This window comes from Solanum lycopersicum, chromosome 5 (assembly GCF_036512215.1).
Source record: "Solanum lycopersicum chromosome 5, SLM_r2.1".
NCBI classification, from domain to species: domain Eukaryota; kingdom Viridiplantae; phylum Streptophyta; class Magnoliopsida; order Solanales; family Solanaceae; genus Solanum; species Solanum lycopersicum.
Genome location: NC_090804.1, coordinates 64,377,330 through 64,521,508, shown reverse-complemented (window position 1 = coordinate 64,521,508; position 144,179 = coordinate 64,377,330). Strand labels below are relative to the sequence as shown.

The 144,179-nt window shown below is 31.4% G+C and overlaps 13 protein-coding genes and 1 non-coding gene across 23 annotated transcripts; 6 read left to right on the top strand and 8 right to left on the bottom strand.

The window, feature by feature from the left end:
* Positions 1-11,186: 11,186 nt before the first annotated feature.
* On the top strand, positions 11,187-18,162 carry LOC101262521 (uncharacterized). The gene is made up of 2 exons (XM_004239991.5): positions 11,187-11,844; positions 17,375-18,162. The coding sequence occupies exons 1-2, from the start codon at positions 11,381-11,383 to the stop codon at positions 17,808-17,810; spliced, it is 900 nt and encodes a 299-aa protein (XP_004240039.1). The 5' UTR covers positions 11,187-11,380; the 3' UTR covers positions 17,811-18,162.
* Positions 18,163-43,592: 25,430 nt separating this feature from the next.
* Positions 43,593-49,977, top strand: LOC101262816 (transcription repressor KAN1-like). Of its 3 annotated transcripts, none has more exons than XM_004239992.5 (6): positions 43,593-44,717; positions 45,218-45,294; positions 46,100-46,145; positions 46,416-46,524; positions 48,725-48,824; positions 49,438-49,977. In XM_004239992.5, exons 1-6 carry the CDS (start codon positions 44,090-44,092, stop codon positions 49,549-49,551), a joined length of 1,074 nt encoding a protein of 357 aa, XP_004240040.1. In that variant the 5' UTR covers positions 43,593-44,089; the 3' UTR covers positions 49,552-49,977. The 3 variants fall into 3 exon arrangements, with proteins under 3 accessions (XP_004240040.1, XP_069154263.1, XP_010321488.1); XM_069298162.1 differs by having other exon boundaries at positions 43,715-44,717; positions 48,779-48,824; XM_010323186.4 differs by having other exon boundaries at positions 43,715-44,717; positions 48,728-48,824.
* A 5,489-nt stretch (positions 49,978-55,466) lies between these two features.
* Positions 55,467-59,660, top strand: LOC101263118 (shaggy-related protein kinase epsilon). The gene is made up of 13 exons (XM_004239993.4): positions 55,467-55,845; positions 56,332-56,577; positions 56,661-56,753; positions 56,859-56,918; positions 57,038-57,310; positions 57,467-57,541; positions 57,692-57,748; positions 57,823-57,963; positions 58,290-58,340; positions 58,446-58,541; positions 58,691-58,774; positions 58,998-59,100; positions 59,188-59,660. The coding sequence occupies exons 1-13, from the start codon at positions 55,786-55,788 to the stop codon at positions 59,247-59,249; spliced, it is 1,401 nt and encodes a 466-aa protein (XP_004240041.2). The 5' UTR covers positions 55,467-55,785; the 3' UTR covers positions 59,250-59,660.
* Positions 59,661-60,520: 860 nt separating this feature from the next.
* LOC101263708 (E3 ubiquitin-protein ligase At1g63170) lies at positions 60,521-66,372 on the top strand. Its single transcript, XM_004239994.5, has 5 exons — positions 60,521-61,339; positions 64,196-64,315; positions 64,404-64,536; positions 65,603-65,767; positions 65,873-66,372. Exons 1-5 carry the CDS (start codon positions 60,744-60,746, stop codon positions 66,047-66,049), a joined length of 1,191 nt encoding a protein of 396 aa, XP_004240042.2. The 5' UTR covers positions 60,521-60,743; the 3' UTR covers positions 66,050-66,372.
* An 807-nt stretch (positions 66,373-67,179) lies between these two features.
* Positions 67,180-73,384, bottom strand: LOC101264011 (protein cornichon homolog 4). The gene is made up of 5 exons (XM_004239995.4): positions 73,118-73,384; positions 71,242-71,423; positions 69,908-70,030; positions 69,743-69,798; positions 67,180-67,575 (listed from the first exon to the last, which is right to left on the bottom strand). The coding sequence occupies exons 1-4, from the start codon at positions 73,187-73,189 to the stop codon at positions 69,765-69,767; spliced, it is 411 nt and encodes a 136-aa protein (XP_004240043.1). The 5' UTR covers positions 73,190-73,384; the 3' UTR covers positions 67,180-67,575; positions 69,743-69,764.
* Positions 73,385-74,058: 674 nt separating this feature from the next.
* Positions 74,059-77,256, bottom strand: LOC101264524 (vestitone reductase). 2 transcript variants are annotated; one of them, XM_010323187.4, is made up of 5 exons: positions 77,151-77,256; positions 75,907-76,062; positions 75,004-75,531; positions 74,421-74,619; positions 74,059-74,323 (listed from the first exon to the last, which is right to left on the bottom strand). In XM_010323187.4, the coding sequence occupies exons 2-5, from the start codon at positions 76,019-76,021 to the stop codon at positions 74,182-74,184; spliced, it is 984 nt and encodes a 327-aa protein (XP_010321489.3). In that variant the 5' UTR covers positions 76,022-76,062; positions 77,151-77,256; the 3' UTR covers positions 74,059-74,181. The 2 variants fall into 2 exon arrangements, with proteins under 2 accessions (XP_010321489.3, XP_069154262.1); XM_069298161.1 differs by having other exon boundaries at positions 75,868-76,062; positions 77,151-77,208.
* Positions 77,257-79,972: 2,716 nt separating this feature from the next.
* On the top strand, positions 79,973-83,193 carry LOC101264827 (small ribosomal subunit protein uS15). The gene is made up of 5 exons (XM_004239997.5): positions 79,973-80,144; positions 80,251-80,323; positions 81,452-81,590; positions 81,682-81,868; positions 82,908-83,193. Exons 1-5 carry the CDS (start codon positions 80,122-80,124, stop codon positions 82,939-82,941), a joined length of 456 nt encoding a protein of 151 aa, XP_004240045.1. The 5' UTR covers positions 79,973-80,121; the 3' UTR covers positions 82,942-83,193.
* A 452-nt stretch (positions 83,194-83,645) lies between these two features.
* LOC101265133 (UDP-glucuronate 4-epimerase 3) lies at positions 83,646-86,988 on the bottom strand. The gene is made up of 2 exons (XM_004239998.5): positions 85,310-86,988; positions 83,646-83,997 (listed from the first exon to the last, which is right to left on the bottom strand). The coding sequence occupies exon 1, from the start codon at positions 86,636-86,638 to the stop codon at positions 85,331-85,333; it is 1,308 nt and encodes a 435-aa protein (XP_004240046.2). The 5' UTR covers positions 86,639-86,988; the 3' UTR covers positions 83,646-83,997; positions 85,310-85,330.
* A 3,632-nt stretch (positions 86,989-90,620) lies between these two features.
* LOC101265440 (3-phosphoshikimate 1-carboxyvinyltransferase 2) lies at positions 90,621-98,109 on the bottom strand. Its single transcript, XM_004239999.5, has 8 exons — positions 97,128-98,109; positions 95,675-95,919; positions 95,074-95,227; positions 92,793-93,007; positions 92,594-92,711; positions 92,119-92,329; positions 91,197-91,258; positions 90,621-91,118 (listed from the first exon to the last, which is right to left on the bottom strand). Exons 1-8 carry the CDS (start codon positions 97,458-97,460, stop codon positions 90,900-90,902), a joined length of 1,557 nt encoding a protein of 518 aa, XP_004240047.2. The 5' UTR covers positions 97,461-98,109; the 3' UTR covers positions 90,621-90,899.
* A 3,521-nt stretch (positions 98,110-101,630) lies between these two features.
* LOC101265735 (transketolase, chloroplastic-like) lies at positions 101,631-106,063 on the bottom strand. The gene is made up of 7 exons (XM_004240000.5): positions 105,415-106,063; positions 104,814-104,904; positions 104,576-104,681; positions 104,186-104,468; positions 103,775-103,923; positions 103,537-103,690; positions 101,631-103,227 (listed from the first exon to the last, which is right to left on the bottom strand). Exons 1-7 carry the CDS (start codon positions 105,910-105,912, stop codon positions 102,268-102,270), a joined length of 2,241 nt encoding a protein of 746 aa, XP_004240048.2. The 5' UTR covers positions 105,913-106,063; the 3' UTR covers positions 101,631-102,267.
* A 2,917-nt stretch (positions 106,064-108,980) lies between these two features.
* On the top strand, positions 108,981-109,064 carry TRNAL-CAA (transfer RNA leucine (anticodon CAA)). Its single transcript has one exon. It is a non-coding gene; the product is annotated as a tRNA-Leu (tRNA).
* A 491-nt stretch (positions 109,065-109,555) lies between these two features.
* LOC101266032 (DNA repair protein RAD51 homolog 3) lies at positions 109,556-114,355 on the bottom strand. 6 transcript variants are annotated; one of them, XM_069298156.1, is made up of 9 exons: positions 114,198-114,355; positions 111,522-111,620; positions 111,176-111,298; positions 111,006-111,078; positions 110,853-110,923; positions 110,524-110,750; positions 110,312-110,443; positions 110,142-110,208; positions 109,556-109,932 (listed from the first exon to the last, which is right to left on the bottom strand). In XM_069298156.1, the coding sequence occupies exons 1-9, from the start codon at positions 114,307-114,309 to the stop codon at positions 109,757-109,759; spliced, it is 1,080 nt and encodes a 359-aa protein (XP_069154257.1). In that variant the 5' UTR covers positions 114,310-114,355; the 3' UTR covers positions 109,556-109,756. The 6 variants fall into 6 exon arrangements, with proteins under 6 accessions (XP_069154257.1, XP_069154258.1, XP_004240049.2 ...); XM_069298157.1 differs by having other exon boundaries at positions 110,524-110,744; XM_004240001.5 differs by having other exon boundaries at positions 111,006-111,039.
* Positions 114,356-114,979: 624 nt separating this feature from the next.
* Positions 114,980-123,815, bottom strand: LOC101266336 (probable tRNA N6-adenosine threonylcarbamoyltransferase, mitochondrial). Of its 2 annotated transcripts, XR_011221406.1 has the most exons (14): positions 123,473-123,815; positions 123,230-123,274; positions 122,183-122,257; positions 120,597-120,693; positions 120,195-120,285; positions 119,344-119,393; positions 118,537-118,727; positions 118,332-118,417; positions 117,901-117,976; positions 117,676-117,759; positions 117,430-117,544; positions 117,122-117,210; positions 116,458-116,860; positions 114,980-115,059 (listed from the first exon to the last, which is right to left on the bottom strand). XR_011221406.1 is itself a non-coding variant. In XM_004240002.5 (13 exons), exons 1-13 carry the CDS (start codon positions 123,689-123,691, stop codon positions 116,729-116,731), a joined length of 1,350 nt encoding a protein of 449 aa, XP_004240050.2. In that variant the 5' UTR covers positions 123,692-123,815; the 3' UTR covers positions 116,309-116,728. The 2 variants fall into 2 exon arrangements, 1 of the variants encoding a protein (XP_004240050.2); XM_004240002.5 differs by lacking the exon at positions 114,980-115,059 and having other exon boundaries at positions 116,309-116,860.
* Positions 123,816-127,500: 3,685 nt separating this feature from the next.
* LOC101266639 (protein GRAVITROPIC IN THE LIGHT 1) lies at positions 127,501-129,667 on the bottom strand. The gene has a single exon (XM_004240003.5). It carries the CDS (start codon positions 129,437-129,439, stop codon positions 128,021-128,023), a length of 1,419 nt encoding a protein of 472 aa, XP_004240051.2. The 5' UTR covers positions 129,440-129,667; the 3' UTR covers positions 127,501-128,020.
* Positions 129,668-144,179: the final 14,512 nt, after the last annotated feature.

Below are 144,179 nucleotides of genomic sequence, written 5' to 3'. Positions count from 1 at the left end.
TAATTTTCATTTAATGAAAATACCTTTTAAATTTATAAATCCAAAACACCATTTAATTATTTTTTCGTCTTTTTCAAACTTCTGTAAATTCAATTTTAGATATGATATATTTAAATATTCAAACTTCAGATTAGAGACTGTTGAGTTTATGTACTATATAAACTTTACTTTGCTGGTTAATGTTCGATTTCTAATTATTATTTTTTTTGGAAAGAGTAAAGGGTCTGATATACCCCTCAACTTTGTCATTTAGAGTTGGTATACCCCTCCTTATAAAATGTCTCATATGCGCGCTTACAGTATATGAATGACTCACATATACCCTTACCTTTACAAAAGGAGCTCACATATACCAATCATCTAACATAAGTGGAAAAAAATAGTTTTAAGTTTGTTTTTTTTACTTTAATTTTTTAAATAAAAAATTATGCGGGGATGTATAGGATAATTATAGTAAAGTTCAAGTCGTATTTTAAAAAATTTCACATATAAATTATTTTTTAACTTCTTTGATTATCATTGTTTCAATTTCTTCGTTTTTTCTTTCATTTTTTTAGTGTAAAGAAAAAAAATTAAAATGGTCTTTTTGCGAGTATTGTAATTTAGTATGTATATTTGTAAAAAAGAATGGGGCATCTATAATAAATTTCATAAGAAAATTAGTGAAACAAAATAATTAGACCATTAAAATAATAAATTTAAATTAGTCATTGAAAAATAACAGAAAAAATAAAAAATAACTGAAATGCACAACTAAAAGTTCTTTATTGTCTATTTTTCTCTACTTTTTTAAAAATTACTTAAATCTCTTATTTCACTAAAATAACAAATCTGCCAGATACATAATTATCTTTTACCTCACACATGTCACCATGTCTCATCCCATTCATTTTTTTCCTCCCTAAATTCACTCCATTACATTTTCAATTACAAATCATTATCTCAATTTTTTTTCAAATTTTTTCTATCTCGATCCAACCATTTTAAAAAGGAGTTTAATTTCTATGCATTTTTTACTCCTTTAATCTCTTCTAACTTCACTGCATAATCTTATCAGTTATAATTTTCATCTCAATTTGAATTTCAAAAGAAGTTTTTCTATATAGTCAATCAAATTTAAACCACTGAATTAGGTATTTTTCATATTCTCAATTGTCCTTTTTTCTAAATTTTTTTTGTTTTTATCCTTTTTCTCCAGATACATATGATTCCCATTCATTCTTGTTTTATACAATATATCAAATTCATAACTAAGGTGTTGATACGTAACCCTAATGTTGTTGAATCTTCGATTAGTTTTATTATGTTCAATATAAATGTACTTAATACATATACACTTCCCAATGTATAATTTGCATGTATCAAGTTTTTCAATGTATCATCAAAATCTTATTCAAATTTAAAATGTTGTATACACAATTACAAATCGATTGTGTGTTCTGTGTCTACACTCTTTAATATTTGTTCAGTCTTATTCAACTTACAATGCGATGTATCTGTACATATTACCCATAATAATCTTGACACACAAAAACTCATACGACATTATACAATCTGCACACATTAAAAAATTCAGTGATACATAATATGATATACAATTTTTTCAACTTTCAAAGCAACACCTATCTAACAACGAACTAACACATATCGAGAAAATTTGATAATCATCTTATAACATGTACTAACTTCATTAAAATTATCAATGATACAACCACTCACAAAAATCCAAGACTGATATATATTAATGTATCATCCACATTTATCTTAGTCAAAACAAGTAATTTAAATAGAGCAACTTTCACATATAGCAAACATAAAATTCATATTTGTATGTTATAGCAAAGTTTGCATAGTTGTGCTCAATAGAAAACATATATATGTATACAATTGAAACGAATTGTATAAAACGAGAAAGAGAGAAATTATATATAATTTGAATTTGTAAAAAACGAGAAAGAGAGAAAGACAAAAGAGATTTGGGCAGGGGAAATATTTGTATTGTATAATTATAAGTGTATAAGAGGAGTATATACAATTTGAATTTGTATAAAATGAGAAACAGAGAAAGACAAAAGATACTCAGACAGGGAATATACAATTAAATCGAATTGTATAAAATGAGAAAGAGAGAATTTATATACAATTTGAATTTGTATAAAACGAGAAAGAGAGAAAGACAAAAGAAACTGGGCAGGGGAGTATTTTTATTGTATAATTATAAGTGTATAGGACGAAAATATATGTATTTGCATATCTATATGCGAGTTTCTCTCGCTTTATACAAACAGAAACACAGTATATATATATTTTGTTTCTGTTTGTATAAGCGAGAGAGGTGAAGGTAGCAAGTGAGATTAGGTAGAGTGGCGAGAGAGATCTGGGATAGGGAAAAGAGAGAAACGAAAATATATGTACTTATACAATTTCCTCTCGCTTTATACAAACACAAACACATTTTATACATTTATGTTTGTATAAAAAGCGAGAGAGGCGAGCGACACTATCACCAAACGAGAGTGGCAAGAGATTCCACCACGGAGAGTGGCGAAAATAGTTGTAGTTTACTATAGGGTACAATTAAATTAAAGTATATTTATAACATTTAATTTGAATTAATAGTTTGCTATTATATACAATTTTTCCATTTAAATATCTTAATTGTTACACTATTTATATGTACAATATACACAATAATAACCTGATAATAAAAATCTTTGATACACATGCTTGATATTTCAAAATGTAACTTATCCATCTGAATTGTTAATCCATTTATTGCATGTATCATATACAATATATTATCATGATACATTTTATATAAATCACATCCAAATACAAAACTATGACCACATCATAATCCATAGATACAAAGTAACAATACACGTAAGTCGTTTACCACCAATGTATGATGACTTATATATTCAGATCAAAACGACAAAACAAAACTATAGCAATGATACATTGAAAAGATACTATATACCAATGAAAGAGAGGGCAAAGGGAATGGTAGATGAAGTGGTTGAACAGTCGGTGATGTATAAGGGAGAGAGGCGAAGGTAGCAAGCGAGATTAGGGAGAGTGGTGAGAGAGATCTGGGATAGGGAAAAGAGAGAAACGAAAATATATGTACTTATACAATTTCCTCTCGCTTTATACAAACACAAACACATTTTATACATTTATGTTTGTATAAAAAGCGAGAGAGGCGAGCGACACTATCACCAAACTAGAGTGGCAAGAGATTCCACCACGGAGAGTGGCGAAAATAGTTGTAGTTTACTGTAGGGTACAATTAAATCAAAGTATATTCATAACATTTAATTTGAATTAATAGTTTGCTATTATATACAATTTTCCCATTTAAATATCTTAATTGTTACACTATTTATATGTACAATATACACAATAATAACCTGATATAAAAATCTTTGATACACATACTTGATATTTCAAAATGTAACTTATCCATCTGAATTGTTAATCCATTTATTGCATGTATCATATACAATATATTATCATGATACATTTTATATAAATCACATCCGAATACAAAACTATGACCACATGATAATCTCTAGATACAAAGTAACAATACACGTAAGTGGTTTACCACCAATGTATAATGACTTATATATTCAGATCAAAACGACAAAACAAAACTATAACAATGATACATTGAAAAGATACTATATACCAATGAAAGAGAGGGCAGAAGGAATGGCAGATGAAGTTGTTGAATAGTCGGTGATGTATAAGCGAGAGAGGCGAAGGTAGCAAGCGAGATTAGGGAGATTGGCGAGAGAGATCTGGGATAGGGAAAAGAGAGAAACGAAAATATATGTACTTATACAATTTCCTCTCGCTTTATACAAACACAAACACATTTTATACATTTATGTTTGTATAAAAAGTGAGAGAGGCGAGCGACACTATCACTAAACGAGAGTGGCGTGAGATTCCACCACGGAGAGTGACGAAAATAGTTGTAGTTTACTATAGGGTACAATTAAATTAAAGTATATTTATAACATTTAATTTGAATTAATAGTTTGCTATTATATACGATTTTCCCATTTAAATATCTTAATTGTTACACTATTTATATGTACAATATACACAATAATAACCTGATAATAAAAATCTTTGACACACATGATTGATATTTCAAAATGTAACTTATCCATCTGAATTGTTAATCCATTTATTGCATGTATCATATACAATATATTATGATGATACATTTTATATAAATCACATCCGAATACAAAACTATGACCACATCATAATCTATAGATACAAAGTACAATACATGTAAGTCGTTTACCACCAATGTATGATGACTTATATATTCAGATCAAAACGACAAAACAAAACTATAACAATGATACATTGAAAAGATATTATATACCAATGAAAGAGAGGGCACAGGGAATGGTAGATGAAGTGGTTGAACAGTCGGTGATGGATAAGATAGTAAAATAATTCTTTCGTCGGATAAGAAGCCAATGAATTAATGACACAAACACCATATGAAAAATCACTCTTTCTTCTTATATACATACACATCCACTTCCCATGATGTACATATGAGTTCTCGATCTAAAGGTATCCTTCCCAAGAATAGGTTTCACAGAACAACTGTAAATGCATATTGATATTGAACTACAGAGCATTATTTGTAACCTAACATACCAGATGAAGAAATCACAATAACCGAGGTGTCATACAAATCTATAGATCCTATTTGTAATCAACTGATAATTCTCATTATGATAAACTTATATTAGATGAGTGAAGACTTGACCTCTTATTACAATTGTGAACTTTTTAATGATTTCTCCAGGATCGTTCATTGCTAGGCCCAAATTAGTTATCCACCAATATTCCTTTAAGCCGGGAAAGAAATAGATTTATGTAAGGTACTCTATCAAGGATCAAATCATTGCTAGTAGATTTGAAAAGTACCTAATTCAGTAGTCATCATCTCTTTCTTAATAGCTCTTATGAAGCTTTTGTGATTTCGAATTGATGGAAAAGATAAAAATTTAAATTTTGAATTTTTTAAAGTTGTTATCGATTGGAATGGATTGATATCAATTAGATCTGCAGGATTCATGGGAAATAAAATCAATTTTATGTTAATATCCATAATAAGCGCAACAAACAAGTTTTATAATGTATCACAATTAATGTATCCAGATGAAACTTATGTATCAAGATGATTGATAATTTATGGATTTTTTGTAAAATAGAAAAGAGTAGGGATAAAATGTAATTTAGATCTTACACTATGAGATTTATGTAAGTTATACAAAAAAAAAACATGTAAGGAAGATCAAATATGTCACATATGGTTTATATTTTTTACAAAAAAGATAATTAAAAATAAAAATAAAATTATTGTTTTTCTCTTTCGTTAGAGAAAAGAGTATATGTGTGAGTCATATATATAACATTAGGAGTATAAATGAGTCACTTTTATAATAAGGGGTATATCACTAAATAACAATGTTAAGTGGTATATCAGACCCTTTTCCCTACGAGAAATAAACATGCTTCAACAATATCCAATTTTTTGTGGGAAGAAATATTTAAGGAGAGAAGAAAAAAATACAATTGCCAATATAGAAAGATATATAAAAGGAGAAACCTTATATATAAAAATTTACCCAATTAGGTAACTCAATAATTATTAAAAGATCATTTTTGGAATAAAACTTAAAGTTGTAAAAAAAAAAATAGAGAGAAGTATAAAGAAAAACTTTAAAAATAAAAATTTGGTTAATTAGGTAACTCAATAATTATTAAAAGACCATTTTTGGAATAAAAATTAAGGTTGACAAGAAAAAATAAATATCACCCAGAATTCTATGTTCCCACTCAAGGTTGGAGTAAAAATTAAAACCTAATTTTACTGCTATAAATAGAGTGTTGTTGCCTTTCTTTTTTCATTGTATCCTTCCAACAATTTGTTCAATGTCTGATCAAAATCCCTTGCTTAGCCTTAAGAAGACATTCTTTTACAATTTCTTTCCATCAAAAGCTGGAGAAGAAACTTGCAAACTTAACAATACTCCACATGTAGTGACTAAAGAACTAATTGAGATAAGAGACATATACCCTCCTCCAAAAATCGATTTGGAAAACCCCTGGCAGATCAAGAAAAAGATTACCGGTAACGAGATTATTGTAGGAAAATTGGTGATTCCATTTGTCGAGACGTTTGAGTACATTCTTCGATACTGGACGTTGGATGCAACAAAAAGTTTGGAGAATGGGTGTGATGTGCATGTTGACGTATGGGATGTAACGGAGGAAAATATCCCTAAGAAGTATGAAGGTGGAAGTGCTTTTTAAAGAAATTGCAGAATGATGACTTTTATCTTTCGTGCATCAAATTGTTCAACAATCGCGGATTAAGTAATGGTGATGAAATTGGACTTTATTGGGATCCTAGATCTTCAAGTTTAATATTCAAATTACTTTCTCAAGTTTGTGGTTAGTGAAAGGTCCAAAAATTTAGGACCAAAAACAACATATATACCAAAGTCGTTTTGTTACCTCATTAATTATGATTGGTAAGGTAAGGTCTAACCCCCCCCCCCCTACTTGTATTTATCTCCATTGAGATTCTTTTTAATTTCTAATAGAAGACCACTAGACACTCAAGTGGTAATTTTTCCCCAAAAATAAAAATAAAAATATAGTTGTAATAGCTGAACATTGTAATATTTGCTTCTCTGAATTCCCAATTTAGATTGCATATTCCCTTTTTTGTACCTTTGTTTTCGTTTCTTTTTTTTATTTAAATATTTCATCGCGCAAAGCAATATCTGTTTTCTCCACTGATTTATTTCTTCTCTAAGTTGCAAACAAGAACGGATACCTCTTTCGTTAATTAGTATCTCCAACACGTGGGGATACATATACTCTTCAATTAGACGATAGGGATTTACATTTCTTCTAATTCATATTGCTTCCTGATTTAGATATTTATTCTTAGATGGATATGGATATGAAAATTTACATTATTGAGGCATATGTAAGGGGCGGGGCGGGTTAGAGTGGGTTTTTAAAGATTAATGTGGGGGGAGGTGAGGGTATATGTGATTTCATACAGGTTCAAACGTAATTTTAACTTTTTACATGTTATAAGAGTGATAGAACATTATTTATTAAGATAATTTCTTTAAAACTGCTAAACGACTTTCCACATCATTGTTGGTTTGTTGTCGAAATCATTGAGCAAATGTACCCTTGAAACGCAATCCAAAAACAGCTGGTTGCAAATTAAGCTATTGAACCAGGCAAGAGCTTCACCATCAAGGTAGAATGAAGGAAGCGGAAGCCAGTCATTCGCATCGAATCCAAGGTATGTGAAGTACAGCTTGACCCGAAAAACCTAGCTCGTGCCATTGCCACTGAATCTAAGTAGAAACATTGTATTGTTGGATTACGATCAATGAAAGCATCAATGTAACAAATTCAAATTCCTTGCTATATTAATAAGAGAATTGGAATGTGATTAGAATTTCAATACTCAAACAACTGAATTACAATGAAAATATTGAAATAACAAGTAACTAAGAAAGAGATAAGAATTGGGATGAGAAGCTTACATTTTTCTCTAATATGCATAAACCTTCTTTCCAACTCATTTGCCTTTTTAATCAAATGCTAATTGGACTGAGATTCAAAATAAAACATTTCAATATTTTATCCGTCCCAATAATATCAACTAAACTAGTCTCCACCAATTCTAGTCAATAGGGCCTTACATATCCAACTCTATTCACAACAAACAACATATAGACACCACTTTTATAGATTTTAGGAGTGTCATGAAACATAAATCTAAAATTTTCTCAATTTTTCATAATTATGAATTTTTGGAAATATCACTGAGCGGTTTTTACGGGATCATCCATAATGATCTAGCAAACAACACCCATAGCCTCTAAACGATTTACACCACTTTTTTTAGCTTATGAGTTAGATAACGGGAATTCAAAACTTTCTAAGTTTTTCATGTGTATTAGTTCATGAATTTTTGAAAATATCGCTAGCGAATTTTTCAGGATCATCCATAATGATTTATTGAATGGCGACACCCATAGCCTCTAAACGATCCACACCACTTTTTTAGCTTATAAGTTAGATAACAAGAATTCAAAACTTTCTAGGTTTTCCATGTATTGGTTCATGAATTTTTTGAAATATCACTGAATAGATTATTTTAACCCCAATTTTGAGACTATTCGTAATGACCCCCCGTAAATAAATTATCCCTACCTAGGGAAGAATTGGTTTTCTACGTCACTTGATCACAATTTTCAAAATCTTATATCTTTTTTACCATAGATCTTCATTTTTACATAGTAGAAATATATATATAAAAAAAAAAGATTCATTCTATTAATTTTCTTAATCAAGTGCAGTTATGGGCTAATTTAACCGCCTATATTATATTTGAGAAATCATTTTTAGTTTAGATTTTGAGAAGAAAAAAAAATATGTGTCTCTGTTTCCTGCTAAAATTCTCTCTGTAATTTCGAATTCTTGATCGTGAAATGTCTAATCAACAAAGGCAGAGATTGATTTCTTTGAAGAAGAAGACATTCTTTTTCAATTTCGTTTCATCGAAAGCTGAAGAAGAAGCCTGTAAAGCTGACAACACACAACGAAGAAGGACCCGAGAGCTATTAGAGACAGGCAATGCCAATGGCACAACGTTAAAATTCAATTTCATGCCATCAAAATCCGAAGAAGAATCCTGTAAAGCTAGCAACACACGACGAATAATTACTCGAGAGCTAATAGAGACGGGCTCTGCCAGGATATTCAATCAGAATAAGATATACTGCATCAGTTAAACCATTAGCCTTAAGGAACTCTCTAGTGGAGTGCTGTTGAATACATTTTCTATAATGTTTTCGTGTATTTTTCCGTACATGGATTTGGAGATAGCAACAAGTTTTGTGAACGAGAACCAGGTGCGTGTTGAGTTGTGGGATGACATGAAGAACAATGTCGTTAAGAAGTATGATCGTGGTAGTTTTACTGTTACGAAGCTGCCTGATGACGACTATAATCTATCGATTGTGACATTGATCAAAGATCGCGAATTGCTTATTGGTGATAAAATTGGGCTGTATTGGCATCCTTGGAATTCAACTTTTGTTTTCAGATTGTTTTCTAAGGCTGGTGATTCAAGAAATAGGCCTATAACAATTGATTGATTAGGGGGTTTGTAGAAATTGAGATATCTTCAAGTTTTTATGCTCAAATTCTGCAATTGATTCAAGAATTACTCTTTAGTTTCGTATTGATTTGATTCTGAAATTGATATATTTTCACTATGTAGTATGATGATTCTTGAAGTTCATACGGTTATACAATCTTGAACGTCATGTGATAGCTCGAGTTGTTTGATCACAGTTTTTCCAAAACATCTTGTACTATCGTTCTTGAAACGTCTTACAGCAAGCACATTTCTTTCTCAGTTTGTATGTTTCTTCTGCTATTTTTACTTGAATTTGCTGATATCGTCGTTAGTCTTCACATCTCGATTTTGTTGATCTGAAATTTGCTATTTTTACTCATTCTATATGGAGATTGTGAGTCGAAATAAATATGTTCGACTAAATGGTCACTCTGCTAGAGTATGGAATCAGTAAACAGAACCTCTGTTTTCTACTAATCAAGTTACTGCTTATACCTATGATTGTGTGTACAATAGAACCAAGTTACGATATATATATATGTGTGTAATTTTTTTCCATTTGCGTCTTTTTTCAATTACATTGTGAGATATTTCATTGACACCAAGTAATGACACAAAATTGCTATTAAAATGCGCAAAATATGTCTATAAATTAAAAACAACAAGAATATGTAGGAACACAACTTGAAAATATTGCTTCTGCTTTGCTTCAGTTCAAATAATGCTATTTAGACCAAATTTGGCATCAATTGAATAACACGTCTGTTTTGTGTAGTTCAGCCTGTAAAATAGAGACCACGTAAATTAGTTGTTAAAAAATCAATTTTAACCAAAAAAAAAAAATTAGTAATACTTTTCTCTTTCCAACGCATAAGTTGGAAATTAAATCCTAATTTGTTTAGGATTAGGAAATAGGTTTCCAATTTCTACTCAAAGTAGGTCTTGCACCATTATAAATAGAGATGTTATTATATATTTTTTATATATTAAAATTTTGGGGGAATTGACAATTTTTTCAATGGCTGATCATAAGTTTTTGACTAGCATGAAAAAGACATTTTTTCATGAATTCATCCCATCGAAAGTTGAAGAAGAAGCATGTCAAGTTAACAATGCATCATGGGTAGTTACTCGAGAACTAGTAGAGATAAGGGACATATACTCTGCTCCAATAATCGATCTGGAAGATCCGTGGAATATTAAGAAAAAGATTACTCATAACGAGGTCATTTTAGGAAAGTTGGTGATTTCATTTCTCGAGATGTTTGAGTATATTCTTCGATACTGGAAGTTAGACATGGCCAAAAGTTTGACTAACGGGTACGAGGTGTGTGGTAATATTTGGGATATAACTGAGGAGAATGACCCTAAGAAGTATGAAGGTGAAAGTGTTTGCTTTAGAAAGTTGTACAATGATTATGAGTATTCTCTATCGTGCATGAGACTGTTCAATGATCGTAGATTGAATGTTGGTGATGAAATTGCATTATATTGGGATCCTAGGTCTTCAAGTATAATGTTCAAATTACTTTCTCAGGTCTACGCTTAAGAATTTAGAATAAAAAATAATATATCAATCTTTTTATTTAGTATTTTTATGTAATTGTAATAACTCGATATTGAACAATATTTTATTAAAAATTGCACTTCATTTAATTGTCATGGAGTACTCTTGGAGTTGTACATGATCAAGTTTCCATTTCAAAATTAATGAACAAGAGTTGATCGATTTGGACCCTTTTTTTTTTTACCCAAATAACAAAAACTTGTGTATAAAATTTGATTTTTTGTCCTTTTTTTATTTTTATTTTTCTAAATTCGAAATCAAACCAAAAATTTAAACAAAGTAAATTATAAATTTGAAATTAAACCAAAAATCAAAAATTCCAAAAAAACAATTTAAAAACTTGATTTAACTTTTCAATTTAATCTAAATAGTGTATACACTTGGATACAAATATTTGGTGAAATTAAATTCACTACGGTTACTTAAAAAAAAATTAAATCCCTAAGATCCAAACGATGTCGTTCCAATACACACTGTATATATTTCTCCCCATTAGGGTTCTAAGAATTTTCCCCCAAATTCCCAACTGAAACATCATCTTCTTCATCTTCTCTAGGGTTTAACATCTTCTCAATTCTACAGAACCAGCCATGGCGCGTAACGAAGAGAAAGCTCAATCAATGTTAAACAGGTTCATCACAATGAAAGAGGAAGAAAAGAAGAAACCCAAAGAACGCCGTCCTTATTTAGCCTCCGAGTGCCGTGATTTAGCTGAAGCGGATAAATGGAGGCAGCAAATCATGAGAGAAATCGGTCGAAAAGTAACTGAGATTCAAAATGAAGGACTTGGGGAACATCGATTGAGAGACCTGAATGATGAGATTAATAAGTTGATTAGAGAGAAAGTTCATTGGGAGAGGAGGATTATTGAACTTGGCGGGCCGAATTATACTAAGCATTCAGCGAAGATGACGGATTTGGATGGAAATATTATTGATGTACCGAATCCGGGTGGACGTGGTCCTGGGTATAGGTATTTTGGTGCTGCGAAAAAGTTGCCTGGTGTTAGGGAGCTGTTTGAGAAACCTCCTGAATTGCGAAAAAGAAGAACTAGGTATGTTTTAGTTACTTATATACATTACTGATTGATTGATTTTGACCTCATTCATGCTTGAATAAGTTTTCTGGTTTATATATATATATATATATATATATATATATATATATCCTTATTTATGCTTGTTTAGTATGATGTTATGTCATATATCACTAGTAGCTTTTCCAGAATTAGTAGAAAAACTTGTAGGAATGTATTAAAAACTACTAATTTGTGTTTGTGATACAAACGAACCGCAAAAGAGTAATCACCAGAGGGCTGGGCTTTGAATTTTAGCTGTGCTAATATTTAGTGATTACATCGATAGATGAAGAAGCAGATATCTACCTGTATTTTTATTTGATGAAATGCAAGCTCACTGAAAAGCTTACTTTTTTTTTATAGAGTAATATTTTTTATTAATTTAAAATGCATGCTCGTATACAAGAAGTACAAAAAAAAAGCAAAAAACCTACAAAAAAAAGAGATTTGTATAACACCCAACCTTCTATGCTTGAAGGAATTATGCATCATAAGGGATAAAATACCACTCAACTGAAGAAAGTTCATAACTAACTGAAACGCTTACATATAATGCTGGATTTTGAGTATCGACTTAGCTATCAAGGAAATCCACCTAGACCTTCTAACAGTTGAGGGAGATTCGAAGGCAGTGAAAAGGAGACTTGATCCTAAATTAAAGAGATTGTTATTCTTCATTGGTTGCAGTAGGTTGTGATGTTGTTATTTGTCTTCGTCGGTGACTTGAGCGCACACATGATAGCAGTAGGTTGTCATACAAATAGTTTAGTGAAAGACTAAGCACTACCAATGATTGGTTTACAATAGCTTTTGGTTTCCCATCACAAACATGTATTTGCTTAACAGATTTAAATAAGAGATTGCGCTTAGCCTAAAATTAATATTTATTTATATATGGTTGATAAGTTAATTTAATGTCATTGATATGTTTGACAACATGTTTTGATAGAGTTCTAATAAATTCTTTTTTTTTTCAATTGTAACTAAGCATAGCATTAAAACTAGCATCCACTACTACCGAAAAACTCAACCTCGCTTGCTTCAACTGCATTCTCTATTCCTTAAATTTTTCACTTACTTCAAGTGTGGTCTTTGTTTGGGAGGAAACAGAGAAAATGAGAGAATAGGAAAGCAAAATGATAAACTGATGGCTATAGTATGCAATAGTTTCTCTTTCTAATATAAAATAATATATTAAAGATAATACTATTGAACGTGTCTTTGATGAGGATATGCTGCTCAGAAAACTTGGGAAGTTATTCATGATCCTTTGGGTATACTGTATTATAGAATACCATTAGAAATGAGCATACTCAATTGGTGGGCTGTATCCTAAAAAGCAAAAATCAAGAATTGATTTTTCAAGCTACTACAGTTTCTACATTCTGGAAACAGATGTCTAAAAGTATGGGAAAGGCATCCTTGTTCGAAATTACTTGTTGAAGACATGATCGGAGCTTCATTGGATCTGGGTGTACTTCTGAAGGGAAAGAGGGTGGGGAGAAGATGACGAGGAAGGATTGGTTGTCTTTAACTTTTTGGGGTAAAAGACGGAACAATCCCCATTACAAATGAGATTAGTAAGGATATTTAAGAGAATAATTAATGGGTACATTGTTAACCCACTTCAGCATATAATATTCAATGTATGACATCACACTTATACATGTTATATGCACGCATGTTTCAAGTAAAAGATTTCATTGATAATTACAAGGCCGTAATGGTCGTATACAAGAGGTATACCAAAAAAGAGAAACCTACAAAATAGTTTGCCTTCTAGGTCGAGCTCGTTGCACCGGGCATTGCCTAGTGCGGGTTACCTCTCTTGTGTGGTTTGCAAACTATTGCATAGAAGCGGGGGTTTTACCCTATGCCCACCCAAAGGATAGTGGTTGTGGGTTTCCCTTGTCATTAAAAAAAGGAGGAGAAACCTGCAAAATATGGTTCTCTACTAAAACACTCAATCCTCTATACAGACTGGAACTACATGGGTCCGCTAAAAGAAAATAAGGGATTGGACCTCTCCCTCAAAAACTCTCATATTTCTCTCTTTCTAAATGATCCACAATACAAGTTTTGCGTCTTCTTCCCCTAGCTCCACACTTCCCGTTGAACATCAACTCCTTCATGGATTTTGGCATTGCCCAAGAAACACCAAATCATTTAAAGATATCCCACAATTACCTCATGTCTAATCTGCAATGTATCAAAATATGATCTAGTCCTCACCTGCCTCCTTGCTCAGGAAATATGCGAACAGCCTTCTGTTTTCTAAGATTCTTTGCCGTCAACATCACTTCTCTAGTTGCCAATCAGGTGAAGAAACACGCTGTCTTGGCACCTTTAGTTGCCCCGACTGACTCATATGGCACAACCAGATTCAAGACAAGCACTGTTTTACATGCGCAGCCACATGGTCTTTCTACATTATCTTTTCCTCTTTTTTCCATAACTTTTAACTCTATTCTCTTCCTCTCCATCATTGCCTCGCTGGAAAAGTCACAGCCGACAAATGTCCATCTCCGATTTCTATATACAAATTGAAACCCCAAGAGCTCTGCCAGACAGTCTTATATTCACATATGAATTAGCATTCTCTGTAATGAAGGGATTATAACCAAGTTCCGATAGGGGTCTCACTGAGAAAGTATTTCAATCTGTGAATATTATTTGTTCTAGTTGTTCTTTAGAATCTATACAAAAGAGATTTGCTTTAGACCCAATAATGCTTTATTTTTAGAATGCCAAACATTTACCATCTTGCATCAAATGTAATAGTCAACCATGTCTCATTTTGCATAACCTCTACAGAAATTATAATTCTATCATCTGAGGGTTTTATTAGTTATTAATACATTCTAAGGGAAGGGTTATTTGTGAAATTAATTTGATAGTTGTGGTGGTCTGTTACTGGTGGGTGGCAATGGTCCAGCACTTCACAGTAGTGTTAGAGAAATGTGTGATTATGGTGTAGACAAAGATATAAATTACCTTGAAGTTCCTAGTTCAATATGACTTGTATTTAAGGGAAAAGAAAAATAAGGCAATCATTTGTCGACATGTGGCAAAACAATTTTTTAACATGTTCCAGATGCTCTTCACACACCTTACTGAAGGTAAACCCACTGCGTTGCCAGTGGCAATTACGGTGGTGTTACTACCACCTAAAATAAGAAGAAGAAGGTATCGGTGTATAAATGACTTTTTTGGACAACTAGAGGGTGTAACTTATATCTTTTTCCATTTTAGTTTATCTTAATATTTGCAGATAAAAGTCAAAGGTTCAAATTTATTTTATTGGCATGAACATAAATAAAAAAGAGAGGCTATAATATTCATTAATAGATATTGAAATGGATAAAGAGGAGCTGTTATTACTTTTAAGTTTTTTTCAGTGTATGTGGCATACGGGGAAAGGTAAATGTATTTCCCTCCATGAAAACATTTTATTTCTTGGAGGAAAAAAAATTCTTTATGCATTAGGAACATATAACTTAATTTGTTGATGAGGGAGAAGCAAATTAAAATTTGGAATAGGAAATCCTGTTTTTATGAAGAGCTCGGTAGACATTTACACATAGAAAATGTCCTTAATACCCCCATTTTGAATAGAGGACAGAATTCTTATGCTTTTCTGCGCTCTCTCTTTTGACTACCCTGATGGTCCTTATGAATTAGATTCAGTTGAACTTAATCAAACCCTGCTCTCCTTTGTTAAGGTGGAGAATTCACCAAGAAGTCTACTACTTCATCATTATTGAAATCACTTTCCATGAGCTAGGATTTTAATTTTTTGTCAAAGCAATTCCAGTCAAGTTTTTTCTTTTTCGATAAAGTATGAGTTAAATGTCTCAATTTCACAAAAAAAGAAGGAAACATTGATCAATGGGGATTTTGAGGGGAAAACTGTGAGTCAGCAGACTTCATTTAGCTTTTTCATGTTAAAACCTGCTTTTAGTGGCTGATTAACAATGTGGAGTCTCCAATTTCAATATGAGATTGATATGGCCTCAAAGGGCAGTGAGAGTACAAGTATGTACTCCTTTTGGAATCTAGTATTGGTCAATCTGAAGTTATCTGATGAACTACCTGCTAGCTGAATTGGGATGTTAGTCAAAGTTCAGCCACCTTGGAAGGTGTATCTGGATGGTACTCTGCTACTTAGGTTTTGGTGTGGGTGTGGTTTCGCTACTTTTCAGTTTTTAAGGAGGAGGGTTTGCCATATTTATACTTCAAATGCAACATTGCTCGAAAAATAATGCCAAATATCAAGCACTTTTGTCGTTTCCAAACACCTCTACTTGAAATAAACCAATCCAAACACCCTCTAAGTCTTCAGAAACTCCAAGTTTTTTGTCAGTTAGCTTCTTAGTAACTTCACAGTGAAAAAACTATGTTGTTTCCATGTTACAATTAGCTCAAAATTTATGGGTTTATGGCTTGATATGACATAACATAAGCATAAAATCAGTGTGAATAAAGGCAAGGACTCACTTAAGCCTTGAAGCTCAGTGAAGATGCATATTTAGAACACCGAGAAGCACATTTTGTCAATGTCTGAAGTAGAGAACAAGAAATCTTACAGCAACCCCATCTGATGGCACTTCTTCCAGCCTGCTTACTGTTGACAAATAAGCAAGTCGGGAAGGGAGCCTTGGTGTAACTGGTAAAGTTGTTGCGATGTGACTGAGAGGTCACAGGTTCAAGCCGCGGGAACAACCTCATGCAGAAATTAGGCTTACAGCCCGTGTACAATAAACCTTTATGATTTGGTCCTTCCTGGACCCAATGCATAGCAGGAGCTTTAGTGCATCGGGCTGCCCTCTATAAAATTTCAGTTCAAGTTCATGAGCAGTGGTATTTGCTACACTGAATATCATTTCTACTTGAAGATTGAATCCCAATATTACTCCTGCTATACCACTTATCAAGTAGCACTTCTTCCAGCCCACTAGCCTTGTCACCAATTCTATGACTTGCTTCTTGTCATCAATTCATAGTCATTATGAACGTAATTTAAGTAAAAGAAAGTTCAGATTTTTTCTTAAGATATAATGTGTGTACAGATTGCAAAAGAAAGTTGAGATTCTTTCTTAAGGTATAATGTGTGTACAGATTGCAGTTAGTAGGTTGCAAGTGGTCTTATGACTTGGACACTTTTTAAAATATATGCATAATATAGATTGTGATTTAATAGGTTGGAAGATCTATTTATGAATGAAAATTTGTTCATCAGAAATCTTGTAGCTTTATACTGTTTATGCATGTATGATGCCATCTCTTAAACGGCAAGTCAGTATATTTTCTTCATGCTTGGAAAAATCAAATATGTTTTCTTGTAACTGCAATGTAGCTAAAAGAAGATTTGTTGAAAACTTGTATGAAATGCTGTAAACATTACTTTGTCAATTTTTATTTATTGCGTGGATGCGTTTTAGATTTTCTTCTACTTAGTATTTATTTTGGCAATGCTTATATTGATTTGTTTGTTGAAAATCTGTAGGTATGATATATACAAGAGGATTGATGCCAGCTACTATGGGTACAGAGATGAAGAGGACGGAATATTGGTAAAGTTGGAGGGTCCAGCAGAGAAAAAGATGCGCGCTGCAGCTGTGAAAGAATGGATGGAAATGGAAGAGATAAAGAGGGAAGCCAAAAAGGCGGTAAAAAGTGGGGAGGTAGTAGAGGTGGGTTTGGGATCAAAGATATTGTTCGAGGAGGAAGAGGATGTGATAGAAGAGGAGCGGATGGAAAGGGAGAGGGAAGAGAAGGACAGAGAGAAAGAATACGTGGTACATGTACCATTACCAGACGAGAAAGAGATCGAGAGGATGGTGGTGGAACATAAGAAGATGGAGCTTCTAAGCAAATATGCTAGTGAAGATTTAATGGAAGAGCAAATGGAAGCTAAAGCCATGCTCAACATTCAAAGGTAAGTAACGAAAGAGCTTATGTTTCTACTCGATGTAAAGAGGAGTTGTTGGCTTTTCTTCGAAAATGTTGCATTAATCCAACTGTGTTTAGCGATGTTGCACAACAATGTGATGAAGGAAGTGCATAGAACGCAGTTTTAACCATTTGAGAATCCTCTAATCGTTGTATCGTTATTTTGGGCATATGACGTTGCCTTTGACATGTCATTAGTTCAACACTTGGGGGCGTTTTTCCAAGTCTATATTCATCATAGAATAATTGAGATGCATTTAAGTTCGGATTAAAAAAAGTTTCTAACCACAGTTTTGAATTCACTAGATCATGTCATTACATCCAAAGTCAACTTCACTTGGATCAAGATCAGTCAGTAACTCTTCCAAATGAACAGAAGGGTCATATATTTCCCATCAGCCATCAGTAACATAATGTGATTCCCAATGGTTGCTTTTATAAAAATTTCACCTTTTCTTTTTTCATTTTCAAAGCTCCAGAGTAATTAAATATCAATAAATATATCTATTGTGCACTATAATTACCAATAAAAGATAACTTTTATACAGCTAGAGTAGAGTATAATGGCCATCATATATTGCATTGATACATGCATTATACAAATCAATTGAAAGGACATACTTCCTAAAAAAGACTCGACACAAGAAACAAAGCCCAATTTGTCTCTGTCATTGTATTGTCAAATCCCTTAATACCTGCTTCTTGGAACGTAACACAAGTAAAGGTCACACAATTAATTAACAATGATGTGACTATCTCAAAAAAAAAAAATTACATTATGTTAGTGATTTTAAATCCTATGACCTGACTAATTTAGATTTATGTTTTGATAGGCTCGTAATTTAGATTTACCAAGAGGGTTTTCATTTCTAGGCTTCGAATGTGATATCGTTGATCAGAAGAAGAATAATCTCAACCATTCCAACATTTTACTACAACTCTTGTTGGTATGTGACCGCTTCAATGGTCAATAGTGCATGTTGAAAAGGTACGAGGGGTAGGGCGGAGCTACGTATATCAAAAGATGATAGTGAACACCCTTTATCTGAAAATTATGTAGTGTGTATATATGTATACTAAATCAGATAAATGTCAACTTGTTAGAGACAATGGCTTTATGACAGTCCTATAGTACTAAATTTGAGGTCTGAAAATGAACAAACAAAATCATAGAAGATGGACAAACTATTTTTGAACCTAAAAAAAAGGATGTTGGAAACAATCCTAACTTAGCAACTTACTCTATGCTCTTTGTACTAAAAAAAAAACAATAATTTATCAATAATATAATTTTATAAGTGAAGTCTGATGAAAATAAAATATACGCTATGATAAAAGAGGTTGTCAAATGTCAAAAGTTTAATTTCATTTACACAAAAGTCAATAGTAATAAGTACTCAAATTTCAGCCATATTTTAATTTACCTTTATTAGAGCCTTTCCTATTTTTTGCTAAACATTTAATCCTTCCCCTTACAAAATGACATAAATAAATATTGTGACAGATACCCAATTTATGAATATTTGAATTCACAGTCATTTACTCACGGACTGCAAAACCAAAAGAACAAAAATAGGAAAAATTAAAATAAAAATGATTTAAATGAAAAAAAAAATAGGGTTTATTTGGAGCAATTGTTCCTCTGGAAAGAATGGAAGTAAATAGGTCAGAAGAACAGCAACAAAACAACCATAAAATTTTCCTTTAAATTCCAAAAATAGTCTCTTAAATTTCTTCTTTTTTTTAAAAAAATAATAATAATTTTTAAAAAGTTGCATGTAAAATATTTCAACCCTAGGTGAAATTTTTTTGTTCAAATTATTGAAGTTTGTGATTATAAAATAATTTCAATTTCCTGTCACTTTTTGTCTTCTTTTTGTCAACTTGAATTGAAAATCAATAAATTAATTATTTTTTAAAAATACATAGGGATACTAGCACTTTCGAATTTTGATACATCCCGTTATTGAAAAAAATATATATTTTGGTCCATGTGATATAGACAGACACATTTAATTTTTAATTAATTAAAATATGTGATTTTGGTCCCCTCTTTTTTTTTTATAGTAAATGTACTATATGGATTATTTGTAGCAGTAAAATATCGTCAAATATGGAGCAACAATATCAGCTTAACGTAACACATAAATAATCAAATAGTGAAATGGTCAATAATACTAAAAATTTGTGATTATAATTTATGATCAAGCAAAGGGATCAAAACTAAACATTACAATTTACTAATAACCGAAGGATTAAACGTAAGAATAACGACGTATCTAAACACTCCAATTAACTAGTTTACAAGATATATATAGACTGTATAAATTATGTATATTCGATATACATATATAAGTGTATATATTATGTATATTCCGATCATATTTGAAAATTCATGTTCAAATAATATAATTAATATTCTTAAAATGGTATAAAAAAGTGGAAAATGATTCAAGACAAATAGAATAATGACTCCAAAACAAATATATTTAAAACAGGTATAATGTACAGTATGCAGAAGTACATTATAACATATTGGCATTATGTGGAAATACACAATATGGGTTCGCTTTAAATGCGAGGTTGACAATTTAAAATCAATAATATCGAAGATTACGATGAGATAAGTATATTTTTTTATTATTATAAATTAGAGATTTAAAATTAAACTATTGCTCAGGCCTTAGGAAAATTTAAGAACATCCTAGTAAGAGTATTTTTCTCATTCAATAAATTTTACTGTAGCATAAATTTAAAAAAAAATTAAGATATTAAAATAATTATCGAACATCGAGTTAAAAAATAATATAAAAGTAGGACATATCCCTTCAATTACTCAATCTTCCCACTAATAGGGTCCTTACCCTGAGATGTGAAAAGGCATTCATATATCTTTCAAACCTCTCCATCCCCCTCCCCCCACCCCACCCCGCCGAGCGAGGGTTGGTTATATTTTTTATTATCCATATAGATATCGAGTAATTTTACTTGGTAAAATATATAAATAGCTATATTAGTAAATTTCATTATAATGCAAGTTATAAAGTTTAAAGTTTCAAAAGACTTAATGTCTATGTTGATATCATACTTGAATTTTAAAAACGTTCCTCAAACACTACTATTTCTTATTTTGACACTTTTTATTATGCGATTCAGAATATGTAATGTGTATCTCTAATCATCGACATGTAATAAGCTCTTAGTATATAAAAATTTCTTATAAGAATCGTTTTCTCTCAGTAATTACTTACATTCTTCCAACCCTCCTTAAAAGATCATTTAGATTTTAAGCATTGTCATTATTTTATGATATATCAATTAGATATCAAATAATTATATATATATCTACGAAGATTCAAATAGTCATACTAATGAACTTATACACTATGATCTACAAATTATAAAATTTTCCAAGGGTTGATACTAGAATTGACCATCTTGAGTTTTAAAACCAACCATCAAGCTCCCCACATTCTTATTTTGATACCTATGGTAATTGATAACACAAAACTATTATGACTTATTTAACTGTTTAATCAAATATCGTCACACGAATAAAACAAATAAACCACATGTGTACATATTAGGTCATTACTTTTTTTTCCTTTTTTTTTTTACTTTTCATGTTCCCCTAGGTCTATCTAGGCTCTAAGTCACCATCAAGGGGGGAAGGGGACCATGTTGGATGTTGAAGGATGAGGGAAGCCACTAGATGTCAATAAATACAACTTCAAAGAAACCACAATTCTATTCTCTCATCATAGTGCCATCATGACTAACAAAAGTAAAGTGAAGAAAAAGAAGCTTTAATTAGGACAGCCTTTTCCCCCCACCTTTTTTTCCCTTCTTTAATTTCTTCATTCAAGGAAGATATATAACAAAAGTAAAACCAATTTGGATCATACAAAAGTACTTGAAAACATTAACCTAAATTGTTTGTTTTATTTTTAAATTGATTGACGGTCTTAAAAAAAAAGAAACTCATTTATCTGACTAACTAAATTAAGATACATCATAATTTGTTACATGACATAATAAGTGATTTCAAACTCTTAAAGGAGCATGAACCTCTTAATTAAAAAAATCGAAAGAAGTGTTATTTGAAACGCCTTTAAACTTGGCGAGAATTTAGGGATGAATTTCATTCATGTTGTAAGATGAGAGGTGTATTTAAGTTCGGGTATTTAAGTAAATGAGTGTTTTTACGACAGTCAGTAATTTAAAAGTGAAACTAATAATTCAAATTGAGTTTAACGATCTTTTCAATACTTCTCTCGTTTAAATTATGACAAGGTAATAAGTATTTTTTTTTAAATCAAAAATTTTAGATTTGAATTTTAGGTTTAAAATCGTTTTTATTTCTGACACATTTTGCACTTCAATATAAGATAGCTTATTCTGATACAAATACTAAAAAGAATTATAACTCACATAACTAATATTAATTGTATGAGGTTTATTCTTTTATTTATTATTAATTTACTTGTCAATTATGTGAGAAACATATAATAAACTTTTTTGGTGAAAATGGGAAGTAGAAAGAAAGATATTTAGAATGACTTTTTTCTCTTTCTTTTACTTTGGCTTTTCCCTCTTTGTGTATTAATGATGTATGAGGTTAGTTTATGACTCAAAAAAAAAAGTATATAGTAAGAGAAGTAATAATATTTTTATTTTTTTTACTTTGACATTATAGTTTGGACTTTCAATCATAAAGCAATTGATTACAAAATGATATATATCCCCCCCTCTCTCTCTCTTTGTTTCTCTCACATCCATCTTTTCTGCTTTGCCTGTAAAAAGATGTGTACCCTTCTGTCCCCTTGCATTTATTACCATCCCATTTTCCCCACCCACCCACCCTACACCATATCACTACCCCTTCTCTTTTCACATCTCATATGTCAACTCAATCTTTCCGTATCTATATTAAAGTTTGATTATTTTAAATTTATACGATATAAAATTTTATATGAAAGAAATACTTTCTTCGTTTTAAAAATAATGACTTAGTTTGGTTTATAATGGAGTTTAAGAAAACAAAAAAGACTTTATAATCTTATGGTTCTAAATTAAAGTTATGTCAAATGTATCAAAATGCATTTTAATCTTGTTGTCTTAAACATGTCACGTGGAAAGTTAAAGTTAAAGTATTACTAAAAAAAAGAGGGTCATTCTTTTTTAAACGGACTAGAAAAGAAACAGGGTGATTCTTTTTTAAACGAAGAGAATACTTTTTTTATCAAGGATTTTATCATATTTAAAAATTGAATCCTAGAGCCCGAGTTAAGAGAGGAGAGGAAAGGTCTCGTCTGTTGCACCATATTCTTTGGTAATACTCGGATTCATATATACACTTTCTAAAACAATACTCTACTCATTTCAATTTATATGATTTTGTTTTATTTGATACTTATAATATATCTTTAAAATGCATTATTAAATAATACAGAGATAAAATGTCTTTATATTAAAGTCAAACTTAATTGACTTAAGTTGTCTAATAATATCTCCAATATTTTAAATCTACCACAAGATCATTTTATTCCATTTAGTTCTATTATGCAACAAGATATTTATCATTCTATTATACTATAGTCACGATCTAACCTTACTATACATTACTATGTATATACAAAAACTTAACTAATCAGTAAAAATACATTTCAAAATTCTACTATTAGAAAAATAAAATTTATTATTATCAAAGGCGATTCTATTTTCAAATGGACTTTAGTTAGTGATAGAAATAATTCTTACCATGACAACAACAAACCTTTGATTTTTACTATTCCTTCATTCAACTTTATCAAAGAAATAAGGAATTAGTACACAAGAAAGCAAAGAAAAATGACAAATTTAAATGAGTAGAGAAAATGATTTCAATATTTATTTTTTTAATTATTTTTTAACTTCTTTGTTCTTTCAGTCTTATAATATATATTCTTTTTTCACAAGTTTTTTTTTTTTTTGGTGAATATATTTTCTCTCTTTTATTCTTTTAATTTTTTCCCATTAACCCCCAAAATGTCCTAGTATATCCCCACCCCCATGAATTTAGCCTTTTGAAAAAGTGGTCTTTCAATCTTATAAGGGAGTAGTCTATTTTTTGTGTTTTATATTAGTTGTTTAGATTTTTTTAAAAATATATGAAAAAATAATAATTTTATGAATTTATTTTTTAAATTTCTTTTTGAGACTTTACAAATATGTCTATATTTTTGAAAGAATTAATTGTAATAGCTATTATTAGTGTAATTTATTTTGCGTAAAGATATATGATTTATCAATGTCAAGATATTGTGAAATATTTCACTATTTTATTTGCTTATTTGATAAGAGTATTATAATAGAAGAAATTTTAATAATTTTGACAATTGTGGTGTTTACATATTTATAAGGAAAAAATACTAACTTTTTAAGATTCAGATTACATGTCAAAATAAATGTCAATTTTAAATTAATTCAATTTCAAATCAATCACGTTTAAATGGGGCCTAATTAGTTCTACAAAATTGGTACATGTCTCTAGTGAAGCCAATTTAGGCACGTAGCTAATTCTTCTCGATTTTATACTTTGATCAAAATTATTCTTTTAATTGGATGATGATTTTTTAATTTATTCTTTTATGACTTTGAAATGAAAATTGAAAATAATGAAACTATTTTGTTTTTGTCTTTCCCTCACTCCTGATAAAATTCAAAATTTAAAATATATGAATAATCCTCACAATTGATCTCAAATTAGTCTTACACAATAGCATTAGAGTTTACCCTCAAATATGTATACTTAGACATTTTGGATATATATATAATATAAGAAAAAGTGATAGATATATAAGTTTTTTCTTGTACTTATTTTGCTTATTGAATAATGTATCATTATTATTTAATAATCTCCATTAGCTCAACATGATATTATTTATCCACATTTTGCAAATTATAAAATAATAAATAAATGGAAAAAATTATGCAGCTAAATTTGTCTCTATTTTTTTTTTTCATGAGACAAGAAACAAACACCTAACTGCAGTGATTGGAGCTTAATATTGGTTTATTTGTCTGAACATAAAAATCAACAAAAAGAAATAATTGGAAGTTTCTTGAATACAACTAAAACAAAACAACAAAAACTCCACGTGAAAATTCAAATTAATGTCTAAGAGTTTTGAGACAAACCCTCGAATAATTATTTTCTACGTCTCAATTTAAGATTCTTAGCTTGAGTTAAATTAAAATATATATGTAAATTTTTAAGTTTTATGTTATTAAACTTAATAAAATATTAAAATTGAAAAACTTATTAATAAAAAATAAATACACTCTTCATACGACAGACTATAAATAATAGCAACGTACTTAAATTGAGATGAAAGAAATATTAAAATTATTACAAAATTGAGTAAAACGTAAATATGTTTTTTTCTTTAAAAAATTAGTTATTTTTGTATTCAGATTAACTTAATTTATCTCTTAAAATACGATAAATAAATTCTAAAATTTATATGAGAAATAGTAAATTTGAGAGCATTATTGATTTGCTGGTATTTGTACAATAGTCAAAGCATAGAATTACGTGCAGTGCAGAACGTCAATTATTCTTTTCTTACGATGGATTGTACAATATTTTGGAATTTACTTTATTGTATTTACATTAAATTATTATTTATTGTCATGAAAAAGTTATTATTATTTTTCAAATGTCACTAAACAATTTTTTGAGCAAAAAAATACTTAATTTGGCCTATATATCATAAATGTTTGAGAGATGCATGTATTGAAAATACTATTCTAAACTCAATACAAATTATTAATTTTATTTCTAAATTATTGATAATTTTAAAAAAATTATATTATTTAATTAGTTAAACTTTACTAAACTCTAATCTTATAACATGAGTCAGATACACTCTAAAGTTTTCTCAAATATAAAAATATTTTTAATATTTCTCTTCGTTTTTTAGCAAGAGCTGCATGATACGCTCCTAAAAGAGTTCGAGACTCCTTTAGTACTTTATTTTATTTTTTTTAAAAAAAGTCTCACTAATGGCCAAGCATTTTCAGTTTTCACATGATTATAATTCCTTTTTTTAAATATATATATATATATATATATATATATATATATATATATATATGGGATTCTTTTAGAGATGTTGTTGACTTATAGCAACCTTCTATGTCGTGTTATTATATTTCTCTTTTGGAAAATTAGAAAGTTAGAACAATTTCTTTTAAAAGCAACTTTAGTGTTTGTAGGTCATAATAATACCCAAAAAGTAAAGATTGTTTTTTTAAAAATAAATAGGAATAAGGTGATTATTTATGTCATCATTGAGTAAAATATAGTTACTCAATTAATTAATTTATAAGATAAGATAATTACATATTTATAATATTAAATTCTTTTTCAATATTATAATTTCCATTTAAAGAATGTATAATGCTATCCAACTCTTTTATATGTTTCGTTTATCTCAATAATATTTTATTTACAAATAATATAAAAAGGAGGCCATAAGCATCTATAACATAAAATTAATTTTTGACCAAACAAGATTTTATTTTGATCAAATTTTGCTATTTTCTATATTTTGTTCCTCCAAGAAAAAAAAAAAGAAGGAATAAAAATAGGGTAAAATAATGTGTATAAATGCTATAAGAAAGAAATGGCACTTCTGTCATTATTATTTTTCAAAGTCACTTTATAGAAAGTTAGTACCAGTTTTACTTTTTATGGGAATAATTTAAATTGTTTGAGTTTTTAAAGTTATTTACATTGTTAGCGTATGCTTTTTTTCTGTCCAGTATTATTTGTTATAATTTTTATTTTAGACTCAAATTATAAATATGTTAACTAATATTTTAAGATATATTTTTTCATCATATTAATATTCAAAAAATTGTAATTTATAGTACTTTTCATATAGTTTTAGAATATCTAATTTTTTTTAAAAAAATATCAAATTAATGTGATCCAATTTACCTTTGAAAATTAGTCGAATTGACTTTCTATACGCGTAACATGACAAACAACTCCGGACGGAGAGTATATAAAAATATTAATTATTAGGACACTTGGAAAAATATTTATAAATAAGTCGTTTTAAAATATGATTTTTTTTAATTTAAGACTATTAGATAAAAATAACAAAAAAAATATAAAATTTATCATCCTCACATTATATATAATTTTAAATTTTATTAAATTTATCATCCTCACATTATATATATTTTTAAATTTTATTTATTTTTCTTATTCTTATAATGCACTTAGTTGTGGTGAAATGAATAGTCTTAACAAGGAAGTTTCAAATTCAAGCTCTCCCCTTAGTAGTATGTCTATTTTATTTATTTTTTAACTTTTTTTAAACTTATGCTTTCTTTGTTTTTTAAAGCAATTTTTCTTGAATTTTACATAACATAAATTTAAATTAACGAAAATCTTATACGAATATTAGAGACTGAATTTTTTCAAAAAATAAATTTAATATAGCATGTAACCAAAGGGAGCGGACACGGACTTTTCAAAAGCCCCTCATTGATTTTGGTAATCATAAATGTTTCATTTGTTTTTTTTTTTATAAATTTATATGGCCATATATCTAGCCTTTTTTTTAATTAAAAGTGAAAAAGAAATCAGTAGGAGAATTTTTTTTTATAGGACTACTATTCTACAAATAGTAAAATTTTATTCACATTTACTGTCTACGCAAAATCGTACAAAACAATCTTATTAAGTAATAGTGATAATCTTAACAATTTTGATCCTTTAAATTTATCATAAATTAACAAAAAGAACTCGCTAAATGTGTATTTAATCATTTAGATTCTTTAAATAAAAAATAATATTTTTAGTGTCTGATCAAATTTATCGAACTGTATATATTAAAATTTAAAGCATTTGAAGCACTTTTTTTTTTAGAAATGGTGGGGGGGGGGGGTGTTTTGGTAGCCAAGAAACAAGAGACAAGTGGGGTAAAAACATAAAGGTGAAAATAAATTGGGACTAAATTTAGAGGGAATATAAATGTTGTTGAGATGTCCCATTGATAATTGTTTTTTATGAATAATTTTTTAATGTCCCATTGGTAATTGTTTCTTTTTTTTTAAATATTTTTATGCATAAATTAGGAAAAGAATAATAATAATAATAAGTAGTAGTAGTAGTAAAGAAAGTCAAAAGATGGGCCAGAATAATAGGAGAATTTCAATCTCCAATATATCCTTTCACTTTCTTATAATATTAGTTAATCTCTACTAAAATTTAAAGTAATTATATTTTATTTCTCTGATAATAATGAGTTTATTTTTTAATTTGCCATGCATGCATGCAAATCTTGTAACGCGATGATTTTGTGAACGGTAAGTTACTTATTATTACTATTATGATTATCATAAGACGGTGTATAAAAATAATTAAATCGTACGGACGTAACATTTTCACCCTCATAAAAAGTGGGATCAAGGTTTTATATATATATTACAAGATTAAAAGACATATTGTACAAATTTACTTTGCTTCTTTACTTTTAAATTTGCATATCCTTTTTTAAAAAGAAACAATAATGAATTATATCAATATTTTATTATAATATCCATTTAAGGGACTTTGCATGCCCCAAGTGAAAATAAAAAATAATTTTAAAATAATAGACAAATTTAAGTAAAAAGTGACGAGAGACATTATTTATCTTTCGAGTAAGATAATAAAATTAAAAAAAAAACAATTTTACTACCAAAAGATGTGTCTACATGAGGGTGGATTTATGATTAGTGGTAAAATCAGAATTTTTATTAGAGAATTAAAAAAATTTAAAGTAAATATATAAAAAAGAAATTAACATTTACTCTATATATATATATATTTTTAATTTTTTTTATATCTACGCTGTAATTTTCCATCGAATAAAACATTTTATAAGTAACTATTGAATGAAAGATATAGTTATTTTAAACAGTAATAAAATTGTTTGAGATAAAAAGAAATAATTTTTTTTTTCAACTTAGTCTTCAGTTCCCCAGTGAATTAATTATATCAATAATTTTGATTTTTGACCCCTAAATTTCAAGTTATTGCCGACAAAACTTTAAATGAATATCAATTTGAAAAAAAGAGTTTGCTCAGAAATATATTTGATGTAATTGACTTTAAGGAAAAGCAAAAGCTTTCTTTTTCATCCTTCTTTTCACATTTTAATTTGATTTGTTGAGAATCTCAAGTTTTTCTTTAAACATATTTATTGTCCTTTTAAAACCTTTTGACGTTTTTTCTTGATATTTCCACATCATATTTATCGTCAAATAATGATCAGTCAAAAACATTTTTTAAAAAATTATTATATTTATATTGATCGAATTTTAAAAAGTCTTTTGTGTTATAAAATCAAGCTCATAAGAATATAATCATAAAGAGAAGAAGACAAGAGAAGTAAGATGGAAGATAAGACTTTCTTCTTATTCAAGTGTATTCAAGTCTCATATGTATCTATATTACAATAGTGAATGAACAACCCTATTTATAGAGTGAGAAATCACTCCAAAGGTCACCATATTAAGTATCATAATAAATAGATACATTCTTATCCAAAAAGGTTCATGTAACCTAGTGAATATGAATGGTTGTTCATGTACCAACCTTATGGACTATCCACTCATTCAATGAATTTATAACACTCCCCCTTGGATGTCCATAGATAATGTGCCTCGTTAAAACCTTACTAGGAAAACCCTGTGGGAAAAAATTCTAGTGAAGGAAAAAGAGTACACATATCTTTCGATACGCACCATTTGTTGCCTCATTAAAAACTTTGCCAAGAAAACCCAATGGGAAAAAACCTCGATCAAGGGAAAAAGAGTGCAACGCGTATTGTACTCCCCCTGATTAAAACATCACTTAATTTCTTGTGATGATGTCTCCAATCTTCGTACGTTGTGGTTGGTATATTCCTTTTTAAAAGAAAAACCAACATTTCTTGAATATGGTGTGTCATTTATCTCAACCAGACGCACTTTTGACTTGCTTCATGGAGGACTTTTATTTCTGCAGAGCAACATTTGCTTCATTGATCCCCAGGATATTATTGTGCCTCCACATGCAAACACATAGCGTGCTTGAGATAGAGCTTTATGCGGATCAGATAAATATTCTGCATCTGCGTAATCAATCAATTTTGTCTTGAATTCCTCGGGATAGAATAAACTCATAACTATGGTCCTTCGAGGATATTCAATCATGTGCTCAACACCATTTCAATGTCCTTTTATCGGGGAGAAACTGAATCTTGCCAGTAAATTTACTGCAAAACAAATATCTGGTCAAATATTGTTAGTAAGATGCACTAGTGCCCTGATTGCACCAAGATAGAGTTTCATCACCAAGAAACTGTTCATCCTTCTATTGAGATCAAACTGAATCATCATTTATGTCAAGTGATCTCAATATCATTGGGGTACTCAATGAATGCGATATATCCACATAAAATTGCATCAAAATATTTCAGTGTATGTGCACTGTTAGACAAATATTTTATTTGTCAAATTAACAATCTGTAGGTCTAGACAAAATTTTGTCTTACCAAGACCTTTTCATAAAAATACAAGGAAAATTAGGGTCATTCTTTTGTACCCTTTTTCTTCCTTGACTATTTCAATCCATATAAGGATTCTTGAAGCTTTATTGGAAAAGTTTCTTTCAAACTCTTATATGCTTCAGACACCTCGATTGTTTCAAGGATTTTCATATAACCTTCATTGTCTAGCTAGACATTAAAATTATTCATTTACATGCATTCAAGTTTTCATATGTTGCCAGATCAAAACAAACCTCATTTCATCCACCAAAGGAGAAAACATCTCCACTAATGTCAGGATTTTTGCGATAAACCTTTATGCCCCAAGGCACAAATCGTATTTGATATCTTACAGTTATACTATCGCATAATAATTTATTTGTACCCCACTGACATTATACCTTGATTTATGGACTACCAGTCCAAAATGTCACTTTTCTAAGTGAAACAAAATATACTTGAATTGTGCATTTTACTTGGCCAACCATTTATCTGTTCACACTATATGACAGATTTGAATTCAAGATCCTCATCACAATTTATATCATTGAGCGCTACCTCATATCAAAGATACCGTCGATGGTTATTTGATATCGATTCCAACAAGACATAACTTATCGAGATCTCTTCATTTTTCATTATTTCAGGTACCTGAACCTTTTTCAAGATTTTATGAATTGTTATGTCAATGTGCTCTTTTATAGCACTTGCCTCATTATCATGACCATATTGATCATTTGCTCCTTCCTTCTTCAAGGAATTTTATATTTGAAATCGATTGGTCTATTACGCTTCCGGCGTATCATAGACTCTGTCCTTCAAGGACTTCACATTGGAGCATTTGCAGCTGAATTATATCATAGGGTCAGTGCATTCATCTGGCAACTGATTTGCAACATTATGCAACTGAATTACTCTTGAACTTTAAGTTCACATATTTATTTTAACGAGGATCTAGATAATTCATAATTAACCTCACACATAATTTTCAGCTGTCAATCATCTCTCCCCCTAATGTTAGAAAATCTAACATTCATTCCAACCTTATTTGGAAGTTCATCTTTCTGCGTGGTGGAGTAATTAAAATCATAACCGCACATTCAACATTTTAGATGAAAATTATATGGTTCCTGACCCTGAACCAATTTTAATGGGGAAACCTTGTTGGTTTGATGCATACATGTGTTGCTACATGTTAAACAAAATTATCTCATACCAAATCTTATTTGGGAGTTTTGTTCTCATAACCATGATTTAGCTATAATTGGAGGCATACAATTTCTGCTAAATCAACCAGCATTATCAATATAATTTCATAATTTGGAACTATTTCAACCTTACAAAAACCAATTTGTAAGTTGACAACAGAATACATGTGACTATCGCATAGATGCATTAATCATATAGTTGCAAATGATCCACATGACAGGTGAACGGACCCATATTCACCCTTTTATATGTTCCAAAAATTTTAGGGGATTACAGTCCCGATCTTAGCTGGTACAATGATCATTTTATCAAGAGAACAAGCAACACAAGAGAATTCTTGAAAAATCTTTATTTCTTCATCATATAAGTCACCTGAATTCTCAATCACGTTTGCATCACATTTAATCGGAATGGTCAATCAGTCATGCCAACTGATCTTTATTTTAGTACACTTATAATTTACTTTTACATGTGATTTCATCAGCATGTACATGTTTGTATGGAACAAACAAGAGGAAAAGTGGGGTAATCTTTTACATAAACATTTATAACCCTCTTCGGTTGTAGTGGTTTATAGTCTCAATATTTATTTTCAATTCATCCGAAACTTAAAAAGTTTCTTTTGAGACTTACTACAACCCCAATATTATTCCTCTGATAATAGCACAACTCGTTAGAGCTTGCAATTAATTTTATGAACTATTACATATTGCATGACACCATCTCTATGTTGAGCATCTCCTTCAAGGAGGAAATTATATTATTATTGTCATGGTCAAAATCATTACGAGCAAGACGTCTTTCTTGCTTTACTTTTGTTGTACCATAGGTACACAACCAATGACAAATTTGTATTGCCACACAATAATGACCACAATCCTTATAGGCAAGAACTATTTCTTTCTTTTGCCCTTTCGATAGTTCATACCATAGTGACGTATAAAACGTACAATACAATTAGCCATTTCTGCTAAATAAAATTTATTTCCTCTCAAATCTCCCGTAGAGATGAGAAGTGACATGTATCTTTTTTTCTCAAACCGTCCATAGAGGTGAGTTGTGACATATATCCAACCCATAATGATTTTATCACATCTGGACCCATTCTCTTATAAAATGGTCGAGCATTCACGATACTCATTACAAGTCACATTCTCTTCAAGGATTGGACTAATTATTTATATGTACTTCATAAAATTTGCATTATAAGCACATTGTCATGGCTTTAAAATTCATCATATTTCCATGACACACCTCAACATCACTTTGAAAGATTAAGTGTACCATCACTTTATCTTGTATCATGATAGAGGATTTATAAATTTGTCAAATTATTTGGTTGACAACATTCACAAGTCTAATGACCTTTCATACCATTTTGATAAAAATTGCCTTCACATTTTGAAGGACTATTTGAAGAACTCATAGTGTTCTTCCTTTTATCATTACCACAATGATGACTATTATAATTATGTCCCTCCACGCCCTTATTCATATCATTAATTATTTGTCATCTTTCAGACTAACATTCACTGCTACCACATTCGTATGATTGAATGGAGCAAGTTAACAGGCGGATTTCAGAGTTATTACATGTTGCTACCACGTTGTTTTCAAGGAATGAAGCAAATTCAATAGAACGAATTTCAAGACTTTTCATCAAAGCCTAGTCATCATTATATCATCATTATGGTGCATTGACTCAAACTCAATGTCTTATCCATATAAGGCGTTTTACGCCATAATTCTATGGGACTTGAACCCAATCACGGTGCATCAAAACTCAAATTGATGTCTTACCCTTTTGGTGCGATAGAACTTGAATCTATCGTCTTATCCCCAAATATTTTTATTATGATGCATCCGGACTTTAACCTGATGTCTTACCCTTTTGGAGCGATGAAACTTGAATCCATCGTCTTACCCTTAACTAACGGTATAATAAATCGAAGTACAACATGACTCATCCTTTGAGTCTTTCAAAACAATCAAAATAACATTCAAATTCATGCTATTAAAATCTTACACCTTTTTCTATTTAAGAAATTTTGTATAGCATGTCATATTCAACCAATAGTAGTATATGTCTTCGGTTCCTGATAATTGTTAGTGACTGAACACTATTTTATTCTAAATCATAAAATATTTTAGAAAATACATACCTGATTTTATGCATACGATACTTTGATCTTCATAACGAGATCAACCAAAATATGAGCTAAAGTAAAACAAGAACTCACTCTCAATTAGATAGAGACTCGTGCTGATAACGTGTTATAAAATCAAGCTCATAAGAATATAATCATAAAGAGAAGAAAACAAGAGAAGTAAGATGGAAGATAAGACTTTCTTCTTATTCAAGTGTATTCAAGTCTCATATGTATCTATATTACAATAGTGAATGAACAACCCTATTTATAGAGTGAGAAATCACTCCAAAGGTCATCATATTAAGTATCATAATAAATAGATACATTCTTATCCAAAAAGGTTCATGTAACCTAGTGAATATGAATGGTTGTTCATGTACCAACCTTATGGACTATCCACTCATTCAATGAATTTATAACATTTTGCGCTTATTTTTATTTTTTATTTTCTGATTGAATCGTTCGTTATAATATTGCACACATCTTTTATGTGTAATTTTTTATATTCTTTTATATGTTGCGAAAAAATAGTAGTATAAATTGTTATCTTCTTGTATTCAGATTAGTAAATTATAAATAATAAAAGATGAAAAAAAAACAAAGAACTATTTGAGTCTACAGAACCCATTGTGTATCTTTGAGAAATTTAATCCCCTCAAGTATTCGAGGTTGCAGATTAATTTTTCTCAAGACAAAACGGATTCACTATTAAAGAAGTAGCGGTACCTCAAACTTCAATAATTTCAACAAACTCAAAATGACAACAACCAATCACACGCACAGACACAATCAATCCATTTTGTTTTGTATGAAATGTATGCAAAAGAAGAAGAATTCAAAATCCTGAAAAATAAGAGAAAACCTCTCTATTTATAGCCAACAAAGGGTAAAGGTCGCAACTCTTTGGAAATAAGACAAACTTTCAGAAAGATCACAACCCTTTGAAAAAGATACAACCTTTCAAACGATCATATAAACCTTAAGAAAACACAACTTTTCATAAAAGTTACAATTTTTCGATAATGTCATAATTCTTTTTTTCTGTTCACGCCTTTAAAACCCATAACAAGTAAATTTATAAAGGATTATAAAATTGATTAACTCACTTCCCCAAAAGGTTCGTCACTTGATTTGATGACGTACCTTTTCTGAAATTGTGTCGAAAAAAACACTCGAAAAATTGTAAAATTTTTGCCTTAAAAATCAAATTTATGCCTAGTTAAAGATCAACCTAAACTAATTAAGAACAAAAGTATGAATGATGACCTGAGGAGTAATTATGATGAATGTATTGCTTCGATTTGTTATTAGATAATCTTATTTTGTATATAAAATAGATTAAACTTTGTAACGATATAATTCAAGTTCACATGATACACATATTTTTAAAAATTGATATAGAGCAACGTAAAACAAATTTGCGCAGACTCAAGTTCAAATAGACAATATATGTCATGGATGTGAATTGTCACAATATATAACTTAAATCCTGATATCCTTTTATCAAGATTAATATTATTAAAGCCCTAGTCCCCCCTCCCCCCTTCCAAAAAAAAAAACACAAACACTTCCTTTTCTTTTAACTCTAAAAATAGTGAACTCATTTTGGCTAGAATGAAATTTTTTCTATGTGATTTACTTTTTTTAAATATTTTTATCCTTTTATCTTTAATATTTTTTATTAGAAATAGAAAAAATAATTTATTTAAAAAAAAAAAAAGAAATGACAGTTTTTAAAATTTTTTGAATAAATTTTCTAATCATTTAGCACTTCTCGTAATAATATAGTAGGTAATGTCTTATCACTTTTCCCTCAAATGTAAATGCTTTCTTATAAGCTTGGAATTAATGCATGCAAAAGACAGATATATTGGAAGATAAAAGAATGGAAGTGCATTCAATGTACTCAATTTTTCAAACTTCACTTGGTGAAAGTTACTTTCCTTAAAAATGGACTTCATGTGTGCATTTTGGTAACAAATGTGTTTGCTTAGAATAAGCTCCATATATAGTGACATCTTTCTATACACCTTTTTAAACTCAAATTTTGGATTTATGAGTTTTTAGTTTTATAAAATGTAGCTTTATAAATTATGAACAATTATATATATATATATATATATATATATATATATATATATATATATATATATATATATATATATATATTAAGTATATAAAAGTTGTTATAGGGAGATTCGAGATATAAAAGTTATGAGTTATGAATTTGTTTTTAATTAAATATAAAATTTAAACAAAAACTATTAAGTTCATTTGAATCTTATGTTTAGTATATATAACGTTGTCTTTATGTGATGGTATAAATATAAAGTTTTATATATATATATACAGGGGCGGAGCTATATTGTAAGAAGGGGCGGAAAATTATATTTTTTATATATAGTTAAAATAAATCTATATGTATATATATTTGATGTCGAACCCCATTCGGCTATCTATTTCTATAAATTTTGAACCCTTTTATTCAAAATCCTGACTGCGCCTCTTTATATATATATATATAATTCTTTTAATATAAGTATAAAATTTAAATAAAAATTATTAAGTTGATCTAAATTTTGTTTAATATATATAACGTTGCCTTAATGACCATACATCACTTCAAACGGAAAATAATTTTCGTGTGAGTATGTTATTCTTTGAAGATTGAGCCTAAAATATTGTTCCTTATCATCTTGAGTTGTCACCATTACAAGACATTACACACTAGCTCTAGTAGCTTAGTTTCACTTGTTTGTATGTATACATGAACGTATTCTATTTTGTGCCACAAAAATTCTAACTTGTTGAAAATTAGTGTAAAGTGTAATTTGCCTTTTTTTCTCTCTTTTTCAAAACTTAGGACATTATTTGGAGGAAAATGAAACTTTTTGGATCGAAGATCTATCGTATAATGAGTCAAACTAGTAGGGTTTGAACCTTCTTTTAGGAAAGAATATACTACGGATTTATACATGATTACATAGCGTTACTTTTTTGTTAAAATATAATAGGTATTATAATTACTGTTAATAATGATTTTTTTTCATCATGAATTAGTGAGAAATATTTATGTTATATAATATGAATTTTTACTCATTTTTCATTGAATCAGCTCTCAGAAAATTGTATCTACGTATATATTTGCACATTTTTTTTTACCTATTTTAACTTGATATGAAATTTAAAAATAAAAAAATCTTCTCAATTTTGTGATTTTAAATTAATAGTTACTGTTTGTCTCTTTGTTCTATCATTTAATTTGGACAATCAAAAGAGAGTCCAACTTATGTGCAAATTGTGAATAACCCCAAAACAGCTTCAAGAGCTTCAATCAAGTTGTTACTATCATAATTTGTTGGAGCAACAAAACCAAAGATTAAGTTGCTAAATATTTTTTAAATTTATAGTTTTAATTCTTAAATATGTTAGGTGACAAAAATTAAAATTAAAGAGTTATTAAAAAAAAGCTATTCTTTCTGATACCCATAAAAACAAAAATAGATTAAACAAATGAAAATGAAAGAAGTATTTTTTAGGCCCTAAATTATTAAAAAAAGAATTGATTTCTATGATATTTAACCAACTAAATTGAACTTTCAATTAATGAAATCATGCATTTTTAATCCATTATTTTTGTGAATATTCACAAATTTACAATAAGTATTAATTGCTTAACTATGTAATTACTCAAATGGGATATACCTATTAAAGTTTATTGTTACTTTATGTTTTATAATAATATAATTTTAAAATAATTAATCATAACATATCTTATATATGAAGAGATGAAAACACACATTTTAATCAATTAAAAAATAATTATTTTGAATCACATACCACACAAATCAAAAGAAAAATGTATCAATAGGTTAGAGACCAAAAGTATTATGGGTAAAGCTTGAAAAGATAAAAAATAATAATAGTTAAACAAAAATAAATTTTACTACTAATAAAAACATGATTGATTATTTTTGTTGTATTTTTTTTTTCTTTAAAATCTTTTATCACATGGGACCTTTTAAATCTCATGGTTCTGATCTGATAGGGAATTAGTATATAAAATTGTACAAAAATATTTAAAATAATAATAAAGTACTTGTAAGGTATTCCATATCCTTTTATGTTACATTCCTTTCAAAGTGAACCCCAATTATAAAGGTATGCATGTGGACTTTCGAAATGTTTAATCAAACTTCTTTTTTAAATATTTTTATCTCCTTTTTCATTTATGTATAATAGAAAAAAAAAAGAAATATAATAGAAATGTCCAAAAGTAGTATGATAATGACTTTCGAAATTTTTAATAGGTACTATTACTTTGCGTTTAGTATAATCTAATTTCAAATTGAAAAAGCCATGTATAATTATAATTAAATCATACGATACACTTTATTTTTAGAAAAGCTTAGACATATCGTCAACTTATAATTAATCTAATATCTTCATTAAACTTTCATTCTTATTGCGCACAAAACTGTTATGGACAATTTTATTTTTAAAAAAATAAAATTAGGGGGTAAAGGAAGGGGAAATTAGGAGGAGATTATAATGTGGGGAATCGAATTCTTATCAACAAAGTGAAAGTTCAAGTAACCAACAAATAATTTTGTGCTTTATTCAAATTTTTCCTAACTATGTCTTAGCGGGAACTTATCATACGTAGAAAGAGATAATATATACTCATTTTATCTCAATTAATGTAACAACTTTTTAAATATTGAGAATCAAATAAAAAAAATTTGGACATAAGTTTTTCATATATTTTAAAAATTTCTTGATAAAGTAATAGGTCTTATAAGTATTATTTACATAATTTTAAAATATGTAAAATAAATTAAAAATTATAGATGCCACAGTTCATGCATGTTCAAAACTTAAAACTTATATCGTTTAACGCTTAAATTTCAATCCGTATTACGTAAATTAGAATAGAAAATTAGTTAATTAGGACTATTGAATGTCTTTAATTTCTTAAATCAGATGCCAAAAACGTGTCACAGTATCGGTAATTTGTTAATTAAATGTAAGAGATCAAACACCTTTTGCCTAAAATACATTGAGATTAATAAAATCGAATTAACTAAAAGCAATATATCAATGCGTGGAGGCATATTTTGTTATATTTGGGTATGGCTTTTGGTGTTTGGAATATAATTTGGCTCCAATTTTAATTTGAATCGCACATTGCAAGACCTATTTGATGGTGACACTCTCCACATGAATTTTTCTATATTCAAGACTTGAACCTAAAACCTCTGATTAAGATTGAAGCAGTTTCACTACTGCACTACAATCCATGTTGGTTAAAAGGAAGCATGCAACAGGATGACTTCCCATGGGATTACCCATTAGTAGGATAAAAAATCGAATCGATTAATAAATTAAATCGAATTGACAACTTTAATTTACTACTTTACCCTTATATAAATATTAAATATTAATATTTTATTGGTTACTATCTTGCCCTCTAGCCTTCAATTCACATTATTGTCTTAATTTTTTTTATTTATGTTGCACTTGTATAGTTCTCTTATGTTAGTTACTACTATTTTTATTTTATGAGCATCCGTAAAGTTACATTATTATCTTATTGTCCTAAAATGCCGGAGAAGTCATATAATTTTTTTATGAATATTTCTTATTAGTTTAACTGAAAATCAAATCACTAAAGACCGACGAGAGAGAGTTGCTCAGATGGTAAGCCCCCCTCACTTCCAACCTGAAGGTTGCGAGTACCAAAATCAACGAAAGATATCTTATTGGCTTGATTATTAGTTTAACTCGAAGTTCTGATGGTATACCCCTACATTCTAATAATACTCTCTTCCAAACACACTTAACTTCGAAATTCTGATGGTATATATTCGATGCATTAGTGTTGATATGATCGTGTTAAAACTCAAAAACAAATTATTTTATAATGATTGATAATAGTGAAATTCCGACAGAAACTTCAAGTGTACATCATTCCATACTGGTTATGTAGGCAATACATTACCCAAAGCTTAAAATTCATAAAAGTTTGTCTTCAACATTATTTCCAATGGAATATATTTCAGCGCAAAGTTTTTTTCGAAAATAGGAGACCTAAAAATATAAAATTATATACCAAAGCATAGTACCAAAACATTAGCATTAAATGCTCCAGCCAAGCACCACCTATAGACTAATGTCATTTAGTGTAACATTGGACATAGTCATGTCACACTAAAACAAGTAACTCGATATATAATGCATTTCACGTTTATGTAAGATAGTAAAAAAGATTATATTATATAAATGGTATATTTTATATGATTGTCATAATTTGTAAAATTAATGATTAATTCTATGGTTTGAATTATGACCTATAAATTATTCATTGCTCAAAAGCTCTTTTTAATTTCCACAAAAGGTGTCACACTAGGGAGCTAGTAAAAATGTCCATGAACATTTAATTGATAACTTACTTAATTGATGATCACTAGCAAGAGCCATATAATTAGCAAGGGGATTGAAAATATTAAAAAGTATTGGAGAGGTTTTCAAATATATCCTTTTAATTTTGTCATGTTGATATATTCCTCGTTATTCCATGTTATGATAGTAGTTCATATATACCGTTATTGTTATATAAAATAACATACATCGCTACCGTAACAAAAGGAGTTCATGTGTACTCATTGTCTAACGAAAGTGAAAAATTAGTTAAATTTATTTTTTTGACTTTAATTTTTTTTAAATCGTGAGGATTATAAATGATCCTTCTAACAAAGCTTAAAGTATATTTTCATACTTTTCATATATAAATTAATTTTTATCATTTTTTATCATCATTATTTGAGTATTTTTATTTCATTCTTTAGTGTAAAGAAAAAAAATTAGTACTAATTTTTTGTGGCTATATTGTAATATAATTTCTTTCTTGATAGAAAAATAAAATAGGGCACTTGTAGTAAATTTTTCAAGAAAATTAGTGAAGCATAAATAATTTTGACAATAAAAAAATAATTTTAAATTAATCATTGAAATAAAAAAAAAGAAGCCAAAAAAAAGTACCTATGAGAGAGATCAAATATACCCATATATATGATTATATTTTTTATAAAATAAATTTTAAATTTTTTTTTCACTTCCTTTAGAGGAATAGATTATACGTGAACCATTTGTATAACATGAGGAGCATATATGTGTCACTTTTATAACAAGGGTATTAATTGTAAATAACAAAGTTTGAAGGTTATATTGTCATACCTTTTCTCAAAAAGTAAATATACGAATAAGCTAAAGGAATTCAATATATACTATATATATTCATCATTGAAGTTAAAATATTTTGACAAAAAGAATCAGATGAGCCCTTACGTATACGATAATATAATAAGTTAAATTATACTGATGCGATGATGAAAATAAATTATTTGTATAATGTAAATGCATATATACATATAACTAGTTTGATCCTATCCGAATATATATATCTTAGCTAGAATAAAAGAAAACAAAATGATAATTATAAAGAAATGCTTTGATTTAGCCTAGGGTTTTGAAAACATTAATAGTTGTGTGTGGATATGATTCATATTTAGTGGTGTATGATCATGTGAAGGAAGACATATTAAAACTCAAGATGCCAGACAAAGTTGTTGAAAGATTAGAAGGGAATATTTGGGAGTATGAAAAAAATGGAATTAGAAGATAATATGTGTGTGTTTTAATTATTTTTAGGTTTGTGCACATGTTAACACCACATATTATATTATTCTACACTACTAGAGAACAAATACCCCTTTTTTGTGGTTCTCACACTCTCCTTCTTGCCTTTAATTTCTCTAAGTCAATGCCTCACTTGTACTTTAATGTTTATATATATTTATACTACATTTATTTTCTTTATTGCATATGTCTAAGTTTGACCTAACATCCCCCTAATCTATTTCAAAATGGGATAGGCTGTTAAAACCAAAAATAACATTGTATTTTTACCTACTTTGTCAGTTTTAAAAAGAATGATTTGATTTGATTTAAAATGAAATTTAAAAAAAGAAGAAGCTAGATTTTTTAATTTTGTGATTTGAAATTGAAATTATGTCAAATGTATCAAAATTTCCTTTAATATTATGATCTTTTACTTGTCACATGAGAAGTTAAAGTTAAATTGTTGCCAAAAAAGGAAAAGAATAATTATTTTTTAAACAGACTAAAAAACTAGATCATTCTATTTCAAACTGGGAAAATTTATTTTAAATATATATATATATATATAAGTTACATACATGGAAGTAAAACTAATTATGACACTACCAATAAATTTTTATTTATTCTAGCTTAATTAGTAGGGTAGATTTTTATTTTTTCATGCTATTAATCTCATTTATTTATTGTAGACTACTATTTACACTCTCGATATATGCCAATTTATATAGTATTGTTTGATTAAACGTAAAATTATAAAAGATAATTTATTTTTTTTAGATTTGTTATAAAAACAAGGTTTAGAACATTACATGGGGTTAAAACTTCCACGAGTCCCATCGTGTGCTTGTACACTCACCATTAGCAAAATTAGTGTTATAAAATATAATTTTTTTATTTATATCTCATCAAATCAACTCATTAAAAAAAATACATAGTAAAAAAAATAAAGTTTCGCTCAAGTATATAAATATAATACTCATTAATTTTTCTTTATCTCAATAATTCAATTATCAATTATGGTATGTGTACAATCAATCATAAATTTTAGTAACCGTACTATATAAACTTACCATCCTTAAGTAAGATAAATAAATGCATATACAAATTAAGTGCATTGTCATGTATTATCTGATGATAATGATGTAAATATTCGAAATAGATATCATAAGTGATTAGTATTGTCATGTATTATCTGATGATACTGATAATATAGGTACACCTAGTATTGTCATGTATTATCTGATGATATTGATGTAAACACTCGATATAGATATTACAAAATTAAGTCATAATGTCGGGTAAAAAATGAAATCGAAACATATAAAAAGACAAAGAAGTAGAAGCGTAGAGAGTGGGAGAAAAAGAATCAAAGGGGAGATGAGTGTCTCTTTCACTCTTCAACCATTTTTAACCCGTTCTCTACGGAGAGAAAAATCAACCAAAAAGTGACCCTTCATCTTTTTCATTTTTTTTATTTATATTTTATTGTATGTGTTTTACTCTTTATAGTTTGTAATTATTGAATTTTAATTAATACAAATCTCACATAAAATCAAAAGATTTAAAGGGTATTTCAAATAAATTACACATTTAACAAATTTAAGATCTTAAAATTCATGAATTTTATCATATATTTCCCTAGTTTAAATTTGTATGTCTGGTTGTAACTTGACACGAAATTTAAGAAAATAAGGAAAAAAAATTGAATCTTAAAATAAATATATGTTAACACACCAGAATCCCTTTTAATTTTTTATGTTTTCAACAATGTCCAAAAGTAAATTAAAGAGTTGCTAAACAAAGATATTTTTCTAGACAAACGAATTAAAACAAAAAAAAAAATTATCCTCAAGGTTATAAATTTTACCAAATCGTTTTTAAAGAATGTATTAATAACGTAAGAACTTTGTTATCAATAATTTAGATTGCTTTGTTTTTTGTTATTTTTTTTACTATAGAGGAGAAAAAGAAAGAAATCATTGAATTTTTTTTTCAAGTGAAGTTGTTTTTGTCTTTAATCAATGTTCTTAGGTTTGAGACATGAGAGTGCTTCCTTCTGAATGAGATTTTGTATAGTGTGAATCTGAATTAGTCGAATTATAATATGAATATCGACCGAGGGTATTAGATTAAAAAAAATGACAACACAAGAAAGAGAAATGAGCCTTGTGTTCAAGTGTCATTTTCTAATAAACAGTACTTCTCGAGGAACACAAGTCTCCTATCCCTTTCTTCCTTTTTTTCTCATTCCATAAAGCCTTTGTTGATTCCTTTCTTTCATTTATTACCAAAACACATATTTCTACTCTTCTTTTTTTTCCTATTGTTTTAATTTTCACAAACACCATTATCCCCTTCTTCTTCTTCCTTTTTCACAAACATGTCCACTTAAAAAGAAGATAAAAGATAAAAATCAAAATCTTTGCTCTTCACTTTTTCTTCACTTACACACTTGGCTTTTTTTTACTCTTTTTTCCACCTAAATCTATCATCAAGAATCAAACTTGAAGTTTGTTCATCTCTCTTTTTCCACATCTTGTTTATGTGTGTTTGCAACTTTTTACTTTTATTTTTCATCAATTTTGGGGTTTTTTGAGGTATTAAAGAAAAAAAAAGAACAAATCTTGAATTGTCATATAATTTTGTTTGCTATCCAATATGCTCTTAGAAGGGGTTTTTGTTCAACAAAACTCATCTTCATCAAAACAAACCCCGGATCTTTCTCTTCATATTAGCCCTCCAAATTCATCATCATCATCAACACGTACAACACATAATAATAGTTTGACTGAGCTTTGTTTAGCTCATCCAACTACTACCAATAATGAAGAAAATAAGAGTTTTTCAAGAAATCCTTTTCTCCAACAAAGCCAAAACATGAATAGTTATCATGGGGTTTCTTTATTAGACCCTATAAAGGGTATCCCAATTTATCATCATCATCAAGATCCAAAGAGATCATCATCATTTGGATCCATTTATCATAATAATTTGGATCATATATCATATTCGAATAATTCCTATGTTACAAATGTTGCTTCCTCTTCTCCTTATAATCGAATACCTATTGTGGCTAATAGATTTCAAAATCAACAACACATATATTATAACGGAGTTGGATTATTAGGTTCACCTTCTTCTCATGAAAGTAATAATTTTTTGATGAGATCAAGATTTTTACCTAAATTTCCAACTAAAAGAAGCATGAGGGCACCGCGAATGCGATGGACAACTTCACTTCATGCTAGATTTGTTCATGCTGTTGAGCTTCTTGGTGGACATGAAAGTAAACACTCTATCTATCTATCTATCCCCTACTTTGAGTTTTTTTTTTTTTTTTACATATGTAATGCACTTGTTTGTGTACATGAGAGTAATAATTTCATTTTTTAAAAAATGTTTTCTATTTTGTGGCTAATTATGGTACATGAAAGGAAACCCCAAATCTTTATTTTTGATTTTAGGGTACATTAGGTTTGATGAGAACATTGTTTATATATATAGTTACGAATACAGATTCACGATTTAAATTTGATATTTGACAGATACTGCAGGAAACTGTGAATTACATGGAGAATTTTCTAAGAATTAGTATGAAAATTAGCAGGAAAATTTCCATGTAGTTTTTATTTTTATTTTTTTTTACACTAGTGTAACTCAAATACACTTTTGCAACTTACATTCATATATGTTCATATTCATCATCACATTTTAAAATTATTGTTGCTTAATAATATATACTAAAAATTGCGTAGTGAAGTCAAATAATGTTGAATTTTTAATTAGGGGCTACTCCAAAATCAGTATTGGAGCTAATGGATGTCAAAGATCTCACTCTAGCTCATGTCAAAAGTCATTTGCAGGTAAATAAATGTATTTTTATTTTTATTATTATTATTTTTTCTTCTTGTGAGGGTGAATTGTTTCTGTTGGCACAATAATCGATGAAAATGCAGTGAATGAATGACTGAATTAAAAGAAAACAAGTCTGATAGTATAGCAGAGAGATAAAGAAAAAGAAAACAGACAAAAGTAAGTCATCATTATTCAATAATAATAATAATAATATTAATAATACTAATACTTCTTCTTGTTACCTTATCAAAAACATCAACCTCGTGATTAATGAATCATGAAACATTTTGACTCACATTTATCAATTTTTTTTAAAGTATTTTTGAAGCAATAAGTAAATAAAATATCTTTTTATATATCGTGTAATTTTGCATCGAAACAAGTTATGAATGAGCCTCTGTTTCTACGTGGTTTTGCCTCTATATATATCTATGTATGAGTAGGGGTAAAGCTAGAATATGGGTTACGAGTTTGACTATACTCAGGATGAGCCTCTTCTCCTACGTGATTTCGCCCCCTCTATATATATTTATGTGTGAGCAGGGGTGAAGCTAGAATATGGATTACGAGTTTAACTATACTCCGTAATTTTAATTTAAATTGTGTATTTGTGTTAGGTTTATTGAATATGTAGTAACTTTTACGGAATATTTTTGAAAAAAAATAAAATTTTAAATTTATAACTTCAAATCTTAGCTTCGTCCAAATATGTTAGAGAGTGAGGAAATATATGGGGGAATAATTGCTTTTTTTTTTTTTTGTATTTATTGAATTGTTGTTATAATTCTAAAATGTTTTTTTATTCTAATGCAGATGTATCGCACTGTTAAAACTACTGACAAACCTGCAGCTTCCTCAGGTAATTAATTAATTAATTCACTACATAAAAAAAAATAGCTATATTTATCGTTAAATAACTTATAGTTAATTGTATTTTTGATAACCCATCACTAACTCATTATTAATAGCTATATTTATTGTTAATAGTCTCTTTATCTTAATAGCTATATTATTGTTAAACAGTCTCTCTATTTTAAAAAAAGAAAAGTATTTAGTAGCTATGTTTATCGTTAATTATTTTTATTTGACGATAAAAATTGTCTGTTGCTAATTATTTTACGACAACCAGATGGATCAGGTGAAGAAGATTTGTTAGCTATTGACAAGATTTTGGATCAAAGAGGTCCATTAGATGGATGTGATGAACCTTCTACAACTCTTTGGAGCAACTCCTCAAGGTACAATTAACACATAAATTATATTATATAAAAATCTTTGAATATATGTTTTTGATTTTCATAACGTTTACGTTCTATGCCCGGACAATATAGTAAATAAATAATTATGTAACTAGGTTAGCTCGTGAGGTAGTTACACATAGATCGGTATGATAAAATTTTGTTATTTCATTTTACTTGATGTAGTTTTTTTACCCCGTCTCAAAATAAGCTATCTTGAAATAATAGCTTTTATATTTCTCATTTTACTTGCACGAGAGATAATTTATAACGAGATAATAATATATTATAAATTTTAAATGTCTTTCTTTTTTTCTTAATTACGTATCCACGTCCATAAAATGGATCGAAGGGAGTATATAAATGCTATAATAGGTTGAATTTAATGTATATACACTCATTATAATAAAAATAACTTTTAGCGGTATTAAATATTGACACTAATAAAGAGTGATAAACTCTTTACAGACATTATTTAAGTGTCATTAAAAATAATGTTGCTTAAGGTTTTAGAGACATATACAAAGTGTGACAATTATTGCTAAAAGTACATATTTAGCAGTTATTAAAAATGAAATACAGCTAATAAATTATTTTTATTATAGTAACTTGCATTATAAAAAATGTTAGTAAAAGAAGATAAATATTTCTAGAATTGATGATTTTTTTTGAACAAATATTTCACACGGACATAATTAACTTTTGAAGTAATGATGAATAAAATTGATATTTACACATTTCCTTTTACTTTTTGCATGAATATTTAGAAATGCAAACCACGTACTTCAATCATTTTCTAATTATTCAAAAAATAATTATATATATATATATATAATAAAAAAAAGGGGTTTCTAGTAGCAGCTTTTGCTTTTTTTTTTTTTTTTGCTTCTTTATTATATTTCATTTTTCTTTTTTCACCTGAAGATTTTTCAACATATGTACCCCCTTATATTTTTTTATTAAAGAAACATATATAATAGTACTACATAAATTAAAGTGTAGTATTTAATTACTGCAACAACTACTTTATCTTTTCTTTTTTCTCTTTCTTTGCATTTTGGTTAATTAAATTAATATAATTTTTTAATATAATTAAATGTATAGACAAAACCCTTTTACTTTACTTTGTTGTTATTCTCTTCACGAGGAGACTTTAGCATATATGTCCAAAAAAAAGACCTGTCTCTTGACTTAAGTGCTCTACTTTTCTCAAAGTTATACATTCGTTTAATTAGAAAGTATTTTTTTTAATTTTATATGCATGGTGTTTCTATGGACGTGTGTTTACATCTTATGTGAATAATATATAGTTAATAATAATATGTAATATCTTTCTTGTTATTTGAAATTTGAAATATAGCTTCTAAGTACGTTTTTTGGAAAACTTGCTTTCCTTGATTACTTAATAACACCTTGATTTGGTTTTATTGTGTCAGTCGAATACTGTAACTATGCCACTTGATTATGTATATATTACATTCAAAAACTCGCACAAATATGAAAAAATATAAGCGTCTATAACTCAACCCTTAGGCTAAATGAGTGTAATGATAGAAGATTTAGGATATTATAGATAGATAGTTGCACATTTTGCTCTTTAAATGAGTTGGATTTTAGTTTAATTTTCTAAATAAGTTGAACATTAATTTTTCGCCTTAAAATGTTGGTCTTAGTATTTGTCTTTTTAATAATCTAATTTATGTCTAATAAGATATAAGTTTTGAAGTCATGTTGGAACATAAATGAAGTATCATACTTGTGAAAAAATTAATTATTTCTTATGAGACACAAAACAAATTTTTCTAGTTTTATCCATTGTGGTTTTTTCTTTTGAGGATAGAGTAGTGATGGTGAAGGAGAGAGTAATAATAAAACAAGTCGTGAGGCTTGTTCAAGTGACTGAACACTTTTATCGTTGATTGATAGATTGAGTATTTAAGTTAAGCCATATACTAAGAAAATGAGAAGACTATTGATCCTTCGGGGGATAGGATGATAACGGGTTGAAGAGTAATAGGCTTGGAGTAGCAAAAAAGTACACTAATAGGGCTAAAGAAGCCCAAAATCACTTGATATACTCGATTCATTCTATTTTTATATAAACGATCTTATAATATAAATATTTTTCATAAGGAGTGTATGAAAACTTTAAAAGTATATATTATAGTATGTAAAGTTTATTTTCTACTTAATTTTTCAGTAGTAGAGAAAGATTGTCACAAGCTAACTTTAATGAATCAAATGGACTCATCAGATCATCCTCTTTCCCATCTCAACAAAGATTCAGCCATCATATAGAGGTACTTCCCTCAATCTCTTCTCGTATTATTGTTAAGATCAATTTACGTACATTTTAACTTGTGTTTTCCTCATTTTACTTTGCATGGGAAGTACTATCGATCAAATGTTAACATGATGTTATAGCCCCAAATTATAATTTTAAATTTCGAAAGATAATGTTCAATATTTAAAATAAAATGGGAATTATAGTATTATTGGTTTATCGGTTATTTGGTTAATTATGATTTAAAAATTTAACCTTCAATCAATCAATCGAAATGTGAATTGTACAATTTTTTAATTAAAGACCCCCTTATTTTTCTTCTCTTTTCTATGTTTTAATAATAATTAGTAACTCACTCACTATATATGTGGAGATTTTATCCCCATTTCCCCTATAAAAAAAAAAGACATCATTTCAACTTTTTTTTTTTAATTTAACAAAAGAAAAAGGAATTGATATAGTCCAAATAACTAACACTAATCAATGTATACTAACGACATACGTCTCAATTTCAAACAAGTTGATCAGGTCAGTTATTTGACCTAACTAAACAGGCAATGTCATCCGTCGCAATTATATTTAAAAATCATGATATTAAGTGTACTAAATGTATGAAGAAATTATTGCAGGAATGTGAATATTCAAGAGCAATGAGCTATGTAGGTTGCAGTTTGGATCAGAAAAACCCTAGCTTGGAGTTCACATTAGGAAGATCAGATTGGGTAGAAAAGAACCATGACTAAAATTTGGGCATCCAACACCTTAAAACATATTAATTTTAATTTTTTTGGGTTTTTGGTTTAAGCTGATTTTTCTAATTTTATTATTTTTTTTGTAATTTGAGATGAGAAAGGTATGTGACATCAAGATTGAAATATTAAGATCTACTACTAAAAAAAAAAAGGAATGGTTTTCTTAAGTTCCCATGTAGCTTCAACTAAGTTGTGACCTACCTATATATATATATATATACAACTTAATTTTTTTTCTAGAGTTTTGTTAATTAGACTTTTTTTTTTCCTTTGTTTAATTTGAGTTCTTGGGTTGTTTATGACTATGTAATATAAAAGTTGTTGGAGTTCTTTTGGTTGTCTATGAAGCATAGAGTTTCTCTTATGTGTATTATAATAATATAACTATTCTAGTGGAATGATTTTTTTATGGTGCAAGGACATTATTATGCAAAACATTAGCCTAGCATCAAATTATAAATTAGTTAATGATGTATCAACATTAAGACATGTAATGTCCAAGATGCAAATATAAATTTATTAAAGAGCAACTCTCGCATATATCAAATAAAAAATTTATATTTGTATGTTATAGTAAAGTCTGCATAATTGCGCTCCATAACAAACATATGTATAATTCGCTATATATATACAGTTGAAGCAAATTGTATAAAACGAAGTATATAAACAAGAAGGAGAAAGACACTTGGGCAGAAAACTGTATAAAAACGAAGTGTATAAAACGAATTGTATTATTATAAGTGTATAGAACGATTATATACAATTTGAATTTGTATAAAATGATAAAGAGAGAAAGACAAAAGAGACTTGACAAGGAATATACAATTGAATCGAATTGTATAAAACGAGAAAGAGAGAAATTATATACAATTTGAAAATTGTATAAAACGAGAAAAAGAGAAAGGCAAAAGAAACTGGCAGGAGAGTATATTTATTGTATAATTATAAGTGTATAGGACGAAAATATATGTACTTGCATGTGTATATATAATTTTCTCATGCTTTATACAAACAGAAACGCAATTTAGGCATTTCGCTTCTGTTTGTATAAGTGAGAAAGGCGAGGGTGGCGAGCGAGATTTAGGAGAGTGGCGAGCGAGATCTGAAAGAGGGGAGAGAGGGGAACAAAAATATATGTATTTATACAATTTTCTCTGCTTTATACAATTAGAAATAATTTTTATATACTTGTTTTTGTATAAAAAGTGAGGAAGCGAGCGAAAGATTGAAGGAGAGTGGCGAGCGAGATATTTGGGAGAGAGGCGCCTAATAATTTTTTGCAAACGTTTACTATGGAGCACAATTAAATCAAATCCTAGCTACTCCATTTATTTTAGGTGATTAATTTGCTATTATATATACAATTTTTCCTTTATTAAAATATAGTATTAATGATGGATGCAAAAAAAAAAAATCCGGACTTGGATCAAGTATTATGAGGACTCTAAGTGGGGGAGTAGGTTGGCGTTTTAGGGCCTTGGCCCAAATTTTGTTCATGCAAGCCAAACTAAATAGGTATGAAAATGGGACGGTGTAGTACGGATTGAGCTTAATTCGTAAAATTTTAATGGAAAAATAACTTAAATACATAACTATAAGTTTTATATTCTCTAATTTTCCCTTCTTTTTTTAAATATTACATAATTCTTTTTTTTTAATTTTAGTGTAAGTTTATAGATACATTACATTCTCTCTCCTATAATACACAATTATCCATTTTAATGCCTATTTTTTCTCCATTAAAACACTCAACCTTTTAAATCAGTTTTTGGATTTTGAATTTTCTCCATTTAAACACTCAACCTTTTAAATCAGTTTTTTGATTTTGAATTATTAATTTTAATTAATTTTAAATAAAAGACCCAATTTTGAAATTTTGAATTTCAAAATTCAAAAATTTTGAATTTCAAAATTCAAAAATTTTGAAATTTCAAAAATTAGAACAACTTCTCTTAACTTCTCCCGTTTTGTTCTTTTAAATCAGTTTTTGGATTTTGAATTTTCTCCATTTAAACACTCAACCTTTTAAATCAGTTTTTTGATTTTGAATTATTAATTTTAATTAATTTTAAATAAAAGACCCAATTTTGAAATTTTGAATTTCAAAATTCAAAAATTTTGAAATTTCAAAAATCAGAACAACTTCTCTTAACTTCTCCCGTTTTGTTCTTACTCCATCAAGTTTCAGTTCTTTTTTTTTTCCATAATCATCTTCCTTCTCTTAAAGATTACTTACTCCGCCATTGCAACTTCAACGTAAACCCACATGCTTAACAACTCCCAAAAATAAAAACCCTAAACCCTCAAGTTCAGTTACCGAAGAAACAAATTCCAATCAGAGGAAAGATTAAACGAACAATCAAAAAGCAGATGAATTTGGTAATCTTCTTGTTCTTGGAGGCAAGCAGATGAACTGATACATGTTTTGAAAATTGTTATAATGTATCATTCACTAAGTTTAATAAATGTTTCATCCACTGTACTTGATGATACATATAGAATCAATGTGTATATTGTTTAGGCGATGTTTCTGATACATGTATTAGATATGTATCACATGTTATAATGTTTTAGTTAATTCACTGATACATGTAGTAGACATGTATCACATGTTTTTCATGTAGTATGAATTTCTGAAAACTGAAACCATGTATCAGTAAGTTATTAGTTGTTTTATTTAGTATTTATATTTCAATATCATTATAATTTGCTGTTTTATTTTCAAATTGCAGCCACTGAAGTACAAGATTAAAAAGATATCAACACAACTCATAAGGTTTGCTGACAATTTTAACAACAATTTCCTAAAGGACTTTGAAAAATATATAGGGGAGAATATTATCCAAATGTTTAATGATATGTTACCTTATACATAGGGGAGAATGTTATCCAATTACGTGCTGATTTTATGGTGATTAATGATCTGTTACCTTAAATTAAGTTGTTTTAGTAACAACATTAATTGTACCGTTTTTTCTCAATTTTTTTCTCAACAGTTTAAACTTACCATGTATCATTTACCATGTATCACTAGAGTCTAAAGTATCACGAAACAACAAATTTAAGGGATTTTTTGTAAATACTAATTTTATCGGGACAAAATGTAATTATTGAATTACACTATGAGATTCCTTAAATTTTTACAATTTTAATTTAGTCCGCTCAGTCTTGCATAACAATCCTTTTCATTTTCAACCCGCCTCGCATAATTCTTTTCATATTTTTTTTTCTAGTAATGTTTGAAACTAAAAAATTAAATTCATTTTTTCATTAAGTTGTATTAATTTAATAGGATAATGACTTAAAATTTTACTTTTTAGAGGTCAATTGGGAAACAAGTAAGAAATTGTATTATTTTATATTGAACCATTTTCATTTATTATCTTGAATATTTTAGTAGCTTTAATGAAATTATCTTAATAAATAATGTTTTATCACTCTTATAACATGCAAAGTTAAGTTTGAACTCATATAAAATTACATAAACCCGCAACCCGCTCTACCTCACATTAATTTTTAAAAATCCACTTTATCCCGCCCCGCATCTGACTCACCCCACACAACCTTAAACCCATCCCACCCCGCATCTGTCTAAACCCATTGTCATCCACAACTAAATTATTTCCTCCTTAATTACTAGCCCGTTAGTCAAATGTTGCTTTTTAAAGGAATTTTCGATAATGAATTAATAACTATAGTTAGACTTTATTATAGATCTAGATTTATACACGGTTAAATTAGATTCTTAGCTACATGATGAAAGGATGTGAGACGCGAGAGGTGAGTGAAAGGATGAATACATATTATATTTCTTGTATTATTATGAATACAATTGATATCATTAATTTGTATCAACAGATACAATAGCGTTAAGTTATATTGGATTGTATTAATGAATACAATAATATCATATCACTTTGTATCAACTGTATCTATTTCTTTATGTATTCACTATGTATCAAAATATTTAAATGTATTTGCAATTGTCTTTGTTCCTTTTGTATTCACTCAACCCATATGTCTAGTGATTATTACTATATGTTTTATGATCTATTGATACCAATAATAAAAGGAAAGAGGCCATAATGAGAAAACAGGTCAAAAATATATTTCTTAAAAAATATGACAAGCATATAATAGTGATAAATAAATAGGAAACATGGTTGAGCCAATTGGTCGAGTCTAGGAATCCAAATCATTAGTAAATATGAATGGCATATTATTTTTTTAAAAAAAAATCAATTTATATTGTTAAAGAGATATTTAAGGCCCTTTTTCATATTATAAATAAGAGATGAATGAAAAAATAAATCTATTTTTTTTTTAGTTTTATACCTGAACTATTGAAAATGTGAGTTTCATACCTAAATTATCATTTATTAGTATTTCTTAGATGTTACTAATAAGTGATAGTTTAGGTATGAAATTCACACTCTTATAGTTCAAGTATGAAACTAAAAAAAAATTGTTTAGATATATTTTTGACACTTATTTCTATAAATATTACATGAGTTATTTCTCTTAATCAATCCGATCAAATGGTTAGACCAAAAAGCCCTCTCCCGGATATTCCGCTAGCATATAGGCACTTTGTATGAGAAAGAAATAATATAAATATGGTGATTATCTAACGAGATACTATGTAATTCCTCGGAAAAAATTTACTTGTATCGGGTTTCACACCAATTCATGATTTAATGAAATAAAATAAATCATAAATTTAAACACATGAATACATATATTGATTTGATATAAAAAGTTTAATGCGGATAAAATTTACTCGTAATTCCTCCTCTACGCCAAGGTCATTTTCGCCATTTACCCACTAAATTCCAAAATAATCAAACTGTTAGGTTATGGAGCCTGATTAATATATATAAAAGTTTATTCTCTATTTATTCTCTGCAATAGAAAATACTTGATTTATTAATATAAATATACCTCATCGCCGTGAAAATTTACTTACGGAGTGTTACCACGAAATATTGAGTTTTCTCTTTCGCTCTTATATCTTTCTCTTGTGTGCGTGAATTCGATTCTAACACAAACACCCTTACATCATGCCATGACGTTCAATCAACGGTGTAGAATCAAAGTTTGACTGAAAAGTACACAAAAAACAATGTAGAAATGACGGATGACTTTGACCAGCCGATTTGAATTTTTCTAAATATAGAACTCTATGAATTAATTATTTTTTTATTAAAAAATTTAAAATATTATAAATGTAGTTATTTATTCTGATTTATATCGCTCTCGTCACATTTTGAGTCCAATAAAAAAAATTGAAACAAAAATAGTGTTGAGAGTACATTTTCAAAATAAAATCCAAAGAAAGATTAGAGTATTTGTAAAGAAAGAGTAGAGTATTTTGTAAATCTTACTTCTATTTACGGTTAAGAATTAAGATAAAAAGATAATCTTTAATAGATAAAATATTTCGTATATTCAAATTTATATGTTTTTTTTAATCTTTTGATATGTAAACTTCATATTATTTGAATTAAGTCTGTTGCATAAAATTTGTTAATGCACTTTATATTTTTTGTGCGATTTGCAGACTATTACACATTCAGTTTTTAAAGTTTATTTGTTATTAATTTATAGACATGCTAATTGCTAAATTGTTATAATGCAATTAAGATATGACTTTAACTGTTTATCAATTAATGATTATTATTGATTTAACCGTTAAAATTTAACATATTTTTTTAATTAAAAATAACCTAGAAACAAGATGACAAATCAAATGAATCCATATATATAAATTGATAAATTACATCTGATTAAAAAACAAACACTAACGCATTACATTATATTATTATTATAGAATAAATGAGAGTTTAAGATTATAAGTTTAAACTAGAATTTATATATCTCATTCAAAATTAAAATTTAAAAAATTTGAATCTCGAAATTTAAATCCGACACGTAAATGGCTATATAGGAGTATAATAGTTATCTTTCTTTTTTTATTTTCCTCTGTTTTGGTCTGATCAATTTCATTTTCAATTTTTTCTTCCCCTTTTGTCTCTTTTTTGTTGAACGCAGAAAGGAGAATATATATATTTGTTATTTCTTCTCCTTCTGTGTATCAATTTCTCGTTTGTTGTTCTTCGTCTTCTCTCTTTTTTTTTTTCAGAAACTTTTTGTTTCTGATTTAAGAAAAGAGAGCGAGGAGAAGCAACAATTTTTAGGGTTTGAATAAATCGGAAAAGGAAAGAGATGAATGTGATGCGTCGCCTCAAGAGCATTGCGTCTGGACGATCTTCCATTTCCGATCCTGTAATTTCCTCTCTATGTTTTTTTTTTTTATAATTTATTGATTTTTTTGGTTTTGTTTGCTTCGTTTTTTGTTGATTTGTGATTGTGTAGCATGTTTTTTCAACTTTTTTTTTTGATCTTAGCTTTTTGACTGTCTTGAATTATTCTATATTATGCTTATTTGTACTTGATTGGCTTGTTAATGCGACCGAAGATAAGTAGTTTTACTGTAAAATTAGGTCGTAGGATTAACTCAGCACCCATCTCATTAATCACCTATATGCGAGACTTTGTCATTTTTTAACATTTACCATTGCTAAAGATGGTGATAGAACAATCTCATTTACTAACTCTGTGATATGATTATAATGTTTAAATGAATCATGAGATTGTTAATGTTTCTTCTGATGTGATTGTCGTCAAATAATAATATACTCAGTATAATTTTTCATGAGTGGGGTTTGTGTTTAAGTGCATTTTCTCAATTTTTTTTTACTAATTTAATAGGGAGTGGATATTAGTCTAAAGAGACTGAAGAATGAGCAAGAAGTAGATCACAGGGTTGATATTGAATTTCAAATGGAAGAGCGATGTACTATAGCGTCAAAGGATGATGTGACTTCTACATCTGAGGGAAGTGATGCAAGTACATTGACTGTCGATACAAGGCAGGAAAAATCTGGAAAGGAGAAGCTTCCAAATGAAATGAGAATTAGAGAGAAAAGTTCTTATGACCATGAGGATGACTTAAAGGTAACTTCTTATTTATATAATACATCATGTTGCTTTATTGTTTATGGAGAATCCTTTTTTTATGATATGATAAAATGTTATAGGATATGGAGCCTACTGTTGTTAGTGGTAATGGAACAGAAACAGGCCAGATAATTGTGACTACTCTGAGTGATCGAAATGGACAGAAGAAACAGGTAAGTTTCATCTTCAGAATTGAACAGACTTAGATGTGATGTCGCTTGTGATTTGTTATGTAATTGGATTTTACTCAATTAATAAACTTCATGCTATTGTCCCAGACACTGTCTTACATGGCTGAACGTGTGGTGGGTACGGGATCATTTGGAGTTGTGTTTCAGGTAAAATTGTGTTTGATTGGGTCAGTAGGAAGGATCAGGTGTTTATTTGAAAGCATTGAAGTCGTCTGGGTGGCTCTGCTTGACGTTTGCTCATTTCTTCTCTGTTTTTCTTTCCTTAGGCCAAGTGCCTAGAAACAGGTGAGTCTGTGGCCATAAAGAAGGTCTTGCAGGATAGGAGATACAAAAACAGGGAACTACAGATTATGCGCATCCTTGATCATACTAATGTTGTTCACCTGAGGCACTGTTTCTATTCTACTACTGAGAAGAATGAAGTTTACCTTAACCTTGTTCTGGAGTATGTGTCTGAAACTGTGTACCGAGTTTCAAGGCACTACAGCCGAGTGAACCATCACATGCCCATCATATACGTTCAATTGTACATGTACCAGGTAAGCGTTTGGGTGATTTCTTACTTTTCTATGTAAGAACTTTGTGTAAATAAGATAATTTCGACACTTTTACAGTACATCATCTTGTTTACTCGAATTATCTTGATTTTCCAGAAGCTATAACTTGATTTCTTTCTCATAATTATCATAATGCAGATATGTCGGGCTCTAAATTACATGCACAATGTAATTGGGGTATGTCACCGTGATATTAAACCTCAGAATCTTTTGGTAAGCTTGCTGGTTATGCTCCTTTGCTTCTAGGTGTTTGTATCTTTTCCATTTCCTTGGTTATTTGTGACAGTTGCTTTCCCTCTTCCTTCATTGTGATTGCTTCTGTTCTAACTATTTGTGGTATTATTGTTTTAACTATTGCTATAGGTTAATCCACACACTCATCAGTTGAAGATCTGTGATTTTGGAAGTGCAAAGATGCTGGTATGTGGTGTTCTTTTGAGAACTACGTTTTTCTAGGTGTTTGCCCCTACTCAGACTTTTGTTTCTTGCCATAGGTGCCTGGGGAGCCCAATATAGCCTACATTTGTTCTAGGTATTATAGAGCGCCTGAATTGATCTTTGGGGCTACAGAGTACACAACGGCAATTGATATGTGGTCAGCTGGTTGCGTTTTCGGTGAGCTACTTTTGGGACAGGTGAGTCGACTTTGTGGTTCCTATCTTCTCACTCTTTCTGATATTAGCTGTAGAAAGTTGGTAACTTTTTCTTACACCTACATAGCTTTGGTTTCTATGGTGCCTCTCTTGTGCTAAGGTAGATATTTAGGTGCTTGCACCTAAATGTTTCCTACTTGTAGTTGATTCTCTTTTTTGGCGGATCATGGTATTATTATGGTAGTTTTTTTGGTTGTGATATACTACTTCTCTATGAAAGTCTTAGAAAATCTTTTTTTCTGAGCATCATATTTCGAGTTACTGTGGTATAAACTAGTCTGATGCATTGAATGTTGCATCATGTGTAGCCTCTTTTCCCTGGAGAAAGTGGTGTTGATCAGCTGGTGGAGATCATCAAGGTATGCTATTATGGTACATCAGTTTTCATCCCCCATTCTTAAAGCGTTGCCAGTTGAGTTTCATTCCGTTGCTTATGGTCTTTTGATGTACTTAATCCGTGCTAGATTTTGGGGACACCAACTAGAGAGGAAATTAGGTGCATGAATCCAAACTATACAGAGTTCAAGTTCCCTCAAATCAAAGCTCACCCGTGGCACAAGGTTTGTTACAAATTATCAAGTATAGTGTTTATTTATATCTTAGTTTCTTTTGTTTGTTCTCCTCGCTGAAGTTCTTTGACCCACTGTCCCTTCCAAGTTCACTCACTCATAGGCTGAGGCGCTGAAGATTGAATCTCAATATTTTGCAGATATTTCAAAGAAAAATACCCCGTGAAGCTGTAGATCTGGCCTCAAGGTTGCTGCAGTATTCACCAACTCTCCGATGTACTGCTGTAAGTGAATGACTAAGCCTTTTCCTGCAGTTAGCATAAAGCTTAAAGTAGTTAATGAGAAAACACATACAAACTACTTGTGTACAATCAATAAGTTTATGAAGCCTATTGAGAGGGCGACCATATTTCACCAGTAGTATGTAAACATGCTTGTAGACTCCTTTCGTGGATTTGATATGATGAGGCATTTTGAATAAGTCATAGTCTTTATATTCATTTTCAGTTGGAGGCATGTGCACACCCTTTCTTTGATGATCTGAGAAAACCAAATGCTTGCTTGCCTAATGGACGACCTTTGCCACTTCTATTCAACTTCACACCTCAAGGTTGAGCTGAGTTCCGTTTTTTTTTTCCTTTCTAACTTTATCGGTATAATTACCTCGCCCCGTCTGACTGTAGTAAGCCTCACACAGAACTTTCTGGTGCACCCACTGAACTGAGACAGCGCCTTATTCCTGAGCACATGAGGAAGTGAATTGTGCAAAAGAGTTTTTTGAGAGGGGTCTACAGCATTTCTAGGCCAGCAAGGATGGTGACATGCATGCAGAAAGAGTTATGTGCTAATATGATCAGAGTTAGAGTTCACAATATGAAATTCTTTTATTTATTAAGTTGATGTGTTAGTGTAGAATGCCCTAGGCAGTTCTAGATGAGTTCACATCTATAAATTGTTTTTGTTACAACATACATCTAGTTTGTGGGCATTCAGAAGATCAGTAGGTTCTTCCAAACAGGATTACTAGTTGAAATAGGTTTATTTTTGTGTAATATCAATTTGATTTGATTTCTTCCACTTGCCTTATATAGGAATGTGAAATTCATTACTTAATGTATTCTCTAATGTCTCTTTGGAACTATATTTAAATAGTCTCAGTTACGATTCTCACTCTGTCTAGATCTCAATATTGCATTTTCCATTTTGTATAAGAGAATTTTTATTGAAATATCATTTCATTTTGTTATGATAAATGAAAAATATTTTTATTTTGTAAAAAGAACAGATAAAAGTTAAAACTAAGTAAAAATTGAACGAATTAGTGTAATACTATAACTTAAAGTACCGTTAGTAGTATATAGTAGTAGAAATGAAACAATGTTTAATTGTTTTACTATCTTTGATTTGTGTTTTTTATAACATGAAGTAGAAAAGGATCTGGTAACTGAGCTCATGTCCTTGGTAAACTAAAACAACATCATGTCTTATCTAAGCAAATTTCTTTAACATTTCTCCGGCTTACTTTTACATCTATTAAAACTATCTAAGTCAACCTCCCATGCCTCCATATTAGGGTGTGTGCAATTACTTTACACATGTCCAGATTATCTCGATCTTATTTCTTGCATCTTGTCCTTTATCGAGATCACTTCTATCATATCCCAGATATCTTTATTTCTAATCTTATCTCTTTTAATATGCCCACACATTTATCCTCATCTCTGCAACTTTCATCTTCTTGACATGAGGATTCTTGATTGACCAGCACTCCATACAACATAGTTAATCTTACCATCGCTTTTGTATAACTTGTCTTTAAGTTTTGGTGATACATTTTATCACACTAAATTTCAGATGTGAGCATTGAACTTAAAAATAATAAGAACAATTATTTTCACGATGATGACTTAATAATTTAGCTCAAGTGTATAGATATAATTATGGAATATTTTATATTTTTGGCAAAAAATTTGTAATTTAAGAAAAGAAATAATTACTTATATTATTAGTTTACTACAAGGAAAAGAAACAGACGCGTGTTATTTGGCGGGTTTCACTTAGCGCAGCTACAAAATCGAATTGCCTTTTTGGAGAGTACATCTCTTTCTATACTCTCTAGCGCGTGGTGGACCAAAAATTTTTGTCATTTCACTTTCCTAACCCAAATTCAAAATCACCATTTTGTCTGAAAATCAACCCTACCTGAAACAAACTTCAATTTCCCGTCGTTATCTTCACACAAATTTTCCGGCGATGTCTACGGAAACAGCCGCCAATGATAACATACCTAACGCCGATGTTAGCCCAAGCAACGGTGTCGGAATTGATACGACGCCGTTTCTCACTAGCCAGAATTCCAGGAGCCGACGTTCGTTCCGTCGCCCTCCGAGCCTCAGAGGAGCTGCCGGATTTCTACGGCGTGCAAGTAGCCGACGATTGATGCGTGAGCCGTCGATGCGAGTAAGAGAAGCCGCTGCTGAGCAAATCGAGGAGCGGCAAAGTGATTGGGCTTACTCAAAACCTATAGTGATAATAGATCTTTTATGGAACTTAGCTTTTGTTATTGTATCGATTTCTGTGCTTGTACTGAGCCGAAATGAGTCTCCTTCTATGCCGTTAAGGCTTTGGATTGTTGGATATGCTTCACAGAGTGTGCTTCATATGGTTTGTGTTTTCGTTGAGTATAGACGCCGACGGTTAAGGGAATCCACTGAAAATTTGAGTAGTTCTGAGCAGAGAAGCGGGAGTGCTAGTTGGAATACCGAAGTTGGGAACTTGAGTTCGGAGAGTGACGGAGGGGAGTCTGGTGATTATTCGCAGGAGAGGAATCAAAATGAGGATGAAACTAGGTATCTTATGATCCCATTCTTTTAAACTATTCAAATAACTATTGTTTCATTATAAAGCAAGTTAACATTTTTGAACTGCATATATACCTATTTAAACACTGTTTCATGAGATGGAATGAGAATATTATCGTTGTTGGTAATTCTTGCTTTTGTGGATGCTTGGTGAATAAGAAATTGCTTGACGTTGTTTCTACTGTTGCATAAGTTGGCTTAGTGTTACTAATTGAACTCTGAAGCTAGTTTCTGTAGCATGGCTGAAAGAGTGGTAGCCCTAAAGATACTTATAACCAGGGGTGGAGCTACAGTGTAACATGGGATTCTGGCGAACCCAGGTAGCTTTTGTGTCGACCCTATATTTGTACTAAAAACTCAAGAAACAAATACTCATATAGTTTTTAACGAAGTTGCTCCGACTTGGGTGCGGGTGTATGGTACGGGTGCGGATCTAGAGGTCAGATACTCTATAACCTAAATTTTAAGATTGGGGGATACGGATCAATGTGTGGATATGGTTGCGGGTTTCGTCTAAAAATACAGTTATAAAACCTACATTATGAGATATTATTTGGAGAACTCGAGGAGAAAATAATGATCCAGAGGAGAATCTCGGAAGGAGAGAGTGGCAGTAGAAATTTATATATATACAAGGTATTCCCTTTCTTTCAATTTCACTTAAGCTTCTGTTTTTATTACAGAAATCATTGAATCTTTCTAATGTTCCTCCCTCGAATCTGGTCAAAGTATCCAAAATCCGCTGTCCAAATCGAGTACGGATCTCACACCCACATCGTATTGACTGTTGACATGCTTAGGAGTCCGAGCAACTTAGGTTTTTATCACGTGAAACAACATACAAAAACAAGTGGAGTGTGTATCGGCGGACTGCAAAGCTTTTGTTTCCCCTAGGATATGTGGGTCCTAAACTTGGTACCTGTGCGTCATTTGTAGTTGCTTTCTTGCTATATGTGCTCTCTTTCTAAAAGAGAATATTCAGTACTCTCTCCGAGTTTCTCGTAGGTCTTTTTCTTTTCTTTCTATGTGCAATTTTTTGAAAAAAACAACATAAAATGTATAATGAACCAAAAAAAGCAAGTTGTTGTATTACGGTGCCATCGTTTATTTACGTTTTCAAGATATGACAACTGTTGAGTGCAATTAAAATGATAGTACTTACATTTATATAGTGTAAGTAGTTTGTCATATTTAGTTTGTCGTTTTTAAAAATAGATTAATATCGGTATTTGTTTGTTAGTTTGGGATTGTTATACATTAGATTGAGTTCATTGTCCTGTCTTAAAATTCATAACCCATAAACCTAAAATTCTGCTTCGGCTTTGGAAGGGCTTGGAATCTTTTGGGATGGCCATTTAGAGGCTGCCGCAGAACTACTAAAGGAAAGCCCGCCCCTGCTAGCTAACGTAGAAAGATATTTCAAGATAGCAGCTGTCTCTATGTGAATCTTACTTCCCCTATGTGAAATAAAAGTTCGTCCAGCTGTCTTCTAGCTTCGACAAACCAGGATAATTCCTTATATAAAGGAAGGAAGTTTCAGAACTCTGACCACGTCATCATAAGAAAATACTGAAAAATCTTTCCAAGCTCAGAGAATTTCGGAAGGCGCTCTGCAGCTAACATAACAGCCAGCTGAAAAACTGTGTATTCAGACAAAAGCATCAATTGGTTTACTCTGCTCCGTTTTTTTGTCAAGATAGGATGATGAGATTATCATTTTACTAGAGATTAGGATAGTCAGAGTAGTGCAGAAAAATGACATTTGTATTGTGGTTTGCTTGATTACTGCAGATGTCTTTCTTAGATAGCTTGCTTGTTTCTTGTACAAATGTTGCTTTATCATAGGTAATCACTGCATAAATCTGCTGCGTCAATATTGGCCTATTTGGTTGGAGAGGCACTAGAGGCTCCATTTTGAGAAACAATCTTACAGGCACCTTTCCTATTGGAATAGTGAAGGCAGGGGAAGCTTTACTTCTAGAGACTTTGCTAATGGGGGACATTTTACCTAAACAGGAAAGTGTAGGTTCTGATCAATATCTCAGACTATAGATTATGCATAATCATGAGTTGATTTGTCTAATCAACTATATAGTGATATTAAATTAGCTAAGGCTATGTATTTTGATGTGCTCAAATTAATTTGGTGCTAGTTTTTTTTTCTTAATTTCGATTGTTAAAAGTGTTTGATCATATTATCTTAAGGCTTAGGGTGTTAAAGAGAGCACATTTTTATTCTTTTAATTATGTATTCAACACACCCTTCACATGTAAGCCTGGTTGTTTTTCATGGTCAAGCATGTGGAAATTCTTTTTATATAACAAGTGGCGGTGAGAGTCAAACTGAGGATCTCTGCCTACGTTGTTTTGTACCATGTTAAAGTGTGTACTCATCTAAAAGATTAGCCTGTTATTAAAAAAATACAGTTTTATTTGTTTAATTTTGTCTGTAAGATATATAAAGTCATTTGGTGCTACGTGACAATCCTTATCACTTTAGTGTAACTCAAAAGTAAACTTACTTCAAAACTTCTTCGGGTGCTGAAATGGACACCCGTGTTACTGATGCTCTAGTTTTACTGGCCTATTTGAGAACTAACGTCCAGTAGGCTGCTGAACTTGGATAGTTGAACATGAATCCCAAAGTTATTCAAATTGATGCCAAAACAACAACATACCGAGTGAAATCCCACTAGTGGGGATATTCAAACTGTGAAAAATGAAGGTTGTTCCCGATGAATGGTTGAAACCAATTTTATTTTTTTTAAAAAAATGTTTCGAGAAGAATAGAACTGCATATTTGTGCCTAATAATGTACCACTGATTCTTGATTTATTGTTTCAGTGTTGCCAAGCATCTGGAGTCTGCAAACACCATGTTTTCTTTCATTTGGTGGATAATCGGGTTCTACTGGGTATCTGCTGGTGGCCAGACTATGCCCCGTGATGCGCCTCAACTTTACTGGTTTATCTTAAAACTAGGCTCTCGCTCTACTTCATTTTCTTATACTTCTACTTCTACTTTATGTTAATTTAAATGGTATCTTTTGCAGGCTCTGTATCACATTTCTGGCGTTTGATGTGTTTTTTGTTGTTATATGTGTTGCTGTGGCTTGTGTCATTGGAATTGCTGTTTGCTGCTGTCTCCCATGTATTATTGCAATCTTATATGCAGTGACAGATCAGGTAAATCTGTTAAACCTTTCGTCACTTCAATCATTTGTCATGATTCACAACGACGACATTCCTTTTGGCATGTAAGTCAAACTTGTAAATATCTGTCTTCACTTCTGTATTTCTTTTCCCGAACTGCTTTGATATGCTTTTCCTTGAGCTGAGGGTCTATTGGAGACAACTTCTCTACCTCACAAGGTAGGGATAAGATCTGCTTACACAGTACCCTCCCTGCACTGGGTGTGTTGTTGTTGTAACCTCGTAGATATTTGTGGTTATGGGAAGGAAAAAATCTTTGATAATAGCTTTTAGGAGATTCCTGTGTTTATAGATAATGTTAGCTTGAGAATATTTAGAAAAATATCAATGAATACTCTATAATGTTCATTAAAAAAAATAAAAAACAGATTCAGCAACACACACATTGTTTATGCTTTTGGAGCAGCTGTTCTTTTTGATATGTTGTCTGAGTTAGAGCTCCTTGTTATACATAAACAGAGAAAAAAGAAGGCTTTCAATGTGCACAACGTATTGGTTTTCGTCAATATGGTTCAAATAGCTGTTGCAAATTGTGTAAGATTATACATTTGTTTGGGTTATTTTATACATCCGAGTTTGTTTCAGAAACATAAAACGCAGGAAGGTAGTTGTGTAATCAGCATTGTTGGGATTTTTCTTGCGCAGCCTTTTGTTAGACCTTTTAAGAAAAGATCTTCATTATTGAAAGGAGATATTGATGTGCATTATTTTTCTTACAAGAGTCGAAGTAATAAAGAAGTTGTAGTACATATTTCTGCACCCTTGTACAATAAATGCAACTAGAAGCTCTTGGCTGAATTCCCCAAAGATTTGAATTGATGTCCTGTCATTGATTCCCCAACTTGAATCTCGTTCAATCTACAAACACGTGCAATTTCATCTCCAACTGAGACCACTCGACCGATCTTATTCTCTTGAGAATCTAGTCAAATGAGATTACTTAAAATATGATGGAACCGCTGCTTTTCTTGGGTGGATCTTCTCTCTCACCTGGTAGTTCTCAATATCTCTCTCATAATTTACTTATCCCTTGAAACAGGAAGGTGCAACGAAGGAAGATGTTGAAAGACTGCCTAAGTACAAGTTTAAGAGACTAGGCAACTTTGAGAAAGAGAATGGTGATATCCAAGAATCATTTGGAGGAGTAATGGTTGAATGCGACACCGATACACCTACTGAGCATGTTCTTCCACCAGAAGATGCTGTATGTTTTATGAAACATTCGTCTTTTTCTCAACCAGGAACTTTTCATGAAGTATCACAAACTTTCCAAGTCTTAGAAGTTAAATCTGTTATTTACATTTTGCAGGAATGTTGCATTTGCCTTTGTTCCTATGAAGATGGAATCGAGCTGCGTGAGCTCCCATGTCGTCACCATTTTCATGCTGCCTGCATAGACAAGTGGTTGTATATAAATGCAACCTGTCCTCTTTGCAAGTTCAATATACTCAAATATGGCAATCAAAGTGGCAGTGAAGAAGCATAAGCAAGTGCCGCTACTTATACATCCTTCACATTAAAGATCTTGATATAAGTTCTGGGATTCGATCGTCTCCATCAACCGGAAAATTCTTCACCAGGTTCAGACTCAAGCAGCCCAGAACTTGCTTCTGCTCACTTATCTTTTCAGTATATATATTGCTGTTTATTTTCTGTCTTCAATATAATATCTGTATAGGTGGTACTTTTCTATACCTTGTGTTTGATTTCTTCACCATATGTGTGTGTTGCATGAGAATAACCCAGATTTGGTTAACCCGCCCGTATTATGATTTTCTTACATAAAAAGGGTCAAATTTATTTATCCAACCTGTGTTTGATTGCAGGAAATATGGACGGGTTGAGTTGTGATCCATTTTTATTTGATTCGTTTTCGACTTGTTCAAACCCAACTAACCTATCCATTTGCCACCACTAGATAAAGTCAAGTCATCTTTACTCCCCGCAATATTCTGGAATTGTATATCCTCTCACATTTTCTTACGTTGGTAGTATATGACCTTTTTCACTTTCGTCGAATATTCAAATAAAAAATGCAACAGATCTGCCATCTGTTACATATATATTTTCTCATATTTGATTGAATTAGATGTTTTTCAAAGTAATTTTCAATCTCTTTTTCTATTTTGAGGAAAATGACTTTTGAAGTAAAGAAAATATCTTTCTTTGAATTTCACTACCCGAAAATAGGCTGCCCACTGACCTGACCCCGGCTCCTGACCCACCCCAACTCTGACCCGAGACTCGAATCTCAACCTCGCCTCAGACCCAACTCCCCACATCGAATCCTGTCCCATATCTTGATCCCCGCCTGACTCAGATATGATTTTTAAAACAAAAATCACATATATTGCAAAACCTCTTAACATATCTAGGTGAGTATACTATGGTGAATATAACTTATCAATCTATGATTTCTTATGTACTCACATATGATTTTTATATTCATATAGTAAAAGACTATGAGTGAAGTGTGGTATCAATAGTGAACATTCATACCAACAAATATTTACACAAAATTTGGGGAAGTTTTCATAAGACTCGTTACGTATTCATGGTTGCTTATGTAACCAAATAAAGAAAAGTCACAACCCATAGTACCCCAGAGGCAAGTCATTCTACTAAAAATTGATTTACACTGGAAAACTAGTACATTCAGTAAATCATATGCTAACACATTATGATATATAAAATCGCAATGACTATCCTCATTTATACAAGTTCAACTATATGCCTATTGCCCAAAACATTACGTGCTTAAAGGGGGCATCATAAAGTTAAACCTAACAAAAAGAAAGAAAGAAAGAAAGAAAAAAAGAGATGTAACTCGAGCATCAGAAAGTGTATGCTTCCCAGCCAGTTGAGGACTTCCAACACTAAGATTAATTCCGTAAAGCCATCACCGACAATCTGTTTATGGCACCATCAACTCAGTAAACTGATAGATGTCAACAGGCCAGCTCCACCGTGCTATAGTGCCTGGGAAATCCCAATTTCTTCATTCGATCAAACCTGAGAAAAGAGGCGGAAAAACAAACAAGAAAAAAAGTGAAGCCCGTAAAGAAGAGATTTAGGAGATGATGAAATGTAACAAATGCTTGTGGCTTTTAACTTTAGCTTCTAGTATAGTAGCAAACAAAACGTAGCAACACGACTCCACTAACAAGTACTAAGTGCTTGAATCATACACCGAATCATACCACCTAAAATGGATTGGAAGATGAGGCTCGAAACCCCAGAAAAATAGAATTATATCTAACTTGACTGAATGGAGTCCTAGTATACAAGCGATCACCAGACATTTCGGTTGTTGGGAATCTTGGGAATGTAGTTTTGTCAGGTAAAAATGAGCAAAAACAGCATACTTGGTTTTTTCAATGGTTCACCTTACCTCTCAGGTATCTAAGTGTTTCTTTGAGCTCTAAAGATTATCTGTAAGACAGTGTCAACCCCTGATTGATAAGATGAGAGGATTACCACTTGGAATGCAAAATTCTTATCTTATGCACGCAGGTTGCAGTTTATTAAGACTTGAGAGTGTCTCAATTAACATACAAACTTTGTTCCCAAAATTTCCGTTCTGCCTGAGAAGGATATTCGTCTAATCGAGACTGTCTGTAGAAGATTCCGACGGACTGGTGCTACAAAAAGAGCTTTGGTGACCTCGGATAAACTATGATTGCCCAAATCAGCTGGAAGATTTAATATTACTGATATACTGGTTTGGAACAAAGATGCCATCCTGAAGCATTATTGAAATCTATGCAAGAAAAAAGAAAAACTATGGATAAAATACATACACATCTTATGGAAAAGGAAAGCAACCTGGGAGGTGACTATTAAGAGAGCATCATGGATAATTCCAAGAAATCATCATGGAGGGTACTGGGCTATCTAATGAATACCTACAGAACTTTGGGAAACGCTCCATAAGGAAAATTAACAAGCTGAGAATGGAGGAAAATGGTTACTCACAGCAAAACTCGAGGTGGCCTTCTATCCTGTATTTGGCAATACAAGGAAGGTTATACACAAGAGACAGGTTGATTAATGGGGTATGGTAAGACAGGTAGTAGCTCAACATGTCCATTAGGTGAAAATGAAGATGATGATATACACATCTGTTCTTTGCATGCTCAACTTCATCTATCATCTGTCAGAAGATACTCAGCCGGCAAGGTATAAGCAGAACTGCTATGGGGTAGATACAGAAGCTGAACTGGGTAAGAACACATGCTTACGGTAGAAAGCACACAACTAAAGTATACAAAATGGCACAAACTAGAAGCCTATACTACATTTGGCAAGGAGGAACCAAAAGGTACTCCAGAACAATAGAAGATCTGATGTAGTTATTGTCAAAATGATAATTCGGGATGTACACCGTTGAGGTAGGTGGAAGCCAAGATTAGCCAAGCAACTGCAGAAAATGGATTTCTATCCACAAGGCAGATGTAGGTAGCCAAAGTGTGGTGCAAAGAGTTCCCTCTAATAAATTTTCATATTACCCAAAGAAAAACACAGAAGCAGTTCCCCTTAGTCATATATAGTGCCCATACTGAAACCCACACACTTCGCGAAAACCCAAAGGACAACATCTCAGAAGCAAAATTCCAAAAAACATACAAATGAAGCCATGTCTTCTGGTAATAATAATAAATCCTCTCTTTTATGCATGCAAATTGGTAAAGAAGTATAAATGAAGAAGTTGATGTCTGTCAGGTAATAGTAAATCATCTCCTTTTTCTAAATTTTAGACTTACCCCTCCACTGACATACAAGTCTCTAACTAGAATAGACCTAATGTAAGTAAACGACAACAACTAAGACATAAACTCATGCTATCGCTTTTATTAATCATCTTCTCAATAATGTTCGGTTCTTAAGTAACTCTGCATTGATGACATGTGCAAAGGCTACCTAGTCCTTTGTTACACCTTCAGTCGTAGTAGTGTCACACCTACAAACCGGTGCATTTGCAACTCTTATGTAGGACCATAATTTGTCATTTGAAGCGGATGAAGTATTCTTTTTTTTAGTGAAAACATCTAAGAAAATAAAAGACAAAGTTGACCGATTTGGCTTGGCCAGTCGGGATCATCCTAGTTTTTCACATTTTTTCTATATAATTCAGAACATATGGGGGACTCAGAGAGAGAGAGAAAGAGAGGGTACAGACCTTTCATGAAAGGAGCAATTCCTCATACTTCATCATCCACAATGCTCCAAACCATCCTAAAATCACAAAAGATTAGGCATGAGCTAAAAGCATAAACTACTGATATAATTAGGTTTACAAGTTGTTTAAGAGATGAGAACTAGCAGCTTGTTGCTGACACCATACCAGAATATCGAAAAGGCAAGAAGTATCACAAGGTATCCAAGCTTATACAACCGAACCTTCTTATCCCACGGAAGCTGATTGAAAATCTCAGTTACATCCACCAAGTGGCAGCGATCAGTATAGCTGATGAAGGGTTAACATCAGTTGTCAGATTATATATTGAGATGTCAGGGCTAAGTAACAGTACAAAGGGACTGACAACTGCAGATTTACCAGAAAAATATGCAGTTTAGTTGTAGGAGACTAGGAGGAGTCATTTTCAAAAAATTTAAATTTAGTTAGATACTATTAGTTGAGGTATTTTAGGTTTATGAATTTTAAATATGCAGATATTTGTTTTAAGTTGGCTATTTAAAGGTCTATGCTTAATATTGAGAAACATTTTTAGTCATCCTTCAAATCATTTTTCTTGCACCATCTTATAAAAAAACAGCAGTGGCATCAAGAAACTCATTAGTCTTACGGGATCTGTGGGTGCATCTATAAAATCATTTTCTAATATTATTTTTAACAACATACGCAATGCAATCCCACAAGTGAGGTTTGGGGAAGGTGACTGTACCCTCTACAAATTTCAAATTATTTTTAACCAATATAGATGATATAGACCAGATTATAAGTTTGATAGGAAATCTTTTATTATTCCTTTTTGGAGGTAGCCAGCATACCCTTAATGCTGAAGAATTCAACCTTACCAGTTTCAAAAAAAAAATGGCAAGCAACAGTTCTCTCTTTGAATCCCACACAAATTTTCATTGTGAAAACTATAAATTTGATTAGTGAAATTGAAATCATATCATAAAATCCATGATTCATTGTATATTGTGAAGGAAGAAAGATCCTTACAATAACTCTGTATATCTTATAATTGTCCAGATTAAATCACTTCCAAAAGAGCTTTCAGACCCGACAAAGTTACTGAATGCACAAAACCAAAACGAGAGAAAAGAAAGAAGAAGAAAGAGTCGTGTTGCAAAAATATACAAATTCAGAGAAGCTCAAAACAGTCCTCAAGCACAAACATTACAAGTAGAAATTGAGGAACAACTTGTCTTAATTGCAGCAAATGATGCAGAGGAGTGTTGAAAATTGCTTTTGTTACTGCCAAATTATTAGAAAAATAAGTAGTTTGGGTTGAAATGTTTTAGGTTTTTGAATTTTAAAATACGCAGGATTTCTGTTTTAAGTTGGCTATTTAAAGCTCTATGCTTAATATTGGGAGACATTTTTAATCCTTTCTTCAAACCATTTTCGTTGCACCATCTTTAGAAAACCAACACATGCAAAGTCTTTCAACATGTTTCACTTAAAGATAAATAGATGAGAAGTCTTACACTTTGATGTTATAATATAAGTATGGCAGACATATCAGAAACATCAACCAATGCCCTGTCACAAGATGTAGGAAGCACAATGCTCCTTGAAGAGCAAATTCTGGCACCACTACTCTATTAATCCGAGATGCTGAATCATAAGGGTTGACATAATCATATTCAAGATCTGCCAAGCACATGAGCTGCAATAAATAATTGCAATGGTAATGTTCTCCAAGCCCAGATATTATGAATATAAGACAAGGAAGAAAAGAGAGAAGAAGTGCTTAAACAAAACCACTATGTAGACAATGCAATCTAAATACAACATGGTACATGCTGCATAGCAAGTCAGAAACTTTTACTAGTACATTCAACATTCGACATGCTTGTTCATCTTTCAGTTCGATTGATAAAAGAAAAACGGACTAGAAGAGATAACAAATAATACCAGGTCATCAGTGATGAAATGGTAAATCGAAGTGATATTTGTCTATTGAAACAAATGAATTCACCTCATGTTACTCTCTATTCAAATCATTTTCAGGAGTAACAGTAACAGAGTCCTTAATCTAGATAGAAATTGGTTCATCCTAGTGAATTAATAGAAATCACTTCAAAGGATCTTTTGGAAGCTATGTAAGTAAAGATCCATGATACTTGAAATATAATAAAGCCAAAGTCTTGCTTCACTCCAAATCATTCCCTCAATTCCAAATCAGTTGGAGTTGCTATATGAATTGGCTGGGCCAGTGCACTGAATTAAGAAAAATCATCTAAATAATTCTCACGCTGATGGACAGTCTACTACAACCCTCTTCTTTAATTGTGGCTTGGGACCAGCTATACATGCGAAACTCACATAGACAAAGTTTTATTGCTAATGTGAACTAAAACTATAGATTTGAAACAGTCATGTCCTAATGCCTAATTCCTTCAATATCAAACCAATTTACGTCTTTCGCAGATTAGTCCAATATCATCAAGCTTACTCACCCCCTTCATTAACATTGAAATCTATCATTAAAGCCAACAATTTATACTTCTCTCGAAGAAAATTATACTTTCATCTGTTCATGCTATATCAATACATCACGATATTCCCAACTTCACATTTCCCCCTTCACAAAGCCTTGATTATTCATTTTCCCAATTTTCATTGCACAACACCAAATTACAAAAAGAAAAAAAAAACTTAATAATAGAAAAACAGAAATTTTTGACAAACCATAACCCACGAAAAAGGAAGCACTATTACAACCTCAAAAGAACTTATATGGATCAGTTAAGGCTGGGGAAGAAGCAGGTTTGGAGCATCAAGTATAGCTGTTTCATTTAGAAAATACGGTTCGGGAGACCATATGTGGAGCTGTTAGGATCAAGCGCTTACCATCATGCCAAAAGCTATCGCTGATAGCAAAAACACAACTTTATTCCTTAACTAAGCCCACCAAGCAAGCATCATTTTCGATCATGACTTCGACCCGGGCCACCCAGCCCCTCGTGGGCCCTACTATAGGCATATGTTGGCATTTATGAATCATTTTTCAATTTACACCTGTTACCTCAAGTTTTAGATCGAACTAATCCATTCACTCAAATAGTTCACAGGAGAAAATCAAGTTACTTGTTCCCCTCCAGATAATACACACTGCTAGTTTTCGGATACGACACATCCATCCTAGTCACTATGGACATATTTTGCCCAACTGACACACATCTAAGCCCAGTAATTTCAAAGGGCTGTTCAAATTAGTGCATGAAATTTCACAAAATTTGTAATAAAAATAGTAAATATGAACACACAACTAGATCAATAGCAAAATATGAACACATAACTAGATCCATAAAAAATTGAACTTTAAATTCAGAAAAGAGCTAAAATTGAGAGTTATACCTGGTATAGGATAGTACCAAGAACAGCTACGAGAAGGAAGAAGGAGAATAGCCATGAGAGTAGATCGCCCATGGCACTTTCTTCTTCTTCCTTCTCTTATTCGTTTTTTTTTTTTTCTTTGCCCCTTTTTTTTCTGGCGGCAGATTTTGTGCCCTTTGTGCTTCCTAAACACAAGCTCCGGAAAATAGAAGTTGCGAACTTTACTCTTTTGTTGTCAGGACATTGACCATTTCTTCTTGCAAAAATTATTTTCATCAATTTTGTCATTGTAAAAAAATATTTTAAAAGTGAAAATAAAAGATATTTCTTTGTGTTTGTCGTGAGTATAAATTGGAGTTGTTTTTAATTTTTTTTGAGTAATTTTGAGTGGAAAAAGTGAATATCTTTTGGTATTGTAGTTAAATTCGTGAAATATTTGAAATTCAACTTCATTTATAAAATTTTATGATAAACATCCCCATGTGTTCGATATTTTGATGCTTTTCTTAAAATATTTATTACTTGGTATATTCATTAAGAAAGTAATAATTGATATAACTATTTTACAATACTGGCCCTACTAATTACTGTTTAGTATTAGGTCTTAAATATGTCATTTAACTTGGCTTTATCTTGAATCTATGTCTTTCAATTTTTAATATGCACAAGTATACGCTCAAACTTGTATAAAATTGAACTAGTGTACATGCGTCCTACATAGCAATTCATACTTACATAGGGTCTTATATGTAATATACCACGTAGGACGTATGTGTTTACTTATTCAACTTTATCCAAGTTGAAGTGTCTAGTCGTGCACATTCAAAAAGTTAAAAATGCATATTTTTGTATTGTGCTTCTTTTTTGAACCGTTTCGAAAAGAATGCATCTTTCCAATTTTTGGCAACTCTTTAATTCCATCTTCCTAAATGACATGTTTCATAACAAATTATCAAGAAATATTTTGGTACGTTCGACGTATCTTTAATTAGTTGATCACAAGATTCAATAGCGACAAACAAATTAAAACGAAAGAAGTATAAGATGTCAAATTAAACAAGGATTTCTCTTCCATAGAGTACAAACTAGAGCAAACCCTTCTGTTTGCAACATTCAATTGCACCATCAAACATTTCTTCAAGTCCATACTTGTATTTGAATCCACTATCCAAAAGTTTCTTTGATGAAAGGCTAGGATGCTTAATCCCTCCAACCTCCCTCAATGAACTACAAACATATATACATGACAAGTTAAATAACCTTCTTTTTTTCCTTTTAATGTCAAAAGAACAAACAGCAAAAGGAGCTAATAATGGGAACTCACTCGACGTTAGGTATTCGATATTCAGGATACCTAGCTGAGAGGAAGTCAAATAGCTCATCTGGTGTAACTTCAACAGCAGAGCAAATGTACCTTCCCTTTGCTTTACTGTTCTCTAGAAGGAGTATGTGTGCATTGGCAACATCGTCTACATGCACGAATGGGGTAAGCGAGGGATACTTCATGCTGTTTTCCTGATTACCTGCGTGATTCAGGAGACGAAACAAAAAGAAATGCTTAATTTAGAGCAAGTTCACCACAACATTTGGAATATATAACTTATCTTAAGGAAAAGAACGAGTTAGATGAAACTAGAAAGCTGGAAACGTCTTGCCAAGGACGAAAAAAGGAAATGCTGAGTCCAAAAACTAGAGTTGGATATCGAGAGAACTGATAAAAGACGTTCTGAATATGATACAACATGATCACATGAACCAAATCTTTAAAATTTAAGGGATCATGACGAAAAGCATCCAAATCATCTATGACAATGATACTGCTTCCAGCAAATGTATCGCAAAAAATGCACATACAACAGCAAACATATGTAGTATAACATTAACTTACAGGGATTGAAGGGGCATACCGTACATCATTGCCATGGCTGGTCGTAATGGCTCTGGGAACTGAGGACTCAAGAAGGGACCATGTATCCAACTAGGAATAACGGTTACCAAATCTAGTCCGTGCTTCTCAGCAAACTCAAGAGCAGCCTTTTCGGCTAAAGTCTTGCTAATCACATAAGAAGCTGCGGATATAGGCTTTAAAGTTTTCATGACATGGATGTCAGACCACGAGCTCTCGTCCACTGTGTCTAAACCTTTATCATTAAACACAACCGCTGTTCTGCTGGAAGTGTAAACAACTCGTTTTACTGTTTTTGAATTGAGGCATTCCCGTAAAATGCCTAATGTTCCATCAACTGCTTTTCTTATCTTTTCCTCTTCAATTTCTTGGTCCCCGTAATTCATTGGATGAGCAACGTGAAATACTCCAACACATCCTTCAATAGCTGTACTAAAGCTCTCCGGTTTGTCCATATCAGCGTTAAAAATCCGTAGCCTTTGGGATGCTTCAGGCAAGTTAGTGAGGTAGCTAACATCTGTTTTGTGATCTAAAAAATCCATTCGAAGTTCTTCTTCAGAGATTACACACTAAATAACTAACAGCTAGAAAGGCAATTCGAGTAAAACACGTAGAGATTAAACTACTTATTGGAATTCTAAAGATATAAAGAGAGAATTATCCAAATCCATATAAGGAGAACGTTAGTCCACTTTCCAACCAATGTGGAACTCTAACGCCTAGACCCAAATTAGAGCGTGGACCGAGAGGTCAAACATGGAATATTGGACATAACTCTCATACCATGTAAAGGAATGAATATTTGAGTCTAACTCAAACTCCAAAAGCTAACTCGTGACTGAAAGATTTGCTCAAATTTATATACCTTAAAAGACGATGAATAGAATCAGTGGGAAATGTTAACCTTGAGTTGACCTTATTGTAGCATTTACTGAGTATCCATGTTGAAGAAGCTTCATAATCAGCCATGATGCTAGGTATCCTGTTCCACCAGTTACACAAACCATATCCATTTCCATCTCTGATCTTTCGCAGTTATTACGTCCTCTTAATCTCGTCTCTATTCTCAATCCGTCATTTAGTGGGAAACATCAAAGTTAGTACAAAACAATCACAAACTAGTTGACACAAAATATTGAAAGGGAAATACAACTACAGTATAACTTTTTTATAAGGTTAATGAGGCTGGAAGAACTGAACCAGTTTAAACGCACTAGATGTTTCTTCTCATCTAGCTAATTTTTACTAGGCAAAGTTACCCATTTTTCTTAATGGTGGGCGGAGAACAAGGAAGCTATGAGTAATGCAACTGTGAATCTCACATAAAGAGTTCGATCCTGGCTCAGGACGAACGTCAACACATGCAAGTCAGGCGGAAAAAAGAAGAAGAATAATGATGTTTCTAGTGGCGGACAGGTGAGTAACGCATAAGAACTTGCCCTTGGCACTAGTGAGGCAATAAATTATCAAGTTGATGATCAGTAGCTGATCCGAGAGAATGATCAGCCACACTGGAATTGAGACAAGGCCTAGACATGAGTTTTGAATTTGCTATAGAACACATGATCGGTCTTTTTTTTTTCTAGAGAGTTTTGAATTTGCTATAGAACACATGATCTGTCTTTTTTTTTCTTTCTAGAACTCTTTAATTTCAAACTTCTACCTTACATGTTAAATCCACCACATTTTAAATATTTTTTGGCTTTAAGACCAAAAGATTCAAAAACATTTCATACCTACTTAAACTTTCTCAAGTCAAAATCACAGAAATAAATTAATCAAAAAAGTGTAATATATTGTGAATTTTCTAATATAAAATGCACGTAAGCTGACTCGATAATATACTACACTACATTTATCAAAACAACCACAACAGATCTGAAAACGATGAATGTCTATTATTGACGATAAAATAACAAGCAAAATATATATTCCCTCTAATTCCAATTGACTCATTTTTCCATTTCAAAAAAAAGTAACACATTTTTATATTTGATAACAATTTTAACTTTTAAACCTTCATTCATATAACCATCCACCGCTTACTTTAGTCCACAAATTTCAAAATTATTCATTTTTAAAATTATATGTTAAATTAGATTACCTTACATAAATTGAAATTAAAAAAGAAAAAGGATATTGGAGAACCTGAAAATGTGGGATGGACAAGCACCGACGTTCAAGAGCAAAGCAAATCAATTTTATCAATTATTGGAAACAGCCGTAAAAAGATATATAAATATTTGCCTTTTTGTCTTTTTTTTTTAGCACTAGTGATTTTAGTGACTTAATAGAAGGGATAATTGTGTTACATAACAAAATTTAATTACGCCTTTATGACATGTTGAATTTGAGACAACATAAAAAAACTCACGGAGATGATTTTTTTTTTTTAAAAAAAATAACTTCTTTTTTTAAAATTTTTTTTGAAGAATAATAGTAGAAGATGAAGAGTAAACTAGTAGTGTGGAGTGTGAATTTATTGTTAAATACAGAGGATAAAAAGATTGGAATATAGTTGCATGTTGATTACGTGTGAAGATGTGAATTTGCAAGTGTTGATTGAGTGACATGATTTAATGGCTAATTGGCTTTTAATTTTTGAGCGATATTATCAACAAACTCAATTTTGTTTTACATAATTGGATTAGTTGTATGGTTACAAATTATTTTATTAAGAAAGGAAAATATATTAGTTATATAATATCAATACATATTTATATATTATTTATATATAATATATAGATATATTGTTTATACAATACTGATACATATTTATACAATATAAATATACATTTTTACACTATTTATTGTAATAGCTTTTCAGCGTTTTTATGACGGTATTTTGTCTTTTCTTGACGCAAGTTAGTAGTACTTTCTCTCATCTCAGTATTAAATTTGGTTGTGGCAATGATTAATAATTAATGTAATTTTCTTAATTTTTTACATGAGTTTTTATAAGGAATTGAACAATTTTTCTCCAACAAAAGTTATGAATGTAGAAATTTGTGTTGCGTTTCTATTCTTACTACTATTTTACTTATGAACATCACGTACGTAGAGCCGTCAAAATGGACTAGCTCAACCCAATTCTAACGGACTAGAGAATTAAATGGTTAGGACGGACTGATCCTTTTAGTTAAAGGACCAATAAAATAGCAACCCAACTCAACCTTAAAGCGGGCCACGGATTGAACCTTCAACAAAAAAATGAACAATATTATTCTTCTAGAAGGAATATCTAAGCTAGCGTTTGGCCATAGATATTCAAATATTTTTGGCAAATATTATTTTGATGAAAATTTGGGTAAAATTTTACCATGTTTTTGGCCATAGAATTTGAGAAACATATTTCATTTTTTTAAGAAATATGATTTATACCCATTAGTTTTTAAAACTATCAAACTAACCATAAATTTGTATTACATAGCACAATAGAAATCTCACGTAACAAGATTTATGACTTCTGCAACAAATCAACAAGAATCATTAAGTAAATATTCGTATAGTGAAAAGGTCTTGGTACAAATCATGATAATGAAAATACAACTAATATAAATTCGGAAAAAAAAAGAAGAAAACAAAAGGAAATAAATATTGCAATCACTGAAGAACCTATGCTTTCTCATTTGAAAGAGTTCAACCTATTCTTTAATATAATCTTCCCACATTTTATGAACAATCTCTTCTCGATGAGCTTGCATTTCCGAATCAGATGATCGAGAAGATGAAGCGATGTTGTTACCCTGAGCCAATAGTTCGTCACTTTCACCAACAACCATATCATCATTTTCATATTCATTGAATATTCCATCACTACTTTGATGTTCACGTAAAAAATTATTGATTGGTGTCAATAAATATATTATTTTTGTAAAATAAAAAGTTAAGGGTAAAAATTGAATTTCTAAAACTTTCCAAATAATGAAAATTTGGCCCAAATACTAGTTTTTTCTAGTATTTGGGAATTCAGAAAATTTGCCAAAAAAATTTGCCAAATAATAAAAAAGTGTATGGACAAACAAAATTTGCCAAGTTTTTTCCCAAGTTTTACTTGCAAAATTTATGGCCAAACGGGCTCTAAGAGAATCGAATGTTGACGTCTATGAACCAGACATTAATACATATAATTTTTCATTTATGAATCACATACTTCAGCGAATACTTATAGAAGTACATTTATGAATATCACACTTCGGTGAATGCTTACCAAAATACATAATAGTCAATGTAAAATTTAGCAGAAGAATGTTGATCATTCAACCATTCCTTCCACAAAAAACAAGCTAGTTTAAAAGACTTGATTTTTATGTTTTTAACATATTTGTTGATAAAACATTTACAAATAAAACACTACTATATATATATATATATATATATATATATATATATATAATATTCTTAAATATTCAAATCCCACGAGCTGGATCTGAGGCTAGCGGGTTGGGCCTACGAGGTTAGCAGGTCAAGTGAGATTGCGCTAAAAAGTCTCGTTCCTAAGTGGGCCAAAAATATTAGGTTCAGTCCCACTTAATTCAAGGATTAGATTGGACCGATCTCACGGGTCAAGTCCATTTTGACAACTCTACATGTATATATTAATATATGAGCATTTTTCTGATCGATTTTGTATGTCCATATATAAAAAATTAATATGTTTGGAATCTTTGGCCAAACACCTATTTTGATGAAGGAGTAACCTTCATTAATTTTCTTTTTTCTTTTTAACAATTGATTAGTAAATACTTTGTTCGTGGTTTTATTCTTTTGACAATTTGTACATTATTTATATCACAATTTTATCAAATAAATTACAATTCATAGGTAATGATTTAATTTTTATCATTAAGATTAAACTATATGTAAAGAACTATTAGACTCAAGCTAATATTATTGAGATAAATAATTTTTCAAAGATAATAGTAATTTATATATATGTACACAATTTTAAAATTAGGATAAAATTTAAATGGTGGTCTAATGAAGGGATATTACCGTAAATTGCTTTGAGGAAAAAAAAGAAAGAGTAGTATATAAAACCCATAATTACCCAGCGAATAACAAATTTAGGGTTTCGCTGCTGTAGCCGCCGCACATCGGAGCACCGCCGTCAGCCGCCATGGGTCGTATGCACAGTCGAGGGTCCGTTCAATCTTTCTTCTCCCTTATTGTATTCAATTTGTTTCATTGTTTTACTACACATTATACTGACTGATTTTGTATGTAAATTTCTCTCTGTTGTTCACAGTAAGGGTATTTCAGCTTCAGCACTTCCGTATAAGAGGACTCCACCAAGTTGGTTGAAAACATCTGCTCCTGATGTAAGCAATTGCTAGCTTCGTAAATCCTTGATTGAATCTGTTCTAAACTTATTTTGCTCTGTTTCTGTGTGATTAACATTTGTATTTGGATAATTGTGTTATCTGGGATGAAATGTGAATTATACTGTCGAGGTTTAACAAATCCTAATTATGCTTTGTTTAATTCTATGGATAAGTAGTATTTGTGAAATGTGTAATTTTTGTTAGTGGTGATCATGATTCATGTCTCAGCACTAAACGTTTGTTCTTCTCTTTGTTTTCGGTATAATAATCTTCTCTTTGTTGTAAGTTTTCTCATTTTTTTAATCATTCCTCGTTAGTTTCAGATATACACCAGCTTAGTATTCTACTACGTCTGAGTCAAGTGTCTTGTCTTCACTGTTTTTCTTCCATTCTGTAAGTTTTGTGAAATAATATGTACATAGAGTGTGTTTCATGTCCAGTCCTTAAGGTCTCGACTTTTTCTTAATGGCCTAGAAATCATCTGCAGCCTTGGAAAATTTCCATTTGAAGTGCCGCAGTTAATACCTGTTATCTGACTTTATTGAGTAGCTGAAAGCTTGGTATCAAAGATCTACCTCGAGGGTGTTCACCTCCATTTATCTTGTATACTTACCCATTTCAACGTTGATTGCCTTTCTTCTCGTTTACTGCCAGCTACTAGAAAACTCCACCTGCTAGCTTATCCAATTACTAAGTTAAATATTTTAATATCAAGGGAAATGAAGGTATGAGAGGTTTCTTGCAAAATGTGTTATTCTGTAGCGCAAGTGCCTAACCGTGCAAAAGCAAGTACGGTTTTTTCCCTTTGCCTATTTGAGTTATATTCCTGACAAATATGTCGTGCTGTTTCTACACTGCGTGTGTATATAAGAACAGAAAAAAGTCTGTATTGGTAAATTAGGTGAAAATTTTCTCCAATCCTGTTTGAACATTTTGATTCAATATTTGTTACTTGTGATAGAAGTTGTTGGAGTTTGTCCGATCGAGAAACAGGGAAGTATCAAGTTAATACCAATAAATAATATGATAACTATTAATTGCACAGCTGACTGATCATTTCTTGACATTGAGTTCCACTTTCTTTTTTTTATTCTAATAAAAAAAATGCACTTTCTTGTGTTTCAGGTTGAGGATAATATATGCAAGTTTGCCAAGAAGGGTTTGACACCTTCTCAAATTGGTGTTATACTTCGTGATTCTCATGGGATTGCTCAGGTGAAGAGTGTAACTGGTAGCAAGATTCTCAGAATTTTGAAGGCTCATGGTACTCATTTGGCATGTTGAGTGATTAGTTGATACTCATAATACTTGTCTAATGGAAGTGATTGACCAACCTTTTGTTTTCTTTATGGTAGGACTTGCTCCTGAGATTCCTGAGGATCTATATCACCTTATCAAGAAGGCTGTTGCAATCCGGAAGCATCTTGAGAGAAACAGGAAAGACAAAGATTCCAAGTTTAGGTTGATTCTTGTTGAGAGCAGGATTCACCGTCTTGCTCGTTACTATAAGAAAACCAAGAAGCTTCCCCCAGTCTGGAAGTAGTAAGTGTAGTCTCATATACATGCTTTAGTTTTGTGCCTTCTGAGTCACCATATTAAACCAGTCTAATCTTGTTTTTGCATCATTAAGTGTTCAATGCATGTCAATGTGGAATATGCTTGGTTGTTTTGAATTTAGTTTTGGATTACTTTCTAGCTGGTGACTATTGTTTTTATGAAAAAATTGAATACTCTTGCTCCCCGGGTCAATTCTTAGTTCACACAAGCTGCTGCATCCATTGCATTTCAGCTTTTATATGCTTAAATCATCATAATATGATTCCTGTGAGTTTTGTTCCTGTCAGATTGTGTATCTGTTATATTTTGAGTTGTCTGCTAAATTAAGCCTGCAGAGTTCTCCACTTCTACTTCTGTACTCTATGCTACATTTAATTTAATTAGAAGGGTCTGAAAAAGATAGAAGGGCAGGCCCATTATCTACTGAGTTTTGAATTTTAGGCTACTAGCTCTTGGGGATTTCCCGGTTTTCCGCATTTTTGATGTTTTTTGCTTGCCATCCACATCAATGTGCTGTTTATGACTTTTTAAGGTTTGTGTTTCATAGTATAGGTTTAGTAAAACTGAAAGAATCATGTGCATCTTTATGTATCTTCATGTTTACTAAGATGAACCTTGTTATAATTGACCCTTCAGATCTGCCTCTACACTTTCTCATTACCGAGCAGTTTTTGTGTTTGCAATGAATTCTCTGCTGCATTTTGATGGCACTATTTACACAGCTTTAGATGTATTCAATTTACAGTTGTAAAAAGGGGTCTCATTCTGCCCTTACAAAAGAAAAGGGACAATTTCAATCTTTATAGCAATATGAAATTACCTTCATGTCCTGCCACAAAGCTAACGTATTGCCAGTTTACTTTCATCACTCTAGTAGCTCCAATTGGTTTATGTGAAGTTTTAGTTTCAATGATTCATTGGCGCCTTGGATGATATAGGATCAACTAGCATCTTGCTCTCCCCTCTTTCCCGTCCTCTTTTGGGGATTTGCGTTACTAATATCTTCTTCTTTTGTTATTTGCAGTGAATCTACCACCGCCAGTACTCTCGTGGCATAGAGAAGACTCTGCTTTTGCTGTCAAATTTTGCCTCCAGAGTTCAGTATTAAGTCGGAACTGTCAGGATGTTTAATTGAGAAAAAAAACTGCTAAGATATTGGTGATGATTTAGTTCTTTTTTGAGTTGCTATTTGATTTCCTTTTCTTTCTTTAGATGTCATATATTCAAATCTTGGCTGCTTACCAATGCGTTAAAATTGTTACGAATATCTGCCGTGTTAGTTAATGATGAACTGAATTACCTTTACTCCATATCTATATTGGGTTTAGAGATATAGTCTGCTTTTCTTACAAATTGCATGTTCAAACAAAATTTCAACTTCAAATCAATGTGATTCCGTATCACATGTCTAAATTACACCAAGTTGACAACACTGCAGGCATTTTGTCACAACTACTATCAGCTAGCATTTGGCAGCACTTTGCCCAAAATCTTTAGCTAATGCCTTTTATCAATTAGCAAACCATCCATGTGTTGAATAATTCACCCTTAACTCAAAAGTTCAAAAGAATTTTGTCATATCTGCTATCAGCTATCTAATTGACAGCACTTTGTCCAAAACATAGCAACCATCCATGTACTAATAACTAACTCAAAACTCAAGTTCCCATGACACAAAATCCCATCTGCCAAATGGCTTAAAAGATATCATCTACAAAGAAAATGAAATCTGAGGAAAACTAGTAAAACACAGACAGTGAAATACACACAAATAAGATAAATTCCTTCATTATTTTTGTGTTCAACAGCATCAGATATCTTCAAGAATATGCAAGTGTTTATAGAATCCAGCAAGAAGATTGGCTTTATTTAAATATTCCTCCAACAGTTCCCCAAGATCATTCCCAGCAAGCATGCAACCTTTGACATTTTACATATCTTAATGCCTTGTTTCAGAGGCAAAATTAAAAAATCTAGATACAGTTCGAGTTTAACGTCTCCAACAAATCATATTTGAACAGCCATGGACAAAAGCAGTAACTACGATGAGAGAAACCCATGAGACAGAAGCGTATCCACACCCTGCTGCTACGTTCTTCCTTTTCTGGACATCACTGTGTTCAGAAGGGAAGAGGAGAAAAAACTAAGGTTCCAAACATTTTAATCTTCCAAGAAGTGAAAGGCATGAAAGTTTGTATGATCCAGCAACATGCTTATGTATGAAAGTTAACGTTAACAAGATGGTGAAGGCTAAACTCCAGAAAGACGAGATTTTATCAAAAGATGCAACATTTTCATGGCTAAAGTTTCATATCTCCTGTTGAGGATTGTAACAAGTAAAAGAAGTACTAATACAAACACTAGCTTTCTGATATTAAACTTGAAAGGCAGTGAAGATGAAAAGCAAACTGTTTCCATGATTCCTCTATCTAACTACTTCACCGGTTGAACTGGAACAATAGGGTCAAGGGTGCTGCAATAATTAAATGAAAAAAAGGTAAACAGAGAACCTAGAGTTGCAGGACCGAGGCTTTAACCTTTTCTAAGGTCTTAGCAACCTGAAGATATTAGTAATCACTTCTCTCTTGTGGTGTACTAGAAGTAACTATTTGCTTACTTTGTGCATCTTGAGATTAGTATGCTCTATAGTCCTGCATTTTTTTGCCATATACCATATTGCAGCTTCAAATGAATTCTTATACCCCCACCTCAGTTTTTTTTTTCTCTTCTTCACGAAACAAAAGTTCCAGAAAAACCAGAGAAAGGAAAGAACTGCACCAATCTATTACGATGACCCTAATTTTTTTATGAGTATTATTACAATGACCCTAAATAATCAACTTTTAAAAGTATAACATGAGATGCATAATCTATATTTCGAATTAGAAGGATCTAACTTCAGCAACTATGTACGAGGAATGATCACAGAGAAGAAATATCAGAAAGTTGCGGCAATATAAAAACACATAACAGGATTAACCAAAATCATCAACCTAGAGCACAATATCATCTTTGATTAACAAGGAAATATTCAATTTGAAAAGATATACAGAGTGAACCAAATATAGAACTATCCTGCTATGTTTATTAGAATCTGATAAAGATGATACATGATCAGTATCCATCAATCAGCAGCAGCTCTATCTGTCATGAATTCTACAATTATAAAACTACAACAATTACACTTCAAAAGTGGAAAAAGAAGAAAAAAAAAAAAGATGGCTTCAGTTTGCATCTGATACATATCAACTTGCCCAGCAAACACCGTTCATCCACCACAATTTCTTCGTCGTGGGATTGGATGTGCCCCTTATATTGGTATCATTAAGATATGGAGGGGAAAAAAAAAAACACAAGGGGGGCAACAAGCTGGAGATACATGAAAATAATCATAAGAATCAAAGTGAAAAGAATTAATTGTCCTACCACTCATTGAGTCGAAATGTATCACTGCGCGCTTTTCTTTCCATTACCATAGTAGCTAAGGTACCATCGAACAAATTTCTTCAATCCTGTCTGTAGATCTGTGGTAGGCTTATACCCAAACTCCTTCTGAGCCAAGCTAATATTTGCATGAGTAAACTGCACGTCTCCATTCCTTGGTAACTTCATAATCAATCTCTTAGCCTTTACCTTTAACAACATCTCCAAAATGCTGACAAGATCAGATACCGGGACAGGTGAAGTGTTGCCCAAATTGAACACCCTCAATTGAGCAGGACCTTTCTTCTTCCCACCACTTCCGGTGCTCTTCTTAGCCGTGTCCAATGCCCCCAAACAACCCTTAACTATGTCATCAATGTAGGTAAAATCCCTTGCGACTGTGCCATGATTAGCTGCCTCAAAGATTGGAATTGACTTTCCCTTCAAAATATCCCTAGTGAAGAAGAAATACGCCATATCTGGCCGCCCCCACGGTCCATAAACTGTGAAAAACCTCAATCCAGTTATCGAAAGCCCATATATATGATTATAGGTATGAGCAATCTCCTCACCAGCCTTCTTAGTAGCAGCATATAAACTAGCAGGCTGGTCTGTCCTATCCCACTCTGAAAAGGGTACCTTAGTATTCAATCCATATACAGAACTAGACGACGCCCACACAATAGAAGGTTGAGGATTAACACTTTTGCAAACCTCAAGCATATTAACAAGTCCAGCAATATTACTATGCACATATGAGCTAGGATTTTCCATAGCATATCGCACACCGGCTTGTGCAGCCAAATGCATAACATGAGTAAATGCAACAATTTCAAAAAGTTTCTTCAAGAGGGTGGCATCATTGATGTCAGCCTCAACAATGTACACCCCAGAGCGCTCTAGTAGCTCTTGCCTTGCTCTTTTGAGCGAGGGATCATAATAATCATTGAAATTATCCAACCCCAACACGCCATCACCGCGGCGTTTTAAAGCAGCTGATACATGTGTTCCTACAAAACCAGCTGCACCAGTTACCAACACACAAAGACCATTACTTGACCTTGGTTTTGTTGAAGCCTTAATCTTTTTCTCCCAAGCTGGACCACCATAAGAGCTTGTTCTAAGAGATCTCCTGAAGAGATCTGAAGAAACATGAGAGGAAGATGATGGTGATCTGTAAAAGAATACAAAGATTAACCCCACAAAAACAAGTGACCAAAAAATGATCTTGGCTAAAGAAAATTGTAGCCTAAGCCTATGATAAGGTGATTTTTCAATCTTGAATTTTCCTGGGGTTGATGGAGTATTATCAATGTGCTTCATTTGGGACATTATTCTAAACAAATCTTGAAAATTTAAACAATACCCAAATCAAGAAACTCTCCAAATCTTTTTCCACTGGTTTTTCTTGATTAAAAACAAAAATCAAGATTAGGGTTTGAGAAATTTTCCTTTTTCTCTCTATATTTTTGCCCCCAATGAAAGAAAGATTGATTCTTGATAATGTAAATGGGGATAAGGAAAACAAGAAAAAGGGGTATGGGGAATTTTAGCACTTTATCTATAAGAATAAGAATCTTATTGATTTCTTGAAGGGATTGGTTATTGTTCAAGATTACTTTGTGGGGTTTCTTGAAATGAAGTAAAGATTGAATTTTTATGAAGAAAATGGGTGATTAGAGGAAGAGATTAAGAAGGGGGTGGACTAATTAGGGAGGGAGAAGAATGAGGTTTGAAGAATTTAAAAATGGAATAATGAAAGATTTGGAGTGGACTATTAGGTGGGTAGGGGGAGATCAAGATCCAAGAACAAAGTCAAAACAAAAAAAAATGTAAAAATTATGAAAAATGGATTAGTTTAAACTTTGATTAGAGATGTTTGTAATTGAAAGATTAATTTTTTTTTTTTTACCATTATTGAGGTTCTTGGAGGAGAAAGAGTTGGGGGAGATGGGAGGAGGGAGATTATTGTATTTGTTTGGTGGAGGATTAAAAAAAAAATGAAACCTTAAATGTGAGGCATTTAAATATGTATGGAGTTTCTTGATTTTGATTAAAAAAAAAAGGATTAATTTCGAGGCCTTTAATTTTCCTAAATTGTTTACTTATTTTGGAAAATTAAAGGATTAATTTTGAGGTCTTTATTTAACATAGAGATTTGGTTAGTTTAAATATGAGGAGAGTTTCTTGAAATATTGGGAAAATGTAATTAATTTAGAGGTGTTTATTTAGATAAATATGGGGGAGTTTATTGATTTTGTTAAGAAAAGGGGATTAAGGTTTTTAGTGAAATAAGGATGGTTTGTTGGAGATGAAATGGACGAAATTTAGGGACTAATTATGAGGGGCTCCTAATTAACACCTTATTGGTTGGTGAGAAAGATTTATAGGGATTTGATAAGTTTGAATATCCACATTCCTCACTAATTTAAAATTTAAAAAATGAAATTATATCGTTTATACGCGCACAAATTGAATCATCCACAATACAGATACTATTCGAAAAGGGAATTACAAGTCACCTTCTTTGAACAATATGCTTTTTCTTTTTTTTAGAGAGAAGAATGACCAAAAATATTTTTTTATAGATCATCATATCTCCTAAAAAGGGAAGAAAAGGCTACTCTATCACAATTGAAACCTTGGCTAGACTATCTAGAGACTATGATTATCTGGAGTAGAATATTGATATCGAAAGATCAACAATATAGATCTTCCCCGTCTTTACCATTGGTGAGATCTATGCTATTTGCAATGTCACACTATTATATTTATATGGGGTATGGTTGACACCAAAAAGCGTATATCTGAGGAATATAACTCTTTTTATTGACTATGTTTTACTAGTTGATGATATCCTAATCGACGACGTAAAAGTGACGGTGTTTCCATTTCATAATTAAAATCAACTTCTATTTACATTAGTTTCTTAGTAAAAGAAAAGGCAAGAAGCGAGGGCGTAGCAGCTGCGCGAAAGTCGTTGCGCCTTAATGCGAAGTTGCCTAGATACGGGTCCAAGCCCTGCTAAAAAAAGTCGAGATATTTGGACAGATTCTAGTATCCAACCCATCTCTTTCTCCTGATTCCTCTAGTTGTCAAAATCTTACATAAAAATTCAAAATTTTATTGAAAATGTAATATAAATCGATTCGATATAATTAATTCGATCGATTTTCATATTCTTTTAACATCCCTACTTTCCCGAGCAATAAAACTTTCATTTTGTTTTGTTTTTTAGTACGTATCTTTATTGAATTAAAAAGGAAATGGAAAGTAGCTTGATTACCATATTTATGTATGGCAAATCTCAAATACTAGAATATTACTATATAGTATGAACTTCTGGCAAATATATATCTTTAAAAATGCTTTCTTTTTCTCATAATTCCATTTCTATACAAGATTATGTCTTGTAAAGTTCAAATAAATCAAAGTACAAATCATGATATTCACTTATTCTTTATTTAACTCAAAATAATTTGTATTCTAATATAAGTGCCTTGATAGAAAAATGTTCCAAAATTTGTGCTCCAAATATGTTAACACTATGGTTTTCCTCTTTCCATTTTTGAGATTTAGTGGTACGTCGAATCATAGCTATAAGCTTTTAAGGAAAAAGATACATAAATATTTACCTATGAATTATAAGAAATAGTTCAAATATATCTTAGATTATAATTTTATATAATTTAATACTGTATTGACTTGATACTTGTTTAAGACCATAGTGATATTCATTGTGAGGTTGATAATGTGAGTCCGGAGTTAAAATGGTAAAAAAATTGTTAAAAATTTCAAAAGGGTATATCAATTTTTTTTTTACCTGAGCGATGAGCAAAATTGTTGCTGTAGCAGCGATTTCTTAAATTTTTTTTTTAAAAAAAATAATTTAAACAAGTCGCTCCAAATGGAGCGATTTTCAAAATTAAAAAAATATAATTTTTAATAAGTCGTTGCTTTTGCAGCGACTTACATTAAACTTTTTTTTTCTGCTTTACACTTTAATTTTTAATTTTTTTTGAAAACTTAATTTAATGGGCTAATTTTTTTGCAGCGATTTAATTAAATTTTCAAAAAAAATAATATAAATTTATTGTAAATCGCTGCCTTTACAGCGATTTGATTTTTTTTAAAAAAAATTAACTAAAGATCGCTGCCAATGATTTTAAAAAATAAAAATAAAAATTTATTTAATTTTTTTAAAAAATAAAGCAAAAAATAAAAATAAAAATAAAAATTTTAGTGAAAGTCGCTGCAGAAGCAGCGACTTATAATTTTTTTTTTTTGAAAATCGCTGCATTTGGAGAGATTTGTTTAATTTTTTTTTTTAAAAAAAGCAAATTTAAGAAATCGCTGTTATTGTAGGGATTTGCTTTTTCAGACGGCCAAAGTCGCTACATCGTGAGCGATTTTATCGTTTTGGTTTTTTAAAAAAATTGATATGCCTTTTTGAAATTTTTGATAATTTTTTTTACCTTTTTAACTCCGCACTCTTGATAATGTAGAATTTTTTTAATTAAAGGCTACAAGGTCTATGATAATCAAGCTATATTTATTAATACTCTTAATCACATTTCGATTCATTACTATACTTTCTTATATTATTTCATTACATTATCATATCGTCCATCATTACTTGTTTATATTTAACCTCATACATAATGAATAACGTGACAATTTTGTTATATCAATATAATTATTATAAGTCGTCTCACTCATTGAAAAGATAAATTAGAAATTTCTAGTATGTGACGGAGCTATTGTATTACACGAGATTCGGACAAACTTAGTAGATTTTATCGTAAACCTTATATTCATACTAAAATATCAAATATAACGATGTATAATCATTGTCTGTATTTTTTTACTTAATTAATATGTTGTAACCAAAAAAGGTTATTGCTATTTTAGAACCCCAAAACATTAAATTTTAGCTTAGTCTTTGTATAATAAGAATGAAATTAGTATAAAATAACAAATTATCTCTTGAAATTTTATATTGAATAAATAAAAATAGACGAAGTTAGATGTATCTCAACATGCCTTTGTTCTCTATTTAGGCAAGAAACTTGAAGTTTGTGGTGTTGAGTTAATACTAAAGCCCTTTAAGGAGACAGAGTCATGTGAGAGTCACATTTTAGTTTTAGGTATTAAAAAATAAACAAACTTGTAAGCAAGGCAAAAGATCCTACTTTTTAAGCAATGAACAAGAAACTATAAATACAAACGCACGATAAGACAACACACTTTAACCTACTAACCTTTTACACTCGGTATACTTTCATAATAAATAAACCAGTTCTTAACCAGATAATTCACAAAATTCAATCAATATAATTAGATAATAGAACTAATACTCCTTATATTTGCTCATACAAGGAAAATTATCAACTCTGTTACAGTATACATTCCTTTAAAAACAACAAAAAACAGCTAAACTTTAACAAATACACTGAACATGATCACATGGCAAATAATTAAACAAGTCAAAGTCATTGTGTTGTTCAGATACCAGCAATAGCCTGTCTTGTTGTACAAGAACTAAATTCTTTCACATGTTTTTACTTACACTCTACTACATATTGAAGTGGCTTCAATGCTTGGAGTACTGCTGAAGGACATCAAAGTAGTTTGGGAAGGTTTTCCGCGTGCAGCCAGGGTCATTGATGGTGACTGGAACATCTGCACAAGCAGCAAGAGAAAAGGCCATGGCCATCCTGTGATCGTCATATGTATCAATTTCGGTCACATTTAATTTCTCCGGTGGGGTGATTATGCAGTAGTCAGGTCCTTCTTCAACAGTTGCTCCCAACTGTAATTTTCATGCAAAAAGGTAAGAGTAGGGGAAAAAAAAGAACGAAATCTACGAGGATAATTTCTACAAGTTTACCTTCCTAAGTTCTGTGCATATGGCGATCATGCGCTCAGTTTCCTTGACTCTCCAACTAGCAACTGATAAGAGAGGAGAGTGCACAATAAAGAAAGGTGGAAGACCAGGAAAAAGAGAAAAGAAGTTCCCTGAGAACATTATGGTCTGCTCAAATAAAACCGCTGCTTAAGGTTAATATATTTAAGCCATTGCATTATAAACTTAGTCAGCAAAACTACAATACAGATCTTTATCTGCTTAAGCTCTTCATAGATGTGAATATTTATACTTGTTTAGGATCATGTACATGTTAACAGAAGAATAATGCACATACCTATTTGCAATATGTAGATCGTCAGACTTCAGCGACATATATATGTCGAGCCTTATTTAAATTACACACTTGGAGAGAAAACAACAGAAACTTCTCCATTTGTGGCGGTTTCTTAAGTTTCACCATCACAAAAAAAAAAAACACAATTTCTAGAGGCCAAAGCTATACCATGGTGCATGTGCAATCAAATTTATATTGAACTTATGTCTGAGGTTTCCATAATTAACCCACAAAGAGGGTGAGCCCATCCTAATTTGATAGACTAATTACAAAAAAACATACTGAAGATGGATGAGTTCACTTTTTTCTCCTTGCTAACCTAGCCTCAGAAGATACATATTTCTAAAACCACTTTGCTATAAAATAGTTATGTTTTAATTCCAGTGTATTTTTTTCTATAACTGATTAACTCCCAAGGGCCAGAGGCACACGGCCTGAAACTTAGTGGATATTTTCAGCTTATATTTTGTACTTATTATGCAAGAAAATTATTGTACTATGGATATTGCAGCATAGTGCATCTGGTCTCACTCAGCTAATTAAATATGAATAAATTAAAAAGAGAACTTCAAATTCGATCTGATTGTTAGAAAGCAAAGCTAGCCATACCGTCTCTTATAGCAGTGGGACCGTCAGCAAAAAGTGCAACTACAGCAAGTGTCATGGCGACATCAGGCATTTTATTCATGTTCACATCAATGGCATGCAAATGCTTCCTTCCAGAAGAATTCCTTGGAGGTCCTTTAACTGTGACACTATTCTCTGTCCATGTAACTTCTGCTCCCATTTTCTCAAGAACCTCAGCAAATTTGACATCCCCCTTCATGAAGACAAACATAAAGACACAATCAAGATATTTTAACTATAACATTGAAAGTCATCTCACTGCAGTCCTCTACTTGGGTGCTAATGTAAAGAGTGCCTCATCCACATAATATTAATTTAGGCCTAACTAAATCCAAACTTGTTGACGGACAACATGTGAGTATACATTAGGATGCTACCACAGAGCCAACGTGGAAAGATAACAGAGAAATTCAGCATGCAACCCCCCTCCCCTGGCTCAAAATGGCATGAGAAATACCTGTAAACTGTTTGTTCCACAACCTTCAACAGTGATGGTTCCACCTGTGACAGCTGCACCAGCCAAGAAGTAACTAGCACTTGAAGCATCACCTTCCACATAAGCTTTTCCAGGAGACCTAATATTTCATCAATCTTTACGCCAGCTGTTTTTGGAGATAAACTTTACAAGCCATTAGAATGACCAGAAACAGACTTACTTGTATTTCTGACCTCCTCGGACAAAGAACCTGTCCCAGCTACTATTGTGCTCCACAGATATACCAAATCGCTCCATCAACTTCAAAGTCATTTCGACATAAGGTACAGATATTAGTTTGTCAATGATTTCAATCTCCACATCTCCTAAAGCCAGTGGAGCAGCCATAAGCAGAGCAGTCAAGTATTGGCTGCTAATGGATCCAGACAGCTTCACCTAAAAGGTAGTCAAGAAAGAATAGCAAGACACAACTTTCTGTATTATAATGGTATTCCATGCCAAGGAAACAAAAAAGAAAGAAACTGACTAGTGAATATTGAACCACAGATAACATACGAATCAGTATTCATCGGATACAACAACAACAACAACATACCCAAATGTGATCCTACAAGTGTGGTGTACAAGACCTTACCCCTACTTTTGTGGGGTAGAGAGGAGGTTTTCAATATATGATTCATCGGCACATTCACAAAATAAAGAAAATTAAATTCTTCTTAAAATAAGCTAACTAGTGAACCAAGGATGACATAAGAATCAAGATTCATGGACATGTTTGAAGCAAAATCAATATTTCTCTCTTCTGTAGCTGCAGCAAGTCCCTAAGGAAAAGCTGAATAGGAGAAACCAGAAACTTTGGCAAAATAAGTAACTCAACAATTGGTAAATATCCCTTTGTTTTAGGACTTCTTAAGAAGAATGAAACCTAAAGATGTGATGCAGGGAAAGGCAGGCAAAAGAGACAGTTCCAGAACACTGTAATAGCAATACACTATTCATTAAGTAATATTGCTAGTCCTACCCACAGTAGTCCTTGAGGATTAGGGTATTGCTTAGCTTCTTCCTTAGGCAAGTTTTATTGTTTGAATCATCATTGGTTTAAGATGTGTTTGACACTCTGTCCAATTTAGGTGTTCTTTTGTTACACCATGACTTTTATCCTAAAGGTTGAAATTTCACTATTTTATATGAAGTTGTATATAGTGGAGATAGAGGTGACTTTCAAAGCATTTGAAGCCTTTTTAATATAAAATGTGTCTCGATATTACCTTTTTATAGATTAGAGTCATAGTTGAAATACTAAAGAAGAGTGACGGAAATAAGTTCATCAATAAAAGTGGATAAAATATTCCAACAACTAAAAATAAGATAAGGCGCAACAACTACTTAGAAATGTAAGAGAATTACGTTTTGTCCTCAAAAAAGCTCTTGATTCACAAGAACAGTGGATCTAATAGAAGCAGCTAGCCACATTTCTTTGAGCGTCATACAGTTTTGTAATCATTCAACTTACTACTGTTAAGGAATTAAGAGTTTGGCTTTTGAGTTCAATCATAGAACATAAGATTTATTTGCTTTAATAACAGACCTCTACTGGTTTTCCTTGGCTTTACTACTGATTCTTCCTGCATTAAGATGACTCATTTATAAGGATGCAGCCATGATAAAAACCAGGCAAACTGTAGTTTTCCTTAGATGAAGAGTCGACCGTTTGCTGCAAGACTTACGTCTCCAGTAGTTGCACCAAAACATACAACAAGGAAAATGAGCTCTGGCGCCTTCTTTCTATTCTCATATGTAGACTCGCCTCCAAGCTTATTTTCAATTGGAACCTAAGTTGGAAATGATCTCTGTCTACAAACATTTTGAATTTGGAATGGTAACCTATAGGAATGCTTACATTAAACCATATAGGAAAAAAGCCTAAAGCACTGGAAATTTACAGTATTCAAAATTATGAGAAGCATATTTTGGATTCCTAGCCTGTTTGACCAAGCTTCTGGGAGGCAAAAAGTGTTTTTCTTTTCTCCCAAAAAGTGCTTATTTAAAAAAAAAAAGAGGTGTTTGGCCAAGCTTTTGGAAGAAAATAAGTCCTTTCAGGGAGTAGCAGACACTGTTTTTCAGAAGCTAAAACTAGTAGTTTATCCCCGAAAGCGCTTTCGAGAAATTAAAAGACTTGGCCAACCACTAATTGCTGCTCAAAAGTGTTTTAAATTTATTGGCCTAACACAAACTGCTTTTCACCAAAAGTACTTTTTTGAAAAACACTTAATAAATTAAGTTGATTTCAGAAGCTTGGTCCAATAGGCTATAAGCAAGGATATGTACTCAAATGAATTCTCGAAGAAGGTTAGACTATGCCAATTTCTTCCAATCTTAGCTTTAACTTTATAAGCAAAGTCTTCTCCGCTTCTGCAATCTAGTTACTTGTTCATATTAAAGTTTCAAGACATTATTTATTTCAATAATAAATACGGCAGAATAGAATTTGTAATCCTCACCTTCCCTCCTGGGAGACCTCCCTTGCTGACAATTCGAACAGGAGGACATTTCGTACCAAGGAAACAATCAACCTCTGCACCAAGCTGCTTAAGACCATCAACCAAATCACTAATTGGTCTCTCTCTCATTCGAGGAACTCCATCAAGTACATACCTGTAACAAGAGAATGACCTATTAAAGTTAGTAACATGGTAAAATTGTTTTTAATCAATAAAAATGCCCGCCCATAAAGAAGCATTGGAAAAGATGTTAAGACAATGTCTGTACCATTGTATGCATCACACAAACTTTTCAAGATCTAGTAGATATCTAATTATTCATGCTCTGAAAACCTCACGTCGCTGACAATACCTTCCAGGAAATCAGATTTAGTTATCTATGTAGAGAAAATTTTAGTCAGAAATACCAAAAAAGCAATAATTAAAGAATATCAGAATAGCTTTAACAGCAATCAATCAATTATGCTTCAAAACCGAGCTAGTCAGGTCAGCTTATTGAATAATCTCTAATCATTTCGCTCTAGTTAGGCCAATTACATTCCAATAGCTTTGACTTCCACTTAAAAGAGTAAAATGGAATTAAGACGGGATGCTATTAGACCTTGAATTTCCGCCAGCTACAGCAACTGCTGCTGTTAGTGGCCGCATTGCAGTTCCTGCATTTCCAAGGAAAAGTTGAATCTCTTCCTTGGACTCTTTAGCGGCAGGGAACAAACCACCACAACCTTCAACAACAGCTCGTTGGTTTCCACTGTCATCTTCTACTTGCAGTCCAAGTGCTTTCAACGCACCAAGCATGTAATGAATATCATCACTACTTAGCAAATTGTCAACCACAGTTGTTCCCTGAAATTCAAATGCAAGTCACATTTAATGGCCACAAAAGATTGTTTATATATACAGCAAACATAATAAAGTAAAAGATTCTTTACATACATTTCAATGTGACATCACCTTTTGTAAAACTGTAAAAGAATGAGAAGTGCAACCATAAGAAATATACATGCATTATGCAACATATCGGGGTCGTTTGGATATAAAGGAACCATGTATAGCACTGAATACATAACCAACAAATACACTATCTACAGCTAACACGTTAGAGGAATTATAAATCCCATTATAAAATTCTGCATATGATAGTATAGTGTTTGTTTTACTCCTTAACTTATGCAACATTTGGTTGGTAGTATTAAAGTATACCCCATTACATTATACAGGATAAAACATGGAACAAAAATGCTTGTATTAGCAATGCAAAGACTAAACTAAGTAAAGATAAAAAATCCCTTTTAGAGTAATTAATCCGTGTATTACAATCTCTTCATTATTCATCACTACAAAACAACCCCTCATTATTAATCATTTGCATAAATTAATCCCACCATAACAAACATGTAACCCAAACAATTACTAAAAGGAGCGGCCTGGTGCACTAAGCTCCCACTGAGTAGGGGGTCTAAGAAAGGACCAGACCATAAGCGTCTATTGTAGACAGTCTTACCTACATAGGATGTTTCCATAGTTCAAACATGTCACAGGACAACAACATTACCAATATCGTCAATGCTCACCTTCAAAACCAAACAACCACTAACACCTTGTTTGGATGTATTTTACCCATTGTATTGTGTTGATAGTTTAAATAAAATGTTTGTTTTGATTGTTCGTTTAAAAAACTTTATTGTATCGTATCGTTAAAACCTATCTTTAGGTAACAATGAGAAGTCTCGTTTAATGTAACGACCAATTTGGTGTGATCCTGTCATTACCTTAATATTTTCTTTTCATTTTATCTTTATTTATTATTTAATAATCATATTGTATCCTACCTTTCATATTAGCTCTAACTTGTAGCTTACTTTTCTTGTAGGTTTGTTATTCAAATTACTGATGTGACACATTATGTAATAATGGAGAACGATACCATCTATCCAAAACATTGTATTCATTAAAACAATGCAACGTAATACAATTCAATACGATACATTATTATTCAATACGTAACAACCATCCAAACAAGGTGTTAAATGTTCTAATAGTTGGCTACTTACTTCAGATAGAGCAGCAAGAAGGAGGATACGATTGGATAGGGATTTAGAGCCAGGCAATTTGACAGTGCCTGATATTTCTTTGATGGGTTGCAGCACAATCTCAGAAGGTTTCTGGGTTGTAGCCACTGATGCTGAAATCCTAAAAGAAGAAGAACACGACCTTGTTGTCAAAACTGAATCTTTATTCAAAACCCACAAACATTTTACTGATTTTTTCAGGTTTTTAGATCCAAAAGGAAGTGAAGGGAGAAATGTGGGAACTTGGGGTTTATGAATCTTGGAATTGGGATAAAGGGTTTGTATCCCCTGTGTCATTTTGCTAATCTGTGCCATTTTTTCGGCTCTTCCTGTGTGTCTGTCTTTGGTATTGAGAGCTAAAGTTTGAGTCTTTTGCAAAAGATAACTTTTTTATCACAGAAATTTGTTTTAAGGTGGAAGGTGATAAGTATACTGAAAAGTAATGGGGTTTGTATGAGGTCCCTCACAACAAATCTTTATCTGTAAATTTTTTGTTCTGTTGTCTGTTCTAAAGGGATATAAGTGGTTGAAGATCAACAATTGGTTCTATTACAATTTACATATTTGTCTTGTTTGTACTTCTATTTTTTTTCAATGAAAACGAAAATTTGCGGTTGCTATTCTTTGGACGTGCACGGGATAAAATCCTTATTCCTATGCAATAGCTCGCAAACCACATAGGAGGGGTAACCGCACTAGGCAAGTCTGATGCGCCGAGTTCGACCCAGAAGGCAAATCCTTTGCTTTCGCTGGCAAAGAATTTCGAACTTGAGACCTCCAATATGAAAGTCCCAAGCTCAAACTACTGGGCCACCCCGAAGGGTTAAAAAGAAGTGTTGTTTGTACTTCTATTTAGGGGTGGATTTTCCGTTCTTATGAAAATTTTAATTTTCGAATGAAGAAGAGAGAATTCAAATCAAATTCTAATAAATTTGGGACTGAATTGGTTTTTTATGTTTGGTTTGAATTAATTAGCTTGGATATCTCAAATTTTTAAGCCTTGACGTTATATTATTACCGATCTCAATTCACTTAATAATTGATTTTACGTTTTAAGATGTATAACTTTCTACCTTTAACAAATATTGAGATCACTCTGCTGTCCATACCATATATTAAGTTTTATTACTCACAAAATATTTTCATTTTTTTCTAGACTAATAATCACAAATGATATTGGATTAGTTGTAATTTTATGACAATCTAGAGTTTGAAAGTTGCTGAACTCCATCAGATCACCTACTAGCTCGCATTTGTTTTTATTAAGATTTAATTAATTAGATTTAATGTATATATAACTAATTAAGATATCGTCCTTATATTTGAACATTAAATAATCAAAATTGTTTATTTTTTAACATTTGAATGCGCATAACTTATTTGTTTGTAAACCTAACAAGTATACAATTCAAATAAAAGAGTAATTAAATATTAAATAGATATGAATATAAATATAATAATACTTTTTATTATTTGTTAAAAACAGTGAAATGTGTATCTTTGCTAGTGACGGTGGAAGATAGTTTATAGTGACGGTGGTAATGATAGTTGGGTTGGTGGAGGTGATAGGTGTCTGTAGTGATTAGCGTAATAATGATTGTGATGATGAAGTTGGTTGATAATAGTTAAATAATGTGTGGTGGTTGACACCAGTGCTAATTGTGATTGTGGAGGTAGCTGACAATAGGAATTGGTCGCATTGATGGAAATGGAGTTGATGGTTATTGTGGTGATAGTGAATTATATATTATATATTATTATAAGTGGGAAGATTCTAACCTCAAAGTTGAAATGCCATTTTACCCTTATTTTACCTCTAAAATAAATTAATATTACTATCTATTTAATTAACTAAATATTAAGTAAAAGTTATATTTAAATTCATGGATCAAATAAGATCTTAATGCATCATATATTCATGTAATAATTAAATGTAGATAATGAAGAGTCTAATAACCTTTAAACTTTAATTTGTAAGATAAGTGAAGGTAATGAAGAGTTTATCAAACACACTCACACCACATTATATATATTTCTTATTTTATTCAAGTTTGTAATCATCTTGCATACTACAGTAGGTTAGTCTACATTTCTTGTAAAATTTTCATTACCAATTTTTAATTATAAGAATTCTCACTATTTTATTTAGTTGTATCCTTTAAAATTTCATACATATTCATCTTCTTTTTGTTGAGAAATATGTAAACTATGATAGTTACAAGATGAATATACTCCAACATGAAATTGTAAGTAAATATCTATTTTTCACATCTCCATCGTTTTGAATTTTTAAATATAACTTTGTAGTTGATTACTGTATTTTTGTATTCATCCTTTCTTCTATTTTTAGGATATATATTGTAAAGCTAGTCACATTTTGTATTTATCATTAATTATTTTGAGGGTAAACATGCTAAATCCCATAGAATAATAATTATGTATTTTTCATTGTTTGATAATCATATATCTTTTTAAACCAACATATTTGTACTTTTTCATTTTTATATGTAATCTCAAATGTTCAAAAAATTCACGTACTTAACTATTATAGAGAGGTACAAAATAAGTGCAAAAGTAAAAATAAAATTAAAAATAATGGATAGTAAAAAATGACTAAATGATATATTGAATAATATTATTTTAGAAATCATATATATATATATATATATATATATATATATATATATATATATATATATATATATATTTCAAGAAATACAGTTTATCTTTATTCTTAACATATTCATGCCTTCTTTTTTGTTTGTCTTATTTATTATTATATATGATTATAGTTTTTTATGCATATGATATGTTTCCTCGAGAGTAAGTCATGTTTTGTCTAGAATAAGTCCACTTTTAACAAAATGTAATTCAATTAGTATGAAAATATTTTTGTCTATATATTTAAATGTGATGTCCTTTTTTATGGATGCCATGTCTTTATTTATTCTTTATTTTCGTATGAAATTTTAATTTTTTCTATAAATTTGATGGTATACCGCCCAAACATTTTGTAATATTTTTCTTTATACGTTTCTTTTTTATAGACAATTTATTTTTTGATTATTAAAACTTATGTTTAATAATTAAAATATATTAATTCCTCTGATAAAATAAATGTTCATTTTTCATGAAATATTTAATATATCAGACCTCCAACATCTAACACAAGATTTTCATGTTATATTTTGTGCAAAATTAAATTCTTTTGTTAAACTTAAATATGAAAGGACATAGATTTGAACTTAGCAATATAAATTAAAATTTTCTAAAATATCAATTAGGGGACAAACGTGCGATGCACGTCCCGAGAACTAGTATAATTATAATGATGAGGATGATAGGTGATAGCGATCAACAATAATAGTTGCCAGTTATGATTATTGTCAATATGATGATGGTGATGAGAGAGGTGACTAGTGATTTATGACGATAATGATAGTTGAATAGTTGATAATGCTGGTGATGATAGTCATGATGGCGGCAACGGGTAATTGTGGATTGATGGTGAAAATTATCCATACAAAAATACATTTTCAAAAATTTATTCAAGATTTTAATAATTAAGACCTGTTCAAATCGGATAAATATTAAAATCTTAATATAAATAAATTCAGTAATGGCATAAGATTTGAACCATTCAAATTTACACTTATGAAGGACTAAGCTTCTTCCCATAATAAACTAATTTAATAGAAAATTATGGTTTACAAAAAAGTATACTCACATAAATATATTGATAAATTATAGAATTCCAGATACAATTCTTAAATTTCATGTTTTCTGATAAGATAAAATAAAAAGAATAAAACTAGTAAAAGGTGTTCAGTGGGTTGGTGAGATGTGGATGATTGAAGTAGGTAGAGAAAATCACTAAGATAAGATAATATTAATGCACCAACCTTAGTCATCCAAACATTGTTTTTATGTAACAAAACAATTAAAAATGGAGAATATGCTAAAGCTCCAAAACATTATTCTAAAAATAAAGTGGGACCATATTCAACAACCTGGTTGGACAAAAATTGACCTAACAAAGAACCTATTACTTTCACATAACTTTGGATGGAGACAAATCACCCATCCTTCAACCCTTTGTCTTAAATAGGGCCACATAACTTTTTTATTAGAAACTCGCTTTCTCGATTAATTTGAATTCATTTGATGTGATAGTGATATACTAGAGCTCGTTTGAACATGCGACATGAAATCATAATATGAGCTTACATTAGTATGAGGTAGAAGTTTTAGTTTAGATATGCAATATGAATTTCTCATGCTGCATGAAGATTCCACAAAATTTACGAGCTTGCCAAATGAGCAAAAGTTCATAAACGAAGTATGATATATATACTACCACATGTTTATACTAAAAAATACAATATTTATTGATTGAACTTTGATTCATATAAAAAGTAAAATTGAACCTAGATCGTAATATACTACTCTTTAATATAATCCTCCGAGCTTAAAACTGAACATGAGTTGCTTAGAAATGTTAGCTTCATAAAATTAGATTTCCATATTTTTCTTCCATGGCTTAGATCCAGAAGCTAATAAAAGAGAAATACAATTATCCAGTCCCTCATTAGCATATCAGTGATTGATACAAGAGAGGTTAAGATATCACTGAAGGATAACTTCTCAGCTATTTAAAACTAAGCAGAAAAATTTGTAGAAACAAAATAGTTTAATGGTAGAACACATGTACTTTCATCAGTACCATTAAGGCAATACTTTGTCATGAATGTTGCCAAAAGATTATTTAGTAACAGATAACCACAAAGTGATAACTATAGTAAAGACAAAGGAAGCTCCTTTTTTAATCTGAAGACCTGAAATTCCAATTGAAAATTGGACCTCATTATCACTCAACCAAACGGAAGTTACAAAACTCAAAGATATGTTTAAGTGTACATGGGTCAGGAGCATCCATAAAAGCCTATTTCTATCCTCATCTTGGGGTCATTCTGGTCGCCCCGCTGCTCAAACTGAAGAAAATGATGAAGTGATTGTCTTTATTGAAAATATCAGAACTGCAGAGGCTACTTGGTATCGGTTTCCACCATTATCTCCAACCTCAGAACCAAAACGAAAACAGCTTTGGTAGACACATAAGAGTCTAAGAAACTTGTTTAGCTGCAGCTATAACAGCCTCTGCTGTAATTCCAAACTCCTTGTATATTTTTCCAGCTGGGGCACTGGCACCGAATCTGTCAATTCCAATGGCCTTCCCCTTGGATCCGACGATCTTCTCCCACCCAAATGTGGTTCCAGCTTCAATGCTAACTCTAGCGGTAACAGCAGCTGGGAGGACACTTTCCTTGTACTCAGCTGATTGTTCATCGAAAAGCTCCCAAGACACAAAGGAGACAACTCTCACCGCCTTCCCTTCCTTTCTGAGTTCATCAGCAGCCTTGACAGCAATTTCCAGCTCTGAGCCAGTACCAATCAAAATGACATCAGGCTTGTTGCCTGAAGAGTTGTCTGATATAGTGTAGCCACCCTTTGCTGTTCCTTCAATAGAAGTTCCAGCAAGCTGGGGCAACTTTTGCCGAGAAAGAGCCAGAATTGATGGTGTCTTGTTCTTGAGGATTGCCACCCTGTAAGCACCAGCTGTTTCATTACCATCCGCTGGACGGAGCATCAGAACATTGGGCATTGCACGGAAACTTGCCAAGTGCTCAATGGGCTGATGTGTAGGTCCATCTTCTCCAAGCCCAATTGAATCGTGAGTCATCACATAGATAACACGTGATTCAGCCAAAGCTGAAATTCTAATGGCGGCTCTCATGTAGTCAGTAAACACAAAGAAAGTAGCACAGTAGGGAATTAAGCCAGGGCTGTGGAGAGCAATTCCATTACAGATAGCTCCCATACCATGTTCACGAACACCAAATCTAATATTACGCTCCTCTGGGGTGCTCTTTTGGAAGTCGCCAAACATTTTCATGAGGGTCATGTTTGATGAGGCAAGATCAGCACTACCACCAAGGAAACCAGGAAGAACCTTGGCAAGAGCATTCAAGTTTTGTTGGGACAGGTTTCTGGTGGCATCTGCTGGACTTTCAGGTGTGTAGGTCTGAGATTGAGAAAGCAAGCAAAAAAATTGATCAGTATAGATTTACTTACATGTTCCAGAACTAGATGAGTATTTAGGAAGAATGATAAAATAGAAAAGCATGACCAAGGAATTGTAATGCAAAATAATTGATTAGACTTGTAGAATGTTGGGTACAAATGAAACAAACTCTCGTCTATATTAAGAGGCAAAAATACAAAAAAAACCACCCAAAAACTAAGAACTCAATCAATATGAAGATAGTGCAAACCAAAAGCAGTTGAAGTCAGCTTTTTAATTGGAGAGAGAACGATGAAAATGACTACTTACAGGAAGAGCTTTCTCCCAGTCAGCAGGTAGTTCACCAGTGATGATGGATTTAAGGTCTGCAGCCTCCTCTGGGTACTTCTTCTCATATTCAGCAAACTTGGTATTCCATCCAGCTTCAAGAGCAGCACCCTCGGGAACATGACGGCTCCAATGGCTGCAAGAAGTAGCAAGTGCACCAATAGCTAGTAAGTTACCAATAATATTCAAATGAATCTGAAATACAGGAACGGAATAGTACCTCTTGACTTCTTCAGGCACATGGAAAGGCTCATAAGGCCATCCCAAGTTCTGCCTTGTGGCTTCTACTTCCTTAGCTCCAAGTGCGCTTCCGTGGACACTGTAACTGTTTGACTTGTTGGGCGAGCCAAAACCAATGGTTGTAGTCACCTGAAAGGAGAAAGGTTCAGTAAACCTAATGATAAACGATATGAACTGAATGTATACTGACATAACAAATAATGAATTAATCATGCATCCTAACTGAGAAAACAAAAAATAAAGGAAGTGGGTTGCAAAAATGAAATGTAAAGTTATCAATAAGAAACAAGGGCAAAAAGATGCAACAAAGTATATACAATAACTCAACCATAATACTACTTTCCAGGATTAACTCCCAGTACCCAACATAAAGATACAACAGGTAAAGTACCTTGATCAAAGTGGGTTTGTCTGTCACTGCTTTTGCTTCCTTAATGGCAGCACGAATCTCATCATAACCAGTGTTACCGTTCTTCACCCAGATTACATGCCAACCGAGAGCCTCATAACGGGCAGCAACATCCTCGGTGAAGGCGATTTCTGTGTCACCATCAATTGAGATGTGATTGTCATCATAGAAAGCAATCAGCTTTCCGAGCCCCCAGTGTCCAGCAAGAGAAGCAGCTTCTTGTGAAATACCCTCCATCTGACAACCATCACCAAGAATACAATAGCTGCATGACCACCAATACCATTAGTCAAATAAACACGCTGCATTACCTACAATTGTCTATGGCATTCAAAAGGAAAAAAGAAAAGGAGAGAGGAAGGAGACTCTCACGTGTAGTGGTCTACAATCTCAGCATCCGGCTTATTGAAACGAGCAGCCAAGTGCTTCTCTGAGAGGGCCAAGCCAACAGCATTGGCAATCCCTTGTCCCAGAGGCCCTAACCGCAAAAAAATAAAGATCATAATCAGTTATACAGCTCTCAATGAAAATCCGCCTACACATATATAAATAATACACCACTAGATAGATATGTAATTAATGTACACAGACATATAAAAAGTGCACTAACCAGTAGTGACTTCAACACCAGGTGTCTCAAAGTTCTCAGGGTGTCCAGGGGTTTTGCTTCCCCACTGGCGGAAGCTCTTCAAGTCCTCTTCCTACTCAAAATATAATAGTAAACATAATCAGCACAGTTTAAAAAGCATAATGACGAAAATTAACTTCAAATGTAATCTAATCTAAGCAAATTGTAACTACAAAGACACATCAAAAAACATAAGCTCATTAAGCTAAAACACAAACAAAAATCATCAGTAACTATCCTAAGTGTACCAAAAATCATGTTTCAGTTTTCAGTGCTCAGTATGGAGGAAATTTTTTTCTGCAAATGAAATGGCTATACCAGAAAGATGTGTCTTTGGTATAAAGGAAACTATTTTCCATGGTTTACACACTTAATTTCAAGTGAATCATTGATTGGTTAGTGAAAAATATGTAATAGTGCTTCCATGAATTTTTCCAGTATCAAAGACTGCTAACAGTGTATAAGTATTGGTTGCAGCAAGTTATATATAGATCCAATTCAGACCAATAAAACACAAAGCAGAAAATATATAGATCCACTCATGCATACACAAATTTAAAGGCAAAAAAGTGAAAGTTTCTACCCTAACAGCATCATAGCCAGCGAGGTGAAGCAAAGCATACTGAAGCATACATCCATGTCCGGCGGAGAGAACAAAGCGATCACGATTAAACCAATAAGGGTTTTTGGGGTTATATCTCATGATCTCATCATACAATATATGACCCATAGGAGCACACCCCATAGGTAAACCCGGATGACCCGAATTCGCCTTTTCAACAGCATCAATAGCCAAAAATCTGATCGTATTTACAGATTTCTCAACAAGGGCATTATCAGTTTTCTGTAAAGTCTCTACTGCAGCTGAAGCGCGAATCGCCGAGTGTCTTCCGGCGCCGGCAGCGGAGGGAAGAATACGGCGGCGGAATGAGGTAGCAGTGGTGGATTTGAGACCGGAAAAAGTCGGAAGAGAGATGGAAGAAGGGGAAAGCTGAGAGTTAGGGGAAGAAGAAGAGCCATGGCGAGAAACTGAACGAGAAAGGATAGCTTGAGAGAGAGTGAGAGAAGAAGAAGAAGCCATGGCTTTACACAGAGAGAGAAATGTGAGAAGTTGAGTTGATATAAATTAGGAAAATGAAATGTAGATTGGCCTTTATATGACTTTTGATGTATTGGCTCCTTGTGCCTCTAAGAGATACTTATCCTCTACTCGATATATAAATATGTGATTTAAGTTCGATTTATTTAATATAATAAATATATACGTATCTTGATTCGTATAAAACCTAACTAAGAGAAAAAACTTATCTATTAAAAATATATATAAAATTGATCAAGTAAATACACGTATCATGCATGATATAATATGTGTCTTGCATAATATAATAGAGATACAAATTAGTTTGACTATATTTCATACAAATTATAATATAAAATAAACATAATATATATAAACATGATTCTTAAATCGACAGCAGTTGACAACTATCATCTTTAACTTTAGATTTACACAAGTAAGCACTTAAATTTGTATAAAATTAAACAAACTGACGCATTCATCCTGCATGACATTCTACATGGAATTTTTGTATCCTATGTGTATCATGTCATGTAGGACACGTGTGTCTACTTGTTTAATTTTATATAAATTTAAGTGTCAACTTGTGTACATTCAAAGTTAAAGATCATTATTGCCAACCGACACCAAATTAAGAATTATATTTATGTACTATACCTTTAAAATAAGTGTATCTACTTGTTCAATATTCGACAATATAAAATTGGCTCATCTAATTACTTTTTCATCTTTATACTAATCTTATATGATTGCTTCTGATTGTTTAATGTAGGTGAAAGGGGAATTCCTTTAATTTTTTTTGGGACCATTTGTTTTATTTTTGGTTCTTTGCTGTTTCAAGTCAATTGACATAATGTTAAATCTTCCAAATTTAATGAATTCTTTTTCTTGTGAAACTTGAAAAGTTGATAGAAGCCATTTAGTGAGAGTGATGAGATGAAAGCAATTTTATGAAAATAAAACTATGACCAAGAATGAAGGAGACATTTGAAAGGAATATTTTTTTCTTTCTAATTCTGTATTTTCTTTTAATGAAATTTGTGGACAATGATCTTTAGCAAGTATTTATAAATCATTGCAATTATTTTTTCTCATATTAAGGATGTCCAATAATAGCATATTGTATAATTGAATTATAACTATCAAAAGTATAAAAAAAGAAAAAAAAATCAAGTAGAGAAACTTGGAGAAATATTAGATACAGTAACAATATTATGTAAGTGAAATATCACTAATTTGAATAGGTAAAATATACAGAAATCTTGTTAGATATAAATGGAGATAGATGTCGATCCTAAAATATGTTTCCCTTTCAAATAAAAGGTAATCAAAGTAAAATAATATCAATAAAATAGCACGATAATAAAAACAAACAAAACAACAAATAATAATAAAGAATAAAGAATAAAATAATATAAAAAATATTAAATAATATTATAAATTAGGTGGGTGAAATTCAAGAATCCAACAACCAAATTAGGGTTGTTAACTTTGACACCCATCATCAACAACACAAAAAGTCCCTTAAAAAGAGTTGGTGGAAGTTATGTTTTGGGTCAAAAGAATCATCTCACCTAACCATATAGCAAAATCCAAATGAAAAATTTTAAACATATTTTTAGTGAAAAAATAATTTTATTTAAAAAAATATGGTACCTACTAGTTTTTGACGTGGAATTCTATGTCAGGGTTAAGTTTTTTTAATTATTTTTTTAAAATTGTTCTAGAATTGTCAAATTTAATTTTAAGAGAACAAATCCTTCTTCGTAGCAATAAAATAGAAAAATTTATTAATTATATATCTATATATATAAAATAAAAGATGTTCATTCTTTTAATATACATGGTTGTTTTTTTTAGGAGAGAGAGAGAGAAAGAGAAAATAAGTTAATACCTTTATCTATTAAAAAGAACCGTACATTTCTATTAGTTTTTTATATTATATTTTAAATTTATTTCTCGTGAATAATCTATAAATAAAAAAATCAAGAAAGGAACATTTGGTATAATTAAACACTTTGAGAGCTAATTAAAGTAGTACTAATATTAAACAATATAAGGATTACTTTATAAGGAATCTATCTATTCATGATTTATTTTAAATTCTATCATTTTTATAAAACAATATATAAATTCTTTCGTAATTTATATACATATATTAATTATGTCGACTTTAAATTATAAATTAAATATCATATTAATTATATAAATAAATAATTTATTCTTATACTATGAAACATAATTTTATTTACGTATAATTTAATACATATATAACTCATATCTAAATCAGTTATTATCGGATTCTATAAACCTAGCTGATGCTGTGTAGAGTTGTTGGAGCTGTCGTTATAGACTCACGCAATAGCAGATTGGTCATTTTTAGCAGGCGGCAATTACAAGGCGCAAAGACCACTTGGCACTAAAAATAGTTATTATAACCACTTCGGTTTTTTCTTTATTTCGTTACTATCGATATTTATATTAAAATTTAATATGTTTAAATTATATTAAAATTTAATATGTTTAAATTATGTATAGTAGAGTTTGGAAGGGTTATACTTATCCAACACACCACAAATTTTTACAATAAATACTTGACATTTTATAAAATTTGAATGGATAAAAAATAATTATTGTTAAAATTAAACAATATTATAATACATTGAAACGAGTTCGGAAAGCAAAAGTAACTATCATAAATCGACAAACTTTTTTGATTCGATCACTCTCTCCCATTTTATGCCAATAATTATGAATTCTTCAAAGGAAACTTACTTCCTCCGTACTATTTTACTTTTGAGAGTTATTAGTGTTGAAAGTATAAATTTGATCAACATAGAAAAATTAAGTAATTTATTATGTTAGTTGGTCGAATAAATTAATTTATATTTATTTATTGAAAACTTAACTTAAGAGAACACTAAATGATAAACTTACCTAGTTTATTAAGCGGCTTGAAACCTAAAATGACGACAACTAAATAAGAACGGAGGAATAACTTCTAGTTTTGTATATCCGAATTCAAAGTTCTAAGAGTATATATTGACAAAATGAAGTTAGAAAAACATCAAGTCAGGATGGCCGAGTGGTCTAAGGCGCCAGACTCAAGTTTTGGTCTTCGTAAGAGGGCGTGGGTTCAAATCCCACTTCTGACATTTTTATAAATTATTTTTATTTTTGCAAGTCTATTGATTACTTTCTCTATATTAGTTGCATTCATTACAATCGTTTCGTGTGAAGGATAAGAGATACTAATAATTTATTTTTGTTTTTTTCAAGTGAAGTAGGTGAGTTAATAAAACTATATAATGTCTTCTAAGATACTTTACTGTTACTATCATTTTAGCAAGTCTATTGATTATTTTCTTCTATATTAATTGCACTTATTACAATCATCTCGTGTGAAGGATAAGAGATACTAATAATAAATATCGAAATTAATTTTAAAAGGAGTTTATTTCATATTTAGTTGAGATAAAATTGTGATATAACTTATTTTGAAATTAGTTATCTCTGGATTATAGTGTTGATTTTATCCTCAATATGGTAAGATAGCAAACCTAGAAATTAAAATAACTAATTCTGAGATAACTTGTTCTCAACCAAATGAGTAAAAAGAGTTAGCCAGTTGAAATGAGAAACTTAATGAGTAGAATCTTTTTTTAACTTGTATGTAAATAAGATGCTACACAAATAAATTATCTTCTCATACAACAGAGGTTCATGGCTAAGCAAAGTATTTACAAGATCATGTCACTTCATGTAAACCTCAGTTTCTCACCCTGGAGTTCCATACAAGACAGAAAGGAGTTCCATTCATTTTATCTTTTAATTTCAAACCAAGAACTTACATCATCTTGACTCGTTTACAGTTTGAAACAGAGCTCCGAATCCCTCTGCCTGTTACGGAATATGCAGCTGCTGCTGATCGAACAGAAGGCGACTTGTCAATGTATGCATACCTTTCGTTACCATTCCAGTATAGAATCACCCGGTTAGTGCAAGCATGTGACCAGCTATCTCCTGTTTAGCAAGACTTATTAAGAAGCTAATATTAACAATGCTTAATCAGCAACATAGCAGCTAATATCACCATCTTCTTTTCCCTCAAACTTTAAATAAAAAAGAACAATTTTCTACCGGGATGTGGTGGGTTCGGGGCCAAAATCAGCAACACAGCAGGCATATAGTGTAACAAGTTATATCATTACAAAAGAAGGCTTTGTAATTACCTAATGCAAGAGTTAATTGATATTGACCTTCTGTATACTTGGTGGTTACTTGATTCAAGAGAATAACCTACACAAATAAATCAAACGTTAATGGATTCATATAAATTGCAAGTAACACTATCAAATATCCTACAGAAAGAAAATCACTTGGGAAACGAAGTTATCCTTACTGCCAAAGTAAATTTCTTTGCAAGCTTCATCAGCTTTAAGGCCATTCCACCCAGTAGTCGGGTTCTAAGGGCCATGTCATCAAAATCTTGACGGAAATGGAATGTGATGCTATCAATTATAACAACCTTAACCTATTAAGCATAAAATTTAAGAATTTTAAATGACTTGGTAATGAGGATGAATATTTAAAAAGAAGAGTTACTCTACCCACATCTTTATGCTCTGAGATGAACTTTTCCAAGTAATTTACAACAGCAATTTGCTCAGTGTAACTACAAACGCGAAAATAGAATATGTTCTCAAGAAAATCCTTTGGATGCATGTTAACTTGACAAGCTTGTAAATCCCTCTTTAAAAATCCATGATATTCGCGCATATCTTCCAAACAAGCTTCAGCAATTTGTAGAGCACGCTCCACCATGAAACTGCCTTCTGTATCTACAAAGTACATATAACGCTAAAAGCTTGGCTGATTTTAGAAAGAGACTAGCCAGAATTGATCTAAGACATGAAGAAAAAGACAACTCTATCAACACGTACCTATATATACTGCCTTGCCTTGAAGACCGCCATAATCCATGGGAATTTGAACATTCACTGCAAGTTGTATCCTGAATTTTGGAGCGTCTTAACCACGAGAAACAAACATGAAGCTATTTCTAATACACAGGAAGTACATATGACAACGATTACCCAAGTTGTGTTTTACCAATTCCTGGCACCCCACCTGAAACAATCAGCAAATAATTTATCTTCATAGACAAGACTGCAACATGTCGTTTTAGAAATGCCAATAAGAAAGAGTGAACACCTTTTGATATTGTTAGTAATGGGCAAGCATATGTAAAGGTTAAAACACTAACCAATTTCAGTAACCTCTTTGCAACTTATACCCCCACCCAAGATGTCGTCCAACTCTGAACAGGATGTTGTGATACGTCCAAGCAATTTCTCCTCATTTAGCATTTCCCAGGCACTCTGTGCTCCTATACCCAAGAAGCACATAACTAAATATGCTTCCTATTTGCAAAATAATCAAAGCAGAAAAAATGACACTACATGCTACTGTCAATAAGTCACACTGAAACAAACTTAATCATTGAACAAATGACTTCATAATTGTAAATTACTGTAAGTATTACCTACTTGACTTCTAATGGACAAAAAATCATGTATTCAAAAGGAGAGAGAATAGTAGTAATAACATACCATTGACAATAGAGCTAGTTCCATTAGATCTTTCTGATCCCCTCCTTCGTGATGCAACTCTCAAAATCTCGAGTGCCTGATTTTCTGAAATCTTTAGATCTATAACAGAAAAAGTAAAAACAAATGAAATATTCTACATATGCATAAAACCACTAGTTAGGAATAACATTCATGTCACTCGTTAAACAAAACTTAATCTATTATAGTATCCATCACACTTAATCAAAAAAACTATAACTGAGAGAAAATGAAAGTCATGCGAATTTAACCTTCTCTTCGTTGTAGCTCCAAGTTTATTCTTTTCCTAATTCTCCTAAAAAATGATTTCCCCTTACATCCAACAGCAGAGCTATAATGGTGGCTACAGGTTCAGCAGAATCCAATAACTTTGTCTCAAACTTTACATGTATTAAAGGCATAATACATAAACCGACATTCAAACGTCAAGTAATCCCTCCAACTTTGCATGTGTGTTAAAGGCACAAGACATAAATCGACTTGGCCTCAACTATCAAGTAATCCCTCCAACTTTGCATGCACATCTAGACACCTCCATCTAACAATAATACACTCCAACCCATTCCCACTGTATTTCATGGACACCTAACACTGACGTGAATTAGGTTCTAACATGTGGAATTATGGAAAATCTAGTTTTCATATGTTAGAAATAATGTTTTATTTGATCTCTTATCAACAAAAAAATTTATGTTTAATTTGATCACCTGCCAGACTCAGATTTGGAGCTCCAAGTTGTTATGATGCTTGAAAAGTTCTAATAATCTTTTTTTGGAAATATGTTATTCTTTTCACTAGGAAAGGTTAATTGAACTAAGGAGAGGCGGAACCAGGATTTTTAGTTTATGGACCATAATTGGCGTGATTCTTCTGGAATTCAATAATTTCATAACGATCAGTGAATTACAACATTGATAACTTGTATCTTGATTCAATTCCATGATCTTTTTTATGCTTAGAATTCGAAATCCTTTGCTTTTAATTTTAGCTTTTATGGAAGCTGAGATCAGTAACTTTTGTTTTATAAAAATTGGAATAAGTGAAATGAGGTTTGATTGAAAAATAAATTTCAAGAAAACTTTGAATTGTTTTTGAAAAACTGGAAAAATTGAAGATGATTTCATTATTTTTTTGAAACAAAATACCACCTTAATACTAGTTAGAAATGTGTTGATTGAAGAAATTGGGAATGGAGTCAGGCTATTGAAAAAATTGTAGGATAATGCTAGATTTCCTATTATATTGGAGTTTTGGGGGAAATTTTTTGGTTTATTTGGCTTGAGTTTATTTAATCATTCATAGCTTAGGATTGAGTTGGTGTATTCATCAATATAGAGTCAGTCTCGATCTTCACTCTCCTAACTCACTTTAAATTTGTTATATAATCATGGGATGTACAAATTTAGTTGAGCCAAGGAAAGAATACCTAGATACATTCTTATTTCGTAGATATGAATATCTCCATATATTAAATACATACTCTTAGAAGAAACATACAACACAAATTTACATATTTAAATGTAGAGGAAGGATTAATAGTCTTTAATTATGATGAAGACTATTAATCCTTCCTCTACATTTAAATATCTAAATTTTGGATGTATGTTTCTTCTAAGAGTATGTATTTAATATATAGAGATATTCACATCTATGAAATAAGAATGTATCTAGGTATTTTTCTCTTAACTCAACCAAATTTGTACATCCCATGATTATATAACAAGTTTAAAGTGAGTTAGAAGAATCAAGATCAAGATTGACTCTATATTGATGAAAACACCAACTCAATCCTAAGCTATGATGATCAAATAAACTCAAACAAGGACTCAAGTCAAATAAACCAACAAATTCCCCCAAAACTCCAGTATTATAGGAAATCTAGCATCATCCTACAACTCGTTCAAACACCTGACTTCATTCCCAAATTTTTCAATCAACACATTTCTAACTACTATTAAAGTGGTGTTTGTTTCAAAAAACAATGAAATGATCTTCAATTTTTTCAATTTTTCGAAAATAATTCAAAGTTTTCTCAAAAATTCTTTTTTCAACCAAACCTCATTTCACTTTTTCCAATTTTGTAAAACAAGAACTACTGATCTCAGCTCCGCCATCGCGACCATCGAAGCTAAAATTACCGAACAAAGGAGCAGTGAATAAAATTTCGAATTCTAAGCACCAACAAAGATCAAGGAATTATATCAACATACATATTACTTGATTTTCCAGGATGTATACGGATAAGAAAAACAAGTTATCAACATTGTAATTCACCAATCATTACAAAAATTATCAAATACTAGAAGAATCCAGCCAATTGTGGTCCCAAAGCCATAAACTAAAAATTCTGGCTCCATCTCTCCTTAATTCAGTTAACCTTTCAAGCATCATACAACTTGGAGCTCAAAATCTGAGCCCGACACCTTAACTATCGATCAAATTAAACATTAGTTCAACAAATGAAAATTAGATTCTCCCTAATTCTTCTTGTAAGAGCCCAATTCAAGGCGCCTCTCTTTATCTACACATATTTCACTACGCCAAAACAAATAAACTAGCTAATTTTTAAACCGATTGCTAATCAATTCAACGACAAATTCAGCGCATTAATAGTAATAAAATTTGAAAAACTAAAATTGACAGAGAGAAGAAGTATACCGCGGGCAACATCGGAGTGAGAAACGGAAAAGAGAGAAGAAATAGAAGTGTAGCCGCCGGAGATAAGCTTCGCCCTCAGCGACGCCGATATCGGAAGACTTGAAACTTCCATCACAATCTTTTCAGGGTTTTCCCGCTCAAAGTTGGAGCTAATGACTTTAAAGTAATTTCTTAAATATATTCTAGAAATTTTAATCTATTATTAGGTTGATAAAAAAAGAAAGTAGTTTTGGGTATTTGTTAAAAATATTTTAAATAAACTATGTTAGATTTGAACATCGTGAAAAAAAAGTTCATAAAAAATAATAATAATACGAAGTTTAGGTATATTTGGAGTTTTAATAACGAAATAATCGATTCTTCGAATATAATGGTAAATTTTTTGTTTAAGTATAATATATTTAGTTAAATAAACTATGTTAGATTTGAACATTATGAAAAGAAGAAAAAAAAAGTTGATAAGAAACAATAATAATGACGAAGTTTAGGTATGTTTGAAATTTTAATAACGAAATAACTGATTCTTCGAATATAGTGTTCTTAATTATGAAATATTAATTAAAAGTTTTAATGAGATTCGTTTATATATTCTATGTAGAATTACAAGTTGAATCAAAGAAAATAAGTATTGATTTGGTTACTATAGATAGCAAGGGAGTTTTGTTTCATGCTCATGAGTTCTTGATTCAATTTATAGAGAAGTTTATAATTGTTGAAGCGTTCACAATTAAAAAAATTATCGAAAAAGTGATACAAGAGGGAGGTAGAAAACTCTAGGTAGCGAAAAATATAGTAGATATAGTTAAAGAAAAATATGAAGACTACTTAGAAAATGATTGTAACTAGTTAAGATCTTTGGAATGTTAATTCTTTCTTATATCATTTTCTTGGAAATAAATATCTCCAACTTAAATTATGAATGTTGTACAATTGTTTAAACATGTTATATCCATAATTTAAGGCGACTCTTTGAGTGCACCAAATTTGATCTCTAAGTTAAATTTAAAATAAAAATAAAGAAATATAGCTCAAAGGCGACCCTTCAGGTGCACCAAAGTTAATCTCTAAGCTAAATTAAAATAAAAATAATAAAATAATGCTCTAACTGATTGTGAACCTTGGTCTCGCAAGTAGTTCTTCTGCCTTGTACCTGCGGCACAAAAACACTCCTCATGAGTGCACTATTAATTACTCCTTTTGTTTTTTAATTAAATGTCTACTTTTCCTTTTTTTAGTTGTTCCTAATTACTCGTTCATTTTGACAAATCAAAAAAGAACAATTTTTTTTTACCAATTTATATCCCCAACTAATTACTAAGAAAAAGGTAGATTTTTTTGAAAACCTTAACTTTTTAATTTATACATTCATCATCAATAGCGATAAAATGATAAACTCACTATATCAATAATTATTTAAGTGTATCAATTCAAAAATACACAAGTAAATAGGAACAGAGGTACACGTTCACTCCCACATATAAAGGTGGGTTCGCCTCTATCCGTAATAAGTTAATAAATTGATGTTGTGAAATTTTTTTAATCAAACATTAGAAAAATTCCATCAAATAATAAAAACAATAAGCTAAGAGCCTGTTTGGCTCAGCTTAAAAGCTGGTCAAACTGACTTAAAAGCTGATTTTTAATTTATTTAACTGTTTGACAATACTCAAAATAGCTTATTTTAAGTTAAAAGAAAATTTATTTTAAGCCAAAAGTTAAAAGCTGGGGTAGGGGTGCTTTTTTTTTTTTAGCTTATAAGCTGTTTTAAGTTGACCATATTTTTATGTTTTTTCCCTTAATATTTTTATACAATCTCCAAATTACCCATATAATCCTAACATCTCTTTCTTCTATTTTTACCTTTTCACGTTTGGCATAACAACTTCAGCACTTTTATCCAAACGCATAACTGCTTATTTTAAAAATAAGTTTCAGCACTTTCAAAAGTACTTTTTTAAAGCTGATTTTATTAAGCCCATCCAAACGGACCCTAAGAAACTAAACTAAACTTTATAAGAAAATGGCACGTGTTGCACCAAACTCTTAAGAAAAAGACCAAAAAATAATAAACACACTTCTACTGTTCTACATGTGAATTTCTGCTGAATCTATTTTCTCAATACGAAACTTAATATATTTATTTATTAATTCCAAGAAAAAACACTTTCTGAATACTATAAAGATTACATCATTTGAACAAGTTTAATTAGAAAAACTAAGGTAAAAAATGTCTTAAAACTATGCAAAATTGAACAAAAATGCCTCAACATAGTTGAATTTTTAATACAAGCTGGAAAATTACCAAATGCAGGAGGCACCAAAATATGATACAACATCAAAATACACAGTTTTCCCCCACAGAGCTCATTGCTCTTGAATTATGGTTCTTTCAAGCATTTTCAGCTCACCAACTTTCGAATCTGATTATGTATTCAAATCATGATTCTACGCAAACCACCTTTATATAAATATCTACACGTTCGTAGATGTACCTCGTAGGAAAGTCTTTGAGTTGTTTAAATTGCAGACTGTTACTCTTGCTTGATAGATGCCTTAATAAGAGAAGTAAGTGAAGGATGCATCCGTGCTGTTCTCATTGAGCGAGCTTCACTTTTTCCTTCAGCATATTCCTCACCGAGAGGCCACCTTGGGCGCAAATCAAGCTGATCGAGGGAGCCATGGATCATAATTAAACATGGCAAGGAGAAAGGTGTGGGAAGGGGGCTTCAGAGAACAAGAAGTAGAACAACAGAAATTCCATAAAGCAGATCAGTTTAACATGTAGGCATTTATTTTGATTGAATAATCGCATGACTTTTGGCAAACTTAACTTTCAAGGTACAAATCTATGGCTTGTCATACTCGATCAACATAGCTATAGGATATTATCGCCAGTTTTGAGTTGGGGGAAGAAAAAGACTAACCACGGCATCTTCTGGTTCATTTGCGGGAGGTGGAGGATCAAATCTGCCCAGACGGAAATGCTCAAGGCCAGTCCACGCAACCATTACACCTATCAGAACAGGTCAACGTATTAGAGTGCAATGTCAAGCCATTTGCACTTTTGAGCTAAAAGTTCTCCACGAGACAATCAACCTAGAGGCGGTGCATGTCAATTTACTTTACTCAGTAAGAGACGCGACCTTTCCTCTGAAGCCTTGGGAACTTAAAAAATAAGAAACAAAAGTTCCTGTATGAAACTGAGACAACGTAAGAAGGAGAATTATCTAACCATTGTCAGTACAAAGGCTTGGAGGGGGGCATACAAGTTTCAACCCTTTCCTTTTCACAACCTCTTCAAGCCGAGCTCTGACATACTTGTTAGATGCAACACCTCCAGACACTACCTGTGAAGGGTAAATTGGATAATTATCATAATTGACATTAAGCTTACAGGATCATGTGAAACTAATAATTAGAGTAAACACAAGGAGGAAGATATCAGTCATATAAAACTGCAAAAACAGAAAACACTGACCAAATGATTTATGGAAGGCTCTATGTTCAAACCCCACTCGATTGCCCGTTCACACTTTTCCTCCAAATGTAATACCGCAACTCGCTGCGTGAAGCGTTCATTACAATGTAAATGAGATTTAAGAATATGGAAGAGGTACAGGAAACAGAACCATTGATTTGTTAACCAATACTTTTTAATTATAAACAAATTATGACAAGATCAATCTTCTATAAATCTATATACCTGGAAGGAGGCAGCAATATCTGCCCGAGCCTGTCTCTCTTTGTCAGAAGCTGAAGCAAGAGAGATTTCAGCATTGCTGCATACAACCGACAAATGTGAGAAGCTAGAAGGACGAGGAAAATGACAACCAACTGATGCTTATTGTTGTAAGGCAAAGCTAAAGCTACTGTACTTTCTGACCATGGTTTATAGAACACTATCCTAAGGTAACATTGTAGAAAGAGGAAAAAAAAGAGCTTTGACCCAGACTGGTTGTTACCATATATTGGATAATTCACTGTTTACCTCATTGGGAATGGAAAATCAATTTATATAATTCGGAAAGAACAAAAAGCAATGCAACTATGGTGGTAAAGTTTTCAGATGAAATGAAAATGAAAAACACTTTGCAGAGCTGATCAATAACTTTTATTCCCTAATGAATCACATACATTCTTTTTGCTTCAATTGCCAACCTCACTTGCGTCTTCAGACCAGCATATGAGAAGTTGCAATCCTTGTGTTGTTTCATAGGGACCTAAAACTCATTCAAAACTTTTAGTCAGTTGGGCAAACAATATCACTTCTAAAATTCCTCAATAGAGAAAATCCGGATAAGTATTGCATATAACTGCAAATGTCTCTAAAGTAACTTACTTTAAATTTGACAGACTTGGCATCTCCTTCTTGAGCTAGCTCCTCTACAGCAGGGCCCCCGCTCCTCCTCAGATCAAGACCAAGCCATTTTGCTGTTTTGTCATATGCCTCACCAATTGCATCATCAATTGTTGTCCCAAGCTGTATGTAATCGCCAAGATCACGTGCAAGGATTAAAAGATTATGGCCTCCTAAAGAGCATATGAATGAAACAAAACCCAGAATGTTATTGATATCTAATTCACAGGAAAATACAACTGGTCAAATTGTTATTCATCATGAAAACTGCATTTTATGGTGTTGAATTGAGAAACATATCCAGCATGCATTGGCTTAAAGGTTAAACAATTCAATTTTTGTAAATTTTTAGTCAAGTCAGTTCCCTTGGGAAAAGAAACTAAAAGAAAACACACACACAAAATCACAAATAATATACTTGAATTGAATCAACCACAAGATGTTTGATTGTATATATGAGAGATTTTAGTCATACAGGATACACTTGAAGGACTCATAAGCATAACAATGAATATCATGAGCATTGGAACAAGCATATGAAAGACCTATAAACACAAATTAAACTGCCAAAAGATGTCAAGACTCTGGGTAGTGGGACGTTCAGTAACAAATCCTAGATCTTTTATATTCAAGTGATGTTCCAAGGTGAACTGATACAGATTGCACCATAAGATGGCTGTGCAATTATAGCTTGGCCTTATATATCTAAAACACAGGAAAAGATGACCCAATATATTTTCAGTAAGAGTAAATAAAACAGACCTATAAAATTCTAGAAGGTTATCTAACCTGAGACAAGTAGGGCCATAAAAGGAAAGTGCAGCTCTCTGTCTACTAGCCTGAAAAGACAAAACATTAGTTCCAGGTAGTACAGTACTCTGAGTTAAGAAATATCTTGAAACATACAACCTTCATAGAAACTTCGAATTATCTGTAAGCATAATATAGGCGGGCATTTACAACTTTCTGTAAGCTAATGTAAAAACAATGGTGGAGTTGAGGAGCATTCCATGGGTGACTACATTTTCTCCTATCAGCTTATTCATATTTGAGACTCCAAGGTCAATGAAATCATCTGTAATTACTACTTTAACGGTTCCAGAAAAAGAAAAGTAAGTAGAATACAGACAAAATTTACCACCTCATACCATGCAGCCAATATTTGTGATTGATAAATCTTCGTTTCTCAAAGAGACAGATAAGTGCTCTAAAACAGCATATCCCATGATATATTTAAGGTGACAAGACCTCTATAGCTACAAAGCAGACCATAGGTTATCATCTCACAAAAACTAATGATGCCCTTAGAAATAGAACAAACAAAAGAAAAAATATTATCTGCTTATTCATATAAATCCCTGACAAAATTTTGGCAACCAAATAAATAGCAAAACAATCAAGAATAAGTAAAACATAAAAGTGTAACTGCAGAGGAGATAATTCATCTTACAAGATTATTTCAGCCGGAGTTTTTTGTTTATTTTATTGTAATTTGCAGTATTCCGGACCAAAGTAATTGAAAGCTGGGAAATTTAGTCTTACTAACCACGGAATTGAACAAATTCCCAACAAATTTTTAGCTGTATGAACTGATCTTAATCTACTGTATGAATAACTTAACCTTTAATCCATACTGCTACCTGGCAACCAGAGTGTGAGCTTCCATATGATGGACACCAACAAGAGGTAAATTATGAGAACTGGCAACACTTCTTGCTTTCCGCACACCAACTACACATAAATTGAACAAATAAGGTACAAGGACTTACACAAGGTTCATTAGTTGTCCCAAAATGCATCTGTGCCCCACACGAATATCCCCAATGTTCAATTTTTCAGATTCATAAGTAGTCTATGTTAGAAATTGACAAATATTAACGAATTAAGAACAATACTTCAGTCTAAAAACAAATAAGCACATTAATTGATGCGGGGAGGAGAGGAAAAAGAGAGAAAAAAAATGATCAGCCCTCCCGAAGGAAAAATTAAAACAAACCAAAAGAAAGAAAGACTACTAAAGCAAAGACTAAATGAAAACTTACTTCGCAAACAAAGGCTTAAACCAGGACCAATCGTGACAGCAACTGCAGTTAGATCCTTCTCAGTCAGATTAGCTTTATCTAGTGCTTCTTGTACCACCTGAAGGGAATAAGTACACATTGATGGCAGAAATATGATGTGTCAATTCATATTAAGAAGCTAACGATCTTAAAAGTGCGAGAAATTTAGAATTAAGAGTCAAATTGTAACAAGAAGATAATTTGAGGCAGGGTCCTTGGGAGTGATATCCACATTCGCTCCATCAGACAACAAAGATATTTGAAAATTTTCTATTATGGACCATAGTCGATCAATTAGAATTATGATTAAGAGTATCTATTAACTGCACTCTTAAAGGATATAGATCATCAATCAGTTGAATTCATTCTAATTCATTGAATTAATCCATGATATATAACATCAGAAAAAGAAGGGAATTCACATTATTACTTTTTTTCCTTGTTGGAAGAGACCGCACTGATTTTCCAGTTCATTAGGGAGTACTTTTTGGAGTACTGACTAATAGGAGTATTCTTCTTTGATCATTTCCCAAGAAGTTGATAAACTTAGCCTTACCAAAAGATGATCGAACAAGTCAAGCCACGAGAGGACATCTTTAAATCCGAAGTGAAAATAAGCCCAAATCAAAACTTCTCTCTTCTTTCCAGTTTATTATAATCAAATATGGGGGAAAGGGAGAAAAGTTCAGAGATAGAAAGACTTTCAAGGACAGGAGAGAAACTGAGGTAAGTTTTTCAAAAGATATTATCATATTTTTCAGTACCTAACTACCTATATTAAGTTGAGCATTTTGATTGTGTGCTATCTTTGTTTGGGGATCTGAGAAATGATTGTTGAGCAAATGAGCCTCTGATAGTTTCTCAGTAAGGGATAGGATGGACACTGTTTATCCAACTCGTGCGGACTTCTCCTGGATAATGGTGATAGCATCTAAGAGAAACTTTTCGTTGGGGCCTTTAGTTGAGCATTAGGTAGAATTTAACAGTAGACTATTTCCTTAAAAAGAAAAAATTGATACTATGGTTTTAATGAACACTTATCTATTAAGTTCACGTCACTACCATGAAGCATAGTCTGGATCCTTGAGGAGATCCTTAAGAGGGATTAATTGCAGGGAATATAATAATACTTTAAAAATCCCTTTCGTGATATATCAAGGAAAACTGCAAAAATAAACAAAAGAGGCCAATTCAAATTTCTGCTGTCTAGTGAAAAGTGAGGTAGTACAAAGGGTCGAAAGGAAACCTTATCTGCACAAACAGAAATACAGAACATCACTAAACAGGACATAAAATCATGATATCAAGCAGGTGAAATCAAACAAACTACTTGGTCAGAGTTCATTGACATTTTAAAACCTGATAATGCTGATGTTTAGCAAGAAGTTGAGTACTTTGCAAATTGATGAATTCTCAATCGCCTTATTGAAAAAAGAAGAAGTAACATGCAGGATCGTGGTATAACACCTAAACGAGATGCACATGTGACACTAGCATAACACTTTCCACCAGTGATTAACAGTTTCCAAGTTCTTGAAACAAAGTACTTCAGGGTTGACAGCATATACCTGATCAATCACCAGAGCATGTGCTTCCTCTGCCATCTTAGGAGCAACTCCTCCATATCGAGCAAGCAGTTCTGCCTTGATGATAAAAGGAACCTCATGATTAGAAGAAAGATCACATAATGTGGGCACACAAAAATAGTATGATTTGGATAACTTCTCAAAGTTACTACTCTTTAGAACATTGAGAAATTCCCTGAGCAATTGACATGAAGAAAGAACAGTAGTGTGGACAGATAACAAATTCAGTATAAGAATATAAAAGAACGATGCTTAGGATCACTTCCCATATTATGTTGACTACTCTGCCATGCATAGGAATAGATCACCCTTTAAGTGCCTTTCACTAACAGAACCAACTCATTAAACATCCTCCTTCCACTATTTGCATAATGTTCATTTATGAGGCGTGGAACAGACACAAGACGTAACCTAGGGCTAGGTTATAAATATACTTCTTCCCTTCACTTATAACCCATCTGATGTGTATCCCAATAGCTCTATTGCACTTCGAATTGTAACTCAAGCTCTTGTTTTCCCGGTGACATTGCCCAACGATTACACTGGAAAGCAGCTTAACAAGGTTCTTTCTCTTTTACTCGTTCTTTCACTGTTCACTATTTTTCCTTGTTACTTTAATTATACTCATTAGCAAGTAATTAGCACCAAAACCAATCTATTTGGTCACTATAATGTGTGTGCCTTGAATCACTAAAACAAATTCAATGGTCATCCTAAGTCACTGATTTAGGGGTAAACAGTACTTGTATCTTTATATGTATATAAATAGAAAATGTAATAGAAATCATGCAGTGCAGCAACCAATATGAAATATGCCATTTGGCATTCTAGACAGATCCCAATGTCCAACTATTTACATAATGATGCAAAAATAAATGAGTAAACAAACCTTCAACTATAACAATATGATGCACACAAGACAATAAGTTTCCAATAGCTTATCAGTAGTCATTAGATTAACAGAACAATATAAACAAAAAATGGTTATTCTCCAAACATTCTAGAACTACATAAATACATATAGAGTACCTGAGAAGAGATAACTTGGCTGAGAATTTCACCATTGCTATTAACCTACAATAGAATATCACTGAACTCAATAAAAGAAGAAACTTTGCAGCAATTTCAACCACCCCCAGTATTTGTACTAAGAAATTCACAAAATATGTAAAAAAAAAAAAAAAAACCTATAAAGTTCAAATTTTGACTCCGTGTAAATCCCACAAAAGTAATTTCAAAGAAACAAGCAAAGACATGTTAAAAAGAAGTTACCACAGCAGCAGCGGTATCATCACAGCTCGTTTCAATGCCTAAAACAACTAAATTCTCATTAGAAATAGAATTAGAACAATGAGCTGAAAAAGATTTGAACCATTTGGGTTTTACTGTTTTTTGATGCAATTGCAATTTCCTTGTGAGGTGAATTGAGGGTCTCCATAGCAGGCTTAGACGGGAAATCGGAGAAGACAAATTGGGTAATAAGGAAACCATTTCCACAGAGTAGGATGAGGGCTTTACTGCAAAATCCTCTCTCCAGTTAATGTTATATGTGAAATTAACAAAAATGGGAGTTCGTGGTACAGTGAAGATGCTTTTTTAGAAGAAAAAAAATCTATGTTCGAATTTTGAGTATGAAAAATAAATAATTATAAATAATAAATTATTAATTCAAATTAAATGTTATAAATATAGTTTGATTTAATTGAACGGAAATTATTATTATTATTTTCGTCTCTCCTGATGGAATCTCGCTCGCTACTCTCATTTTGGTGGTAGTCTCGCTCGCCACTCTCATTTTGGTGGTAGTTTCGCTTGCCTTTCTTGCTTTTATACAAATACAAATGTATATAATGTGTTTGTGTTTGTATAAAACGAGAGGAAATTGTATACATACATATATTTTTGTCCCTCTCTCCCCTCAAATTTCGCTCGCCACCCTCGTCTCTCGCTTATACAAACAGAAATGAAATGTATAAATTGTGTTTCTATTTGTATAAAGCGAGAGAAAATTGTATATACACATGCAAATACATGTATCTTCGTATTATACACCTATAATTATACAATATAAATTTTTCTCTTGCCAGTTTTCTTTTGTCTTTCTCTCTTTCTCATTTTATACTTACACAAATTATACAATCGATCTTTTGTATGCAACTGCTTTTTTTGGTACATGTATAAGGAATTATACAACTGTTTCTTTGTATATGTATATTGAATTATACAATTATTTTTTTGTATATGTATAACGAAATATACATATTTATGTTTGCTATGGAGCACAATTATGTAAAATATTATATATCATACAAATATAATTTTTCTGTTTGTTATACGTCAAAGTTACTCTATAAAAAATAGAGTTTATCCATTCAAAAGAGTTGAATGGTAAATTAAATTACTCTATAAAAAATAGAGTTTATCCATTCAAAAGAGTTGAATGGTAAATTAAATATGGAGTGAAAAATTATATGAAAGAATTAAATTGAGAAAATGTTCAAATTTATTAGTTATCCAAAGAAGACCGATAAAAATGGCACCTTATTATCAGTAGTAGGTTTAAACTATTTCATATAAGGATTATTTCAATAATTTTATCTTTTTAAGTTTGTTCAAATAAACACTTTTGTCCTTATCACATATTTTAGCAAACTCAATTTTTAAATATTTATAAGTTCAAATTTTGCAATTTATGTTTATTTTTATCGGCCATTTGAAGGGCAAATTGTGTAATTGAATAATTTTTTAAATCTTAATATTTCCAAAGAAATAATGTTTTAAAAGCCTTTTCGGCTAAGATATTTCTTTTCTCAGCGATTCGATTGAGTTATTTTTCCGTAATACGTAAAAAAATTCGTCTTGTGAGGCATTATTGAATTCGCTTTCAAACAACACTTCTTTCGTCCATTGAAAGGAAAAGGTAATGATTATACACTCTTACCACATTAACTGCAGAACGCCAACTCTCACTATCGGTATTGTTCGTTCAAAATTGATTTAAATGGCGAGGACTTAAAAATTTAGGCAAGTAAAACATAGAAACCAATTGGTTTTTGCATTTTGTCTTAGTTCTTCAACAACCTGAAATCATTTGCCGAGAGATTATACACGCACAATTATGTTCATTCGATTGTTATCTCTGAAAAACAGGGAAAGAAAATTGTTTTTCATGATGTTGATATGATTGATAAAGACTAATCTGTCTCGAATTTGAACTCTAAGAACGAAAAAATCATGCAAGATTTCCGATTTAATAAATCCTTTGTAACACAATCTATTGGCAATACCAATTGTAAAATACACATTGGAAAAGGTCAAATCTTCCTGTGCAAAGTAAATAAACACTTTACAGACTTGTAACTGAATGATGAAAGGATTCATTGAACTAAATACTTGTTTCTCAGCTAAAAGTATGTTTTTTAGAACTTGCAAATGAAAGAATCTGCTAAACACTTAGCAGAAGCCCTGGAAACAGAAGTTCCAAGTGAGCAAAATACACGAATTAGACTAACAACAACGTACCCAGTGAAATCTCACAGATGGGTGTGGGGTGTGGTCTGGGGAGGGTAGAGCGTACACAGACGTTACCCTTACTAGGTGGAAGTCGGCTTAAACAAAACATTGAGACTAACTAATCCATAAAAACTACAGTAACTATATACCAATTGGTAGCATAGCCAAACAAACATCCATACAACAACCTGCCATAAAGGATATAATCATTGATGATAGGCTCCAGGCGGTAGCAGCATCTAACACCTTAAAAAGAAACATACTAACGGAACCCCATAAAATCAGTGGCTTACAAACATTTTATAGGACTTACCAGAAGCCATGAAAACAGAAATTCTAAGCAAGCAAAATACTCAAATTAGGCTGCAATAAGAAAAAGCATTCATACAAATCCTGATCAGCAAGGCATAGCATCTTTGACGAATTTATCTTCAAAGTAGCAGCACCTATCACTTTGACATGAATTGTTTGGATTTATAGTACACAAAAAGGAGTTAGTTGCCAAATGGAGCACACTGAATTTTGCAGTTTGAAGCAAAGAACCTGCACACCACTATACACTCTGCATCCAAAGCTAGCTATATAAACCTGAGCCTGAATGATTCTCCTTCCAAATTTCAAACACATGTATGATATTTAACTCCTACCTTGGCCACATCTTGCTCAAAAGGAATTGACTTTTTCGTGTAACATCTTCTTTTTTGAACAAGTAATGATTCAAAAGTGCCCTCTCACAACATGGGATATGTCAAACTATGGGATGAAATGAATATGCTATCCATACAAACTCATAAAAGACACTGAGTGCCTCCAGTATAACTACATCCAGTATGTCTCTTTCTCATCCAAATTGTTGGAGTCTGAAGTTCCTATTGGCGGATGAATTACTTGCTCATAATGGAAATCGAAAAAGCACACAGCTAGGATTCCTAATCAAAGCTTTCATAAGTTTACATAAACATGCTCAATTAATAGTAGACAACCATCTTTACCAGATATTGAACCATAATGCAACCATCGGAGGACACTCAAAAGTACAACACTACTATATATTACCAGACAGTTCGATAAAGCTTAATAAATTACTCACAGAGAGCCAGACCTAAAAAGTAAGCTTTTGCTTATAAGTGAGTACTCCACAGTGGACACCATAGAATTACAAATAATGCATGTTTTTGCTCTGATATTATCCACAGGATTCATCACTTGGAAATTAATCTAATCAGAGAGTTAATATCCTATTCTATTGGGCAATATTGATGGCATTGAGAATGATCAAAGAAGCAAAAAGGCAAATACTTAGCAATTCCTTCACTCTAAGTAGCAACAAAGCATTGCTTTAGTTCTGCTTATGTTCCTTTATAATAAGATTGAATTTCAAAGTAAACCGTAGATTGTGCCTCTCTTTTTTTTGATAAGTAACCCATGGTTCCTGCCTACTAAAAATGAATGGTAGATGGAGAAAGTAAGATCATGGTATTATAGCTAATCATCCTCTATGGATATGTGGAGAAGTAGAGAAACAAACACAATATTTCTTTCAAGAAAGGTGGTAATATCAAGATAATAACTACAGGCAATTCATGAGTCCAAAAGAATATATCACACCAGATAAGAATCTCCAATTTATGTGATTCTACATGTATAAATAAGGCATTCAAGAAACAGTTGATCAAGCCCACAAACTATCATTGACCAAGGTCGCAGTCCATTGATGTGCCTAGAGAACAAGTGAACACTTTATTAGACAGTTCTATAACTAGTAACTGTGCTAACTAATGAAAGAATTTATTGAACTGTTGAAATCATTATCCATTTTGACATTAAAAGAGTTACATACAATTCGATTTTGTAATATCCTGTACTACTCCCACAACCTCATCTCACCTCCCTAACTAAAAGTAACCAAATAAAAAGAAAAACAACCAAGAAAAAAAAAACATAAAAGCAGTGCTTTACAGACGTTTCATAGGACTAACAGAACCCCTGGAAACAGAACTTGTATTCAAGCAAATACACAAATTAGACTAACTAGTGACCACTTACTAGCGAGTAGCGACAATAACAAAAAAACATCCATACCAATCCAGGCCAACAAGAACACCAACTTCTGCAGCAATATAAGATGGCTTATGCCTCGGAAATAGCAGTGTCTATCACTTTGACAAATTCTTTGAATTCTGGTACAAAAGAAGGTTTAGCTGTCAAATGGAACACTCTAAATCTCTTGGTGTAAATCAGAGGAAACAAAGCACACGATAAAGCAAGATGACTTGCAGATGACTGTACAGGTCTCTTTGTTTTACCCTATTCCATGCCTTTTAAGCCAGTTAGATAGACCTGTGTCTGAATGATTGTACTCCCAATTTTAAACCCAGGCACCACAGTAAATCCCACCTTTGGCCTTGTCTTGCTCAAAGGGAATTGAATTTTCCTTGTAACATCTTCCGTGTAGACCATCGAGAAGTCCACCCCTCTTTCAACTTGGAATATCTCAACTACAGGATTAAATGAGTATGCCAACTTATGAAGCAGCCATATTGTACTAGCCATCCTTACAAACAACTCATAAAACACACTTAACGACTTCCACGAATCAACTATGACTTCTTTCCCATCCAAATCCCTGAAAATGGATGATTCTATTGTATGATGAATTATCTGCTCATACTTCTTATCACAATATCTTGAAAATGCACAACTAGGATTCTTACTCAAAGTCTCCATTGGATTACATGAAACATGCTCAAGTAATTGTTTCAAATGGTCGTTCTCATCAGATACTGATCCATCAGACAATATTTCTTCATCACACAGACCAAAGTCTTCCAGATCAAAGCCTTTAAACATGCCTAAACAAATATATGATAGAAATGCATATTTATGGTGTTCTTTTCCTGCATAATTAACATCAGAATACACAGAATTTGCTGCTTTTTCCAAATCCCAACCTGCCCTTTTCATTAATTCCATCAATAACTTAGAAAATTTATTAGCTGACTTAATCGAATCGCGTAGCATAGATTCAAAAACACGAACTGTACACAATACCTCAGTAGTACTATTGTTCGATTTTTCATTTTCTACCCCTAATTTTTTTGACAAACTCAAATTAGAATCTTGAATTTTATCCAATTTCTTCCTCAAAATTGAAACTTCTTCATCTTTAGACTCCATATAAGACAGTAATTGATTTACCATAGTCTCCAAAACTCTGAGCTTGCTCTGATGCTCCTGTACCTGAAATTCCAGCTCTGACCCCATAAGCAAATCAATATTACAACTTGGGTTTCTCCTGAAATCCTTATACAAACTCTTCATCTCAGTCAATTTCTGAAGAAGAGTCACCAAAGCTTTATCCGCTGATTCAATGGCTTTTTCGTCAAAAGGCACATGAGCTGTTTGTAACTGAAGATACGAAGCTTCAAACGACGAAATTGTAGCGAAGAGTGAAGAAATCAGTGATTTACTGAAATGGGTATTTGCTAAATGAGGAAATTTACAGAAATCAGGCTTGATTACAACTACTTTTTGGTCAGGTATAAATTCTTCGGCTGAATCAAGAAGAGTGAAAACATCAGTGTCGGTGTTCTCATCATCAGCGATGAAGCTGTTATTCTCCTCGTCGGCGAAGAGTTCGAAGGTTTTGGTTCTAACAACATGAGCAAATTTGTGAAACATTTCAGAAATTTGTGGGGGTTTTGCTGTTCCTTCCATTTCCAACATCTCTAAGAAGGCATAAAGATGGATAAATTCTTGGCTTTGTGGTTGAGATTTGTTGAGAAGAGAAAGATGGAAGTGAAGAGTGTGAATGGGTGTCTTAGAAGGAAGGTATGTGTGTGAAAGCTTCTTTCTCTTCTTTTCGCCGTGTTAATGGTGGTGAGACTTTTCTACATCATTACATCTTTTTCCTTTAATGCCCCCACCCCTAATCTAGAGGTTTTTTTAAATTTTTTGTTGGTTTATTTTAGGTTAGATACTTATCTTTATTTGTTACGAGAGATAAAAAATTTAATTTCGAACTTAATCCTGGGATATATTCTATCTTAATTGAATTAATAATAATATTGGCGATACGTTAGTGATGATTGTGAGTTTGAGAGTGGAAAGCAAGACAATTTAAGGAGTGTTGGAGAAATAACATAAATATGTTTTTTATTTTGATCTTAGTTAGTGTTTTTTAAAATGTTTTTAGGGCGAGTCTCGAGGCGGGGCATATCAAAAATGCTCTTGGGCGTAAATTAAAAACGTACATTTATAAGGCATAAGTTCTAAAATTTGAGGTGTAAACTTAAAAACGTAAGTCATGGACGTAAAAATGTATGTACGGGCGTTTTTAATTTATTTTTTTGGTTTTTTTTTTAACTTTAAATCATATTTTATTATTGGTATAATGATATTTCTCAAATAATAATATAATACTTTTTACTTCATTATTGATTATTAATATGTATCTCAAATAAAAATAATTGAAATGTTTGTTTTTGTTTATTTTATTAGTAATAAAAAAATAAAATTGAATATACATGAGATTACACCTGGTAGATTCATGGGACTTACGCCCCGTGTCTCGAGACTTACGACTCGCCTCATGTCCCTGCCTTTCAAAGCACTGTTTGGAGGTGTATAAATAGATATTTAAAATTGTATAAAATTGAGCAACTAGATAAATGTGTTGTCCATAATATCATACACGTAGAATGCTATATAGAATATTGTATATAGTTTGTAAATTGTCACATAAAACGTTAAATAAGAGTATATTTAAATTTATATTTTTATTAATACAAATTTAAATTGAAATGCTTAAATATCAGGTAAAATTAATTTAAAAATCGTATTTATTTATATGTAATATGGATGCATAAATGAGAACTCTCCTAGTATGTAGAAGCATCATTATAATTGTGATTAGCTAAGCTCTAAGCCTCTAACAAGCTAATCTAATAGATTTCGAAAAATCACTAACCTAACCAACTTATAGAATAATGTTGCAGACCTCCTAACAAAATACAACATAATATTATAACACATTCATTAAAATTAAACAAAACATAGTAATTTTTCGTCTTGAGCTCTTACAATCTTATTTCAATATTTTAGGTTCTCCAACATATATATTATGGCCTTTAACCATTGATAATGACGAAACAAATTGTTACACCTAATTTACTTCACATAACTGATCAATTATGTAAAGTATTTTGTTTCGTAGTTGATAGTAATATTTATTTCATATAACTGATCAAGTTATGTGAAGTATTCTGTTTAGTAATATCCAAAGCTCTATGGGTAAGGTCAATAAATTTCCTTCTAAATTTGGTTCAATTTTGTCCCCTTTTTTTGGTCCATATCAGTTGTTTAGTTATTTTTAAAATTTAACAAAATAATCAACATATTTCACGTTGTTCACCAAATGTTCTTTTCTACTTTGATTTCTACTGAATTTTACTAATTACTTTATGTAAGGATTGAAAATATATATAATTACTTACAAAAATATATATACGAAACAAATCAATTGAAATTTGTTATACACTTCTTAAGAAAGCTATTCACTTTTAAAATTTAAAAGTGTTTTTACTAACTTATTCTTAATCAAATATCTTGAGAAGAAAAAGTATTTCTTTAACAATTTATTAATTATATAAAATCTCATTTATCTAAATAAAGGTAAAATTGAACAAAATTGTCTTTTTAATTTTGTAAAACACCATTTATGAATATTACTTATTTTTAAAAAACAAAGGAATAATGTTTAACAAGGTATTAAAGGATACCCTTCAACATTTTTAAGGGAATAAAGAATCTTTCTTGACTTCAAAATAAATTTTGCAAATAAAATAACCTTTCACAAAATTAAAGAATTGATTGAAAAAAATTATCAATTGAAAAATTTTGAGCTTGACCCTTAAGTATGAAAAATAAAGCATCCCCATTTTCTTTAAATGAAATCTTACGTGATATAAATTTAAATTAATCAAATTTTATTATAAATATGAAATACCGAACACGAAATATTACTATATTGTTTTCTTTGGGTCCCGATAAGGGAGTATGATTAACGGTAACAAAGAGGGATGGCTATGGTGACAGAGGGGTCATGGTGTTTCTCACTCACAGCCAGTGGCCGACCAAAACACCAATTAAATATTTTATATTAATAAAATTGACTGAAATTTAATCATTAGGATTCCATTTTGTTAGTATTATTTTCTACTCTTCCATTCTGACAATAGTACATTAGTATTTATTTTGCTAATGATATTAATTAGTTTAATCTACATGTTATTAGTTAATTAATTTTCTAAATTAGTAATATTTAGTAAGCAGATGACAATACCTAACATTGATTTTAAGATCAATAAATTGAAAAGATTATTTAAAAAAAAAGAAATTCTTAGACAAACAATAATATTAAATGCTTAAAATAAAAAAATAATTAAAAATTAAAAATTTTAACTTGTGATTGACTCTCAACTTAGAAATCATAAATCAATAGTTAATTCAAACGGTTTCGTTTAATTTTTAAAATGAGTTTTTTAATAATATTTTAATTTTTGTTTTTTACATAATTTGTTTAAAATCACAAAAGAAAAATTAAAAAATATTTTGATAAATCTGACATACTTAATATAGTATCATAAAATTGAAATATTTTTATTTTTATTTTTTTAAATCTCGAGTAGAGATAAATTAAGTCATTCTTTTTTTAACCGAGTGAGTAACATATTATGATGAGAAATATAATAAAACTTATCCACACTGGATGTTTACACCAAACCAATACATGCATGACATGTGTTTAAAATTATAGTTCATTTTACTTCATTAAATCACATAATAATATTGTTTTGTATTAATTTGATAAGAGCACCCGATACGAATAAGTTTTTTCCGAATAATAGGCAAAGCATGAATGTTTACACCAAATCAATACATGCATGACATGTTTTAAAATTATAGTTTATTTTACTTCATTAAATCACATAATAATATTATTTTGTATTAATTAGATAAAAACACCCGATACGAATAAGTTTTTTTTTTTTTTTATGAATAATAGGCAAAGCATGAGGTTTGATGCATGCAAAAATGCAAAGAGCTTGATTTGATGCCCACTTTTGAAAGGGATTTTTTGGTATATAGTAATCAACTTAGTGGCTTTCACATCCCAACTATTTAAACAATCATATCAATTTTCCCATTTATTTTCTTAATTAGTCATTATTCTTTGGTCATGTCTAAAAGTGTTTACCAATTCAAAATTAAATTTAATTATTTCATTATCAATCATATGGAAAATTTTAAAAAATAAAGTAAGGAAATAGAAAAATAAATTAATTAGTAAAATAACATCATCTATCATTACATACTAATTGAGTCTTCTCATATAATAGAGAATCGAAAGTGTCAATAACTGGATCATGTCTCTAAGTTGATTCTATTAAATCTACCATCATATTATAAATAAATATTGATGAAAATAAATATAATACATTTAAAATTATTCATAGAAATTACTCTATTATGTATATTTGATTATTAAAAAAATCATTATTTTATATACCTCTTCGGTTCAATTAGTGCTTCGATTTTTTTTAAAAAACAAAATCACATAATATATTATTGATTTTTTAAATGTAAAACAATCCAAACCGAATTCAAATAAAATTGATTTATTTAATTTCTTTGATTTGATATTCATATTTACTATTATTCATAAACTTGTCTTTCCTATTTTTATATTTGGAAGAGGATTATAAATCGATTGAGTTCTAAATATAATCTAATTAAATCATTTTCGCATCTTGAGAAAGATAAGTATTCAAATTGTCTTTTGATTAAAAAACTTTTTTTAATTAATACGATCATAATATATCATTCTTCATTTTCATCGTTATTCTTAAATTTCACTCTTTCAACACTTAGATGAAATCTATTAGTCTATCGATTTAATCGATAGATTAATCTTAGTGAAATTAACAATTCGTTGCATGGTGAAAATTTAATATGTTTGAAATAAACTCATCAATAGACACTTGGGATTTGGTAGGTGGTGATGGGATTTTCGTGTTTGGTAATGTTTTGGTGGTATGGAGTTAGACAAGTTGAATCATGTGATATTATCCTAATTGTCTTTTGGAGTTGGTAGGATTCTTGAAAAAATCAGTTATTATATGAGGGTTCAAATAAATAAAAATTTATCTGGATATTATATTATTTGTAGGAATAATGCATAATTATCTCCTGCCTGAATTCTCAGAGATACACTTATATTATACTAAGGGCCCGTTTGGATGGGCTTAATAAAAGCAGCTTGAAAAGTACTTTTAAAAATGCTGAAACTTATTTTTAAAATATAGGATGGAATTATTGGGAGAGGTTATGTTCCAATTCAAATCAATCCCCAAAGTCTATGGGAACAATTTTTAATAGGGAAAAGGGTCTGATATACTCCTCAACTTTGTTATTTAGAGCTGATATATCCTTTGTTATGAAAGTGGCTCATATATATCCCTACTTGTAAACAAATGGCACACATATACCCTTTTACTCTAACGGAAATGGCATACATATACCCTTTTACTCTAACGGAAATGAAAATAATAATTTTAATCTAAATTTTTATTATTTTTTTCTAAAAAATATAATCCCAATTGAGTAAATTTAATCCTTTTCAAACATATTTTTTTTATTTTTTTTTGTTTTAATGACTAATTTATAATTATTATTTTGATAATCAAATTTATTTATGTTTCACAAATATTCTTGTAAAACTTATTGTAGATGACCAAATTTTTTCTTCGAATACGAAATTAAACTACAATACACACAAAAAAAATAGTTTAATTTTTTATTCTTTAAACTAAGGAATGAAAGAAAAAAACAAAATAAGAATAAGAAATTCAAATAATTATAGTAAAAAAGTCAAAAAATAATTTATGTATGAAAAAAAATTAAAATATACCTTGAACTTTGATAGAAGAATCATATATACCCCTAAATAATTTTTTTTTAAAATTAGAAGTAATAAATATAAATTTAAAACCATTTTTTTAACTTTCGTTAAATGAAGGATAAATGTGAGCCACTTTGTAACGGCATGGGTATATGTGAGCCGTTTGTATAACGGTAAGGACATATATGAGCCACTTTTATAACGAGGGGTATATCAGCTCCAAATGACAAAGTTGAGGGGTATATCAGACCCTTTTCCCTTTTAAAAATTGTAGATATAGGAATAGGAGTGATTTCTTATAAAAATAAAATTGAATTTTTGAATATAGCTATACTTTTGATCCCTGTTAAGAAAAATAATAATAATTTCTGCACTTACGAAATATTAAAAAATAATTTATTTTAAAATATAGGGCAATACATCAATCTACACTAAAGCAAAATTCTTTGTATTTTGATTTCTCTTATAAAGATCCTAACTTTGTATTTTAATTTTCAAGTAGCTTAATAAAGACAATATTCTTGTGTCCTATTTTATGAGATATTCTTTTTTCTAGTGAACTAATTAACTTTAAATCTTTTTTATTTATCTTAATGAACTAATTTTTTGGAAGCTCTAGGATAACTCGGAGCCACTACAATCTTTCCGACAACCTCTATACTTCGATAAACACTTTGTGCTTCTGGGACAAACCCTTCACTGTATGATATCACGTGAATCATATTAGATGGGACAAATTCGAGTCATAATGAATTATTGCACATCGATTCTCAGTCATATGTGAATGATCACTTTCCAAATAAATTATTGAGTCATCCTGAAGGCCTTTAATAAAATAACTTATAGTAAAATAAATAGTTAAAAATATAATTTAAACATGATTTTTATGTTTTATTTTTAAAAAATATCGCATTAAATTGAAGGGTGCCTAATAAAATTATGAAAAGAAAGGAGGACTTAAAAATAGGCAACATATGACTATCACTCCACAAAGATTCTGTGACATATGGTTATATTTTAATTCATTAAGCTAATAACAGTGTTTATCTATTGTTGTTATATAATAAAAAGGCAACTATGATGTTTATAGTTGAATTATTAAAAAGCAAATAATGGTGTTTTCTGGTTGTTTTCATGTGGACACTTTTAAGATATAATTTAGGACACTTTTAAGACCTAGTCAACAAGCTAATATATCTCTCATCTCATCTTAATGATTGTTAATAAAAATAAAATAAAATATCCTCCAAGCTAGAACCTTGGTATAAAAACAAATTTGTATTTATCGATAGTTTGATTCAAATATAGGTATATTGAGATTATCGTTATTTTTCTAATTAAATATTAATGTTAAAAACAAAACGAGTCCATCAATATAACTTCACTCTGTTAAGCCTGTACGAATAGTGAAAAAGTATAAAATCTCTTAGAAAACTTGAGGGCTCGTTCTCGAGTATTTATTATGACGTCTCGTATCTTGAGCTATGACTTGATCTCACATGAATAACCCAATTCAAATCACGAGAACATAATCATCTGCATGAAGTAATTGAGAAGTATAGTAAATGATCATGCAATGAACACTAGTAGCATTGATAACATAGAATACATTTGTTATCCAGTTAAATTGAATAATGAATGCATGAAACTGTGAAACTAATATATCAGTGAAATGAAAATAAGAAGGAAGGGGATGAGAGAGATGCGGGCGATACATGAAAGAGGCGAGAAAGAGAGTCTGTATATTTTAAATACGTGTGAATTACTCTTTAATTATAATTAAATAAATTTGCATAGATATCTGTATCTGCACCGTCAGATACATGTGTCCGGAACAATCAATTGGCAAGAAATATAATTTGAAAAACTATTTTCAGTTGTAATTATCACCAATAATAGTATGATTTATGTTGTGGTTATTTATCCTTAATTAAGGAAAAAATAGTTGAACAGCTTTAGTTTTTAGAACAATAACTGTATTTGGGCTTCATGAATCTTTAGCCCAAACTCAAATGGATCTCTAGAAAATAACAAGCTTAATATAACAATGAGAAACTTTCGTAAGTATATTATTGGGAAAATTGTATATAATAACAAATTAATAACCTAAATTAAATGGAATAGCTAGGGTTTGATTTAATTGTACTCCATAGCAAACATTAGCTAAAATTTGCCAGCGTCTCTCTCCCAAAAATCTCTCTCGCCACTCTCCATTCTCGCTCGCCTCTCTCGCTTTATACACAGAAGTGTATAATTCTGTTTCTGTTTTGTATAAAGCGATTGAAAATTGTATATACACATGCAAAAATGTATATCTTCGTGTTATACACTTAATTATACAATTTACAAACATTTTACTTCAAATATTGCAGAGAAAAAGGCAACGAATTATACAATTGCAGTGAAATACAATTTTCTCTAGCTTTATACAACAGAAGTGTATATATTGTGTTTATGTTTTTGTATAAAGCGAGAAAAACATATATCTTCTTGCTATACACTTATTATTATGCAATATACATACATTTTAATTCGATTCAACTATATGCAAAACAAATTATACAATTGCAGCGAAATAGGGCAACGAATTATACAATTTAGGCCAGCGAATTATACAATTTAGGCCAGCGAATTATACAATTGTATATGTATAGCGAATTATACAGTTTTATGTTTGCTATGGAGCGCAATTATGCAAACTTTGCTATAGCATACAAATATGAATTTTTTGTTTGATATATGTGAAAGTTGTTCTATATTATTCCCTCCGTTAAAAATAGAATGACTTGGTTTGATTTGAAACAGAGTTTAGACAAAAATAATATTTTTAATCTTGTGGTTCTAAACTAAAGTTATGTCAACTATACCAAAATGTCCTTTAATCTTGTGGTCTTAAAATGCCACGTGAAAAATTATAGTTAAAGTGTTGTCAAAAAAGGAAAGGGCTCATTCTTTTTTAAACAGACTAAAAAGAAACAGGGTCATTTTTTTTAAAAGGAGGGTATATATTAAAAAAATATCTACAATTTACAGTAATAAAGTTTTTTTCTTCACTTAATCACTTTTAACATATTTATAATATAAATTTTAATACATATTTTAGAGAACAATTTAGAAAAACACATATAAATAAAGTTCTATTGATACTCCAATCCAATATATGCATGTCATGTGTTTAAATTTATTGTTCATTTTTTACTCAACCTTAACTAATTAACATGCATTTTACTTCATTAAATCACATAGTAATAGAAATTCCATTGATTTGGTGTAAATGTCTGATGTGCACAATTCAATATAATATGTCAATTTCTTATTAAATAAATATAATATATTTTAAAACAATTATAATACATATGTATTACATACATAAATCACTTTTAATATTTATTTTAAATTTATCACAGTATTACTCTATATTACTTTAAATAATAAAAAAATAAAAAATATTGTCAAAATTTATTAATTAAAAACTACCTATCAAAATAATTGTAACGACCTGTTTAGTCGTTTTGAGCAGCAGACTTCAATTCTGGAAAAACTGGCAGAAGCGACGGACCCCACGACGGACCGTCGCAGGGTCTCGTTACAAAACACTTGGAAAATCTGAAATTGGGTACTGAAAATCGACTCTCTGAACTTCGTAACGGAATGGAAGGACGACGAACCGTCACAGACCCTTCAGAGAAATTGAGTCTCTGAAGTCTGTGACGGAGCAGCAGGACGGACCGTCGCAGGCGCGACGGGCCGTCACAGACTGCGTAATCCCAGTCTGGGTCGAATTTCTTGATACGTTTTAAGGGACGTTTTTGACTATTCCTGCTTTAATTATAAAGTTAGAGGGTTAATGTTAATAAGTCTAATTACTTGGGGGTTAAAAGAGGTAACCTTAAGTTAATTAGTGGGTTATTATTGCCATCTTTTATTCTTAATTATATACTAATTAGGGTAAAAGAAAGAGGGTTTGAATAAGAAAATAGAAAGAACAAGAGAGAGAGGGAGAATCGAACGAGGAAGAGAGAAACAAAGCTTGGAAAATTGCTTGCTTGATCACGAATCTTCGGTGGAGGTAGGTTATGGTTTCTCTTAAGATATTCGTAGTAAACTCTTAATAGCGAATGATATGTATTGATAATATTGTAAACCCTGCTATGTGCTTAATTGTATGCTTGCATGAATGTAATTATATAATTGTGATTATATAAGCATGTTGAAGTTATTGAATCCCAAATCTTGCAAAATCCTAATCTCTTTGTTAATAATGAGGCCTTGGTATAAAAGAAGGCGTGATGAACTAAAATAATGGGATTGATGATGCCTTGGTAAGAAAGAAGGCTTGATGAATTGATAGAATGAGATTAGGGGATCGGGTGTCACGAACCGACACGTAGATTTAGGGGATCGGGTGTCACGAACCGACACGTAGATTTAGAGGATCGGGTGTCACGAATCGACACGTAGATTTAGGGGATCGGGTGTCACGAACCGACACATAGATTTAAGGGATCGGGTGTCACGAACCGACACGTAGATTTAGGGGATCGGGTGTCACGAACCGACACGTAGATTTAAGGGATCGGGTGTCACGAACCGACACGTAGATTTAGGGGATCGGGTGTCACGAACCGACACGTAGATTTAGGGGATCGGAGTGTCACGTACCGACACAAGAGGATTAATGAATATGAGGGAGCGGAGTGTCACGTACCGACACAAAAGAAATAAAGATAATGAATCTTGAAAGATGTTAATATACTCAATCTAATGAACATAATTCCCAAATGAGTATGGTATTGAGGCTTGAGTCCTCATGTGTGAACTTGATGGTAATTGTTAATGATTTAGTACTTGTTGTTGCTACATGTTGAGTATCATAGTTGATTTTATGATATTACTTGGTATATACTGTTTTCTATTTTGAGTTGGCCGATGATATCTACTCAGTACCCATGTTTTGTACTGACCCCTACTTTTATGTTTTCTTCTTGTTTATTTGTGGAGTGCAGCAAACGTGCCGTCGTCTTCGACTCAACAGTAATTCAAGCCAGTCTTACTACATCGGAAATTCAGGGTGAGCTAATGCTTCTAGCTTGGACTGGATCTTCTTCTTCAAGTCTTGATGCCTTGAACTTCCGGCATGGACTAGCTTCTTATGTATTTTTAGCTTTTAGAATACTCTTAGTTTAGTCATTTGATCGTAGATGTTCTTGTGGTGATGACTTCCAAATTTTGGGGATAATAATAGTTATTGATTTTATTAATGAGTTAAGTTTTCCGCATTACTTTCTGTTGATATTATATTGAAATGTTAAGGTTTAGATTGGTTGGTTCGCTCACATAGGAGGGTAAGTGTGGGTGCCAGTCGCGGCCCGGATTTGGATCGTGACAATAATTTTCCCTATATAACAATTGAGGATTGCCCAAAGAAGTCCTCTGTGGGACGACTTTATCTTTGGGAACAACAATTGTGTTAGCTTCCCTTATCTTAGCCCATTTACTTAGGACTCGTTTGGTAAGATGTATTAGTTAAATTAGTCTTTTAATTAAAATTTAATTCATTCAATACAATGTTTGATAGCTTAGCTATTTCAACTCAAACCCATCTAATACATAAATAACTTAATACACCATATGTGGTCTTATCTAATATCAAGGATACCCAGGGATTACTAATACTATGTGTCACGATCGGAATTTAGACCCCAAATGAGATTGGCGTTGTTGACCTCTCAGAGGTCGCGGACAAGGCTACATACGTCATTCTTACTTCATATAGGTTAATTTTAGCGAAAAAATTGAACTTTTTATTTTCTTATGTTATGCTAAATATTTTAAACTTAACATCATAGGCGTTCACAAATCAGCCATCTAATATAGAGATAATCAAATGAAAGAAACAGTTCATAATTGCATTAAACGTATTCTTGTCAAAACGGCACCAATACAAAGTCTGAAATGAAAGTGGAAAGAAACACAAGTGAAACATGCTCCACTAGCTAAATCCTACATCTAAGTTAGATAATAACGGTAGACATCCTCGAACGCATGAGGGCCTACCAAGTCCGGGTGAAAGCTCCACGTCCGGATAGCTGCAACGTCAACCTGTAAGCTCTAGCGTCCACCTGCGCCTGTACCTAAAAAAATAGAGTTGTATGGGATTAGTACACACTTGTACTAAGTATGGGTATATGCAAGCACACACCAAGGACATACATGAGTAATAATAGCTCTTTCCTAACATCATGATTTATGGAAAGTCAAGTCAGTGGACTTACCAAATTTGGATTAGGAAAGTTAGTGGACCTGCCAAATTTGGATTTAGAAAGTCAGTGGACTTGCCAAATTGGATTAGGAAAGTCATGCCATGAGAGTAACATGCATCATCATACGTATCATATTGCACACAACACATAACATCTTACACATAGCACATAACATATTGCATATAGCACATATAATCTTTCATATAATTTATTCATATGCCATGAGACATTTGAATCATGGACTTAACATTAAGGCTTCCCAAAAATGAGGGCTCAACATATGAGACCTCAACTAGAGAGTCTTCTTTAGCAAACATAGAGTCTGCTTCATTCATTCATACGCACTTCATTTCATTCATTCTTACGTACTTCATTTCATTCATTCGTACGTACTTCATTTCATTCATTCATAAGCTAGTATAAATACCAGCTATACCTAGAATATAGTTTAAGACTTTCATCGGGTTCGCTGTGCAATGATCAAGAATGACCTAGTGTCATTACTTAAGTCTAGATCACCTCTTGATTATCCTATCCTAACACCTTTGGTATCTTTTATTTCATTATGTGCATAATTTGAGGCTGGCCTCATTCATTCATTGGGAACTTTAACTTTAACAGACATAGATCATGTGAGCATCATGAAATTCAGTGCCTCTCCCACACCGAAAAGAGGTGGAATCACCGGTCAAATTGACCCAAAACATGCTAGCGTACATGAGAATTTAACCCCACTAGATCCCTATATTGACAGTATAGGTTCGAAGACTAGGAGATATAAGGAGACCCATACTAGGTATGCCGGACAGAGTGTTACGTGAACCTCCATCCTTCCCGAAAGAAGGCATCACCGCTCATAGCTAGCCTATTGGTGCTCAGTATAAAGTTCCATTACATTCAACTCATACGTCATGGAAACTGGCTTCTAGTATGAGGACATCATAGCTTAATAGATGATTTCTCATCTCATCATTAATATTAAGTATACATTTTTCTCAATACTTTCATTAGAGTGTTCATAGAGACCGATCTCTTCATTTAACTTTACACTCTCATAGGTGAGTACGTTTTGGTAACATTACTTAGGCTCATTTGAGATTGCTCTCATCTTTCACATTTGCCTCTTATCATGTTGTCACCACATTCATTAACATTAGCACATTTGCTCTTCATAATTACTCACCCCTTTTTACGTGAATGTTTAATTCACCATATACCAATGCACTTGGCCATTTGTGTGTTTCATACTTTTACTTAACCTTTCTAGGGTTTCATCATTTCATTGCATAATATTCATTTCATCATATGCCAATGCACTTGGCCATTTAGTGTGGTTTACACTCGTACTTAACCCTTCTAGGGTTACATCATTTCATTGCATACATCTTAGGTTCACTTATTTTTAAATGTATAGTAGACTTATGGGTCTATACATACAAACCATGGGGCTTCGTTCATAGTTCGTTTAAGCGATTCATATCTTCCTAAGATTATATGGTACAAGACTTATGCATCTTGTATGTATGCCAAGATCTCGACGTCGATCTTAGTAGACAACATTATTCTTGAACATTTAATTCACGTATGATTTATGTATCAATACGAAATTTGGGCAAGGGAACCCGTTTCGAATTCCTTAGACAACACTTACATTTTTTATTTATTTTATTTTGATCCACACGGCTTGGGGACCCAAGATCAAGCCCCAATGCCTTCATTTCCTTTTAATTTCTTTTTTTTTTAATTTTCTCTTTATTGACCGAGGGCTTGTGGGAATGAACCCCCACGAGTTTTTTTATTTTAATTTCTTTTTTCTTGAGTTTTTCGAGTTGACCATGAGGGTGTGGGTTCGAATCCCCACAACCTCACTTTATTTTTCTCTTTAATCCCTAAGTCAGCCTAGAGGTCGTGGGTTCGATTCACACACACCTCAACATTTATTTTCTTTTAATTTCCTTAAGTCTGTCTGAGAGGTTTTAGGTTCGAATCCCACTCCTCTCATTTCTTATTTTCATTATTTCATTTTCCAGCCAAGACCACGATTCAAATCCCCCTCACCACAATACTTTTAACTCACTTATTTTCATATTTTTCAACATGGTGAGGTCACGGGTTTGATCCTCAGTGACATCACTTATTTTTCTTCATTTTTCATAAAATTTTAAAACATTTTAACTTGACCGAAATTCATCAACTTATGGCTGGAAATTTTGTAATTTTTCAGCATCTTTTTCATCAAGTTACACATTAGTTCTTAGGGAAATTTCATCGTTCATTTATAATGTTTTAGGTGCATTTTCATAAATCCGTTTGGCCAAGAGTTTCTCACTCAATTTAGCCACATTACACTTCATATGAACATCACGATTCACATAAACATTTGTACATAAAATATAAAGAACTAACATGCCATTTCAAGTCCTAATCCATGACCAATAGTCACGGCAATACACCCAGACGCACGTAAGTCATATATTCGAAAAACATAGATTGTCATTCATACGATTCCAAACACACATTCATGAACATATTCATCACGAAAAACACATTCCATGCCTAATATCTACCAGCAAACATCCCCAACCTACGAATCAATGGGAGCTAGTGACAGGGACATGCAACGGGGAACAATCCTAGTTTTCAGATTAGAATATACTAAAGCTTAAGGGGTCACTTGGGAAAGGAACCAAGAGAGAAGAGAATCCATACCTTTTATGACGTTCAAACCTTGAAGTTTCTGCCCAAACCTTCTCCAACACTCACATCCAAAATCAAGTTTCAACACCAAACTTTCGACGGAAAACCCTCCCTTTGCCTAACGTACTTTGCTTAGTGTTTGATTTTATTTTTTCGTTGTGAGTTCTTCAAGTGTGAAGAACTTTGGTAAACTTTCTGTTCTTGTACGTTATTTTGGCAGAGATAACGTGAAAGAGAATGATAGAGACGTAAGAGAAAGTTGAGCGTGAGAGATGAGAGTTTTCTTAGGCTTATGAGTCTAGTTTAGGACTTAGTCAAATAAGGTTTTATTAAATGGTAAAAATCTAATTTTCCTTTTATTTTAAATCAGACAATAAATAATAAATATTAATAAATTACATTAATTTACCAACTTAAATAAAAAAAAATTTTAAATCATCTCTTCCACCTAGGTTCGAACCCGGGTGGAGCAAGACTTCACTCTAACAGTCAATTTTCGGCCCTCTCTCCCCAAAATGCCCCTCCACCTTATCAATTAAATATA

Excerpts from the sequence above, each read along its gene's own strand:
- LOC101266639 (XM_004240003.5), bottom strand. The coding sequence starts at position 129,439 with ATGTTGGAAATGGAAGGAACAGCAAAACCCCCACAAATTTCTGAAATG.
- LOC101263118 (XM_004239993.4), top strand. The coding sequence starts at position 55,786 with ATGAATGTGATGCGTCGCCTCAAGAGCATTGCGTCTGGACGATCTTCC. Across the intron at positions 56,919-57,037 it reads CATTTGGAGTTGTGTTTCAG|GCCAAGTGCCTAGAAACAGG; the intron begins GTAAAATTGTGT and ends TTCTTTCCTTAG. Across the intron at positions 58,341-58,445 it reads AGCTGGTGGAGATCATCAAG|ATTTTGGGGACACCAACTAG; the intron begins GTATGCTATTAT and ends AATCCGTGCTAG.
- LOC101262816 (XM_004239992.5), top strand. The coding sequence starts at position 44,090 with ATGCTCTTAGAAGGGGTTTTTGTTCAACAAAACTCATCTTCATCAAAA. Across the intron at positions 46,146-46,415 it reads CAAACCTGCAGCTTCCTCAG|ATGGATCAGGTGAAGAAGAT; the intron begins GTAATTAATTAA and ends TACGACAACCAG. Across the intron at positions 48,825-49,437 it reads GATTCAGCCATCATATAGAG|GAATGTGAATATTCAAGAGC; the intron begins GTACTTCCCTCA and ends AAATTATTGCAG.
- LOC101263708 (XM_004239994.5), top strand. The coding sequence starts at position 60,744 with ATGTCTACGGAAACAGCCGCCAATGATAACATACCTAACGCCGATGTT. Across the intron at positions 64,316-64,403 it reads GATGCGCCTCAACTTTACTG|GCTCTGTATCACATTTCTGG; the intron begins GTTTATCTTAAA and ends TATCTTTTGCAG. Across the intron at positions 64,537-65,602 it reads TATATGCAGTGACAGATCAG|GAAGGTGCAACGAAGGAAGA; the intron begins GTAAATCTGTTA and ends CCCTTGAAACAG.
- LOC101265735 (XM_004240000.5), bottom strand. The coding sequence starts at position 105,912 with ATGGCTTCTTCTTCTTCTCTCACTCTCTCTCAAGCTATCCTTTCTCGT. Across the intron at positions 104,905-105,414 it reads CTGGCTATGATGCTGTTAGG|GAAGAGGACTTGAAGAGCTT; the intron begins GTAGAAACTTTC and ends TATTTTGAGTAG. Across the intron at positions 103,228-103,536 it reads ACTGGGAGAAAGCTCTTCCT|ACCTACACACCTGAAAGTCC; the intron begins GTAAGTAGTCAT and ends TCTCAATCTCAG.
- LOC101264011 (XM_004239995.4), bottom strand. The coding sequence starts at position 73,189 with ATGGGCGATCTACTCTCATGGCTATTCTCCTTCTTCCTTCTCGTAGCT. Across the intron at positions 71,424-73,117 it reads TTGGTACTATCCTATACCAG|CTCATGTGCTTGGCAGATCT; the intron begins GTATAACTCTCA and ends TATTTATTGCAG. Across the intron at positions 69,799-69,907 it reads CTTGCCTTTTCGATATTCTG|GATGGTTTGGAGCATTGTGG; the intron begins GTATGGTGTCAG and ends TTGTGATTTTAG.
- LOC101266336 (XM_004240002.5), bottom strand. The coding sequence starts at position 123,691 with ATGGTTTCCTTATTACCCAATTTGTCTTCTCCGATTTCCCGTCTAAGC. Across the intron at positions 118,418-118,536 it reads CCAAGTCTGTCAAATTTAAA|GTCCCTATGAAACAACACAA; the intron begins GTAAGTTACTTT and ends AATGAGTTTTAG. Across the intron at positions 116,861-117,121 it reads ATGAACCAGAAGATGCCGTG|CTTGATTTGCGCCCAAGGTG; the intron begins GTTAGTCTTTTT and ends TCCCTCGATCAG.
- LOC101265133 (XM_004239998.5), bottom strand. The coding sequence starts at position 86,638 with ATGTCCCAAATGAAGCACATTGATAATACTCCATCAACCCCAGGAAAA.
- LOC101264827 (XM_004239997.5), top strand. The coding sequence starts at position 80,122 with ATGGGTCGTATGCACAGTCGAGG. Across the intron at positions 80,145-80,250 it reads GGTCGTATGCACAGTCGAGG|TAAGGGTATTTCAGCTTCAG; the intron begins GTCCGTTCAATC and ends TGTTGTTCACAG. Across the intron at positions 80,324-81,451 it reads TGAAAACATCTGCTCCTGAT|GTTGAGGATAATATATGCAA; the intron begins GTAAGCAATTGC and ends CTTGTGTTTCAG.
- LOC101266032 (XM_069298156.1), bottom strand. The coding sequence starts at position 114,309 with ATGGAAGTTTCAAGTCTTCCGATATCGGCGTCGCTGAGGGCGAAGCTT. Across the intron at positions 110,924-111,005 it reads ATTGGTAAAACACAACTTGG|GATACAACTTGCAGTGAATG; the intron begins GTAATCGTTGTC and ends TCCAAAATTCAG. Across the intron at positions 110,751-110,852 it reads AGGCAAGGCAGTATATATAG|ATACAGAAGGCAGTTTCATG; the intron begins GTACGTGTTGAT and ends TGTACTTTGTAG.
- LOC101265440 (XM_004239999.5), bottom strand. The coding sequence starts at position 97,460 with ATGGCACAGATTAGCAAAATGACACAGGGGATACAAACCCTTTATCCC. Across the intron at positions 95,920-97,127 it reads TTCTTGCTGCTCTATCTGAA|GGAACAACTGTGGTTGACAA; the intron begins GTAAGTAGCCAA and ends TTTGAATTTCAG. Across the intron at positions 91,119-91,196 it reads TATGCACAGAACTTAGGAAG|TTGGGAGCAACTGTTGAAGA; the intron begins GTAAACTTGTAG and ends TGAAAATTACAG.
- LOC101264524 (XM_010323187.4), bottom strand. The coding sequence starts at position 76,021 with ATGGAAATGGATATGGTTTGTGTAACTGGTGGAACAGGATACCTAGCA. Across the intron at positions 75,532-75,906 it reads TACAATAAGGTCAACTCAAG|ATCACAAAACAGATGTTAGC; the intron begins GTTAACATTTCC and ends TGGATTTTTTAG. Across the intron at positions 74,324-74,420 it reads TATCGAATACCTAACGTCGA|TTCATTGAGGGAGGTTGGAG; the intron begins GTGAGTTCCCAT and ends ATATGTTTGTAG.
- LOC101262521 (XM_004239991.5), top strand. The coding sequence starts at position 11,381 with ATGGCGCGTAACGAAGAGAAAGCTCAATCAATGTTAAACAGGTTCATC. Across the intron at positions 11,845-17,374 it reads TTGCGAAAAAGAAGAACTAG|GTATGATATATACAAGAGGA; the intron begins GTATGTTTTAGT and ends GAAAATCTGTAG.